Raw genomic sequence first — 144,179 nt, 5'->3', positions numbered from 1 at the left:
ATGTGAATCTTCTCATTCTTCTGATGAGTCATTTGACTCCAACTATAAACTGTTTAAAAATCAGAATGGTGAAGTATTTGCTAGATATGTTGGCACTAACTGCAGGAACGGTTCTCCTATGAAGAAAATCTGGGTTCCCAAAAGGTGCCTTGAAAGTCTTCAGGTGAATGTCCTCATGACACCACCTGTGAAGAATAGGAACCCCAGATCAAATTCTTCATATGGACCAAATTCTTCATATGGATCCAAGTCCTCATACGGATCAAATTCCTCACGTGGATCAAATTCCTCAAAAGGATCAAAGTCCTCATATGAACATCATCGTGCTAACAACTCTGTTTCGCAGGGAAGAGCTAAGGGCTATGAATATGAGCATTATTCTTCTAATCATTATGTTCATAAGTCCTCGAAGAATTTCTCTGCTTATTCATATGCTTACCCTAACTCCTCTTATGTGAAACGAAATGGATTGGCTTCTATGCCACCTTTCTCGTATGGAGCTCGCAGAGTGATGAACTCTTTGCCACCCCTTCAGATGTGGGTGGTGAAGAAAAAGAACTAATCTTTTATGCAGGGTCAGGTCTCCAGACGTACTTAAACGTCTGAAGAATTTGCTGGAGACCTGAAAAGTGCCTGAAAGGACGCAGGCTAATCATGAAGAAATGAACTTTCATTTCTCACGTCCTCATACTGTTTTAACTGTTGCATTGCTTGATGAAATTGGTCTGATGAATTGTGATGTCATATTCTTCACTGATGAAGTATATGAAGTTCGTAAGCTGCACTAATTCATCTGCAGGATGATCAACCCAAAGCCACTGAGTGGGTCCTCGATAGTGGATGTACAAATCACATGACTGGTGACAAGAATCTATTGATGGATGCTCCCTTATCACCATCGCATCTGAAGCATATCATCTTCGCTGACAAAGGCAAAAGTCAGGTATTGGGTCTAGGTAAGGTTGCGATCACAAAGGATCGACACATGGACAAAGTCATGCTTGTCGAGTCCTTAGGATACAACCTCATGTCTGTCTCAATGCTTTGTGATCTTGATATGGTTGTTGTCTTTGGCAAGTATCGTTGTGTTGTGGTTATGGAAGCTGACAATTCCAAAGTCTTCGAAGGCTTTAGGAGAGGAGACTTGTATATTGTTGATTTCTCTACAGGACCGCAACCAGCCGTGTGCCTACTTGCAAAAGCTTCAGAAGGCTGGCTATGGCATCGACGACTTGGTCATGCAGGCATGAGGAATTTGCACATGCTTGCGAAGAAGAAGCATGTCATTGGCATCGAGAATGTCAAATTCCTCAAGGATCACTTGTGTGGAGCTTGTGAAGCTGGAAAGATGACCAAGGCTAAGCATCCAGCGAAGACTATCATGACCACTACTCGACCATTTGAATTGCTTCATATGGATCTCTTTGGTCCTAACCATTACTCAGCAGTCACAAATGATGCATCTCTCTATGGCTTTGTTATTGTTGATGATTACTCTCGTTACACATGGGTACACATTGTTACTTACAAACATGAAGTGCAGGAAGTCTTCAAACGATTTTCCTCGAGGGCTTCAACCAACTTTGGTGTGAAGATCAAGCACATCAGAAGTGACAATGGAACTGAGTTCAAGAATTCTGGTCTTGATGACTATCTTGATGAACTTGGTATTACTCATGAGTTATCTGCTCCTTACACTCCTCAGCAGAATGGCGTCGTGGAGCGCAAGAACAGAACTCTTGTTGAGATGGCTCGCACTATGCTTGATGAGTACAAGACGCCTCGTCACTTCTGGATTGAGGCAATTTATACTGCGTGCCACATCATCAACAGGGTATATCTTCACAAATTCTTCAAGAAGACTGCCTATGAACTCCTCACTGACAAGAAACCCAATGTGAGTTATTTCAAAGTCTTCGGTGCTAAATGTTGGATTAGAGATCCTCATCACAATGCTAAATTTGCACCGAAAGCACATGAAGGTTTTATGCTTGGTTACGGAAAGGACTCGCACACCTACAGAGTCTTCAACAACGTTCTTCACAAGGTTGTTGAAACTGTAGATGTGCGGTTCGATGAAACTAATGGCTCGCAAAGAGAGCACCTACCCTCTGTGATAGATGAACCAGCACCTGAGGAAACTATCAAGTTCAAGGCTACTGAGGATGTCATTCCTACCGAAGAATCTGCTGAAGAATTCATTCCAGAACGTGAAGAACGTCGAGCTAATGCACCTGAAGAAAAATGGTGCTGAAGAAAATGCTGATCAAATTCCTCGACGACAACCAACTCATCCTCGCGTTGCAAAAGAAGTGCAAGTTGAAAAGATCATCGATGACATTGAAGCACCAGGTCCTCTCACACGCTCAAAAGCTTCACATTTATCTAACTTTTGTGGGCACTATGCTTTTGTCTCTATCACAGAGCCCACTAAGGTAGATGAAGCATTTCTGGAGCCTGAGTGGATTCAGGCCATGCAAGAAGAATTACATCAGTTCGAGCTCAACAACATCTGGGAACTGGTCAAACGTCCAGATCCTCGCAAGCACAATATCATTGGCACAAAGTGGATCTACCGCAACAAGCAAGATGAAAATGGCCTTGTGGTGAGGAATAAGGCACGGCTTGTAGCTCAAGGCTACACACAGGTTGAAGGAATTGATTTCGATGAAACTTTTGCACCTGTTGCTAGACTTGAAGCTATTCGCATATTACTTGCTTATGCTAACCATCATGATATCACTTTATATCAAATGGATGTGAAAAGTGCATTCCTCAATGGTAAGCTTGAGGAAGAAGTATATGTTGCTCAACCCCCAGGTTTTGAAGATCCAAAGCATCCTGACAAAGTCTTCAGACTCAATAAGGCCCTCTATGGCCTCAAGCAGGCCCCTCGGGCTGGTATGATACTTTGAAGGAATTCCTCATGAAGAAAGGCTTCAAACCCGGTTCACTCGACCCTACTCTTTTCACTAAATCTTATGATGGTGAATTGTTTGTGTGCCAAATATATGTTGATGATATTATCTTTGGCTGTACTGACCAACGTTATAGTGATGAATTTGCCTATATGATGAGTGAAGAATATCAAATGTCTATGATGGGAGAATTGAAATTCTTCTTAGGTCTTCAAATTCGTCAACAGCGCAATGGCATATTCATATCTCAGGAGAAATACCTCAAGGATGTACTGAGGAAATTCGGCATGCAAGATTGCAAAGGCGTCAAAATTCCGATGCCCACAAATGGCCATCTATGCACTGATGAAAATGGTATTGACTTCGATCAAAAGGTATACCGCTCCATGATTGGTTCTTTATTGTATTTATGTGCATCTAGGCCAGATATTATGCTTAGTGTTTGCATGTGTGCCCGATTTCAAGCTACACCGAAGGAATCACACCATAAGGCTGTGAAGCATATTCTTCGATATCTAGCTCACACACCAACACTTGGATTATGGTACCCCAAGGGCTCGGCTTTTGATCTCATTGGATATTCTGACTCTGACTATGCTGGTGATCGTGTGGACCGCAAGTCAACATCTGGTACATGTCATTTCCTCGGACGATCTTTGGTCTGTTGGTCCTCGAAGAAACAGAACTGCGTATCACTGTCTACTGCTGAAGCTGAGTACATTGCTGCTGGTTCTTGCTGTGCTCAATTGCTGTGGATGAAGCAAACTCTCAAGGACTACGGCGTCAACGTGAAGAATGTGCCTCTCTTCTGTGACAATGAGAGTGCCATCAAGATTGCTCACAACCCAGTTCAGCACTCGAAGACAAAGCACATTCAGATTCGTCATCATTTTCTTCGCGATCATGTGTTGAAGGGCGACATTTCTATTGAGCATGTGAAGACTGAAGAACAGCTAGCCGATATCTTCACAAAGCCCTTGGATGAGAAGAGATTTAGCAAGTTGCGGTGTGAGCTAAATATCTTAGAATCTTCGAATGTTCTTTGAAAAGGACACTCATCCTAACACTTATGCAAAATTGATGACTTAGATGTGCAACACATGAAGAAACGTTTTTCTTCAATCAATGAAGAATAACACTCTAAGTGTGAAGAAATTAATGAAGAATTTGATTCTCAGAGCCCTACGACAATTGTACGCGGTGTCTAAAATCATCATTCTTATACGGTGGGTCACGCCACCACAAAAGTTGAAAATCTTCAATTTGAGTTTTTCCTCAGTTTTGAAATTCCTCAGTTGTTCATGTTCTTCAACTTTGCATTGTCTTCACTGTTTCCGTCGTTTTTCTTCATTGGCTATATATATATATATGAGTTTATGTCCTCTACAGCATTCACTTATGGCTAATTCTTCAAGTTGGTTTTTCTGCTAAGTGAATGTGATCGGACCCTTCCCCCTCTATGCTATACTCAACCCAACCTATTCACAAATTCTTCATGTGCGTTCTATTTGAAACTCGTTCAAAATCTTCACTGTGTCCTTGTCAGCTGAAGAATTTGCGAACGGAACTTTTAACTTATCTTATCCAAAAAATTCGGCTTTACCGCTCAAACCGTTCCGCATCCCATGAAATACTAATCTATTCACCCACTATATAACACGATGTCCACTTCTCAGTACGTGGGTGACACATGTCAAGCGAATGAGAAGGGTCAGGGGCAAATTCGTCCAATTTCTTCGGACGAACAGTTTTTCACCGTGGCTATAAATACCCCCTCTCCCCTTCCTCACTTCCTTTACTCCGCTCGACCTCTCTCCAGCTCGAGCTTCTCAAACCCTAGTGCCACCGCTACTTCATCGTCGCCGGTGAGGAAGAGCTTCACTGCCTCGACCTCGTCGTCGCCGTACTCGCGCCGGCCGTGGAAATCTTCACTCTGCCGCCGCCGTAGCCGTCTTCCTCCGCCGAGTTAGGGCGTGGAAGATCTGCACAGACGAACTTCTCATCTCTACTTCACAGTTCGTCGTTTTCTTTGGGTAATTAAAAGTTACTTTTACTGCCCTCTTTGATTCAAATGATTTCTACAAAATCTTCAAAGGTGTTTATTCTTCAAATTCTTCACACCCTAAACACCTCACATGTCATCTGTTCTTGATTCGTTTCTCTAAGAAATAATTTTTCTTCAAGATTCCTAAATTGTGTGGATCTTCGATCTATACAACTCTGGAACCTAAGACAAATGACGCTGAGTGAAATTCTTCAAGACTCATCTGGTCAAATTCCTTAAACTTGTTCTTTTTGAAAAACCTTCTGAGAACGCCTCTCCAAATTCCTCGCAACTATACTCTGTTCACAGGTACTCATGTCCGCTGCTGAATCACTAGGTTCTCATCAACTTAACTCATTTGCAGCGTTCCTCGAAGAAAAGTTGCATACTTCTTCGGAGAATTCAATTGTTCAAATTCCTCAACTAAAGAAAATGGCTGATGGCAAGCCACAGAAAGGAGGAAAGAGGCCTGAAATCAATACTGCCTTTGAAATCCCTGAGGACATATATGCTGGGTACTGCACACCCCTTGAGGAAGATAAAAATCAGCGCAAGGTGCGCATTCAGGAGATAGAGAGGAGATGGGCAAGAGAGTGGAGGGAGTACAACTATGTGACTCCCAAATACATGAAGAAATTCACACTCAATCCTCCATGCTCAAGACCTCCGTTGGCACCTGGCCAAGAAGCTGATCTCACCAACCTCAAGCATGGTGAAGATTATCCTAAAGAATGGGCCAAGCGCCAGGCCAAGCTGGCCAAACAGGCAAAAGATGCAGTGAGGAAATTCAATGAAGACTCTGCTGCTGCTGCTGAGGCCTCTGTAAGGCCGAAGAAATCCATGGCAAAGAAGCATGCGCATAAGCCAAGTGCTTCTTCTTCAATGCCCTCACGGCCAAGTGCCTCAGCTAAGCCCTCACGGCCAATTCCTCACGCTGCTCCTGCTCCTCCAAAGTCCTTAGCTGCTCCGACCAAATCCTCAGCACCTGTGCATCTTGCCATGTGCCAAAGGACTACAGGCATCTCTATTGCCTCAGGAGCTTCAGCTAGTTCTTTAGCTGCACCAAATTCTTCAACAGGACCATCTCTGCTGAAGACAAAGACCACTGCTGGACGAGGCTCTCGCCCAAGTCCTCACAAGAAGCAGGTTGCATTCCAAGTGCCGTCTGAAGAAGACGAAGCTGAGGATGAAGAACTTGCTGAAATCATCAGAGATAGGCAAGTCAGGGCCGCTAGAGCCAAGGGCACAAATGTGCCTCTGCTTCTAGATCAAAAGTTGATCCTCGACTACATTGATCTCTGGCACAAGGACCCAAACACTCCTATGCCTGATTTCAAGCTGACTCCTGGCCAAAGTCATATGCTGACTGCCTTCATCCAAGAAGAGAAATGGAAATTTGAGAAGGCCAGGCAGCTCAAGAAAGCGTAGTACAGGAAGGAGAAGTTCCTGAAGAACAACGTTGTCTCTATGACAACTGATGAACTTGTAAAGATCCAGTCTGAAATCAAAGTCCTCAGCGATGATTTCAATGCTTACTATGCTGATTGGAAAGGAGCCAAGGTCAGGTTTGTTAAACTGACTGAGAAGTTCACCTCCAATGTTGCAGCCCCATCGCAACAAGAAATTCCTCAGGCTGAAGCATCTGCTCAGCCAACTGAAGAACATGCAAGCACCGCTGATGACAATCAGGGTGCTGAAGAAAATATGAGTTCCAGGGCTGATGACTGCATTCCACCCGCTGATGAAATTGCCAGGGCATCCACTAGTAGTGCGCCTGAAGAAAATGAAGAGGTCAGGGCAACTGCATCAGTTGTGCCTGAAGAAAATCAACCACATTCCTCTGCTCCTCCTGCGCCTACTCCAACTCCAATTCTTCAATCTGCATCAGATGTGAAGAAGACCAAGGCTGCAGAGCGTGCAACACTGAAGAAAAGGAAAGCATCAGCTTCTTCAGATTCTTCAGCACCGAAGAAGATGAAGAAATTGACAAGCTCATTTGCTAATCCAATTGATGCTGTTCCTGTTTCCTCCATGCCATCAAAGGAAATCGTCCCTTTTGATGAAGAATATGTGATCCCTAACGGATCTAATGAAGAAAATCCCTCTGGTGCTTCATCAGAGCAGATGGATGAAGAAATTGAAGTGGATAAAATCCCTTCAACCCCCACAGTTTCCTCGCCTATGCCTCAGTTTACTGCTGAAGAGGCCGGCGTTGAAGAAATGGAAGATGAAGACGTGGACATTGGCTATACCGCACCAGTAATGAATGATGACTTTCGGGAAAGTCAGCACCCCAACTCTCCACTCTTCACACCATTGCAACAAATTCCTCAGTCCCCAGCAACTACAGTTCAAATGGGATCTGATGAAGCTCATGAAGACATTCCAGCCGCTAGTGCTGAAGAAAATGAAAATGAAGAATTGAAGAACCAGGCTGCCACTAAAGAGGAACCAGAAATTCCTCAACCTAAAGAACCTGAGATTGCGATTCCTGAGGTTGTGATGCAACTCACTGACACTCCTCTGCCCAAGCCAAAGGATCCATTCTCAAGGAAGCAAAAATTCAAGGCTGATGATTTCTTCAGCGAGCACGTATTCTTCAAAGACTACAACCCCTGTGACTCTGCTCGCATTAGGAAGAGGCATTTCTGGCGCCAGGCAAATTTTTATTCCTCAGTGCTGTTCAACAAAGATAAAGTCTTCGATCATGAGCACATTTCTCACGTTGATATGGAATCTCTGCCGTCCTTCGGGCCAGTCCTCAGTGTTCTTTACGATGCTGGACTATTAAATTTCTGCACTGATATATGTGATTGGAATGAAGATCTCATTCTTCAATTTTATGCAACTCTGCACATCACCGGAGACTCTGAAGATGTGAATTCATGGGTGCTAGACTTGATGTCTGAAAATACTCACTACAAAGCACCAGCTACTGAATTGCTTCGTGCTTTGCCTCTCAGTCCTCCCCTTGAAGCTGCTTGTTGCGTCTACAGTGAACCTGAGCTTACAGATCACTATATGCAAGTGCTGATGAAGCCATTGAAGCTAGGTCAGGCCCCAAGAACAAAATTCCTTGTGAAGGAATTTTTATATGTGCCTCAAACTATCTATCGCATTCTGATGAAGACCTTGAGTCCTATCAAGGGCCACGACTCGGATGAAGAAGAAGTCGTTGGCATCATGAAGAATCTGCTTTTCAATATCATTCATGGCATTCCCGTCAACTTCCATGATTTCTTCATGAGGACTCTGGCCAATGTCGCAATGTCACCGTTTGAGTTGAAGCCTGATGCTCCGTGGATTATGAGATTCATCAGAACAAGGTCTTCACTCAACTACAAAGCTGATACACTGAACCATTGCAGCTACTTGCCCCCGATTGAAGTCCTCAAACGGACATTTTCCTTAGCTGATGAAAAGGGCAAGGCTACTGCTGTTATTGATGAAGGCATTCGTCCATTGGATGGTCAATTTCGCAAGGTTGCATCCTACTCCACCAATGATGACTCTGCAACCCATGACTCTGCCACCAACGCAACCAAGCCAAATCCTCAAGGCACAGCTCCCAGGGTGATGACTGACAGTGAGCTTCTCCTCAGTCTTCACCAGAAGGTTGATCGCAATCACAAATGGGTCAAGCGTCAGTTTGGTTCAATTCTTCACAACATGACTGCTACCCACAATGTAGTGAAGAAAAACCATTACTACCTTCATGAAACCCTCAACCGCACCTAGGCTGTTCTGTCGCACATATATGGTGAAGAAGATTTGAAGAAAATGGGTCCCAAGGAAGATTTTGACTGGGCTGCACCTCCTCCGAAGAAGTACAAGAAGGTCAAGGTTCCTTCCTTGGTGGCCAACTCCTATTCTTCATCACATGACACTGATGAACATGAAGACTTCGACGACACTGCGGCAGGCCCTACTAGAACAAACGACCCCAACAACGCTGACGCTCCTTCATCAACTTGATATTCTTCAGAGCCGTTAGTCCTAATTTTCGAACCTTTTGGTCATTCGATGACAAAGGGGGAGAAATTTGAGTTAGTCTTCAAGCGGGTCTATCTTATATGGGCATTTTTTTTTCTAAGTAACAACTCTCGTTCTTCTAATGACTTTGTTGGATCGAGTTGTAAACTTAAAACTCTATGGTGGCCTGATACTTTTGCTGTTTCTTCTGCATGCTTATTCCTCGTTAATGTTATTGCACGCATGCTGAATTACATCAGTCACCATATTTCATCATGCATTTCAAATTCTTCATATATTATGTCAAATGCGTGTATGAATTACAAGATATAGGGGGAGATCTCCATGATGTTACTCTTCAAGTGTGCATTGCTTCAAAAGCAAATTCCTCACTATGCACATCTTCAGGGGGAGTTCTTCTCTATCTTGTAATCAAATTCCTCAATATCAGTATTTACACTTCATATGTTTATCCCCGTTGAAAACTTAGCCTATATTGTCATCAATCACCAAAAAGGGGGAGATTGTAAGTGCATCTAGTGCCCCTTAGTGATTTTGGTATATTCAAGACTTATAGGTTAAGGGACTAATGTGTTTATGAGTGTACACAGGACTATAAGTCTATGAGGAGTCTGATATTTACAGTGAAAGTCGACCCCTAAAAATGAAGTTCTTCGACTGAAGACTTTGGATATCTGAAGACTTTCTGAAGACTTTGAAAGTGAAGAAATTGGTGTGACCTTGAAGACTTGGTGTTCATTTGAAGAACATGAAGCGTGAAGACTTTTGTTTTCGTAGTTTCATTTTCTCTTTCTTGAGTCGTAGGAAACACCGTACTGTTAAAGGGGGTCGAGGAAATACTAAGGAAAAATTTCCATGTGATGCTCAACTCAAAATCCTACACCTACTAATCCTTTCGAGTGAAGCCATTGGAAATCTGATATAGTTCAGTCACATTCTTCAGTGACAGAGACGAAGTTCTTCTGGTCTCTGAGGAATTTGTTCTGACTGAGGAGTTAGGAATTCGCCAGTGTGGATTGCCTACACGTGAGGAACATGTTAGCCCTGAGGAATTTGATACTCAAATTTCCAATCGTTGTTGTGCTATGCGCGAGCTGTCCCAAAATATCTACCCACCTAACCATCATATCATTGAAGGGCATTTATGTCTTATCATGTCGAGCTGCTCCCTAGGCTATAAATAGACGCCCCCTACAACCACTAGTTGGTTGGCTGCTCCGAGAGAAACTAACATTTGTCATTTGAGAGCATCCCATCCTCCAAGGACTTTGAGCGAAAATCATCAAGTGAGGAAAACCCAAACACCTACAAAACCCAAAGTGATTGAGCATCACTGAAGAGATTGATCATGCGTGGATCCGACGCTTGTTACCTTTGAGGACTGTGCTTCTTCCAGACAGTTAGGCGTCATGGTCTAGAGCATCCAAGAGGAAATTGTGGATCGCCGAGTGACTGCGAGTTCGTGAAGGTTTGGAAGTCACCTGAAGACTTACCACGAGTGATTGGGTGAGGTCTGTGTGACCTTAGCTCAAGGAGAATACGATGAGGACTGTGTGTCCTCAGGTTTAAATACCTAGCCGCTCCAACCAGACGTACAACTGAGACAGCAGTTGGAATTGGTCTACCAAATCATTGTCTTCACCAAGCCAACTGTTCTATTTCCTCAACTCTTTCATTTCCTCATACACTATAGGAATCAGCTATTTTGCCATCTGCCACGGCGGACGGGAAAGGCATGAACGGCGGACGGCAAAAGGCTCCGGCAAAGTAGGCTACGGTAAACAGCTACTTTGCCGTCTGCTTCCTGGCGGCTGACGGCAAAGGCCCTTTGCCGTCTGCCGCGGACGGCAAAGAGAGCGGATGGCAATAATTGTGCTCTCAGTCCGTTAAGTGGCTAACGGCAGGCCTTTGCCGTCCGCCATATGATGTCATCTACACGTCACTACATGGCAGGCCTTTGCCGTCCGCCGCTGACGGCAAAGAGCCTCAAGCCTTTGTCGTCTGCCACTGTAGGCAAATTGACCAAATGGGTCAGCTCCCAGGAAGCACAGCTGGATGCCACGTGGCTTCTTTGCCGTCCGCGGCGGACGGCAAAGAGCCCGTTGCCGTCGGTGGCAGACGGCAAAGAGCCTGCATATTGGCTCTTTTTTCTGTTTTTTATTAAATCCAACAATTTTCACTCCAAATATATATGACATGTATAGATATATTTCACAGGCATTCATGTCACAAAATTCCATCCATAAACAAAGTTCCTTCATACATAAACAAAGTTCCATCCATAAACAAAGTTCCTTCATACATAAACAAAGTTCCATTCATATCACAAAGAGCCTTCATACATAAACCAAGTTTCATCCATACATAAACAGAAAGACTAGAACAAGAAGAGTAGCTTCCATGAAGTGAATGAAATCGGCAAAATGGCAAAATAAGAAAGTTAGAAGTAGGTGACTAGAACAAGAAGAGTAGAACAAGAACAAGAGTAGAACAAGAAGAAGACTAGAACAAGAAGAGTATGTCATTTATGAGCTAACTTACGTGAAATGGATCATATATGAGCTAACTAAGTTGAAATGGGTCGTTTATGAGCTAGCTAAGGTGAAATGGATCATTTATGAGCTAACTTAGTTGAAATGGGTCGTTTATGAGCTAACTAAGGTCAAATGGATCGTTTTTAGGTAACTAAGGTGAAATGGATCGTTTTTTAGCTAACTTAGGTGAAATGGATCATTTATGAGCTAACTTAGTTGAAATGGATCGTTTTTAGCTAACTTAGGTGAAATGGATCATTTATGAGCTAATTTAGTTGAAATGGATCTTTTTGAGCTAACTTAGGTGAAATGGATCATTTAAGAGCTAATTTAGGTGAAATGGATCGTTTTTTAGCTAACTTGGTGAAATGGATCGTTTATGAGCTAAATTAGTTGAAATGGATCGTTTATGAGATAACCTAGGTAAGATGGGTCATTTTGGAGTTAACCTAGGTGAAATGGGTCATTTTAAAGCTAACGTAGGTAAAATGGATCATTTAGGAGCTAATCTAGGTAAAATGGGTCATTTTTGAGCTAACTTGGATGAACTGGATCATTTATAAGCTAACCTAGGTAAAATGGGTCATTTTAGAGCTAACTTAGGTAAAATGGATCGTCTATGAGCTAACTAAGCTAATTATGCAATTTTTGACATAAGTAAGCTAAGTACAGATCGTTTTAGAGCTAACTTAGGTAAAATGGATGGTTTTGGAGGTCAGTAAGCTTATTAAGTCATTTTGGAGGAGAAGAAGCTAAGTCTAGGTCATTATGGTAAGCATTGGAGGAAATAAAGCTAAGTCTAGGTCTTTATGCATGTGTTAAGCAAAACACTAGATAAACTTACCAAGATCCAGGAGGTGTAGGAGCGGGGTGGCTCGTGTCGGTAGCTGGAGAAGGATCGTGCGATGCTTGTCTGGAGTTACGCTGCACCAAAGATCATTTCCAATGTCTTGTTAGCATGATGACACTCAAATGTTAAGACTAGCAAGTAATGTCCATTCAAATAAAACTCACCGTGGTCCCAGGAGCAATCACTGGCATCGGCGGAGCGGTCTGACCTGTCTTCTCGCACACAGACTGCACATTTGGTTTTGACGACTCAGTCATACTAGTTAGTAATGAGACAAACACTACATGAATGTTTTGGCTAATCTGCAGAAGAAACTTACCACAAGGAGCTCGTACATGGCCCTTGCCTGCATGTCATTCCGTGCCCTCTCCTCCTCCATCATCTTTGTCGTCCTCTCCTCCAACTCCCGCTGCCTCTCCGCCGCCTCCGCCAGAAGTTTCTCCGTTCTATCTCTCTCACTCTGTATAGCAGCCTGCAACACCACTCACATGACCATTTGTAATCATTGATGGAAGCGCACACAATGTAATGGAGAAAGATAACTGAGTACGTATCACTAACCTTGATGGCGAGTTGCACTGGCCGTTCACGAGGCCTTATCTCAGGAGCGGAGCTCGACTGGCGCGCCTTGATCTCCGGGAGAGTGCTAGGACAACGGATAAGTCCATCTCCAATGGCTATGGAGCCATGGGACCTCCCGCCACCAGATATCATCACCAGCTCTGGATCAATGGGACCCTGGCTCGGGTTAAAGTCCTCCCCTTTCCTCGCCTTCCCCTCATCTCTATATCTCACGAGCTTGTTGTGGGAGGAGATGTTGGTGAAGTTGTTTGCATCATCGAGGTCAGACTGAGAGAAAGCCTTGACTTTCTTGAAAGAGGCAGTGTGGGCCATGGCATACAGGTCGTACACCTCTGGCACCTTATCCGCCTTATTGTAGCGTGCCTGAAAGAGAGAAACAATGAAAATTAGTAATTAAAGGGCTCAAGCTAGCATGATGAATGAATTGCATGAATCATGAAGCAAACCACATACCCAGTTGCGCCCGAACTGATATAAGTTGGAGCTGCCTTGATGGTGTGGCACACCTTCCATTTGGGCACGTTTGTCCTTGGCCTCGTTGTGGAGGGCTAGCCATTCTTTTGAGCACCACTCATCGACCAACACCTCCCAACAATCCATCCGATCCGCACACCATCTCGGAGGCGCCTAAGTTAGCAAATAGAAACTTGAGCGCTACGGCTAAGAATTACTAAATGAAGGAACTTAAGTAGAAGGCCTTAAGAATTACCTTCATGTACTGCTCCTTACTCAGGAACTTATCGCGGCACGCCGGCTTGGTCTTCTTGATACCACGCAAGGCGTAGTAGTCTCGAACAGCCTGCACCCGAGCCTCGTGCCGTAAGTTCTGGAGTAGGCGCTTGCAGACGTTCTCGATAACATGTGCCGCGTCCTCCTCGTATCCCTCCTCACACCTGTAGAATGTCTGCAATCAAATGAGACAATATTGATTAGTACAATTAATAACTAGCTAGTTGAAGATTTTTAAATGTGTAAAGGAGAAATTACCCAGAACTTTCTGATCACCATGTCTGCCCTCGTGTCGCACACGACACCGTCGATAATCTCATCCGGCGGGGCCGGGGCAGCCACGTAGTGCTCCCAGCTCAATCCAAGCTCTGGAAGCCGACCCTCACCAGGCAACGTGACAAACCCCGGGAAGTTTTGCCGGCAAAGAACTCCAAGGACGGAGTTGGGCCGGCGGACACTATGATGGTGGTCCCAACCCCTGCAGCATGACAAGGCCAACGCATTAGTTATTTGAAGAAACGTGAATGCAGAAGGTACAAAAATATTAAATGCACTTACGTACCTCTCCCCATCAGGGAAAATCAACCACCTCTGCTCGCGGGTCGCCGGCACGGACGGGAGCCGTGTAGCACCACGCTGGTAGACGGTGCCCCCCTCCTCCTCAATATCAGTCGGCTCCCCGCCATCACCAGCATGGCCACTCGGCTCCTCGGGCTGATCCGGCCAGGTACCCCATCCGGACGTGTGCTCCTCCGGGGTCTCGTGGGCGAACTCTCGTGGGCCGAAGGCCAGTCGACCCGAGGCTCGTGGGCCCAAGACCCGTGGACCGGAGGCTCGTGGACCGGAGTCCGTGTAGCCTCCTCCTCGGACGAGTCCACCCTAGCAGTCACGTGCTCGGGTGAAACAGCTGGGGGTGGCGGCGAGGAAGGCGCCGTAGCAGTCACCCTACGTCCTCTCCCGCGACCACGCGCCCCACCTCCTCTCTTCCTACCTCGTCCCCTGCTGGGCACCGCGGTCGACGAAGAAGGGCCCGGCGGTGTGGCCATACTGTCCAGCAACGCTCGGCGGAGAGGTGCGTCTGGAATGGAAGACCTCAGACCACGCGCCGACGAAGAAGGGGCCTTGGCGCGCTCCCGACCAGCGCCCACCATCTTTCAACACCTGCCATGACAAACAGTAAACGAAATTAGTACAACATAAAAAAAGACCGACATGAATAATAATATGTGTATCACTTAAGTGTATCATCATCAAGTACAACATAAAAATTTAATACCTGACACTACTAATAATCTCGATCAGTATCATCAATAAATGCATAATCATCATCATCACTATAATCAATGACGGGCTCATAGGGTTCAGTGGCATCAACATGTGGAAGGCCACCTTGACGTAATCGGTCAAGCAATGACAGGTCATCCGCAGCAGTAACCTCTTCTTGTTCCGGCTCTTCTTGTTCCTCCTCTGGGGTGATGTCGGATTCACTGTCGCTGTCTACTTCAATGTTTTGGGGTGAAGTATAGCGGTTCTTGAAACGCTTTTTGGAAAGACGTGTCTCTTGGAAGAATTCTCCTTCATATGTGTCTGGGTTAATGTGAGGTTCATAATCCTCTTCCTTTGGGGGAGATAGTCTAGCACGTGGCGGCACTTCATAAACGACATCCCAACCTTTCAGATTTGGATTAGTTTGGCAGGCCCACGGTAGATAGAATACTTGGGTCGCCTGTTGAGCCGTAATATAGACATCAGGAACATCTAAATGGGTGCTTTGGTTGATTTCAACTAGCCCTATATGTTCATGAGTCCTTCTAGTCTCCTTCGGCTGAAACCAATAACATTTGAAGACTACGACATTCGGTGGGTTTTCACCATAGAATAGAAGTTCATAAATTGCTTCAACTCTCCCATAATACTCGGTACCTCCTTCGCCGATAGCAGATACACAACAATTTGTAGACTTTCGGTCGGCCATAGATAGCTCTTTGCCATAGGTACGAAAGCGATACCCGTTGATGTCGTATTTGTCAAATGAACGGACCTTATAGTCAAAACCATTAGCGACTTGTCTCAATTCGGCGTCCATAGACTCTGAATTAGCCTACAAGTTTAATATGAAAGGATTGTTGCATTACGCACAAATTAGCGAATGAAACCGGGATAGCCGCCTACAAATTAGCCTACAAGTCTAATAGAAATTACCGTTTGTTTGAACCAAGAGATGAAACCGGGATAGCCGCCTCCTTGCTTTGCGAGAAGCTCATACTCTTCGACAGAATCCTTTTGGATCACCGCTCCATACGAGAATAAGGCGACGTATCGACTGTATGAAATATCCAGGAATAAGAGCAGTTCAAAGGAAATAGAAGTTGCGAAACTATGTACCGAGAACTTACTCGATGTACGGCCGCACTTCTATCAGGTTGTTGAAGATATACAACGAAATGGTCCGCCATTGTTCGTTATCCAAAGATACTGGATTTGAAACACTGGCTGGTGCGAGATTCCCTTTGAATAGGCTGAGGTTGGATCCACCCTTTTTAGGGTCGTCAGCATTGTACCGAGGCTTCGGATTATGCAAATGACGATTTTTGGCTTCGTAGTGTGCTGTCACGAAGTTTGCCGCCTCCTCAGTGATGAATGCCTCAGCCATCGATGCTTCAATTCTACGTTTATTTTTACATTTTTGTCGAAGCGTCTTCTGCATCCTCTCAGTTGGGTAGCACCAACGATTTTGCACGGGCCCCCCCCAATCTTGCCTCGGTCGGGAGATGCAAAATCAAATGTTGCATTGGATTAAAGAAGCCCGGTGGAAAGATCTTCTCTAACTTGCAGATCAACTCCGGCGCCAACTCTTCCATTTCTTCTAGCACGCCAGGCGATAGTTCTTTCGCACAAAGAACACGGAAGAAATAGCTGAGTTCTGCCAGTACTAGCCATTCATCCTCAGGGATGAAGCCACGCAACATCACCGGCATTACCCGCTCAATCCATATGTGCCAATCATGACTCTTGAGACCAAATATCTTCAATTTATCAAGACTGGCTCCCCTCTGTAGATTCGCTGCATACCCATCGGGGAACATCAACTGCATTTTCACCCACAAGATAATTTCCCTCATAGCTGGCCTTCCAAGATTGAACCATGCCTTTGGCTTCGTCCAGTTCTGCTTTCCTTTCGGTTCTTTCATGTTTTGTAACGGCCTATCACATAGCGCCTCCAGATCGACTCTAGCCTTAGTATTATCCTTTGACTTCCCATCTATGCCGAACAATGTACCAAAAAGTGCCTCGGCGATATTCTTCTCAGTGTGCATCACGTCGATGTTGTGTGGGCAAAGGAGGTCTTTGAAGTAAGGCAGATCCCATAAGCATGTTTTGTGAGTCCAGGCGTGCTTAGAATTATACCCCTTGAAGTACCCTGGACGCTCTGGATCTGGCTCGAGAGCGTTTAACTGATCCAGGGTCTGTTGGCCTGTCAATGCAGGTGGTGCAGAGTTTTTGACAACTCTACCTCTGATGAAGTTCTTCTTGTCTTTCCTGAACTTATGGCGAGGATTCAGGAACTGTCTATGCATGTCGAAGCAAGAAAACTTGCGACCGGCCTGAAGCCAACGAAACTCAAGAGCTCCCTTGCATGTGGGGCACGGGAACCTTCCATGCACACACCAGCCAACGAATAGCGCATACGCCGGCAAGTCATGCGTCGAGTACATGTACCAGACACGCATTATGAAGTTCCGTTTGCTATAGGCGTCGTATGTCTTGAACCCATTATCCCAGGCTTCTTGCAATTCGTCCTTAAGCGGTTGCATGTACACATTCATATTTTTCCCCGGATAGTTGGGCCCTGGAATTATCAACGTCAGGAAAATGTTCTTTCTTTGCATAATCTGTCCGGGGGGGAGATTGAGTGGAAAGACAAATACGGGCCAACAACTGTATTGGGCTGCCGTCATACCAAACACACTGAACCCATCCGTGCTGATGCCGACTCGAGGATGCCTCGGATCTGCCGCTTTGTCACCATGTAATTCATCAAACTTTTTCCACGCAACACCATCCGATGTGTGTACAATCATCAGATTCCCATCTGCATCTAGTTCGGTTCTTTTGCCCGTTTTGTGCCATGTCATCTGTCTGGCCGTCTCTTCGACCATGAAAAGACGTTGAAGTCTTGGTACGATTGGCATATACCGAAGAACACTAACGGGGATTTTGGTCTGTGTCTTCTCACCCATACCGTTGTCTACCACAACATACCTGGAAGACTTGCAAATGGGACAATAGTTCAAGTCCGCATAGTCAAGCCTAAACAAGACACATCCTTTCTCACAGGCATGTATCTTATCATAGGGCATCTTCAGTGCACGGAGGATTTTGTCCGACTGGTACAGGTTTGCAGGCATTACATGGCCTTTGGGTAGAAAGCGTCCAAATACTGTCATCATTGCATCGTAGCATTCTCTGCCCAAGTTGAACTGAGCCTTCAGAGCCATTACTTGTGAGATGGCATCCAACTGACAAAGCTCAGTGTGCTCATGGAGCGGACGTTTTGAAGACTCCAACATTTCATTGAAGGCCTTTGCAGATTCCTCCATCTCCTCGTCCGAATCCCGAGCATCATCGAAGTCTTGCACCATGTTTTCCATCCCGGTACCATGCTCGTCGGTGCGACGACGATCCACCTCAGCTCGGTCACGTTGGGCAGACTCACCATGAAATGTCCACACCGTATAATCGGGCGTAAAACCACTCTTCTGCAGGTGTTTGCCCATTTCAGCCTCTGTCCTCTTTTCCCAATTGCCGCACCGTAAACAGGGGCACCAGGTTTTCCTCTGGCCATTTGCAAATGCGGCTCGCACAAACCCCTTGGTTTTTGTGAACCATTCAGTGCTCCATTTGTTCTGACCAGTGTGACCGGTGTACATCCACGCACGATCACTCATCTTGACTTTCAGAGCTACTAGACACACAACAAATATATATATATATAATTCACCATGTATATATTCATCAGTTGATCTACTTTGTCAATTTTATTACGTCCATGCAACCTACACTCTAATAGGTAATGATAGGTCCTAATCCCACCCGAGTATGTTTAGATTGGGTTCATTTTCCCATGCTATGCTCCGGATCCTACGCAAAATTTCGGCAGCACCTCCCCGCTGTTCTCCTGATACACGTCTCTGCAATAAACAGAGAGGATGTGTACCCGGAGAACAACAGGGGAGGCACTGACGAAATTTATGCGTCGGATCCGGAGCAAAGCATATGGGAAAACGAACCCAATCTAAACATACTCGGGCTGTCCATGGATAGCGTTGGACAATTCGAAAGAATCAAGGTTATAAATATGCAAATGCATGCATATTTATAACTATGACGCTTTCGAACGGGAGACACATATTGGTTACGCATACTGATGATTCAAGACACATATATAGCTAGCTATCAAGTTTCATCGGAATAGATCAAATAATTAATGGGGGGGAGGACATGTCATTTGTGCTCACCCACGAACGAAGGGGCAGAGCTCGTCAAACGCACGGCGAGGTCGTCGAACACCAAACCTCGCAGTGATGAAACAACTGCACATTTAAAACTACCCGATCAACACAATTATATATGATGTTTTTCATAACAAAATCGAAAAATATATGACCTAACTAATAATTCACAAATATATGACCCCGTCGGCCTCTGGAAGGCCAAAGAACACCTTTTCGGGAGGTGTCGGGGGTCGGGGTGTCGTGTCGGTGTCGGGGTGCCGTGTCGGGGTCGGGGTCTCGGGGTCGGGGTGTCGGGTCGGGGTGTCGGGTCGGGGTCGGGGTGCCGTGTCGGTGTCGGGGTCGGGGTGTCGGGTCAGGCTCGGGGTCGGGGTGTCGGGGTCGGGGTCGGCGTCGGCGTCGGGGTTGGGGTCTCGGGGGTGTCGTGTCGTGGGTCGGGGTGTCGTGTCGGTGTCGGGGTGCCGTGTCGGGGTCGGGGTGCTGTTTCGGGGTCGGGGGGTCGGGGTGTCGTGTCGGGGTCAGGGGGTTAGGGGGTCGGTGTCGGGGTGGAGTCGGGGTCGGGTGTCATGGTGTGGTGTCGGGGTTGGGGGGTCATGGGGTCAGGGGGTCTTCTCATTCTTCTACTACTTCTACTTCTTCTCATTCTTCTACTTCTTCTCATCCCCCGTCTTCTACTTTTCTTCTTCTTCTTCTTCTTCTTCTTATTCTTCTTTCTCCTCCTCCTCCTCCTCCTCTTCTTCTTCTTCTTCTTCTTCTTCTCCTTTTTCCTCTTCTTCTTCTTTTCTTCTTTATTCTTCTCCCTCCTCCTGTTCCTCCCTCCTCCTTCTACTTCTTCTTCTAAACTAAAACTAAAACTAATCTAAAATAAACTTAAACTAAAACTAATCTAAAATAAATTAAACTAAAACAAAAACTAAACTATAACTATAACTAAAACAGAAACTAAACTAAAATAAACAAAAAGAAACTAATTAAACAAAAAAGGGGGAGAGGAGCTCACTTGGTGGAGGGGAGAGGCCGGACGGCTGCGGCGGCCGCTGGAGGAGGCGGTGACCCGGTGGAGGGGGAGGCCGGACGGCCGTGGCGGGACGGGGCGGGGACAGCCGGGGCGTGGCTTCCCGACGTGAAAGAGGCGGCAGGGCCGCGGTGGAGATCGTGGAGGGATGCAGGGCGGCGGGGCGGCCGGCTACGCCGGACGGGGTCGACGGCGGCGGCGCGGGCCGGTGTGGGTGGGGGATGGTGACGGAGGGGAGGGGCGGTGGGGGCGGGGTGACGTGGAAGGGGCGGCGGGGGTGCGGTGGAGGTCGGGGGTCGCAGGGGAGGGGTGTGGGGCGGCGGGGCAGCCGGCTACGGGGTTGGCGGCGGCGGCGGCAGACGGGGTCGGCGGCGGCGCGGGTGTGGGTGGGGACGAATGAGAGAGTGGGGAGAAGAGACGGGGCGGGGCAGCCGTTAACGTACCTGCCTCTTTGCCGTCAGCCAACGGTCGGCAAAGAGGTGGGGCCGGTGGGCTTGAGTTGGTTAAACAATAACTGGACCCACCCACCTCTTTGCCGTCTGCCAGCGGACGGCAAAGATTCTTTGCCGTCTGCTAGCAGACGGCAAAGAGCACGCAGATGGCAAAGAGCTTCTTTGCCGTCTGCTTTTGGGTAGCTGATGGCAAAGAGCTTCTTTGCCGTCAGCTAGCAGACGACAAAGAGCTGGCAGATGGCAAATTAGCTGATTTCAGTAGTGATAGCTGTGTTTTGCACTTGTTCATATCTGTGTTTGAAGACTTTGACTGAAGACGTTCTCAATTTCCTCAGTTCAATTTCTTCAGTTTGTTTGTCTTCATCCTGTGCTATCCTGTGTTTACGCTTTCTGTACTCTGTGTTTGTCTTCATTTCATCAGGATGACCATGCCTATGTTCTGATATGCTTACTCTTCAGTACTTATTCCGCTGCAAGTAGTTCTTCGCTAAGGAATTTCCTCACCCGCAAATTCCTCAGTGAAGAATTCATAAAAATCGCCTATTCACCCCCCTCTAGTCGATATAACGCACTTTCAGCTGTCGATACCCTCTTGATCAGTAACGCGAAAGCCACTGGGGGCTATATGATCGTATTCGAATCTTAGCTTAACCCCTTTGGAACGGTTTACTGATCGTATTCGAATCAGAAACCTCAAAATTTTGTCTGTGTCTCGTGGAAGTTTTGCAATCACAATTATTTGACCGTCTTGAGATCTTTTTTATCATATTTGAAAGCGTTTATGGGGTGGTTTCTATTCCACCGGCTTAACCTTGATCAATAAAGTTGTTAGCACATAACAAACATCATATGTGCCGGTTTTTGCATAATTGGGTTTTCACCCTCATTGTTCGGGTCACATAAACCAGCAGCATAATCAAAGGATCACAGGTATGCTGTTATGGTTATGTCTCAAAGATATAATTGAGAACCGGCTTCTTTATGATTTTTTGTTCATATTCCGGGTTATATGTAAAATATATGACCCGCCATGCGGTAAGACGCCAAGGGACTTGTGATTTGTTCTCTATGCAGGACAACTAAAGCAGCTCTTTAAACATAAGGAAAGCAGAAGATCAGCATAATACGGAGGAATATAAGATGGCGGCTTAAACAGTGTTGAGCGCCAGACACGTGCGCGATGGCACGACAAAATTAAGTGTTTTTCTACCCTATTACATGACTCCCCGAGTCCAAATAATGAAGCATTGTTTTTCAGCAAGGCATAGATACGGGCCGGTTGATGGATCAAATGTGTTGTTGGCCTGAAGCTTCCAGTTCATCCCTTTCTGCTCCTCCGTCTGTTTCCCTGTCCTGGAAGGTTGATGATGACCAGTTAATGCCATTCAAAGCTTCAAATTCAGCCTCATCATCAATTAACCCGGCCGGATCAACTTCAGGGGCGAAGGTATGCTTACGAATTGGAGGGATCAGGCTGATTGCTTCATAATGTGGCGTTGGGATTCTCTGATTCTCGGTGTCATAACCCGGTTGGTACTTGGTAAGAACCGTGTCGTTACCGATCAGAGTGGCCACAGGGCGTATTTCCTTCACGCAAGCGGCAAAATTCTTCTGGTCAAATGGAGTGCCGTCCTCCTTCAGGCTTGGATACCCAAGGGCGATGTCGGCCGGGTCTAGCTCCAGTAGCCATGCCTTGGCCTGGCTTAATGCAGCTATGGCTCCGGCTCTTGCAGAAGCTCGTCTTAATTCCTGGAACCGCTGAGGTAGCACGGCAAGCCGTTTTAGTACATCCGCTAGGAGAGTGGGAACTTCATTCGACAAAGCCACGACGGCTAAAGCACGTTGTGACCCGGGGTAGAGTTGTTCCACCAGTGTATAAACTGCCTTCAGCTTTATCAGCATGCTTTGGTTAAGATTGGAACTCCTGGGGCCTGCATTAGAAAGTCAGGTGAGTTGATGACAATTGAGATACTTGTTGAAAAAGATTTAAAATATCTAATACTTGCAGAGTAACTTACCAAAGATTTCTGAGACCATCTGAGATACATGGCATTTTAAACCGGATAACTCGGCGGTTGTTTCTGCAAGAGTCGCCTCCGCTTTCTCAGCCCGGTTGATCAAAGCGATCTTTTCATCAGCCTTGGCCTTCTTCTCTGCTTCAAAGTTCTTTTCAGTTTCTCTTGTTCAGATACACTGAATTCAAACTTGGAATTGGCCTTTTGGGTCTCACTCTCCTGAGCTTCCAGGCGACTCTTCAGATCAGAAATCTCCGATTCAAATTGATTAATGGTGGCCTATATAAATGCCGGGTTACAGTCAGGATCATCATAATGCAACATTATGTCCCAAGCACTTTGCAAGCACAGATACTTGGCACTTGGGGGCTAATGTATGCTGAAGAACTCTATTTACAGTGGCGGTTCATGGAAATAAGTCCCAAGCACTTTGCAGGCAAAGGTACTTGGCACTTGGGGGCTAATGCATATTGCTGTTTAAGTACTTGATCAAAACATGATAAGGACCGGTTCAAACATGCTGTTTAAGCCGGCCCTTGGGCGCTACAGGATAAGCCGGGTTTCTTGCATATATTACTAAACTGGTATTAAGTCTACAGTATATTTCATCATAAGCAATAGACTTGGGGGCTGGTATAGTAAGGATAAATAAAGTATAGCAACAAGAGTTATACCTCAGATTTTTGGTGTATCTGTTTCACCATGTCAATTTCCATGTCACGGCTGTTGTGCACTTGATTTATATAACCAGATATGATCTCTCCAATACTCAGATGAGTATAATCAGTGACATCCAGCTTGGCTTTGCGGCGTTCTAGAAGTTCTTCTTTGGCGGAGCACTTGGCCAGCACGGTGGGTCTCCCCGGCTCAACAAGGTCAGTTTTGATGATTTCGACGTCCGGGTCATCCGCCTTGGCTGGGCTAGGGATCTCCGGGTTCTCAGAACCGTCAATGGCTTGCTCGACAGGCGGATCAGTAGTAGGCGTTGGAATACCGTGGGCTGGTTCAGGCTGCGGCTCATGAGTGGAGGTGTCAGGAGCAGCCGTTCTGAGCTCCTGTTCAGTCAAGATCGGCTCTTCGGCCGGCTTGTTCTTCTTCGCCCTGTTGCTGGGCTTTACTTGTACGCTGTGTAAAAATCAAAAGGTTTGTGCAAAAACATGAGTAAGATAAGCACAAGATAAACAGATTATTATTACCCTGGAGCGGTTTTGAAAGCCGGCATATTGGACTGCATTGATTCGCCGGAGGAAGGTGAAGTTCCCTGATAGTTTGAGTCAGAAGAATTGAGTGGTTGACGAGTGAAACCCGCCAAAGGATAAGAAGAATGTCAATCGGAGATGACCTCAGTCTGGCGTTTTCTTGTTACATCGGGCAAGCCGGAGGAGAGTTCCGCATCTTTACTGGTTCGGGTCTGCCTCCGGCTCTCGTGAATCTGTCGCTTCAAAAGAAATTGAGGATCTTGATAAGCTAAAGGATGTGAAAATCTTACTTTCCGGGTTACCCTTCGGACTTTCTGTCTCGGCAAAGGCTCCGAGTCAGAGGAAATTATAGTTACCTCTTCAATTGCTACATGACTCGCTCCTGTATCCTCCTAATGATAATCAGTGTCAATAAGATGGTTAAAAAAGAAGCCTAAGGAGTCAAGAGCTACCTCTGACTCGGAGGTCTCTTCCAAATGAAGCATATCCGAGGCGCTAGGTTTGCTCCCCTTCTTCCCAGCAATGGCTTTCCTGGCGGCTTTCTTCATTTTTCTGGCTTTCTTTGCAGCTTCATGGTCATACTTGACCTTCCAAAATTCGTCATCAGCCTGTGAAATACAACAAAGGTTTTGAGAAAAGATGAAATTGTTAAAGTGGAAGGTAAAAATGCTCAAGTCAATATCTTACCGCTGGAGCCAGGTTAGCATTGCAGAAAGGACTTAAACCCACTTTCCCGCAGTCTATTAGGCTCTCATTCAGAAGGGACTTGGTCATATCATCAACAACGTCCTCAGGTAAGTCGTCAGGGCTGTGCCGTAGAGGATCATTCTTTTGGCCTGTGTAATCGCACATCAAGCCGGGGCAGCGGCTCAAAGGAATAACCCGCCAGACAAGCCAAAACCGGACCAGATCAATGCCGTTTAGGCCATTCCCCAGAAGAGCCTTGACCTTGCTCATGGTAGGGGCAAGTGTTTGACGTTCAGCCGGAGACAGTTTATCTGGCAAGGGATGAGTTGACTCTAGGCGCAGAGCACAAAAGCCGGGCAGAGGGTTCTCATTAGCCGGAGAAGTGTCTTGATAGTAGAACCACGTTTGGTTCCAATCTTTAGGATGACTCGGCGGCTCGGCATCCGGGAAGAGACAGTCTCTCCGTCGCTGGATGGAGATTCCACCAAGCTCCAAGCTGGGCCCGTTGGCACGTTCATTTTGACGGTTCAAATAAAACAACTCTCTAAAGAGTAGCAAGCTAGGTTCTTCTCCAAGGTACACCTCACAGAACACTTGAAAATTGCAGATATTTGACACGGAATTGGGTCAGATGTCTTGAGGTCGCATGTAAAAAAAGTGCAAGACGTCTCTGAAATTTTTTGAGCCGGGTGGAGTAAAGCCCCGGTTCATGTGATTAGTAAAAACGTCAACTTCCCCGTCCTTAGGTTGATGTTTTTCTTCTGTCGGATCAGGAGCACGATAGGACATGACCTCCTTCTTCGGCAGATAAGCAGTCTTCACAAACTCGTTCAAGGTGTTATCAGTGACGATGGATCTAACCCAGTTGCATGTGACGGGTGCTTTGGGAGCCTTGGGCGGCATTATGAAGATGGAAGCCTATGACAAAAAAATAATTTCCGGCTCAAATTTAAGCCGGAGAAAATATTTCAAATCATATTCAAGATGGCGGCTTACGAAGGGGCCTAATGACATATGGCTAATTATATCAGATTATTCAAGCCGCCATGGGCATCATAAGCAGTTAAGTTATTTAAACCACCATGAGGGGTCGGAATTATTGATTGAGCATTACCTTTTTTAAAGCCGGAATTATTGATTGATCCCAGACGTTCTTGTTCATCGAGCTGCTTCTTCAATTCCTTCAGCTCGTTAGGTCCAAGCTTGTATGGACGCTTGCAAACGGGTACAGTACCAGGCTCTAGTTCGATAACGAACTCAACTGGCCGGTGCGGAGGCATACCCGGAAGCTCTTCTGGAAAAACATCTTGATACTCGCAAACGACTGGAATTTGAGAGATGGCATCCAATTCGCCCTTCTCATTGAGAGAGAAAAACCGAATGGTTTCATCACGAGCGGCAAAAATAATCACATCCTCAGACCAGTGTGTCAATTGAATTTCTCTGGCAGCACAATCAAGTTGAGCCTTGTGCTTAGAAAGCCAGTCCATCCCGAGAATAAGATCAATATCCGAATCACCAAGAACAATTGGAGAAGACTAGAATCTATAGTCGCCCATCTTGATGGAAACATCGGGAGCAACCAAACTAGACGACAAAAGCTTACCCGGAGAAACAACTTGCATAACTTTGGATAAAATCTCTGTGTCAACATTGTGCTTCGATGCAAATGGGTATGACAAGAAAGAATGCGATGCACCAGTATCAAAAAGAACTTTTGCAGGAATATCATTAACTGAGAGATTACCCATTATCACATCAGTAGATTCCTCCGCTTGAGCTGCATTCATCATGTTCACCTTTGCAGACTTTGGATTATGCTTGATCACTGCATTGCTAGAAGATCTGACAGGAGGAGGAGGAGGAAGACGCCTCTGGTTGAAGCACTTGTTAGCATAGTGACCTTTCTGCTGACATTTGTTACAAGTCACCTCTGAGAGTGGACGGTGATAAGGAGCATTGGACTTTGGAGCTTGATTCTGAGACTTGTTCTGATAGTCAGAGTTGGAAGAGTTTGAAGAACCATGGCCACCTTTGTTCTTCTGCTCGTAAGGCTGACGAAACGGAGGAGGAGGCAACCAGAACTTCTGTTGCTTAGCTGTCACAAGTGAGGAAGAAGAAGACTGAACTGCGTCCCTGACTCTTTTCTTAGAAGCCTCACACTTGAGCTGAGCAGCCTCTTGCTTCAGTGCCATATTGTAGAATTGATCAAAGTGAGTAGGCTCAACAAGAACGAGAGCTAACTGCAGATCCTCTTTAAGGCCACCTCTGAAGTGATAGATCATGCTCTTCTCATCAGGAACGTCTTGTTTAGCGAAGCGAGCAAGTTTCTGGAACTGAATGTTGTATTGATACACAGTCATGTTTCCTTGCTTGAGATTGCGGAACTCCTCACGCTTGCTCTCAACAACACTTTGTGGAATGTGGTGCGCTTTGAAGTCCCGACAGAAGTCAGTCCAAGTAATCACACGACCTCCTCTGGAATCTTTGTATTGCTGAAACCAATAAGCGGCTTGGTCCTTGAGCTGGGAAGAAGCGAACTTGACATAGTCCTCAGGCCTGACATTGCTACATTCAAAATGCTTGTTGATGTCCACGAGCCAATCATCGGCATCCGTGGCCTCGGCGCAGTAGCTGAAAGACTTGGGCTGATTTGCGAGAAACTGGTTGAGAGTGGCAAAGTGAAACTGATTGTTGCCTTGACCTTGATTGCCTTGCCCTTGAGTACGTTCTTGCAAGAGTTGCAGAATCATCTGAGCATTGGCGTTGGTGGCTGCCATGATTGCTTGCCATGCCTCCGGAGGTGGAGGTGGTGGCGGAGGGTTCGCTTGACTCCCTTCATTGCGATCCGGATTCTGACGCGTTGGCGGAGCCATCCTGAAGAGGGTGACATCCGTTAGCATCTCGATAGACAAAAGATAAGTAGAATCAACGGACAGAAATTGCAACATATAGTCTTCACAATAAACATTCGAACAAAGATGAACGAATGAATTCCGTAGTAAATCATCACACTTCCATACGTTGAGAAGCCACTTGAAAAAGATATGGAATGAACATATGAATTCGAAGAAACTCGAATACCACAATACAAAATAAAACCAAGTATTGGCTTGCAGAATAAGCCGGAACAAACATATGATAGATATTTCGTCCGAAGTTTTCGTGGTGGGGCCCACACGGGCTCAATCGTACAGCACCATCATGTACAAGGCTGTGCACATGACATACGAAGCGTCCCCGAGTCGGCAAAGCCATGGACTCTTTAAGACACAACGAGACCACTGTAAAATCAACCGTATACAGGCGGACCACTAGACGTCGAACCCCAATATCATATCATGCATCTGTCAGAAAGATATCCTAACGCTACTTGAATTCCCACTTATAAACTCCCGAAACTTTCTGGTTATGCAATCTGGTGTAGGGGATACAGGGGACACAAATATATATCACCCAAACTAGCAATCCCTAGATCCAGCTGTATCCATCTGTCAACACATAACCAAGAAACCTTCGGAAATCGTTTACCTCAACCTTCGAAAAACATCCGTTATACAAGTTATGGCAATACTCCCGAACTCCGGCCCCAGTACTGGGTGGTGTCGAGGTGATCTCACCAACAACTGCATAAAAGAGATTTCGATGTCGGCGAAACTCAGGTATTCCAGAACTGCAACGATAAAATTGTGACGACAACACCTCGGAGCTCAACTCCCCGGGACACTGCCACAACCCCTAAATGACAGGAGGCACCAAGAACAATGTTCTCGTCACAAATCGATCGGAACGATTCCAAGATACCCGCGTGATCCTAAAAAATTTTTTTAGTGAAATTTGAGGAGAGAGTAGTCAAAACTTCTACGTCAGGAGACCTCACCAGAGCGACGAAGGGACTGAGGAGTAAAAAGAATCCTACTCTCCGATATATATAATCCTAAGACTCAAAACATTTTTTTTCTAGACTCAACAACGCCAGCGATTCGATCAAGCAGGGGGCTCCTAAGTCGGGGATGGCTCTGATTACCAACTTATAACGCCCACGATGCGGCTATATCTCCCACGTGTTGAGGCACGACTTAGAGGCATAACCGCATAGTGGTTTTGTCGCAAGAAGGGTCATCTTCACACAATCCCATGTAATGAACAAGAATGGGATAAAGAGTTGGCTTACAATCGCCACTTCACACAATACATAAATATCATCATACATCATCCAAAATACAATCATATAGACCGACTACGGTCAAAATCCAGATGAAAATAAGACAACCCCAAATGCTAGATCCCCGATCGTCCCAACTGGGCTCCGCTACTGATCATCAGGAAAGGACACATAGTAACGACCACGTTCCTCGTCGAACTCCCACTTGAGATCGACGCCATCATCTGCACTGGCATCGTCGGCACCTGCAACTGTTTTGGTAGAATCTGTGAGTCACGGGGACTCAGCAATCTCACACCTGCGAGATCAAGACTATTTAAGCTTGTAGGACAAGGAGGTGCAAAGAGGTGGAGCTGCAGCGGCAAAAGCATGTATGGTGGCTAACTGCGCAAATGAGAGCGAGAAGAGAAGCAAAGGAGCGGTCGTCATCTAGCAATGACCAAGAAGTGATCCTGAACACCTACTTACATCATACATAACACAGACCGTGTTCACTTCCCGGACTCCACCGAGAAGAGACCATCACGGCTACACACGCACTTGGTGTATTTTAATTGGGTCAAGTGACAAGTTATCTACAACCGGACATTAACAAATTCCCATCTGCCTCATAACCGCGGGCACGGCTTCCGAAAGATAATACCCTGCAGGGGTGTCCCAACTTAGCCCATCATAAGCTCTCACGGTCAACGAAGGATAAACCTTCTCCCGGAAAGACCCGATCAGTCTCGGAATCCCGGTTTACAAGACATCTCGACAATAGTAAAACAAGACCAGCAAAGCCACCCGAATGTGCCGACAAATCCCGATAGGAGCTGCACATATCTCGTTCTCAGGGCACACCGGATGAGACATCCTACGAGTAAAACCAGACCTTGAGTTTCCAGGAGGGGGCCCCGCAGTCTGCTCAGTTCGGACCAACACTCGAAGGAGCACTGGCCCGGGGGGGTTAAAATAAGATGACCCTCGGGCTCGCGAAAACCCGGGGGAAAAAGGTTTAGGTAGCGAATAGTAAAACCAAGGTTGGGCCTTGCTGGAGGAGTTTTATTCAAGGCGAACTGTCAAGGGGGTCCCATAAATCACCCGACCGCGTAAGGAACGCAAACTCAAGGAACATAATCCCGGTATAACAGTAACTAGGGCGGCAAGAGTGGAACAAAACACCAGGCATAAGGCCGAGCCTTCCACCCTTTACCAAAATTATAGATGCATTAATTAAATAAGAGATATTGTGATATCCCAACATGTCCATGTTCCGACATGGAACAAACTTCAACTTCACCTGCAACTAGCAACGCTATAAGAGGGGCTGAGCAAAAGCGGTAACATAGCCACACAACGGTTTGCTAGGAGAGGATGGTTAGAGGCTGACATGGCTAAAAATAGGAGACATGATATAGCAAGTGATAGGTAGCGGAGCATGGCAATAGAGCGAACAACTAGCATAGCGAAGATAGAAGTGATTTCGAGGGGTGGTCATCTTGCCTGCAAGATTCTCAGAGTTGTCGAAAGCTTGATCCTCATAAGCGTACTCGACAGGTTCCTCGTTCACGAACTCGTCTCCCAGCTCTACCCAAGACAAGAACACAAATAAACGGAACCACAATCAACAACGAGAAATGCGCAAGCAACATGATGCAAGACATGTATGATATGCAAGTTATGATATGCGATGCATATGCGTGCTCCGGAAGGAAAATGATGAACATGGCAGTAACTTGGCAAACCAAGCATGCCACTGGAAATATGAGATGATTTCGGTCGAAATCGATATAAAGATCACCGGAATCGGATACACGGTTTGCAAATGGCAAGCAAAACAAGAATGACACTAATCTGCGATAAACAGCAAGATAGCACATAAAATACAACAAGTAACAATGCTACAGCACCCGAACATAGCAACAAAGCACATGGCAGTAATCTACAGGAGATGCTTGACAAAAGATGAACACTGAGCTACGGCTAGTTCACAACATATCAAGCTCAAACAAGCATGGCAAAAGTGCAAAAGATTACAGGTTCACAGACTTAAGTGAAAATCTGGACATGGCAGAAATCATCATCAGGTAGCAATGTTCAGATCACGAAAACAACATGCTACAGGAACTTAACATAGCAAAACAAAACATGGTAGTGTTCTACTAAGTGCACATGACAAAAGTCCCTTAATGACCATAAGCCAAAAAGAGCCAGAAGATATGATGGCAAGCATGTAAACATAGCAAGTTTCGTTATCAGGTTTCAGACTTAGCAGAAAACAGAGCATGGCAGAAATATTAATAAGTAGGCCTCTTTGTGAGCTCGATGCACTCACTACAGAGCAATACACTACGAACCAAGCATACCTACAGCAAGATGGCATGTTTATGAAGCTATCCATGGCAAGAACAATAACATACCATGTATGGATCAACTACAATAAGCTTGGCAAGATTGCAAATCATGTTAAGAATCTGCCAGAAATATTTTATAGCAAAAGTAGAGCAAGATTGAGTCATGGTATGGTACTCTACAATTGCAAAAAATTGCAGGAATGGATCAATTAAAACTATATCTCCAAAACACCCTTACTGAACATCTCCAAAATATGCATGGATCTCTCTGTAGCATCAAGTTTACATGGCAACAAAATTACAGCAGACAAGGACTTAGAGAAATCACAAAGTCCCTGGAATCAGAAATATTACGGGACCTACTTTGCATGCTTGTGCTAGTCACCACAGAGATCACAAAAATACATGTACTATACCACTGGAAAGATGGCATGGCATACTTCAAAATACATGTAGAGCTCATGCTCAAAAGATGCACAGATTAAATGATACAAAAATAACAATTCTCCAAGTTCTGATAAGAACCAGAGATTAACAGCCACTAGCCCTCTTCCAACGAAGATTTGGTCATCAAGATGACCTCTAATGAAAATGGTGCAATTGAACAAAATGAAGAGCATCACGAGTCGAACAATTTGACATATTATACGCGCGAATTGGAGCTACATGCACAAAGTTATCGCATCGGTAACAGGAGCACTTGCGGATAGAATTCTCAGACTTCGGAAAAAAACGGAGCGAGAAAGTCAACAGGGGAGTTACTGTACCGATCGGATCTGGCTGCCGAGCTCGAGCTCGCTCGGGCGCTCGCCGGCCGGAGAGGGAGGGGCGGCGCCGGCGCGGGGGAAGGAGAGGAGGAGGCGCGGCGGGGGAGGCGCCGGCCGGAGGCGGCGGTCGCCGGAGGCGCGGCGGCGGCGATGGCCGGAGCGGCGGAAGTGGCCGCGGCGGAGCCGGCCGGCGGCGGCGGCGCAGCTCCGGCGGAGGCGGGGGTGACGGGCGCGCGCGGGCGCGGAGGAGGCGGCAGCGGGCTCGGGCGGGCCCGCTGCGGGCTTCGCGGGCCGGCGGCGGGGCGGTTGGACGTCGTCCGGCGGCGCGGTGGGAAAAACGCTAGGGTTCGTCTGCGAATCCGTTTTTCGGGATGCCCACTTATAAATAGGTAGAGGGAGCTAGGAGACTCCAAATGAGGTGCGGTTTTCGCCCACACGATCATGATCGAACGACATAGAGCATGGAAGAGAGTTTGGTGGGCTTTGGGCTGGTTTTGGAGGGGGTTTTTGCTGGATACTCAAATGGACATTGCGGAGGCCCGGTTAACCGTTGGAGTACCAAACGACCTCCGAATGGAACGAAACTTGACCGGTAGTCTCCGGGTGGTATATTAAGACCACTTGACAAGCCTCGGTCCATTCCGAGAAAGTTGGACACACGCACACGAAAGAAAACTAGAGGGGTGCACCGGAGGAGATAGGAGCGTCGGATTGGAAAACGGACAACGGGGAAAATGCTCGGATGCATGAGACGAACACGTATGCGAATGCAATGCACATGATGACATGATATGAAAATGCATGACATGACAAAATACAAAACGAAAGACAAAACCCAACAACGGAGGGAAAAACATATCACATAGCCGGAAATGGCAAGAGTCGGAGTTACAAATATGGCAAGTTACATGCGGGGTGTTACACCGGGTTACGCTATGACGATTTATCATATGAAGCCCAATATCAAGCTTGAAGATGGCGGTTCAATAAAGGGCCTAAAGCCCGCAGGCGACTTAAGGCCCGTAGTGATAAACCGCCATAATGGCATGACTTGTGTTGTAAGGAAAGATTAACTAGTCACCGAGCCGGACACTGTTTATGAGCCGGTCGGGACTCTGTAGGCCGCGGGGCGTCATCCCTTGTATATAAGGGGACGACCCACCGGCGGCTTAGGGCAAGTAACATCAAATCAAGAGCCAGGCATAGCAGATTTGCTCCCTGGTCATCGAAACCCTAGTAATTCCTCATCAACTGGATTAGGCTTTCACCTTCACCGCAAGGGGCCAAACCAGTATAAACCCTCGTGTCCTTTGTCCCACTTTAACCCCTTTAAGTTTCCTAATTGCGATGGCTCCATAACTAAGTCCTTTCACGAGGACATCTGCCGTGACAATTCCACGACAAGAGGGTTTAGTCCGTAGAGGCAATCATAATCATATAGGCAATACATCTAGGGTTTAGCCATTACGATCTCGAGGTAGATCAACTCTTGTAACCCCTATACTCATCAAAGTCAATCAAGCAGGAAGTAGGGTATTACCTCCATTAAGAGGGCCCGAACCTAGGTAAACATCGTGTTCCCTGCCTCCTGTTACCTTTGATCCTTAGATGCACAGTTCGGGACCGCCTACCCGAGATCTGCCAGTTTTGACACCGACATTGGTGCTTTCATTGAGAGTTCCACTGTGCCGTCGTTTGAAGGCTCGATGGCTCCATCAATCATATACAACAAGGCCTCCTTGAAGGAGACTTTTCTCCCCGACCAAATTTGCGTGTTCGGCGGCTTCGCATTGCGCCCCAACTCGATTGGTCACCTGGAGCTGATCGACAGCTACGCCCCTGGTCATCAAATGAGCTTTGGAAATCTGACCTACGTCGCTGATATCCGAGGAGACTTGATCTTCGATGGGTTTGCGACGCCAGCCGCGGCTCTAGCTTTAGATCTGGAGCAAATCGCCAGGTCCGAGGATGAAAGTTTGAAATCCATCGGACTCTCCACAAATACGGAGCTCACTGCCATCGACCCGGATAAGGCCGTGTCTCCGGCAACCCTGGAGCCCTGCCAGACTCCACCCATCACTGAAGGGCCGGACTCATCCTCAGGCCCTAATTCCGGACACTCGAGGACTGAACGCGACCCGGAGGCCTTTTCCTCACCTGGCGCCAAAGGCTCCTGTTCCCCCGTCCAACCCTCGCCTTTAAGCAAGGCCGTGGACCTAATGCGATCCCTTGCCATTGCAGTGGAATCATCGCCGAACTACACCCAGCCAACACTAGGGGCTGAAAGCGGGGGATTTTACACTCCACCCACTACCCACTTCATAGCCACTGTCGAGGATTTAACCGACATGCTCGACTACGCCTCTGAAGACATCGTCGGTTTCAACGACGATGCCGGAGATGAGCAGGGCCAAAACCCACCGTTCACTGGACGCTGGACGGCCACCTCCACATATGATGTGTATATGGTGGACACGCCCAAAGAGGACGACGGCGACGATGAGAAGGGTCCAGTTGAGGACAAGCCCGCTGAAGCACCTCCGAAGCGTCGACGCCAGCGACGCCGCTCAAAATCACGTCGTGACAAAGACAGCAATGCCGGCACCCGAGACAATAATACTTCGGAGAATGCCAAAGACCGTAAAGCCCCTGTCAAACCAACATCTGAACCGGATGATTGGGAGGATGGGCAAGTTAACCCCGAAGACCCTGCCGGGGACGAGGGCTCGGAGGACAGTAACTACCTACCGATCTCCGAAGAGGATGTGAGCCTCGGTGACGAAGATTTTATCATGCCAGAAGAACTCCTCGAACAAGAGAGCTTTAAACGCCGGCTAATCGCCACTGCAAGAAGCCTAAAAACGAAGTAGCAGCAACTTCAAGCTGATCCGGATTTACTCAATGACAGATGGACTGATGTCCTGGCAGCCGAGGAATACAGCCTCGAACGGCCAGCCAAGAGTTATCCGAAGCGCAAGCTACTACCATAATTTGACGACGAAGCCCTGGAGCCCATATCACCAACGCGTGATACCGCTGAAAGACCTGACCGACCACCACGTCACCGGGATAGAGCGGCAACTCAAGCCGAACACTAGCCCGCACCACCTCGCCATAGAGGCGAGAAACAGCGGCTCCAGGATACACCTACGACCTATGACAGGAACTGGACAATAGAGCCGGTCAGACTAGATCAATCTACGGATCAAGGCGGCATGTCCCAGCACGAGAAGACGACCATCAGGCTTGGCGCGACAAGCACAACCGCACCCGGGCAGAAAATTGCATATGGACTTCATCCGAACCGCGTCAAGACGTTGCCCGATAGAGAGGCGCCACACACCCCCTATGTTTCACCGATGAGGTAATGGAGCACCAGTTCCCAGAAGGGTTTAAACCCATAAAGATTGAATCGTACGATGGTACGGCGGATCTCGCAGTCTGGATTGAAGATTTCCTTCTCCACGTTCACATGGCTCGCAGCGAAGATCTACATGCCATCAAATATCTCCCCCTAAAACTTAAGGGACCGGCACGACACTGGCTAAACAGCCTTCCAGAAAACTCCATCGGCAGCTGGGAAGATTTAGAAGATGCCTTTAGGGACAACTTCTAATACCTATGTACGGCCCCCAGACGCCGATGACATCAGTCACATAGTCCAGCACCCCGGAGAGTTTGCCCAGAAACTCTGGACCAGGTTCTTAATTAAAAAGAACCAAATTGTAGATTGTCCAGAAGCCGAAGCCCTTGCGGCCTTTAAACACAAAGTCCGTGACGAATGGCTCACCAGACACCTCGGCCAAGAAAACCCGAAGTCCATGGCACCACTTACCGCACTCATGACCTGCTTTTGCGCGGGAGAAGATAGCTGGCTAGCCTGTAGAAGCAATAGCACCAGCGACCCCGGCACCTCCGAAGCCAGGGATGGCAATGGCAAGCCACGACACAGCAAGCACAAGCGTCGAATCAACAATGATGGTTACGAAGATACAGCGGTCAACGCCGGATTCAGTGGCCCTAAATCCGGCCAACCGAAGAAGCCATTCAAAGGAAACAGATATGGTCCATCTAGTTTGGATAGAATACTCGATCGGCCTTGCCAGATTCAAGGCACCCCTGACAAGCCTACCAATCATAACAATAGAAACTGTTTGGTTTTTAAACAGGCCGGTAAACTCAATGCCGAATACAAATGGAAAGGGCCATCCAGCGAGGACGACGACGAACAGCCTCGTCAACCGAACACAGGGGGACAGAAGAAATTCCCCCCGAGGTGAAAACGGTGAATATGATATACGTCACACATATCCCTAAGCGGGAGCGCAAGCGCGCATTACGGGATGCCTATGCCATCAAGTCGGTCGCCCCAAAATTCAATCCATGGTCGGCTTGTCCGATCACCTTCGATCGAAAGGACCATCCAACCAGTATCCGTCATGGAGGTTCGGCAGCTCTGGTCCTCGATCCAATCATTGACGGATTTCACCTTACGCGAGTCCTTATGGACGACGCAGCAGTCTCAACTTGCTTTACCAGGACACTGTCCGCAAAATGGGCATTGATACGTCAAGAATCAAGCCCACTAAAACCACCTTTAAAGGAGTAATACCTGGTGTAGAGGCCTGCTGCACGGGCTCTAACATTGGAAGTCATCTTCGGTTCGCCTGACAACTTCCAAAGCGAAGACTTGATCTTCGACATCGTCCCCTTTCGTAGTGGCTATCACGCACTGCTCGGACGAACCGCTTTCGCCCGTTTTAATGCAGTCCCACACTATGCCTATCTAAAGCACAAGATGCCTAGTCCACGTGGCGTCATTACAATCAATGGAAACATGGAACGCTCCCTCCGCATTAAGGAGCACAACGCGGCTATCACGACTGAAGTATAGAGCGGCCCTGTCAAGCCGCACACCTCATCGGCTATCAAGCCGCCGGACTTTATTACACGAGTCCGGTCAATTCCGTATGCTGACAGCTCGGTAATTCCAGAGCTGGATTAGCAGTTGCACCTCCGTCGATCGCCACGTACATCTGTGAAATTCGTACCGTGCGTGCATAATTATGCACTCAAGATACCTTGGGCATCAGCGGAGGCACAATACGAACAGGCGTATAGTACGGTTCGACCGTATATGGCCATCCCCCTTTCTTTAATTATTTTTCTTTTACCACAGATGAATTAAAACCTATTCATCCCACGGACCTACACGGACTCTCTCCGAGCCCGGTTTCGTACAAATAGTCGAAGACCATTCCTCTCAAGGAATCTTTCTTTCTAAGGCGAAAGCGGCGCAGACGTGCGGCAGGAGCTCCAAAGGATTTTGTAGACCAAAACTTTATTCAAGAACATGTATAGAGCTTTTCCCCTTAGTCTTAGACCCCCGTCATGTAAAATGGCCTCGGTGATTATGGTACCCTCAGTAAGATTACGTATTGACGTATCAATCAGATTCTAGTGAACACAATTTTTATTCGGTATTGCCTTTATTCATGGACTGTATTCCGTCTTTTCAGTTGTCTCACGGACACACCTCGGCACAAATTGCCAGGGGCTCTATATGGCAACATATGTGTTGCCAAACAAAAGCCCGAACTGCTTTATAGCGCAATTTGGCGTCCCGAGCTTGGCACTATATGCATCGGCTCCGAATCATCTCTTTGGTCAATAGTTGGGTTGCCCGGCTCCTATGCTTGCTACTTTACATTCCGTCTGATCGGCTAGGGTACTGAAGGGAGAACTACTGCGATTGTTTTTCTGGTTCGTCCGGTTAAACACCTCAGTAGAGAAAGCCAAAAACTAGCTGTCATCATGCGGCGAGAGCTGGTCAGCTACTCGGTGACTTATTAAAATCTTTAGCAATTTTTTCCGTATTACAAGAAGGACTATTTTCGGTCATATATGTAAGGCATCCGCATCCGGACAGCCGCGTACATACCAGGGGCTACCTTGTAGACCCATCGTCAAACTCCTATGGCTAAGTGAGAGTGATAAAGCCTCATAGTCTGATTGCCTGGTTCGCCGAACTGACACCTCCTTTACGGACCAAGACGTTGGATCAAGTGTGACCATGTGCTATTCTGAACACCCCCGTAGTATCTACGTGGGGGATGAAGCCGACGACTCGAAAACTCTCAGGAATACAAAAAACGGCCGCACAGGATGATAGAACTTTCAGATAAAGGCACAAATACATTGCAAAGCCTTAATACATAATGAAAACGTCCAAGCAATTCAGGTACATTCATTCGAACATAATGTCCTTTGAGCATTGACCCTCTATCAAGCGGGTGCCCTCTAGGACGTCATCTAAGTAGCGCTCCGGCGTGCGGTGGTCCTTGCCTCTGGGAGCGCCCTTAACTGCAACATTGGCAGCCTTCATCTTCACCCAGTACATCTTGACGTGGGCTAAGGCCATCCGCGCACCTTCTATGCACACTGACCGCTTGACTGCGTCAATTCGCGGCACTGCATCGACAAGTCGCCGCACCAAGCCGAAATAGCTGCTCGGAATGGGTTTGGCCAGCCATAGCCGAACTATGACGTCCTTCATGGCCGCTCCGGACATCTTATGCAGCCAGGCCCATTGCGCCATTTGGTCGTTTAGCAGCGTCGGGCGCCCCTGCGCCACGAACTGTGTCCAGAACAGCTTCTCCGTCGCATGTCCCTCCTGAGCCTGGAAAAATTGCGCGGCGTCGGTGACACTCTTCGGAAGATCCGCAAAAGCATGTGGAGAACTCCACAGTCGATTAAGCAAGGCATATCTCTCATCGCCAAACTTAGTCTATAAAAGAAAGGGCTTACCAGCCGCTATCTGTTCGGCCTGCCGGATCTCCTCGCGAGCCGCTCTGGATTCAGACCGCGCGTCTTTGGCCTCCTGAAGGGCTTTGTCGAGTCCTGTTGCCTTGCCTTTATTTTCCTTCTTGAGGGAATTGCACTTACGGGCGGCGGCCTTGAGCTCTTGTTGTACGACAGATATCCACTCCTCGCACTGGCGCCGGATGGCCTGTTTGGCCTTCAAATCCGCAGCCACTTTATCAGCGGCCGCATTGCTCACCCTGGCCTGTTCCTTGGCTCGGTCAAGTTCACCCCTGAGGGTCTCAACCTCGGCAGCGCCATCTTTAATTATGCAAATAACAGCGTTTGAGTTTCTGCCTAGTGTTCGCACATTCATATAGGAAAAAAAGGGATGTTCGAAGCATACCTTGCGCCTCGTCGAGCCGCTTGTTAATGAGGACAATGTCCTCATCGGCCAGCTTCAGTTTCGGCTTTAGTTCGGAAACCTCCGCGCCTGGGTGGTTGTCGCTAACAGTGAAGCATGTTTTTCCAATCAAATAAGTATGTTATTTCCCGCAGATATCTATAGATCCTCTGTTCGCCCTTGTTCATGGGCCGACCAGAGTCTTAGGGGCTACTATCTATATACAGTCATATTGTTCATATGTAAAGAGGCTAAAGACATTACATCGCATACCTCGAAGCCTGTTAGTAGGCCCGTGAAGGCTTCATTCAGCCCACTTTTGGCGGACTGAATTTTCTCAACCACCGTACCCATCAAGGTACGGTGCTCCTCCAAAATGGACGCACTCTGCAGTACGTCCATAGGGTGTTCGGCGCCTCCGGATTCATCGAGGTCGCCGCAGTATTAGGCACTCCCCCCGCCCTTGAAGGGGGCCGCTCACCCGACTCCGGATCCGTCTCCGGAGCGGTATTCGGCTAGGGGCCGAACAACCCAGGGCCCCCATCGCTGGTCTTCACGTGGACGGCACCTCCTATGCCCTCGACGGCCGAGGTGTTCCCCTCCGGTGCCGTGTTGATGGTCCCCTATGTCTCTCGGCGATCTGGAGAAGTCCTCTGGGATGACACTTCGATGTCATCTGCCCTCGGGGGTGAGGAGGCTTGTGGTGGCGTCTCACTCTCCATCATCTCCGGCGGTAGATCCCCCGATGACGATGATACTTGAGGGAAATCGCGGGCCGGACCGAAACACGCAATTTAACATTATTATCTCAATTCGCAAAGGATTGGAAGTATGTGAAGCATCCTTAGGTAATTACGATGTGGCAATAGGCTTGGTTCGGGGGCGGTGCTTGGGGATTGCTTCGGCGTCCGAATCTGAGTCGTCCGAAAGGGATATCCTTCCCCTCTTGAACGCTCCCTCCTCCGGATCTGCGGAGGCCGCCCTCTTTTTCACTTTGAGAGGAGGGTTCTCTTCTTCCTCCTCCCCCTCCTCCTTGTCTTCGCCTTCCTCGTGGGAGGAAGGAGCCTCGGTCCCTCCGGACATAGCGCCCGAAGTACCTTCGTGGTGGAGGCCATCTTCGGCCTCCTTGCCCTTTTTCTTCTTGTATTTCTTTGCCGGTGCCTGGTAGGGCGCCGGGACCAGCATCCTCATTAATAGAGGTTCGGCTGAGTCTTCGGAGAGTGGTGCCAGAAATCTAATCCGTTCCGCCTTCTTTATCATGCGCTGTCCAAAGGACCAGAATTTTCAATATCCCTCCATAAGGATTGACGAACTAGGTAATGTTCGTAAATTTAACACTTACTGGGGAGGCGGATTGCAGTCGAGGCTGGTGTTGTCAGACGTCCTTGGCCACGTCTTCTAACTCTTGAAGAGCAGCTTCCGGATCCCTTTGTGTATCGTGCCAAAGAATCGCTGCAGGGTCTGTGGCCCTTTCGGATTAAACTCCCACATGTTGAGAGGCCATCGTTGGCAGGAAAGAGCTCGTCGGATAAGCATCACTTGGACCATGTCGGCAAGGGTGATGTCCTTTTCTATCATACTCTTGATGCGCTTTTGCAGCATCAACAGCTCGTCAGAGGATCCCCAGTCTAGAATTTGTTGGTCCAAGATGCGAACCGCAGCGGGGGAACCAGATCTGAAAACAGGAGCGGCCGCCCACTTGGTGCCGCGGGGTTCAGTGATGTAGAACCACTCCTGCTACCATACCATTACAGTGTCCACGAATGTCCCTTTGGGCCAGGTAACATGGCAGAGCTTGCTCACCAAAGCGCCGCTGCACTCGGCGTGTTGACCGTCGACCACCATTGGCTTCACATTGAAGACCTTGAGCCACAGGCCGAAGTGTGGGGGGACGTAGAGGAATGCCTCACACACGACGATGAACGCCGAGATGTGAAGGAAGGAATTCGGGGCCAGATCGTGGAAATCCAGCCCATAGTAAAACATGAGACCTCGGACGAAGGGATGCAGGGCAAACCTGAGTCCTCGGAGGAAATGGGGGATAAATACCACCCTTTCGCCGGGCTTTGGGGTTGGGATGACCTGCCCCGGGGTAGGAACTCTGTATGTAATCTCCGCCGTCAAGTACCTCGCTTCCCGCAGATCTTTGATATCCTTCTCCGTTACGGAGGAGGCCATCCACTTGCCCTGGGAACTGGATCCAGCCACGATTGGAGGAGTTGGGCTGAAGGAAAAGATTGGGATTGGGGCGCTGGAGCTTGAGGATACAGAGGCAGGAAGGGAGGAAGGTGCGGGGAAGAGGGATAGATCCTTATCCTTTTATAAAGGTAGTGAATGTCAAGCGCCCCCATCCCGGCCTTAAAATCTGCCTACTCCCAAGGGGTCGTGCGGATGGCACGGTTGGATTACCCAAGTCCTCATTTATGAGAATCCCGTAATAAGGGGGCCCGATCTCTGCTTTGACAAGACGTGTCACCAAAGGTTGCATCTCGAAATGCAAAGTGAGAGGCCAAAAAACGATTCGAAATGATGAAGTGACCAGACGTAACGTCTTGCCAGTAAAACTGTCAGTATGGACATATCGTGTTCTTTGATTTAGTATTATGCCCTCTCGGTAGTGGGTTGTTACTGTTAAACAGAGCCGGATATAGTTCTTGGTTGATCAACTACTTTGAAGTGTTCGGAGGAGGAACCCGCCTTGCAATGCCGAAGACAATTTGCGCGCCGGACATATCATCATTGAAGCCTGGTTCAAGGGCTACTGAGGGAGTCCTGGATTAGGGGGTCCTCGGACGTCCGGGCTATGTGACATGGGCCGGACTTGTGGGCCGTGAAGATACAAGATGGAAGTCTTTCCCCCGTGTCCGGATGGAACTCCCCTTGGCGTGGAAGACAAGCTTGGCGATCGAATATGAAGATTCCTTTCCTGTAAACCGACTCTGTATAACCGTAGCCCCCTCCGGTGTGTATATAAACCGGAGGGTTTAGTCCGTAGAGGCACTCATAATCATACAGGCTAGACATATAGGGTTTAGCCATTATGATCTCGAGGTAGATCAACTCTTGTAACCCCTATACTCATCAAAGTCAATTAAGCAGGAGTAGGTTATTACCTCCATTAAGAGGGCCCGAACCTGGGTAACGATCCTGTCCCTTGCCTCCTGTTACCTTCGATCCTTAGACGCACAGTTCGGGACCCCCTACCATAGATCTGCCAGTTTTGACACCAACACGACCCTGGACCTGAGTTCCCGACAGTCTCTTGTGAGTCTGGTTGACCTGGAGGGTACCCGCGAGATAATTACGAGGCTCGGCCAGGCAGGCAGACCGCCTTAGAGAGGGATGGGCCACCCTTGCCGCAAGTCCTTGAGATGGGGCGACAGGATCTCTGATCGTCTCTGCACCCTCCCAACACACTAACGGGTTTGGATATGTGACCTGAGTAGGCCTCTAGCCTTTTTGCACTAACCACCATGCGGGAATATGTATGGGCACTCGGCGTCGTAATTCTCTGAAAGCTCTTCGGATGTCAGCAATTGAGCGGTGCGTGCCCGGTTGGATGGTAACCATCTGCGCTTGTATAAGGAGGTGGGTCTCCTCTAGGCCGCGTACGCAACACGCATGAGTGCAAAGGACGATGATCCCAAGCCCCTGAATTCTTAGGATGTAGACCGCCGTGCTGACCTCTCCGTTGAGCCTAGGTAGGACTACGGGTGTCGACCAGCCAAGGCCGGACATGACCTCAAAGTCTGTCCGTCCGGAGTTAATAGAGCATGTTGGGTAAGCTGGTGCACCCCTGCAGGGAAGTATATCTATTCGAATAGCCGTGCCCACGGTAACGGACGCCTGGAGTTGTATCTCGATCTATTACAACTAGAACTGGATACTGGAGACACTAAATGGATATGATGGCTCTGAGATCGCTTTCTCGCAGGGAGTGGAGGAAGGATCTCCGGGCATTACTACAACTTACTGATTACTTATGTTATGCTCATCTGCACTCTTCTAATGCTACAAGACGCTACAAGATGCTAGTCTTCGATAGGCTAGGCCTTCCTCTCTATTCTAGCATTTCTGTAGTCTAGTCCAAAGATATAGCCCCATTCCATTGATACTGATGCATACTAAGTATAGATCTGATGTAAGTCTTGCGAGTACTTTGGATGAGTACTCACGGTTGCTTTGCTACCCATTTTTTCCCTCTACCCGATTGCTGCAATCAGATGACGGAGCCCAAGAGCTAGCTGATCCCGCCGACGACTACTACTACCCCGAAAGAGCCTACTACTACATGGAGGCCGACAACCAGGAGTAGATGGGAGGCTCACAGGCAGGAGGCCCGCGCCTTTTCGATCTAGATGTCGTTGTTTTGATCAGCCTTCTTCAGGCAAACTTTTTTACTTATGTCTGTACTGTGATGTGGTTGCTTCCGCTGACTTACATATTCGAGCCTTCGAGGCCCTAGCTTGTAATATAAAGCTTTATCTTTGAATTTGTGTCTAGAGTTGTGTTGTGATATATTACCATGAGTCTCTAATCTTAATCATGCACAATTACGTGTATGATTAGTGCACGATCGAGGCGGGGGCGTCACAAAAGCACCTCTCCCACTTAAGATAAATCATTCTAGTTGGCCAAACCAAACGGATAGATCGGAAAGAAATACAAAGCTATAACAATCAGCGTAATACATTGACACGTCTTCAATGTATCTATAATTTTTTATTGTTCCATGTTGTTATATTATCATTCTTGGATGTTTTACAACATTTTATAGCAACTCTATATCATTTTTTTGGGACTAACCTATTGACATAGTTCCCAGTTCCAGTTGCAGTTTTTTGTTTGTTTATTACTTCACAGATTATCCCTATCAAATGGAGGACAAACACAACAAAACTTTTGGAGATTTTTTTGGACCAGAAGACAATTTGGGAGCCAAGGAAGTACCAGAGGGGAGGCCCATGGGGCCCACAAGACAGCAGGGCGTGCCAGAGGTCCCTAGCACACCTTGATGGGTTGTGGGGCCCATGGGGGTCTCCTCCATCGCCTCTGAGCTCTATAAATGTCCAAATATTCCAGAAACCATAGGGGAGTCGACGAAACACAATTCCAGCCGCCGCAAGTTCCAGAACCACGAGATCCTATCTAGAGCCCTATTCTGGCACCTTGCCGGGGAGAACACTATCATGGAGGGGCTCATCATCCTCATTGGTGCTCCTCCGATGATGCGTGAGTAGTTCACCATAGACCTACGGGTCCGTACGCAGTATCTAGATGTCTTCTTCTCTCTTTTTGATTCACAATTCAATGGTCTGTTGGAGATCTATTTGATGTAATGACTTTTTGTGGTGTGTGTTTGATGGGATCCGATGAAGTTCGAGTTTATGATGAGATCCGTATCCACGAATATTATTTGACTCTTCTATGATCACTTATATGCATGATTATTTATAGCCTCATATTTCTTCTCCGAATATTTGGTTTAGTTAGGCTAACTAGATTGGTTTTTCTTGCAATGGGAAGAGGTGCTTTGTGATGGGTTCGATCCTGTGGTGTCCTCACCCAGCAACAGAAGGGGTAGCGAGGCACGCATGTATCGTTGCTATTAAGGATAAAAAGATGGGGTCTATTCCTACATGAATAGATCTTGTCTATATCATGTCATCGTTCTTACTGCATTACGCCATTTCTCCATGAACTTAATACACTAGATGCATGCTGGATCGCGGTCGATGTGTGGAGTAATAATAGTAGATGCAGGCAGGAGTCGGTCTACTAAGCTTGGACGTGATGCCTATATTCATGATCATTTCCTTGGATATCATCATAATTATTTGTTATTCTATTAATTGCCCAACAGTAATTTGTTTACCCGCCGAATGCTATTTTCTCGAGAGAAGCCACTAGTGAAATCTACAGCCCCCGAGTCTATCTTTTATCATATTGCTTTCAGATCTATCTTTTATCTTATTTGTTTTCAGATCTATTATTCCAGAAACCCAAAAATACCATGCTGCACTTTTTCTTTGACTACTGCAGGATGCTGCTAATGCGACACTACGATCAGAGACCCTTTGGCGAAACTGTGTGCGATGCATTAATCACAAACGGGGATGTCAAAAAACCGTCAAAATGGTGCAAAACGTTTGCGATGGAGGATGCATCAAACACGGTTCAGATTTTAGTTGCGTGTGCGATGCAGGGCACACGGTTAACCCGTTCGAACTGTTTGTGATGAGGCAGAACAACAGAAACGGGCAGCCATATCAATGTGTGTGCAATATACGGTATACAGTTCGCTCCGATGAACCGTTTGCTATTAGGGAGTCTAACATAAATGGTTAGCCAGATCAAGGTGTGTGTGTGATATAGGGCATACGGTTCACTCGCACGGACTATTTTCGATTAGCGAACGCAACATAAACGGTTCAACTTAACAAGATGTGTGTGATACTTGGCAAAGAGCCGACTCGGATGAACTGTTTACACCACAGACGGTTAATACAATTAGTTCGTGTGCGATTCTTTGTCTACAAAAAACTTTGAAAAATGCAAACTAGTTGCTTGCGGTGGCTAGGAGTATCGCACACGATGCATCTGTGAGTAGTCGTGTGCGATGATTAGTAAGTTACACATGCATTTCCTTATGTTAACACTTGTGTGATAAATAACACGTGGCATCGGATACGGTATTTGGGTTGTGTGTGTGCTCCACTTAGTCTTCCCGCGCTCCACATGGGTGAATTGTAAAATCCACGCCTATTCCCTCACCGGTTTCCCGCCACCAGCTAACGGCTTGCTGCATATAACCTAGGCGGCAACGCACCACAGCGACACTCTGCAAAGATCTAGTCCTCACCCATCTACCATTAGTTATTCCAAGCATGCCAGGCAACGACCAAAGCTTCGACGTTGACGCCTACTTGCGTTACATGTTCGGCGAGGAGAACGAGCCGGAGCAGGTCGGGGAGCAAGAGCTTCATCGGCCGGTGCAGGCACCATGGCCCATCGGCAGCGATATCGGCGTCACAGTCCTTGGGAGCACAATCGACATATTGCAGAGGAGGTGTGATGAGCAGTTTCCCATCCATCGTGCAAAAGATTCAGAGGTGCTCGGCGGCATGATCGACGACCCACCCTAAGAACCGCCGTCACTAGTGCTCATCGAGAGCCTGATGCCCCGCAAGGAATGGGCAGAGGACCTCTGCGATTCAGTCAAGACAAAGGCAGCCTGCGGCTTCATCATTGCCCGCGGCGGCCGTGTCAACCTCGATCCCGATGATGTGATGGCCAGGCTCGAGCGCATGCTTGGCGGAGTTGATGTCTCCGATGAAGTAGAACATCGCCAACGTGATATCTTGAGGATGCAGGTGATCGACGGAATTTGCTACCAGGCCAGAGACATGGAAATGAAGCGGTTTCGCGGAGTTGTCATGCACGTGATTGCACGCTATCAAGCTCTTCTGGAAGAGACCCAGCAGCCCCAAGAGCCTCCCAGCGCCAGCAGCTCCGTAGGCAGAGGCGGGTCGGGACACTCGGAGTGAACGGCCGCAAGGGTGCTATGCTGATCATGGAGTCCGAGAAGACCATCGTCGGAAGGCTGCCAGCTCAGCCTTTTAGCTTATATTTTATTATAATTATATGCATATGTAGGTCGTGAGTGTTCTGGGCCTTGCCACATTTGGCATTTTAAATTATCCTGAATATGTAAGACCATTATTAAGAATTATTAACCGTTGCCATTGTAACTTTGCCTCAACAGCAAGCAGAGCCCGCAGGGACGCCAGAGCGGAGCGCGCCGCGGCCGCCTCAACGGCGAGCAACCACATGGTCAACCTTCTGCCATCAATAAATTTTGACCTTGTTTCTCGTCACATTGCTGATTACAATGCAATAAGTAATTGCAAATCTGTTCACACCTATCAAACTAATATGTGTTCACACTTAGCACCGGGCTATAAAAACTACCCACTTAAAAATTACTGCACAGTTCCTCTCCTCATCAACCACAAAACTGGTTTTTTCTATCAAGTCGTTCCTCCATGACCGGTAGGAGGAGTTCAGGGTGGACATATAACCAGGCAGCAAAGACCAAGGCCGCGGAAGCACTAGAGAGGTCCTGCCGCGAAGCCGCAGCCGCAGCAGAGATGTCCCGGCGCGCCACGTAGCCCTCGAACGAGCTCTCACGGGCACGTGAGGGCTCTCACAAGCGCATTCGCGGCGTCGGCCATCGCGACGAGTCGGCATTCCTGAAGTCCTTCACCGGCGACGACGACATTCTCGCTGGCGTCACTACACAGTAGGAGTTGGTCGATGGCTTGCTAAAGCTGCTCAAGATCAGCGATGCCTCGATTGACAAGGCGACCGGCCTCGTCGAGCAACTCATGGGTGACGATGCGAAGGTCCTCAAGTTGGCCGCCGAGAAGGAGGAGGAGGCCGCCGGCTGGAAGATGCTGCATGAACAGAGCAGTGCCTCGGAGATGACGTTGAAAGCGTTCGTCGAGGAACTGATGGGTGGCTTGAGGAAGCTCCGGATCGAGCGCGAGCAGGAGGTGGAGGAATCCATGGCTGCTTTCAAGCAAAATCGTGAGAAATTGAAGAAGGAGCTGGAGGATTTCGCCGCTCGGCGATCCATCGATGAGTAGAGACAGTAGCGACCCAGATCGTTGTCTGCAATTTCCTTCTTCTCTTGCCCCCGTGTCTTCCGGGCTTTGCCGCACGTGGCATTTTAAATTATCCAGAATATCTGAGACAATTATTATCTGCGGCATTGTAAATTTGTCATCGTATTATCCGTTGCCATTTTATTAGTGGTCGTATTATCCGTTGCCCTATGTGGCAATTTAAATTAGGGCGGAATACGAGTTGAAAACACGAACAAAGCAAATGCAGCCATGGGATCACAAGCAAACACCCTCCATCTAGGTGCTTTAATTAACCCATTAATTGAGAAGTTGTGAGCGAGGCAGGAAGCGGCTGGTGCATGGAGGTCACAGAGCTTGCTTCCCAGTGAGAATGGGCGGCCTTGCTGCTCGCACGTGTCCCGTCGAGCCTGCGAGGTGGACAGGATGCACGCGTCCCGTCGAGCCTGTGCGGCGGACTGCTCGCACGCGTCCCGTCGAGCCTGCACGGCGGACTTCTCGCGCTCGTCCCGTCTAATCAAACAGCTGCACGCACTCCACCGAGTATGGTTAAATTTCGAGATGGTTAATATAATACAACCATTTGCGATATTAACGTGTGAGCTTTTTCTTTTAAAAAGGACTTCATTGGCTACTAATGTGTGCACCTCTTCTCAAACTGGACGATTTTTTTTACCATGGCATATATGTGCCATGTCATGAAACCATGCCAAGTTTCATGTTTTTTGGGTGACTTTTTGATTTACTGGGATTTAAAAACCAAGATTCTCAATGTTTCAGGACGACGACAAGTTTGTAAATCATTCTCATTCCTTAAATGAGACCTAAACATGCACCCAATGACACATGTATGATTTCCCACCCATTTTGCTTCACTGGAGCATGTGGTTGTAGTTCAAATTTGAATTATGGACTACATTAAATGCATAGAAAACTTAGTAATTAGTAATATATATACAATGGCCAAACGAACCCTGAAGAGTTTCAAATTTCAGCCCGACACTCCTGTTATTCTATATTGCCTGTAGAAAACAAAGTTCAATGCGAGAAGAGGAAGCGATTATCGTTTCGCCCACAAGAGGGGCATGTTTCCCTACCGGAACCACGCCGGTTGCGACAGGCTCCGGTTTGTAAAAGGCTTGTAATATAGCTTCGCCCAAATTGGACAATTATATGTACCATGTAGTGACACCATGCCAAGTTTCATGATTTCCTGGTGAGTTTTGGATTTACAGACATTTAAAAACCGAGATTCGCAATGTTTGTGGCCAAGCCAGGACGGCGGGACGGTTGAATTCGTTCCCATTCATTCCATGGGACCTAAACATGCACCCCAAGGAAACATGTACGTTTTTTCTAGCCATTTTGGTGCACTGGAGCATGTATTTGTAGTTCAGATTTGAATTATGGACATTAAATGCCTAGAAAACTCAATTAATGAATAAAAAAGGTCAAATGAACCCTGAATAATTTCAAAGTTCAGCGCGAATCTCCAGTTGTTCTGTGTCGCGTGTAGAAGAAAATACGAGGCTAGAAGAGGGAGTGATTATCGTTTGACCCACAAGGGGACACTTTCCCTATCGAAACCACGAGGGTTCTTGCGACAGGCTCCGGTTTGTAAGAGGTTTGTAATAAAGCTTGGCCCAAATTGGAAATGTTTTTACCACGACATATATGTGCCATGACGTGACACCATGCCACCTTTGATGACTTTCTGGTGAGTTTAGGATTTATGGCGACTTAAAAACCGAGATTCAAAATGTTTGAGGACGAGCCAGGACACCGGTACGGTTGTAATTCGTTCCTATTCCCGGCATGAGACGTAAACATGCACCCAAGGACACAGGTATAATTTTTCTAGCCATTTTGATGAACTGAAGCATGTATTTGTAGTTCAGATTTGAATTATGGACATTAAATGCTTAGGAAACTCAATTAGTGTATAAAAAGGCCAAACGAACCTTGAATAAGTTAAAATTTCAGCACGGATATCGTGTCGTTCCATGTTGCCCGTGGAAGAAAATACAAGGCGAAAGGAGGTAGTGATTACATTTCGCCCACAAGGGGAACACGTTTCCCTATCGGAACCACGAGGCTTCTTTGAGAGAAGCTCCAGTTTTTGTAAGAGGTTCGTAATCAAGCTTGGCCCAAATTGGACAATGTTTTTACCACCACATATATGTGCCATGACGTGACACCATGCCACCTTTGTTGACTTTCTGGTGAGTTTAGGATTTATGGGGACTTAAAAACCGAGATTCGAAATGTTTGAGGTCGAGCCATGACACCGGTAGGGTTGTAATTCGTTCCCATTCCAGGCATGGGACCTAAACATGCACCCAAGGACACATGTATAATTTTTCTAGCCATTTTGGTGAACTGGAGCATGTATTTGTAGTTCAGATTAGAATTATGGACATTAAATGCCTAGGAAACTCAATTAGTGTATAAAAAGGCCAAATGAACCCTGAATAAGTTTAAATTTCAGCCCGGATATCATGTCGTTCCGTGTTGCCCGTATAAGAAAATACAAGGCGAAAAGAGGCAGTGATTACATTTCGCCCACAAGGGGGACACATTTCCCTATCGAAACCACTAGGCTTCTTTGAGAGAAGCTCCGGTTTGTAAGAGGCTTGTAATAAAACTTGCGCCACAACGGACGAAAAAAATTCCTCGACATATAAGTGCCATGTCGTGACACGATGGCAGGTTTAACGATTTTCAGCTTAGTTTTGGATTTACGAGGATTTTAAAACCAAGATTCTTCTCACGATATGTTTTCAAATAGCACACGGTTCACTCAAGAAAGCCGATATTCAATGAAAACTTTGTGGAAACCATATTTTAAAGTTTCATAAAAATCTGAAAAAAATGTGGGATGTTAAGAAGGTGATGTTTTATTGCGACACTAAATTTCAAGTTGAAAAACATTACGAGATGTGAGCTATGAAAAAGACAAATTCCACCCTGAATAATGACATTACTATTCGGCACTATTCAACACTAATTTTGTCTTTTTCATAGCTCACATCTCGTAATGTGTTTCAACTTGAAATTTTGTGTGGCAATAAAACATCATCCTCTTAACATCCCGATTTTTTTCAAATTTTTTTGAAACTTCAAAACATCTTTTTCTCGTGGTTTTCACCAGTTTCCACCGAATGTTTGTTTCCGTATGATATCCCCCCCCCCCCCCCCCCCCCCCCGCTGCGCGCGCGATCTGAGTCGTGCGTTCTGACTGGCCAGAACCCAAACCCCACGGATCATACGTGAGCACCATTGGATGCTCCCAGATCAAACGGCAACCCTGAGCCCTTTCGACAGCACATGCAGTACATGGTTAAGCACTATGCCCATGCATCGTGTGACTCACGCTTCCTTGTCTACTAGGTTTTCATTCAAAACAGGCTACCGTTTCTCGCCACTCCTCTCATCGGTTTCCTGCCTCTTGTCCCAGATATGCATGATGTAAATGTTCGTTTAATTCTTATAGTTCATCTCATCCAAAATCAATTAGTTTTATAAAAAACCATTTTAAGATTCATGGAATTGTGCACTGTAAAGGTAAAAACAAAAAGTGACAATTCATTTAAAAAAAGGTTTGGGCAATTAAGATATGGAAGATTCTAGAGAACAAAGGAGAAGTGCTTGTGTTTTGAGGTTTGTGCATTATGCTTAAGTTCAACCATGGAGTCTTCTAGATTGTACATGTGGCAGAATCTGGTGGAATGTAGATGATATCCAACGGCCAGTAGTGCTCGGATTTGCCATCTCTGTACCGTCGGATTGGCTTCATCCAACAAGCAACTTTCAAAGTTATTCGCACACTATATAGGTGTATATGTGTAAAGATATATATAGATGTGTCCCATGCTAGACAAAATAAAGTTTGAGCGCATGCGTGGGACGACCCCCCCTCCTCCCCCGCCGCTGCCTTGAAGTTGGGAAACTGACATCATAGGTAGTTGAACCAGGCTTGGAGTCGGGTACGGTGTTCAGTTTGTAATGTAGTTGGTGGCCCATCGAAGTTGTGCATTTGGGATTTAAACACATCATACACCATCGTACCCATACATATTTGGGTAAATTTGATATATGCCACTACAAAGTTTCCAGTTTTGAAATATGCCATTACTATTCTTTGATTCAGAAATATGCCACTACAAAGTTGACTAGCTTTGAAATATGCCACTGCGAACCGTTTTAAGGGATTAAACATCCTAATACGTACGTATACCTCTTCATAATTTGTACATGAACAAAAGTACCCCTTGGTCAAGTCAACCACACCACCGATTATCAGATCAAAAAAGAAAGAACGGCCTCGATCCCCTTCCTCTCGTCTTTCTCTGTATCTTCGTCCCTGCTCCCGGCCGCCGCGCCTGGGCTTCTCCCGTTCACTACGCCTCAATTCGTTGCACCTGACCTCCTCCTCCTCCACCAGTGATGATTACCACAGACGCGTCCAGCTCTCCTAAGGCCTTACAAAAGCCCCAGCTTCTATCCTCTTTGTAAACCTAGATGAGAGACATGCATGCTTGCTTGTACAATTTGCACGCATTCCACAGTACAAACAGAGCTCCCAATTTTGGAGTAAGAGCAGATCCTAATTGGAACAGCAGACATATCCCATTTTTTCTTCATGTGGCCACATGCTTCAGGTTCTGCATTTGCTTGCCATTGCTACAGGCTTCAGGCTTTCTTGTGGTGCACACCTATAGCTGCTGTTGCTGGTGCACACGCACAGCTTCCATCCGAAGTCATGCGCTGGAGCATGCTATGCTTCGCCGCAGCACGCATCAACGCCTTGTCGCCGTTCTTGGCCGTCGTCGGCACCGCCAACACCGAGCACCAATGGTGCCGGGGCCAGCAGCTATGTGGAGGTGGAGGAGCTCTAGGCGAACAGCTATGAGGAGGTGCGGAAGCTCGCGGCAGGAAGAAGCAGCGGCACGGCAGCGGTGGGAGTAGCGGAGGTCCAACATTGGAATTGGGAGCTACAGCTATTGACATGGCCCGAGGGCAGCTTTGTCCATGTATAGAATAAAAAACAAAATACATACGTGTTAGTGCGTCTAATCCTCCAAAATGGTATGCAGTGGTATATTTCAAAGCTAGTGAACTTTGTAGTGGCATGTTTCTGATTCAAAGAATAGTAATGGCATATTTCAAAACAGGAAACTTTGTAGTGGCATATATCAAATTTACCCTACATATTTTTGGACCGCATGCAGTGTATATGGGGTCTTCTAATCGACCACCTCTCCCTTGTGGGGTTTTTTGTGACGACACGAATATCTGTGGGCTCCCCGAGTGTATATATATTACCCGTTTGACCGATAATGAGGGGTATGTGTTGCCCATGAATGGATTCCTCCTAGTTCGTGTTAGGGCCGGTCACTGTCAAATGTCGGTCAACCAAAGCTCGAGCTCAAGCGTTGTTAGGATTCCGTCCCAGATGCTCGGATTACTGGGTTCGACCTACATCAAACCTTGCGTACGTATCTCGTCCTTAACTACCTTGCCTTCATGGTTGTTGTCTGTACCGAGAGGTAGGCACCACATCTAAATTGTACATTATTCTATATTAAAAACACACATCACCCCTTCCCAACGTACATCATTTTGGGCCGCATGCAAGAGGTGCTGGTTTTGTGGTCCCACTCGTGCGATTTTTATGATGGTTCAATCTATTGGCCCAAGCGGTTTATCGACAACAACAACTGTCATTTGACCAAACGATACATTCATTGGTCCGTCTTATGGTAGGTCATGGCGACATGAATGTATGACCAAAGTATCGATCATTACGTGCATCCACCCCGCTGACACGAAGTGGGAGGTGGTGAGCCAAGAAACCTAGCTAGGTATGACATTATGTCATTATATATATATATATCCCAGCTAGGTGGTTGTTAGGGTGCTTTCGGGTTTGCGAGGCAGGTGCCACCAAAGTTATGCATTGTGTATTTAAATTTTTAAACATCCCCAATATTCGTACATATATTTGGCCACTTCCAGGTGGTTCTTGACTTCTGGCCCCTCTCATCGATCTTCAACGACGCGCTCAACCGTGGGCCCACGAGGTCAAAGTTGTGCATTGGAATTTTGAACATCACAAACCACCCTTATAACTCATATATATTTGGGCCACATGCTCGTGTGGCTGTCTTTTGACCCTCACTAATGTTATTTTTTGCTGCAAAGACTATGATGACCCTCAACGGACACGTGGTATAATATCTTAACCGTGTGCGATGCAAGTGCGCTGAAATCACCATGACCGCGCAAGGGCGAGCAAATTAAGGTGGAGGCACTGGCTCAACCTTGTGCAATGCAAGTGCGCTGAAATCACCACGACCGCGGATGCGCGAGCAAAGGGTGGAGGTACTGGCTTAACCGTGTGCGATGCAAATGCACTGTAAAACCACCAGATGTGGAAGCTAAAGGTGGGTAAGTTTATTTGGAAATTAGGAAGAACCGTGTGCGATCGACCAGCTAGCTAGAAATATAAAAAACAAACTACCCGCCTTGAGCGTTGCAAAAATCGGCGGATCTGCGCCACTTTTCCTTATTATCATACACGCATATTGTTATTGCACTCCTGCCCGCATCAATTCCTTTACTCAAATTTTAGTAGCCGTCGTACTTCTACCGTCGCCCACACTCCTCCAGCACTGACCTTATAGTAAAATTGCAGTAGCCGAGGCATTTGAACCGTCGCCCTCCCTCGTCCACCACCATCTTCACCCACCATTACTAAAATTTTCAGTAGCCGCGGCGTATCCTCAAACACTACCCCCCCTCCACAGTCCCCCACCCGCCCCTCCCCCCTCGAACCCTAGCTCGAGGCCGCTGCCGGTGCCGCCGCCAACCCCTGTCGGTCTGCCCATTCCTCCTAGCTTAGATAATAAAGTTCAGGTTACCCAGCGATTCCCATACCGTCGCCCCACTCCCCTAAGTTTTTAGATGATGCCTGCGGTGTCCCTCCCCACCAAATCCACATCCCCTGATCCAGAATGTCGCAGCCTAAGCTCGACCACGTATCCCGGGGAGCCCGACGAGCGTTCGGCCAAGAAGAGGTTTATCATGGCCTCTCCGGCGGGCGTTGGCAAGGTGGCCGCCATTCGCCCCGACCTGTCGATCCCGGAGCAACACGTCGCCGCGGAAGCCTGTGAAGACGTTGACTATGTTGCCATGCTGAAGGCTTCATGTCAGCGGGCTAGCGTATTACTGTATCTCGGGAAAGCTGGCTACAACATCAAGCTCGTCCACACTGACGGTTCACACGGGTCATGTCACAGGTTAAGTGGTCCATCCCCAACCCCTCTGGTTCAACCACCGTCGATCTCTTCAACGGCCCTGTCACTGATCTCCTCCGCCAAGCGGTCAAGGATTTGTGAGCTTTATACGCCATCGAGCCCATTTTGTCACTTCTGAAGGACACGTTCTACGACGGTGGCTTGGGATCCTCAATTGCCAAGTCAGATCTCATCGACCACGACCATGACCACGAGGAGGGCACCCACGAAGGTTCTTCCAAGGTGAAACAACCCATCTGTGACATCAGAGAGCGCACCATGGGTCTGTGCTCTTCCAACTGGAAGGATCTCGTCCATGAAATGTGAGGCAACATTCTATTAGCAAATCTTACCTTTTCTAGCTTGCCAACTCGTACCCTTTGTTGTAGTAGCATTTGCCGTGCGGTGCTTTAACTGTGCCGTGTTTCATTATTTCAGTTATGCAAAAATGTATTGTTTAATAGGTCTATATGATGTTTAAGTATGAATTGTCCACTTCAGTTTCACGAATGGATATATTTGGTTGTTTATAGTGAGTATATGCCTTGTTTATCTATATTTGGTTGTTAGGTTGGTTGGAGTGAGCATTTTTCCAGTTATCCAGCAGATGCCTTGTTTATGTGTATTTGGTTCTTAGTTTGGTTGAAGTGAGTATTTGTCCAGTTATCAAGCAGATGCCTTGTTTATATGTATTTGGTTGTTAGGTTGCTTTTTTTAGGATTTGCCCAGTTATCAAGAATATGCCTTGTTTATCTGTATTTGGTTGTTAGGTCGCTTTTTTTTTTACATTTTTCCAGTTATCAAGCAGATGCCTTGTTTATCTTTATCTGCTTGTTAGGTTGCTTGAAGTGAGCATTTGTCTAGTTTTCAAGCATATGCCTTGTTTATCTGTATTTGCTTGTTAGGTTGGTTGCAATGAGACTCTGTCCAGTTTTCAATGGCTATATTTACTTGTTATACTGGTCATTTATGCCTTGTTTATTTCAGTCATTCACAATGTGTTGTTCGTTATGTGCAAGTCGGAACTGTGCCGCTCGACTACATCAATACCAGTTTGAACGGCTATATTTGGTTCCGGTTATTCCTGGTGTAGGTAACACATGCCCTTTATTTCAATTTTACACATTTATCTAGTGTGATGTTTAAGCATTACCTACGTTATATTCATTTTCAACAATACCAGTTTGAATTGCAATATTAGATGGCTGTTAAGCCTGCTGTCGGTAACATTGCCTTCCATTTTATATCTGCTTTAACAGCATGCTGAAACCAACACATTCAAGATATCATTTGGAGATGATGTCTTTTACCTTTGCTATATTTGTTTGATGTTAAGATTGCTGTACTTATCATGCCTGTCCACTACTTATGCAGGACAACAACGGGAGTGGCCACCATTTTCCGCCGAGGTTAGCTTCATCCCTCGGCTTGTACTCCCCCCGTCGTTCCATAATGTAGTGCATATAGATCCAGGCCTGGACACTAGTTAGCTTCTAATATTGACTTGTTGCTTGTTGGTACATATGCCCTTGGCAAGGATCCACGCATCGACCCTTTTGCGTATGGGGCAATGAGATATCGATGAACAAGCATCAAGTGAGGAAACTGATAAGGATTATTAGCAAAAATTTATGAATGGTGGCAAGCAAACTATTTGTTTATGCTTTATCCAACACAATAGTGAGCTGTAGGATGGTAACTACAAACTCTGCATCCTTCTCTTTTTACTGTCGATAATGAGTTGTTAGACAACAATGTCTGAATCTTTTTCGTTCCCAGGGGTTCCCTAAGCAGTTCACTCAAGATTACCTCGCAAAATAAATGATTGGTGGACACGCAATGAAGGTTAAAGTATTTCATCTAGACTACCATGAGCATGGAGAAGTCCTAATGAAGACAGTGAAGGATAGACGGGCAGCCATCACAACGGGTTAGACTACATTACGCTTGGAGGAGGGCACAATATGGGCATTCCGCTTCACCTTCCCCAGCAACCAGAATGTCTTTCGCCTCTCTCTTTACAGTCTTTAGTACAACTGTGGTTCATCATTCTTTACTTGGTGCTTTTGTAGTTCATCAGTATATGTACATGTGCATCGAATTATGGATTCGTGGTTGAACCTATATTTGTAATAAACATGGTTGGATATGAAATAAGTGATTGCCTACTTTCAAATTCAAAACATGTGATTTTTAAATTAGGGATTACACTGCACATGGTTTGCGAAAGTGAAACGTCTGCGATATACGTGGAGATCAGAAACGTTTCTAGGATCCACTACGTGTGCGATCAATCTCCACTGCACACACGACTTTCTCTTGAAAACTGTTTGCGTTAGGCCACCTTGCGCAAACGTTTACCACATAAAAAGTGTGTCTGATGGACAGCCTTTGCCACACAGTTTCTTCTACGCACCGTGTGTGATGCATTCAATAACGCAAACGATAAAATTATTAATATCGTGTGCAATGGCAATGCTATCACAAACGATTTAACAGGAAAAATTGTGTGTGATGTACCTATGAACGGAAAGGTTTTCCTTGGAGTGACTGTGTGGGATGTACATACGAACGGAAACGTTTAGCGGGGACTAACTGTGTGGGATGTACTTGCGACCGGAAACAATTTCTCCGTATAATCGTATTTTTTTAGCTCTACTGTACGTATTTCCGTATTTGAGCGCTCGCCGGTCGCACACGACCTCATTTTGTCGAGCGTGTGTGCCATGAGGGCATATCCCCGACGGTTTCTGGGTCGTGTGGGAAGGACCCCCCTATCTCCCACACTCACTTGGCGACGGTTCCAAATGCCGTCGCGGAAAGGGGTTAAAAACCGTTTGTTTAGCACCAACGCATACCAGTGTTTACTTATTTTATTTCGTGTTTTACTCGGTTTATCCAATCCTATACAAATTAATCAATCTTTTTTACCAAGGAGGGATTGGCAATCCCTCTTACGCGTCGGGTTGCAAGTATTTGTTCTTTGTGTGTAGGTACCGTTTACATAGTGTTGCTGGGTTCTCCTACTGGATTGATACCTTGGTTTCACAACTGAGGGAAATACTTACCGTAGTTGTGCTGCATCATCCCTTCCTCTTTGGGGAAATACCGACACAGTCTCAAGCCACGTCAAAGGAATTTCTGGCGCCGTTGCCGGGGAGACATCATGAACATCTGTCAGGTTCCTAATCACAATTCCCATCTCCTTGCAATTTACATTATTTGCCATTTGCCTCTTGTTTCATCTCCCCCACTTCACAGAAATTTGCCTTTTTATTCGCCTTCTTTTTCGTTCGCCTTTTTATCGTCGGGTCTATTTTTTGCTTGCAATCTTGTTTATGTAGTTACGATGTCTCAAGAAAATACCAAATTGTGTGATTTTTCCAATATCCATAATAATAATTTTATTACTACTCTAATTGCTCCTCCCGCCACTAGTTCGGAATCTTGTGATATTAATGCCGCTTTGTTGAATCTTGTTATGAAAGATCAATTTTCTGGTACTCCTAATGAGGATGCCATGTCCCATCTAAACATTCGTAGAATTGTGTGATATGAAAAAGAAAAAAATATGTGGCACAGTGATATTGTGAAGCTGAAATTGTTTCCTTTCTCTTTGAGGGATCATGCAAAAATTTGGTTTTCTTCTTTGCCTCTCAATAACATCGATTATTGGGATAAGTGCAAAGATGCTTCTATTACTAAGTATTTTCCTCCCACGGAAATTATTTCCCTTAGAACTCAAATCATGAATTTTAAGCAACTTGAGCGTGAACATGTTACACAATCTTCGGAAAGAATGAAACTGATGCTAAGAAATTGCCCTACTCATTTATTAAATCTTTCGATGATTATACAAAAAAATCCGTGGGATTGAATTTTGTTTCTAGAAATCTTTTAGATTCCGCCGTGTTTGGTACTTTGATGGAGATTACTTTGGGTGAAGCTACTAATTGCTTGATAATATTATGGCAAAGTATTTACAATGGCATACCAAAAGAGCACCTACTAGTAAAAAGGTTAATTCGGTTGAAGAAATTAGTACTTTGAGTAAAAATTTGATGCTCTTATGAAATTGGTTGCTAGTAAAAGTGCTCCTATTGATCTTAATGATGTGCTTTTGTCTACTTTGATTGAGCAAAATACTGATCCCATAGATGTGAATTTTGTCTCGCAAAACAATTTTAATAACAATGCTTACAGAGGTAATTTCAATCCTAGGCCTTTTCCTGGAAATTCCCCTAATAATTATGGCAATTCCTATGGTAATTCTTCTTACAATAATAATAGGAACACCTCTGATCTTGAGAGTAATATTAAAGAATTTATAAATGCACAAACAGTTTTCAACACTATGATAGAAGAAAAGTTGAATAAGATTGATGATATGTGTAGAAGAACTGATAAAATTTCCCATGATGTAGAAAATCCCAAGATTAAAATTTTTCCACCTAAGGTTGATGTGAATGAATAAATTAAAGCTTTATATGTTTCTATGGATGAAAGACAGAAGAGAACCGCTATGCTTAGAGCTAAAAGAGAATTTTTAGGAAGAGCGTTTTCTACCGATTGCTTTCATAAAAATGATGAAGATATTAAAATGATCGATGTTTCTTCTATCGATTCCTTGTTTAGTAAGATTAAAATTTATGATAAAGGGACTGAAGAAGATTCAACTTTAGCTAGAAGGCATCCCGATGATTCGGAGGGTGAAAATCTTGATGAAAAAGTTGATAAAAGTGGGTTTGGAGAGGTCAAAACTTTAACTAGTGACATGCCCACTCTTTTGGATTAAAAAGACTTTAATTATGACAATTGCTCTTTGATTGAAGATATTTCTTTGTTGCAATCCATGATAAATTCAGCTCATGCCTATTAACAAAATAAAACTTTTACTAAACATATTGTGGATGCCATGATGAAAGCTTTAGAAGAAAAGTTGGAATTAGTGATCTCAATTCCTAGAAGATTATATGATGAGTGGGAACCAACCATTAAAGTCATGATTAAAAATTATGAGTGCTTTGCTTTATGTGATTTGGGTGGTAGTGTTTCCACAATTCCGGAATCCTTATGTGATGTGCTTCGTCTTACCAATATTGAATAATTTTCTCTTAATTTGCCCTTGGCGGATTCTACTCCTAAAGGCCCTTTGGGAAGAATTAATGATGTTCTTATTCTTGCAAATAGGAACTATGTGCCCATATATTTTATTGTTCTTGATATTGATTGCAATCCGTCTTGTCCCATTATACGTTAGACCGTTTTTACATACTATAGGTGTCGTGATTGATATGAAAGAAGGTAATATTAAATTTTAATTTCCACTAAGAAAGGGTATGGAACACTTCCCTAGAACAAGAATTAAACCACCATATGAACCAATCATGAGGGCATCCGATGGTACGAAAACCAAAGATGACAATACTTGAATCTATGCATTATGCCGAGCTAGGGGCATAAAACGATAGGCTTGTTGGGAGGCAACCCAATGAATAAAATTTATTTTTTCCTTTTTAATTCTGTTCTTGAGAGTTTGCACAATTATGCCTCTATTATGATTGTGTTTTTTATGTTTTAATTAGTGTTTGTGCCAAGTAAATCCTATGGCATAGCTTTGGGTGATAGTTGATTTGATCCTGTTGAAAAGGAGAAACTTTTGCGTCCAGTAACAAAATTGTTTAAACTCACAAAAGCGAAGAAAAATTCTAATGTTTTAACACAAGATTGATATACAAACTGCCTACGTTTTCCTAATGTTTCAAAAAAATTGGAGTTACAGAAGTATGGGCAAACTCCAGATTACTGCAGACTATTTTGTTTTTGACAGATTCTGTTTTCGTTGCATTGTGTGCTTATTTTGATGACTCTATGGATTGTATCGGGGGGTATAAGCCATGGTAAAGTTAGGATACAGCAGGTATAATGCAATAATAAAATAAGAATGGGTTTGCAATAGTACTTAGAGTGGTGATTTGCTTTATTATACTAACGGATCTCATGAAGGTTTTGTTATGTTTTGTGTGATTGAAGTTTTCATGTTTTTGGTGAGATCGCGATGGATGAAGGAATAAGGAGTGAAAAGAGCCTAAGCTTGGGGATGCCCATGGCACCCCAAGTTAATATTCAAGGAGAACCAAGAAAATAAGCTTGGGGATGCCCCGAAAGGCATCCCCTCTTTCTTCTAACGACCATCGGCAATTTTACTTGGAGCTATATTTTTATTCGTCACATATCATGAGTTTTGCTTGGAGTGTCTTGTATTATATGAGTCTTTGCTTATTTTTCCTTTTAGTTTGTCACAACTATCCTTGTTTGACACACCTATTTGAGAGAGCCAAAATTATGCTAGTTTCAAGAGGGATACAATAAAAACTTTCATGAAGATCATTGCACAAAATAAACTTGATTCTTTGTAATAGTTTTGAGATATGATGATAGTAATATGTGAGTCATGTTGGTGAGTAATTATGCTTTAGTAAGAATATTGGTTTTAAGGTTTTTGATTCCCTATGCAAGCACGAAAGTCGATAGTTATGCAATGAAATAACATCCTACTTGTGGTGCATTATTTGGTGTTAGTTATGCTTAATGCTCGCTTATGAGATTTTTCGTTTCTTGATTGGATGCTTCTCAATCTTTTGCTAGCCTTCATTTGCACTAAGTATGATCACTACTTGTGCATCCAAAATCCTTTAAACCAGTTTTGCCATATGAGTCCACCATACCTACCTATATCCGGTATTCTTTTGCCGTTCTAAGCAAATTTGTATGTGCCATCTCTAATTTTCAAAATAAATTTCTCTATCATGTATCAAAAATCCTTAAACCTAGTTTTGCCGCATGATCCACCATACCTACCTATATGTGGTATTTTCCTTGCTATTCTAAGTAATTTTGTATGTGCCAATTCTAATTTTCAAAATTAATTTCCTTTTTGTGTGCACGTACCGCTCATGAAGCGGCAGGGGGTGGCCCATTATTTTTCCATGCTAGATGTGTTATTCTCAAGATGAGTGTTTATTCACTTGTCATTGCACGAGAGTATGGCGATAATAGGGATGCCCAGTCCCAAAATGAAAAAGAAGTTTACTTTATGTAGTCAAATAATAAATTCCTTGGAAAGTGTGGGTATGGAAGGCACCCGTGGATACAGCTAGCCATATTTTATGTTTGGGAACTTCCTATGATGTATCTAGCATGGAAAGTATTGGGAACTACTCGGTCGTTTTTGTTGACGGGATAAGCATGCCTCTCAAAATATTTTTTATCTCTGCTTCCCTCTGGGAAGGGCCTATCTATTTACTTTTATGCATTTTTTATTTGAGTCTCCATCTTCTCTTATAAAGCACCAACTAGGGAGCACTATGATCATACTTGAGTATTGGATGTAGCTAATATTCGAGTGTGTTTCGTGAATGGATCAATGATTGAGCATGATGGGCTAGGGATAACTTTCTTTTAGTGTTGATATTTTGAAAGACATGGTAGCTTGTTGATATGCTTGAGTATTGAAGTCTTCATGTGAAATATAGACTATTGCTTTGAACCATCTAAAGGTCCAAATGTCCATGCTACAAAAGAAAAGAGTATGTTATGAACATGTTAGGCAGCATTCGACATCAAAAATTCTGTTTTTACCATTCACCTACTCGAGGACGAGGAGGAATTAATCTTGGTGATGCTGATACATCTCCAACGTATCTATAATTTTTTATTGTTCCATGATGTTATATTATCATTCCTTTTACAATCATTTTATAGCAACTTTATATCATTTTTTCGGACTAACCTATTCACATAGTGCCTAGTGCCAGTTGTTGTTTTTTGCTTGTTTTTTACTTCACAAAATATCCCTATCAAACGGAGTCCAAACGCAGTGAAATTTTTTGGCAATTTTTTTGGGCTAGAAGACAACGTGCAAGCCAAGGAAGTACTAGAGGGGAGGCCTGTGGGGCCCACAAGACACTCGGGCACGCTAGAGGCCCCTGGCGCGCCCCACTGGCTTGTGGGGCCCACGGGGGTCTCCTCCACCGCCTCTTAGCTCTATAAATACCCAAATATTCCAAAAACCCTAGGGGAGTCGACGAAACACAATTCCAGCCACCGCAAGTTCGAGAACCACGAGATCCAATCTAGTTCCCTATTCCGGCACCTTGTCGGACGGGAACACGATCACGGAGGGGTTCATCATCCTTCGATGATGCGCGAGTAGTTCACCATAGACCTACGGGTCCGTAGGCAGTAGCTAGATGGCCTCTTCTCTCTTTTTCATTCTCAATACAATGGTCCCTAGGGGATCTATTTGATGTAATGACATTTTGCGGTGTGTTTGTTGGGATCCAATGAAGTTCGAGTTTATAATCAGATCTATGTCCACGAATATTATTTGAGTCTTCTTTGATCTCTTATATGCATGATTACTTATAGCCTCGTATTTCTTCTCTGAATCTTTGGTTTAGTTCGGCCAACTAGATTGATTTTCTTGCAATGGGAAGCTGTGCTTTGTGATGGGTTCGATCTTGCGGTGTTGATAACCCACAAGTATAGGGGATCGCAACAGTTTTCGAGGGTAGAGTACTCAACCCAAATTTATTGATTCGACACAAGGGGAGCCAAAGAATATTCTCAAGTATTAGCAGTTGAGTTGTCAATTCAACCACACCTGGAAAACTTAATATCTGCAGCAAAGTATTTAGTAGCAAAGTAGTATGGAAATAACGGTAACGGTGGCAAAGGTAACAGTAGCAGTTTTGTAGTAATCGTAACAGTGGCAACGGTAAAGTAACTAAGCAAAGATCAATATGTGAAAAGCTCGTAGGCAATGGATCTGTGATGGATAATTATGTCGGATGCGATTCCTCATGCAACAGTTATAACATAGGGTGACACAGAACTAGCTCCAGTTCATCAATGTAATGTAGGCATGTGTTCTGAATATAGTCATACGTGCTTACGGAAAAGAACTTGCATGACATCTTTTTTCCTACCCTCCCGTGGCAGCGGGGTCCTATTGCAAACTAAGGGATATTAAGGCCTCCTTCTAATAGAGTACCGGACCAAAGCATTAACACTTAGTGAACATGAACTCCTCAAACTACGGTCATCACCGGGAGTGGTCCCGATTATTGTCACTTCGGGGTTACCGGATCCTAACACATAGTAGGTGAATATTGACTTGCAGAATAGGATCAAGAACTCACATATATTCATGAAAACATAATAGGTTCAGATCTGAAATCATGGCACTCGGGCCCTTGTGACAAGCATTAAGCATAGCAAAGTCATAGCAACATCAATCTCAGAACATAATGGATACTAGGGATCAAACCCTAACAAAACTAACTCGATTACATGATAAATCTCATCCAACCCATCACCGTACAACAAGCCTACGATGGAATTACTCACGCATGGCAGTGATCATCATGAAATTGGTGATGGAGGAAGGTTGATGATGACGACAGTGACGGATTCCCCTCTCCGGAGCCCCGAACGGACTCCAGATCAGCCCTCCCGAGAGGGATTAGGGCTTAGCGGTGGCTTCGTATCGTAAAACGCGATGAATCCTTCTCTCTGATTGTCGGGGGAAATGGCACCTACAGGATCACGTAAAAAGTCCGAATCCTTCCTCAGTACATCGCGGGCCTCCTTTTATAGTCAAAAAGGGCTGCAAAAGTGGCACACAGGAGGTGGAATGTTGTACAGTAGTTGGGTCTATCTCCTGGCACCGTAGGACAAACACATTTAATGCGCTACCGAAGTGTGCTTCATGCTATATCGGGGACGGCAAGGAAGCTCGTCCCAGCTGTCGCCGCCTCGCTTGGCTTCGACGTGCGACCGAGCCGACGAGGCGTGCAGTGCCACACTGGCTGGCTGGCTGCTGAGTTCGTGCGGTGGCAAAGTCTTCACGAAGATATGCATGCCACCACACAGGTGCTTGCTGAGTTGGCCTGGAGGCCACACGTCGCCACGTAGGGGCTCGCCTAGTTGGCGGGCTGGCAGCTGTGTGGAAATGGCGGTTGAGTCTTGGCTGGTGGGGGCCTGGCTGTGTCCCCGCGGATGGCTTCGACAAGAGTCTTTCTGGGGCCCCGGCAAGGGTCTTGCCGCGGCGTCGTGGGTGTCCCCGGCAAGGGTCTTGCCCGGGGGTCTTGTGGGTATCCTTGGCAAGGATCTTGCCGAGGATCTTCATCTTCTGATTCTCATCTAGTCATGTATGTTCTTGGTCTTCACAACGATCTGCATGCCACCATGGAGGCACCTCCCGAGCTTTGGTTCCAATGTGGTTGAGGGCATCGGAACTCTTAGGCTCAAGGGTGGCAACCCTGCTGGCGATGGGCAAGTTGCCCCGGCAAGGTTCTTGCCGGGGGTGTGGAGGCCGCCCCGGCATGGGCCTTGCCGGGGGAGTTCTCCTCGCCCTTCTGCTCTTCGTGTTTCTGGCTTGGCATTGTTGTGGTCGTCTTGTGTCCTTGCTTCCTCTGCCCTGCCAAGCGTTGCCAGGGGCGTGGGGCTGCGACTGCCCGCGCACAAGTAAAGGGTACAAAAAGGGACCCCTACTTTTGTACACCGACAAGAGCCCTCGGGCCTGGGCCACATATAAGCGCGGGGCGTTATTGGGCCAGGCCAAGAACGGTGCGCGGGCATGCGCGCGGCGGAGTTTCTACCGCGGTAACTCCCTTGCTCGTTGCGCTTCCCCACGACTCGCATTGAATGCGTGACGTGGGGTCGTGTGTGGGGCGGTTGCTGCACGCATGCGTCACGCCATGGTAAAGAGGCGGCTCGCGCCTTCCCCATAAAAAGTGGAAAACGGAGGGGCACGGCTCATTTACTAAGTGGACTCGAGTCGTGGCCTTCAAGGCGCCCGTGCCCCACGATCACGGGGTGGAAAACAGTCGCTTCACTTATCTTCTCGATTTTGGCTTGCTCGCCACGTGTCCCCCATGCCTTGAAGATGGTAGGCGGTGGACGCGGGGGGCACAGGCCTTAAATGGCGAGGCGGGAAACCGGGTCATCGCTGATTGGAGCAGTGGGTCGGTCTCGATTCCCTGCACCCCTGGCGGCCGGGATGGTTATGTGGGGCAGCCGAGCCCCGGCCCCGCCCCTTTATAAGAAGGGGAGGGGGATGGCATCCCTCAATCCTTCATCATTCATCTCCTTCCACCTTGGCACCTTCCTTCCTTCTGCTATGGCGAGAGGGCGCGCTGGCACTCCGACGGCGGCGACGAGGGTCTCTGCTCGATAGCGTGCCCCTCCTTCCCAAGAGGTCGTGGCGGCGGAGCCGGCCGTGAGAGGAAGGGGGAGGGGCGAGGCCGAGGCCGGCGTGGCGCTCTGGTAAGAGGAGGACGGGGCGGCGCACCGGCCTCTCCTCCGCCATCGGCCCCTCCCCCAATGGAGGGCCATGTCGGAGACCAGCCCTGCGAATTCTTCATCAGGATGCACAGGCCAGTGCACCGTCGTCTTCGTCTCCCTACTCCATTCGCTCAGGAGATGGAGCTTGACCCGCCACAGGCTTTGGGGCTGCATATGAGGGGCTGCGGGAATGGCAGCATGCGGGTCGACGTCGACTTCCCCGCCCCTCACGTCATGTATCTTCGTCGCGGATGGAAGACCTTCGCTCGTGCCCACAGCCTGTGGGAGGGGCTCGTTCTCCACATCAAATTAATGGAGAACGGCCTGCTCTCCGTCAAGGTCTTTGGGCACTTGGGAACTTGCCTAAGGTGTTGCATGGAGAGCTCCTCCGATGATGAAGACTCCTCCTCAAGCGGGAGTGACGAGGAGGACAGCGACAACGACGATGAGGGCGTCAAGAGGGAGGATGCCGGCTCCGAATCCGACTGACTGCGCTGCCCTCCTCCCTCGGCCATGCGCACTGCCGAGGGTCTTCCTTGTCAAGATCTCCATCGGCGCGTTCCCCGTCGCCTCCTTTTTGCCTACACCTGCCGCACCTGGGAGGAAAGGGGCAAGAACGGGGATCATGGGGCACTTATCTTTTTTAGTTTTTAAGCCTGCGGGCACTTGTTAGATTTAAACCTTGTAATCCCCTTGCTCATGTTTACATTCCATACGAATTGTACCTGTTTGGAACGTATTAATGAAAAAGGGTGCTTGTCGGGTTCTTTGTGCATGAGCGACGCCCATGCCAAGGAATGAATCCTTGTTATTTTTAAGATAAACATTGTCACCCGGCAACAGGCCTTGCCGTCCCCTCACTTCATGGCACGACCATACTCACGCTCTCGGTGGAGGCAGGGGCGAAGTAGGATTAGGCCCTTCGTTCGCTTCCTTGTCACTGCAACTAACCAAGTTCCGGCCCAAAGAATAGTTCTTGGGCACAAGAAAGGGGGAGCACGGTGGCCCAGGAAAAAACAAGGCTTCATACGTCCCAGTTCCATACAGAAATGCATAACAGGGGATAAAAGACTTATCTGAATCTGCACCCCCCCCCCGGCAACCTTGGCTTGCTGTGGTTGGATACTTGAATCTGCGGCCCCCGACAATAGCTTGTCGGGGTCGAGGATGGGGATCCGTCTCCCTGCCCTTAAATGGCTTTGGCAGAAATGCTTGTGCAGCCTGCGAACCAAAGAAAGGACTGGAAAGGACGGAAAGACACACACCCGACCTCTATGCTAGGGGTTAGTTGAAGCTGAGCACTATCAACCCTATCAAAGAGAGAGACTTAACCTAGCATGCATGCTAAAACTTAGGGCGCCAGCGCTTCATTTATTTATGCTCAGGGTCTGCGCCTGGCTCTGTACAAAGGGTTACATGCCTTGTCGGCAAGGCTCGTACAAAAGGTGGTTTGCCGGGAGGCCCGACAACCGTGCCTCATGGATAAAACTTACGAAGATGTTCGATGTTCCAGGAGTTGCTCACTTGGATACCATCTTCAGTCTCCAGGCGGACTGCGCCAGGCCTGGTGACTCATATTACCCGATAAGGGCCTTCCCACCTCGGCGTCAACTTGTTGGAATCCTTGGCCGACTGAACGCGCCGGGGAACAAGGTCGTCTTCCTCAAGACTTCAGGCATGAACCTTGCGGCTATGGTAGCGGCGCAAGGCTTGCTGGTAGCGTGCAGCTCGCACAGCCGCCCGAAGACAATCTTCCTCGAGGAGCGTCGCATCATCTTTCCACAACTGCTCTTGCTCAAGCTCGTCATAAGCGAGCACTCGAGGTGACCCGTATGTGAGTTTCGTGGGGATAACTGCTTCTGCCCCATATACTAGGGCAAAGGGTGTCTGGCCGGTGGCTCGATTTTGCGTCGTTATGATCGACCAAAGAACCGCCGGCAACTCGTCAATCCAGTGCCTTCCACACTTGTGCAGCCTGTCAAAAGTCTTTGTCCTCAGGCCTCGTAGTACTTCAGTATTTGCCCTCTCCGCCTGGCCGTTGCTCCGTGGGTGTGCCACTGAAGCAAAACAGACCTTATTACCGAGGTCCTAGATGTATTGCATGAAGGTGCGGCTTCTGAACTGCGTGCCGTTGTCGGTGATGACCCTGTTCGGCACACCAAAACGGCAAACTAGCCCCTTGAAGAACTTGACGGCTGACTGTGCTGTCACCTTCCTCACTGCTTCCACTTCGGGCCACTTTGTGAAGTTGTCGATTGCGACGTACAAGTACTCAAAGCCCCCGAAAACACAGGGGAACGGGCCCAGTATGTCGAGCCCCCAGACTGAAAATGGCCAGGAGAGAGGGATTGTTTGAAGGGCTTGAGCTGGTTGATGAAGCTTCTTCGAATGGAACTGACATGCTTCACACTTGGTAACTAGCGTAGCTGCATCCTGGAGGGCTGTGGGCCAGAAGAAACCTTGCCGGAATGCCTTGCCGGCAAGGGCCCTTAACCTTATGTTGGAGCCACATACACCTCCATGTATCTCTGCCAACAGCTCTAGTCCGTCCTCTTTAGGAATGCACTTTAGCCTCACAACGTTTGGCCTCCTTCTGTACAGGGTATCATCCACAAATTGGTACATGTTGGATCGACGGGCTACTTTCTCTGCTTCTTCCTGCTCCTCGGGGAGCTCTCCTCTTTGGAGGAAACGGACGGTGGGTTGCTCCCATGCCGGAGCCTGGGGCTCGACGGCAAGGACCAAAGGCACATCTTCAGCCACAGGGGCAGCTACCTCTACGGTCAGGGCATGGGGCCCTGTAGGAGGTAGTTGCCCCTCGGCAAGCTTGGGGTACCCGGCAACCTCCTTGCCGGCGGCTCCTGGGAGCTCGGTGGGGAGGTACTTGCCGGGGCTTGTCTTCCTTTGCTTGTTCTGCCCTGCTGATGGCTCAGCGGATGGATGAGTTAACTGACGTACAAAGGTACCTGGTTCCATAAGCAACTTGAGGGCTGCGCATTTCGACAAGTCATCGGCAACGTCGTTCTCCGCTCGGGGAACATGCTCTGCTTGTAGGCCGTTGAAACATTCTTCCAACTTCCTCACTTCATTCACGTAGGCCTCCATCAGCGGGCTCTGGTAATCCTTGTTAACTTGCTTGATGACGGGCTGCGAATCACCTCTGATGATGAGCTTCTTGATTCTGAGGTCTGCCGCGATCCTGAGACCGGCAAGCAACCCCTCGTACTCCTCTATATTGTTCGTTGATTTTTCCCGGGGAAAGTGTATCTGGATTACATACTTGAGGTGCTCTCCTGTGGGCGTGATGAGTAGCATGCCAGCACCAGCAACTTGGAGTGAGAAAGCTCCGTCAAAGTACATAATCCACTCACTGCTTGTCTCCTTGCCGGGAAGGGTGGTCTCTTGAATCTCCTCGTAGGGTGTTGCGGTCCACTCTGCTATGAACTCTGCCAAACCTCGGCTCTTGATCGTTGAAGTACTTTCAAACCTGAGGCCAAAGCTCGACAGCTCCAATGCCCACTCCACAATCCTCCCTGTCGCATCTTGGTAGTGCAAAATCCGTTGCAAAGGGAGGTGGGTGACGACAGTGATCTCGTGCGCTTGGAAATAGTGGCGCAGCTTTCTCGAGGCCATAAGGAGGCCGAAAAGCAGCTTCTGCATTCCAGAATATCTTGACCTAGCCCCTACAAGAGGGAACTGACAAAATACACTGGATGCTGCACCATCTTCTTCCTCTGTGCCACTTCGCCCATCCGCTCAGACTCTGCCTTGCCGGGACCGGAGGAGAGGTAACTCTTCAAATCTTGTAGTGCTGCCTCTGCCTCCGGAGTCCATTTTACTGGACCCTCCGTTTTCAAAACTTTGAAAAAGGGGAGGGCACGCTCAGCAGATTTGGAGATGAACCTACTTAGGGCAGCAACGCAGCCGGCGAGCCTACGGACGTCTTTGACCCATTTCGGTGCCTTAATCTGCTCGATTGCCTTGATGTTGTCGGGATTTCCTTCGATTCCGTGTTGAGCAGCAAAGAACCCGAGAAGTTTGCCAGAGGGGACACCGAACACACACTTCTTAGGGTTGAGCTTGAGGTTGATTTTGTGCAAATTTTGCGAATGTTTCTTCTAAATCTTGCACGAGCGTGGCCCTGTCCTTGGTTTTGACCACTATGTCATCCATATAAGCTTCCATATTTCTATGTAGCTGGGGCTCAAAACCAATCTGGACTGCTCGGGCAAATGCTGAACCAGCGCTCTTCAACCCAAAAGGCATTCGTACAAAACAGTGTGTAGCACATGGGGTGATGAACGCGGTCTTCTCTTCGTCTTCCTTCATCATGAAGATCTGGTGGTATCTTGAATAGGCATCAAGGAATGACGGCAGGTCACACCCGGCAGTGGAGTCTACAATCTGGTCGATGCATGGCAGAGGGAAAGGATCCTTTGGACAGGCTTTATTGATGTCTGTGTAGTCAATACACAGCCTCCACTTCCCATTTGCCTTACGCACCACCATCGGATTGGCCAACCACGTGGGGTGGAGTACTCCTCTTACCAGGCCTGTCGCCTCCAGCTTCCTGATCTCTTCAATGATGAACTCTTGTCACTCCAAAACTTGCTTCCTGACCTTCTTCTTGACGGGCCGCGCGTGAGGACAGACGGCAAGATGGTGCTCAATCACCTCCCTCGGAATGCCGGGGATATCAGATGCTTGCCATGCAAATACATCGACATTTGCACGTAGGAAGGCGACGAGCGTGCTTTCCTATTTGCTGTCGAGGGTGGAGCTTATAGTGAAAGCCCCGCCCGTGTCGTCCTCCTTGAAGCTTTCCGACCGGATCTTTGTGAAGCTTTGTGAAGCTTTCCGCAAACTCAATATCCAAGTTGTTCCTCAAGGTTTTCTTGCCAACCTTCTAGTCACTCCAACTTTGGAAGACCAAATTCGTGAGGCACAACTCCTTGACTCCATGGTGAAGAAGGTAAAACATGGGATTGCCAAGGGTCTTTCCAAATACAAGTGCTATCGCATTGATGACAGAGACACTTTATTCTTCGAGGAACGGATTGTGGTTCCTAAAGGTGATCTAGGGAAGGTCATTATGAACGAAGCGCACAATTCTCTTCTTTCCATTCATCCTAGAAGTACGAAGATGTACCATGACCTCAAGCAATTGTATTGGTGGACTCGAATGAAGCGAGAAATTGCTCAATTCGTGAATGAATGTGACGTCTGTAGAAGGGTGAAAGTAGAACACCAACGACCAGCTGGTCTCCTCCAACCTCTTGCTATTCCAGAATGGAAGTTTGATCATATCGAAATGGACTTAGTTACTGGATTTCCTAAGTCCAAGCGTGGGAATGATGCTATTTTCATTGTCATTGACAAGCTTACTACAGTGGCTCATTTTCTTCCTATCAAAGAATCTATCACAGCAGCTCAGCTGGCAGAGTTATACACCTCCAGAATTGTCTCTTTGCACGACATTCCACAATTCATCTCTTCAGACCGCGGAAGCATTTTCACCTCTAAGTTTTGGGACTCCTTTCAGAAGGCCATGGGCACCAACATTCGCTTCAACATAGCTTTCCATCCTCAAACTAGTGGCCAAGTCGAGCGAGTCAATCAAATCCTTGAAGATATGCTCAGGGCTTGTGTCATCTCTTTCGGTATGAAGTGGGAAGATTGCCTTCCATATGCCGAGTTCTCCTACAACAACAGCTTCCAAGCGAGTTCGGGCAAGGCCCCATTCGAGATTCTATATGGCAGAAAGTACCATACTCATCTCAATTGGTCAGAGACTGGTGAACGCCAACTGCTTGGCAACGACTTAATCACAGAGGCTGAAGAAATGTGTAAAGTCATCCGTGAAAATCTTAAAGCCGCGCAATCGCGCCAGAAGAGTTACTATGATAGCAAACACCGTGATTTGGCTTTCGAGATTGGAGACCATGCCTACCTCCGCGTCTCTCCAATGAAAGGCACTCGTCATTTCGGTATCAAAGGGAAGCTTGCCCCTAGATACGTGGGTCATTTCAAAATCATTGGCAAAAGAGGCGACCTCGCCTATCAACTTGAGCTTCCCTCCAACTTCGCAAACGTGCATGATGTGTTCCACGTGTCATAGCTTCGCAAATGCTTCAAGACGCCTGAGCGCACTATCAACTTCGAAGAGATTGACCTCCAAGAAGATATGTCTTATCATGAGCACCCCGCTGCTATTCTTGAAGAAACTGAGCGCAAGACTCGCAACAAGTCTATCAAATTCCTGAAAGTGAAGTGGTCACATCATTCCGACCAAGAAGCCACCTGGGAACGCGAGGACCACCTTCGTTCCGAATATCCAGAGTTCTTTCAGTCCTAGATCTCGGGACGAAATCCTCTCGTAGTGGTGGAGTGTTGTAACCAAGGTTGTCAGAATCGTGATCCTGAATCGGATCGGAGCTCCGATGGTAGAATCGCAAATCATAGAATCTTCACTATCAGGATCGTAGAAACGTAGATTCTATGAACCAGATCGTAGAATCAAAGGGGTTAATTTGGATCGTAAAGTCGTAGAATCGTACAACAGAATCGCGATTCTGACAACCTTGGTTGTAACACCCCGGATGTAACTTGCCATATTTGTAACTCCGACTCTTGCCATTTTCGGCTTTAAGTTATGAGATTCCCTTCGTGGTTGGGTTTTGTCTTCGTTTTGCATTTTGTTCATGTAATGCATTTCATTCCATGTCATTATGTGCATCGCATTTGCATACATGTTCGTCTCATGCATCCGAGCAATTTCCCCGTTGTCCGTTTCACAATCCGACACTCCCACATGCATCGGCGCACCCCTCTTATCTCTTTTCGTGAGCGGGTGTCAAACGTTCTCGGAATGGACCCAGATTTGCCCAGTGGCCTTGGTACACCACCGGTAGACCGCCTGTCATATTTCGTTCCATTTGGAGGCCGTTTGATGCTCCAACGGTTAACCGGGTAACCGCAAAAGTCTCTTGTGTATTGCAGCCCAACACCTCTCCAAAACGGCCCAATAACCCTTCAAAACCATCTCCATGTCCTCCGCCGTCGGATCACGATCGCATTGGCGAAAACTACACTCCATTGGACACTCCAAACTCCTCCTACCTATAAATATGCCCTCCCCGTCCAAAATCCCGGATGAAACCCTAGCAAATTCCCCTCTCCGTCGCCGAACGAAATCCCCACCGACGGACATGTCCGCTGTCCTCGCCGCTGCCACGTGTCGCCTCCTGGTTCATTGAGACGCCGCGCCCACTTCGCCTGCGCCGCCCGCGCGCAGACCCGGCGGGGCCCAGGCGGGGCCCTCCCGGCCCGCGCGGCCACCCGCCGCCTTCTCCCGTGGTTCCTCCGCGCCGCCGCCTCCCGAAGCAACCCGCCGCCGTCCTTCTTCGCTCCGGCCGCCGTCCTTCTTCGCTCCGGCCGCCGCCTGCCTACCAGACCCGCCGCGGCGCCGCCCGCGCCTCGCTCCGCCCCGCGCACCACCTCCTCCGGCCGCGGATCCGCCAGCCGAGCGACTCCGGCGAGCTCCTCCGCCTCAGATCCGGCAATTCCCTCTTCTCCGGCCAATGCAGCGCACATCTCCGGTGAACCTCGTGGACCGCGCCCGAACCCTAGATCTGAGCAGGTTGACCTCGTTTTCCCACCAAGTCCTTTCCCCCTCACATATTTACGCCCTGTTCATCGCATCATAACTCTGTGACCGTAGCTCTGATTGATGTGCATAATATATAAAAATGTTCATTGTGAGATGCTCTTCATTTCGTTACATTGTGGCATGCTTGTTTGAGTCAATCTTGATGCCCAAATCACTGATGCAAGAGCGCTATAAAATGTTTACTGCTGCTACTTATCAGGCTATGAGGATTTGGCATTTTTGTCACATTTGTTGTGTGTTGCATATGGACATGAGCTCTACATGTGTTTTGATCTATGACATGCCATATTTACAGGGGTGCTTGCCATGTATTTTTGTGATCATTGTGGTGACTAGCACAAGCATACAAAGTAGTCTTCGTGATATTGCTGAATTCAGGGTCTTAGGATTTTGCCAAGTCCTTGTTCTGCTGTTATTTTGATGCCATGTAAACCCGATGCTACAGCAAAATCCATGCTTGTTCTGGGATACTTCATTAAGGATTTTTTGAACATATGGTGATGCTTATCCATCCATGCCCCTTTTGGAAATTATGGAGTGCCCTAGCATGTCTTGTTCTTGCTCTACTTTTGCTATAAAATGTTCCTCGCAGATTGTTTACATGTTATTCAATTTTGCCACGGTTGTTGCTAGTGATCCTTGCATGCTATGAACTGGTTCTTTCCATGGTTAGATTCATGAACAGTTCATTTTTCTGTATGCTTGTTTTGTCATGCGAGGCCTTGTGATAAGTGGTTTGAGCTCGCAAAGTTGCCTTCATGATGCTGTTTATGCCTTGCTCTGTTTTCTGCTAAGTCTGGAACTGTTAATAAAACTTGCTATATTTACATGGGTGACATCATATCTTCTGTTCCTTTTTGGCTCTTGATCAGTAAGGGACTTTTGTCCTATGCATCTTGTAGATTCACTCCATGCCTTTATTTGCTAGGATGTCTTTCTGTAGCATGTCGTTTGCGTGCCCTAAACATTGCTTCCTGATGTTATTTCTGGCATGTTAGTATTTTCAGTGTCTGTGAAGCTGATATCTTTTGCACTTTTGCCATGCTTTTTTGTACATGTTATGTTGTGATTTAGCCGTAGCTCAGTGTTCATGTTTTGTCAAGCATCTTGAGTACATCACTGCCATATGCCTCGTTGATATGTTGGAGTGCAGTATCTTAGTTTCTTGTTGCATGCTAAGTGGCATCGTGCTGTTAATCACAGAATTGTGCCATCCTTGTTTTGCTTGCCATTTGCAAACCGTGCATCCAATTCCGGTGATCTTTATATCGATTTCAAGTGAAATCATCTCATCTTTCCAGCAGAATACTTGGTTTGCCAAGTTGATGCCTTGTTCATCTTTTCCCTTCCGGAGCACGCATATGCATTGCATATCACATCTCGCATATCATGCCATGTATTGCATCATGTTGCGTGTGCATTGCACCGTGATTTGATTGTTGGTCCTTTGCTTGTGTTCTTGCTTTGGGTAGAGCCGGGAGATGAGTACGTGAACGAGGAACCTGTTGAGAACCTGTCAAGCTTTCGACAACTCTGAGAACTTTGCAGGCAAGACGACCATACCCTCGAAATCACTTCTATCTTTGCTTGCTAGTTGTTCGCTCTATTGCTATGCCGCGCTACCTACCACTTGCCATATCATGCCTCCCATATTGCCATGTCAAGCCTCTAACCCACCTTTCCTACCAAACCATTGTTTGGCTAAGTTACCGCTTTTGCTCAGCCCTTCTTATAGCGTTGCTAGTTGCAGGTGAAGTTGAAGTTGGTTCCATGTTGGAACATGGATATTTTGGGATATCACAATATCTCTTATTTAATTAATTCATCTATATACTTGGTAAAGGGTGGAAGGCTCGGACTTATGCCTAGTGTTTTGTTCCACTCTTGCCGCCCTAGTTTCCGTCATACCAGTGTTATGTTCCTTGATTTTTGCGTTCCTCACGCGGTTGGGGATTTATGGGACCCCCTTGACAGTTCGCTTTGAATAAAACTCCTCCAGCAAGGCCCAACCTTGGTTTTACATTTGCCTACCTAAGCCTTTTTCCCTTGGGTTTTCGCGAGCCCGAGGGTCATCTTTATTTTAACCTCGGGCCAGTGCTCCTTCGAGTGCTGGTCCAACCTGGGCGATGTCCGGTGCCCCCTGGGCGACCAGGGTCTATGCCAACCCGATGTCTTGCCCATCCAGTGTGCCCTGAGAACGAGATACATGCGACTCCTATCGGGATTTGTCGGCACATCGGGCGGCTTTGCTGGTCTTGTTTTACCATTGTGGAAACATCTTGTAACCGGGATTCCGAGCCTGATCGGGTCTTCCCGTGAGAAGGAATATCCTTTGTTGACCGTGAGAGCTTGTGATGGGCTAAGTTGGGACACCCCTGCAGGGTATTATCTTTTGAAAGCCATGCCCGCGGTTATGTGGCAGATGGGAATTTGTTAATGTCCGGTTGTAGAAAACTTGACTTAATTAAAATACATCAACCGCGTGTGTAGCTGTGATGGTCTCTTTTCGGCGGAGCCCGGGAAGTGAACACGGTTTGGGCTATGTATGAACGTAAGTAGTTTCAGGATCACTTCTTGATCACTTCTAGCTTCACGACCATTGTGTTGCTCCTCTTCTCGCTCTTATTTGCGTATGTAAGCCACTATATTTGCTTAGTGCTTGCTGCAGCTCCACCTCATTACCCCATCCTTCCTATAAGCTTAAATAGTCTAGATCTCGCGGGTGTGAGATTGCTGAGTCCTCGTCACTCACAGATTCTATCAAAACAGTTGCAGGTGCCGACGATACCAGTGTAGGTGACGCAACTGAGCTCAAGTGGGAGTTCGACGAGGAACTTGGTCGTTACTACGTTTCGTTTCCTGATGATCAATAGTGGAGCCCAGTTGGGACGATCGGGGATCTAGCATTTGGGGTTGTCTTCTTTCATTTTGGTTCCATAGTTGGACCTTGATTGTACTCTGAATGATGTACGTTTAATTTATGTATTGTGTGAAGTGGCGACTATAAGCCAACTCTTTATCCCATTCTTGTTCATTACATGGGATTGTGTGAAGATGACCCTTCTTGCGACAAAACCACCATGCGGTTATGCCTCCAAGTCGTGCCTCGACACGTGGGAGATATAGCCGCATCGTGGGCGTTACACATATAATCACTCAAGTGTTCAATCATATAAGCATTACGTTTCAATTGTCTACCAACATAAGCATTGAAGTTTTCTTGTTTAACAATAAAATTATCAAACTCATCTAAGCATTGGATAGCAGACTTATAACAAGGAATATCACCCTCGTCAAATCTATAGGGAGAATTTACCTTTACTACCTGTGTCGGGTTATCAAGACCATGTATTTCTTCAATATGTGGTAAATTCTTAACATCTTCAGCTTTAATACCCTTTTCTATCATAGATTTCTTTGCCTCTTGCATATCTTCAGGACTGAGAAATAGAATACCCCTTTTCTTCGGAGTTGGCTTAGGAGTTGGTTCAGGAAGTGTCCAATCATTATCATTACTCAACATATTATTCAATAGCAATTCAGCTTGATCAACAGTTCTTTCCCTGAAAACACAACCAGCACAACTATCCAGGTGGTCTCTGGAAGCATCGACTAGTCCATTATAAAAGATATCAAGTATTTCATTTTTCTTGAGAGGATGATCAGGAAAAGCATTAAGTAATTAGAGAAGCCTCCCCAAGATTATGGGAGACTCTCTTCTTCAATTTGCACAAAATTATATATTTCCCTTACGGCAGCTTGTTTCTTATGAGCGGGGAAATATTTAGTAGAGAAGTAATAAATCATATCCTAGGGACTTTGGAGCGGCAAGAGTACATCATTGAAGAAATCAGAAAGTTGGAGGCGGTAGGCCTGGTAAGAGGAGTAGTCCACCCCATGTGGTTGGCCAATCCGGTGGTGGTGCGTAAGGCAAACGGGAAGTGGAGGCTGTGTATTGACTACACAGACATCAATAAAGCCTGTCCAAAGGAACCTTTCCCTCTGCCACGCATCGACCAGATTGTGGACTCCACCGCCGGGTGTGACCTGCTATCATTCCTCGATGCCTATTCAGGGTACCACCAGATCTTAATGATGAAGGAAGATGAAGAGAAGACCGCGTTCATCACCCCATGTGGTACGTACTATTTTGTACGAATGCCTTTCGGGTTGAAGAGCACTGGTTCGACGTTTGCCCGAGCAGTCCAGATTGGTTTTGAGCCCCAGCTTCATAGAAATATGGAAGCTTATATGGATGACATAGTGGTCAAAACCAAGGACATGGCCACGCTCGTGCAAGATTTAGAAGAAACATTCGCAAACCTGCGCAAGATCAACCTCAAGCTCCACCCAGAGAAGTGCGTGTTCGGTTTCCCCTCTGGCATACTTCTCAGGTTCTTTGTGTCTCAACGCGGAATCGAAGCAAATCCCAACAAGATCAAAGCGATTGAGCAGATTGTTTCACCGAGACAGGTCAAAGACGTCCGTAGGCTCGCCGGCTGCGTTGCTGCCCTGAGTAGGTTCATATCCAAGCCTGCTGAGCGTGCCCTCCCCTTTTTCAAAGTTTTGAAAAAGGCGGGTCCAGTAAAACGGACTCCGGAGGCAGAGGCACCACTTCAAGATTTGAAGAGGTACCTCTCCTCCACGCCAATACTCGTTGCGCCTAAAGCAAGAGAGTCGTTGTTGCTGTACTTGGAAGCGACGAATCAAGTGGTCAGCGCTGCGCTGGTGGCGCAGAGGGAACCTGAGGGAGAAGCAGCAGTTGCGGCAGAGCCGTAGGATGGTGGGTCGGGGTCTTCCCCGTCAGATCCTGACGCCGGAAAACCAAAACCCCTGGCGAGGCAGAGCCTGAGCGGATGGGCGAAGTGGGACAGAAGAAGAAAATGGTGTAGCACCCAGTATATTTTGTCAGTTCCCTCTTGCAAGGGGCTAGGTCAAGATATTCTGGGATGCAGAAGCTGCTTTTCGGCCTTCTCATGGCCTCGACAAAGCTGCGCCACTATTTCCATGTGCACGAGATCACCGTCGTCACCAGCCTCCCTTTGCAACAGATTTTGCACAACCCAGATGCGATAGGGAGGATTGTGGAGTGGGCATTGGAGCTGTCGAGCTTTGGCCTCAGGTTTGAAAGTACTTCAACGATCAAGAGCCGATATTTGGCAGAGTGGACCGCAACGCCCGACGAGGAGATCCCAGAGACCACACTTCCCGGCAAGGAGACGCGTAGTGAGTGGATTATGTACTTTGACCGAGCTTTCTCACTCCAAGGTGCTGGTGTTGGCGTGCTACTCGTCGCACCCACCGGAGAGCACCTCAAGTACGTAATCCAGATGCACTTCCCCAGGAAAAATCAACGAACAATATGGCGAAGTACGACGGATTGCTTGCCGGTCTTAGGATCGCGGCAGACCTCGGAATCAAGAAGCTCATTGTCAGAGGTGATTCGCAGCTCATCATCAAGCAAGTCAACAAGGATTACCAGATCCCGTTGATGGAGGCCTACATGAATGAAGTGAGAAGAACGTTTCGACGGCCTACAGGCAGAACATGTTCCCCGAGCGGAGAACAGCATTGCCGACGACCTGTCGAAACGCGCTGCCCTCAAGTTGCCTGTGGAACCAGGTACCTTTGTACTTCAGTTAATACAACCACCCCTAGAGCCATCAGCGGGGTAGAACAAGCGAAGGACGACAAGCCCCGGCAACTACCTTCCCGCTGAGCTCCTAGGAGCCACTGGCAAGGAGGTTGCCGGGTACCCCAAGCTTGCCGATGGGCAACTGCCTCCGACGGGGTCCCCGGCCCAGAGCGTAGAGGCAGTTGTCCCTGCGGCTGAAGATGTGCCTTTGGTCCTTGCCGTCAAGCCTCATGCTCCGACATGGGCGCAGCCCACCGTCTGTTTCCTCCAAACAGGAGAGCTCCCCGAGGAGCATGAAGAAGCAGAGAAAGTAGCCCGTCAGTCCAATATGTACTAGTTTGTGGATGATACCCTGTACAGAAGGAGGCCGAACGGAGTCAGGCTGAAGTGCATTCCTCAAGAGGACGGACTAGAGCTGTTGGCAGAGATACATGGAGGTATGTGTGGCTCCCACATAGGGTCGAGGGCCCTTGCCGGTAAGGCATTCCGGCAAGGTTTCTTCTGGCCCACAGCCCTCCAGGATGCAGCTGCGCTAGTAACCAAGTGTGAAGCGTGTCAGCTCCATTCGAAGAAGCTTCATCAACCAGCTCAAGCCCTTGAAACAATCCCTCTCTCCTGGCCATTTTCGGTCTGGGGGTCGACATACTGGGCCCCTTCCCCCATGCTGTCGGGGGCTTTGAGTACTTGTACGTCGTAATCGACAAGTTCACAAAGTGGCCCGAAGTGGAGGCAGTGAGGAAGGTGACAGCACAGTCAGCCATCAAGTTCTTCAAGGGGCTAGTTTGCCATTTTGGTGTGCTGAACAGGGTCATCACCGACAACGGCACGCAGTTCACAAGCCGCACCTTCATGCAATACATCCAGGACCTCGGTAGCAGGGTCTGTTTCAGTTCGATGGCACACCCACGGAGCAACGGCCGGGCGGAGAGGGCAAACGCTTAAGTACTGCGAGGCCTGAGGAGGAAGACTTTTGACAGGCTGCACAAGTGTGGAAGGCACTGGATTGATGAGTTGCCGACGGTTCTTTGGTCGATCAGAACGACGCCAAATCGAGCCACCGGCCAGACACCCTTTGCCCTGGTATACGGGGCAGAAGCAGTTCTCCCCATGGAACTCACATATGGGTCACCTCGTGTGCTCGCTTATGATCAGCTTGAGCAAGAGCAGTTGCGGCAAGATGACACAACGCTCCTTGAGGAAGATCGTCTTCGGGCAGCTGTGCGAGCTGCGCGCTACCAGCAGGCCTTGCGCCACTACCATAGCCGCAAGGTTCATGCCCGAAGCCTTGAGGAAGGTGACCTTGTTCTTCGGCGCGTTTAGTCGGCCAGGAATTCCAACAAGTTGACGCCGAAGTGGGAAGGCCCTTATCGAGTAATACGAGTCACCAGGCCTGGCGCAGTCCGCCTGGAGACCAAAGATGGTATCCCAGTGAGCAACTCCTAGAACATCGAACATCTTCGCAAGTTTTACCCATGAGGTGCAGTTTCCGGGCCTCCCGGCAAGCCACCTTTTGTACAAGCCTTGCCGATAAGGCATGTAACCCTTTGTACAAAGCCTGGCGCAGACCCTGAGCATAAATAAATGAAGCGCTAGCGCCCTAAGTTATAGCATGCATGCTAGGTTGAGTCTCTCCCTTTAGGGTTGATAGTGCTTAGCGGCGACTAACCCCTAGCATAGAGGTCGAGTATGCGTCTCTTTGTTCCTTCCCGTCCTTTTTGGTTCGCATGGTGCATGGACATTTGTGCTGACCTATTTGGAAGAAAGAGAACAGGCCGACACCCCAACCCCAACAAGCCAGGGTTGCCGGGGGCCGCAGACCCAAAGATCCGACCACGGCAAGCCAAGGTTGCCGGGGGCTGCGAAATCAGATAAGTCTTTCATCCCCCACTCCTTGCTTCCGTACGAAACTTGGACATATGAGACTTCGCTCATTCTTATACCATCATGCTCCCTCTTTCCCATATCCCAACAGTCTTACTTTGGGCCGGAACTTAGTCGTAGCGTGGTGGGAAAGGAACGGGCGAAGGGCCCAATCCTACTTTGCCCCTACCTCCGCCAAGGGCGCCAGTGTAGTCGAGCTATAGAGCAGGAGGACGGCAAGGTCTTTTGCCGGGTTACCATGTTTATCTTAAGATGACAAGGACTCGTTCCTTGGTGCGGGCCTCGCCCACGCGCAAAAGAAGCCCGACAAACACCCTTCTCTTCATTAATACTTTGTTAACAAGTTCAATTCGTATGGAATGCATACATGAGCAAGGGGGTTACAAGATTTAAATCTAACAAGTGCCCGCATGCTTAAAAACTAAAAAAGGATAAGATGCCCGTAATCCCTTTCTTGTCCCTCTCCCCAGGAAACGGATCGGGATAAGCAGGAGGGCAAAAGGGGCGCCTAGGCGAGGTACGAGCTGCAGAAGACACCAAGAGAAGGCTGGTGGTGACGGTGCCGGAGAAGAGGCCGAAAGATAAGGCAGCGGGCCGGCAATACGCGACGAAGGCGTCGGTGTCATCGTACTCCGAGTTGACGGCCCACCACCCGCCTCCCTCACCTACTCCGGCCCTCCAGCGCCAGCCACCAGAAGCAGCGGCCCCGAGAAGTTCAAGGAGCTGGCAGTACAGATGGTGGTGCTGCCGGCGTCGCCCAGGGACGGTGTGTCCGACACCTAGTCGGACCCGTCATCCTCCCGCCCGCTACCCTTGTCGCCGCTATCGCTGTCCTCCTCATCGCTGTCGCCCAAAGAGGAGGTCTCGTCTTCGGTCGAGCTCTCTGCGCAGCACCCTAGCCTGTGTCCCGAGCGCCTGAAGACCTTGATGGAGAGCAGGTCACTCTCCGCTAGCTTGAAGCAAAGGACGTGCCCATCCATTAAGCAATGGGCACGTGCGAAGGTTTTCCAGCCCCGGCGAAAGAGCATCACTTGAGGGGCGGGGAACCTTGTGTTCACCCACATGTCGCCATGGCAACACCCCTTCATGTGAAGCCTCAGCCGCGGTGGCTGGTCGATCTCCAGCACCCTCGCGAACGCCCGGGGAAGACGAAGGCGGCTGCGTAGCGGCCCATGCAGCTGCAGGATAAACTCGAGCGTCGTGTCGCCGACGTGACCACTCGGCGCAGCAGGAGGAGATGGTGGGGGAGATGGCGACGGAGATGGAGACGATGCAGGCGTTCCCCTTCCGCGCCCACCTCTGCCTCGGCCGCCTCTGCCTCGTCCGCCATGCCGACTGCGGCCACGTCCGGCGCCCCCACCTCAAGCATGGCCTTCACCCTGCCGTAGCTCTCTGACGGGAGCAGGACCTGGTCGCCTCCGTGGAAGAACGGTCGTGGCCACGCCCTCTCGCCATGACCGTGGACGAAGAATGGAGACGGAGGGGAGACGCAGGGAGATGCTGTTGCTCCTACCCCTGAGTCCCCTTTTTATAGCTGGGCGGGGAAGGCCGAAGAACTAGCCCTACGCCTTTGGAGAGCCCGCTCAAATCTGGCTCATTAAGTGGCAACGGGCAAGGCTATCGACCGCCTTCCCCGCCCAATAGAAGGCACGTGAGTATTGGCCCGTGCGCGCCTTCCCATATTCCCTACGTCTGTCACCTACCCCACGCCGTGCATGCGGCGTACGTGGCGCAAGGGGTGGGCATAGTGGGAAACGTGGAACGACGGTTCCAAGGCAAAGAGAGTAAATGAGCAGTGGCCTTGCAGGAAGGACACGCAAGCCGCCTATTTACTATTCACCACGGGATGACGCAAGCATGCTGCGGTCATTCCACGCGCGACCCCCATGTCACGCATTCAACGCGGGTCGTGGGGAAGCGCAAGCGAGCGAGGGAGTTACTGCGGTAAAAACTCCGCCACATGCACGCCCGCGCACCATTCTGGGCCTGGCCCAATAACGCCCCGCGCTTATATGTGGCCCCGGCCCGGGGGCTCCTGTCGATGTACAAAAGTAAGGGTCCCTTTTTGCACCCCTTTACTTGTGCGCGGGCAGTCGCAGCCCCACGCCACTAGCCATGCTTGGCAGGGCAGAGGAAGCAAAGACACAAGACGACCAGACCAACGCCAAGCCAGAAACACAAAGAGCAGAAGGGCGAGGTGGACTCCCCTGGCAAGACCCTTGCCGGGGCGGCCTCCGCGGCCACGGCAAGAGCCATGCCGAGGCAACTTGCCCAACGCCAGCAGGGCTGCTACCCTCGAGCCTGAGAGTTCCGACGCCCTCAACCACATTGGAACCAAGGCTCGGGAGGCGCCTCCATGGTGGCACGCAGATCTTTGTGAAGACCAGAAGCATACAAGACTAGATAAATAACCAGAAGACGAAGATCCTCGGCAAGATGCTTGCCAAGGATACCCACGAGAACCCCGGCAAGCCTCTTGCCAGGGACGACTACGATGCCACGGCAACCTTGACGGGGCCCCGGCAAGACTCTTGCCGAAGACATCTGCAGGGCCGCAGCCAGGCCCACATCTGCCAAAGTTCCGCCGCCGTTCCCATGCAGCTGCCAGCCCACCAACTAGGCAAACACCTGCGTGGCGACGTGTGGCCTCTAGGCCAACTCATCAAGCACCTGCGTGGTGGCATGCAGATCTTCCTGAAGACCCTACCACCACGCCAACTCAGCGCCTGCCAGCCTACATGGCGCTGCATGCCTCGTCGACCTGGACGCGTGTCGGAGCAAGGCGGGGCGGCGATGGACGGGACGGGCCCTCGTACCGCCCTCGATAAAGCAAGTGGACACCTAAGTAGCGCATTTAATGCGCTTTGTCCTCTAATGACAGGCGATAAGCCTGTACACTGTATACCTTTGCACCTCATGTGCGCCACTTTCGCAGCCCCTTTGTCTATAAAAGGAGGCCCGCGGCGTACTGGGAGAGGATTTGTATCTTTTGGATGATGCACGCACCGTAGCTAGTTCAAAAGATCAAGAACACTCAGATATACACCAAAGCAGGACTAGGGTATTACGCATCCTTGCGGCCCGAACCTAGGTAAACGATCTTTGTGCTGGCTTCTAGACCTGCTCTTTGAACAACCAAACGCCCGCCAACCGTAGAAGGGATTCCAGTGATCCCATAGGTGTCGTTTCCCCCGACATAATATCCATGAATATAAGAAGCATAATCATTAATTTTTCAAAATATACAATCCTTAACGAATGTTAACCACACCCATTTTATCATGTTAGCATGGCATGACTACACCTTCACCGCATAAATACAAATCATGAGCACCCTGGTGTCAAACTAGGCAATTGGATCGTACTTCTAACGCGCTTCAGTATTTTTAACCCCATGCACTACATGAGTGTGAGCCATGGATATAGCACTATAGGTGGAATAGAATGTGGTGATAGAGATCAATAAGCGGAGTCAAAAAAAGGAAGAAAGTCTCGCATCAAAGCGGCTAATCAATAGGCAATGGAGAGGCCCATAAATTGATTTCAATGCGAGGAGTAGGGATTGACATGCAACGGATGCACTAAGAGCTATAAGTGTATGAAATCTCAGCGGAAACTAAGTGCATCTGTATCCAACTCGTTTTCTCATGAAGACCTCGGGCATTTGAGGAAGCCCATCATCGGAATATGTAAGCCAAGTTCTATAATGAAAAATTCCCTCTAGTATATGAAAGTGATAACTCAGGAGACTCTCTATATGAAGAACATGGTGCTACTCTGAAGCACAAGTGTGGAAAAAGGATAGTAACATTGTCCCTTCTCTCTTTTTCTCTCATTTTTTATTTCTCTCTCTTTTTTCTCTTTTTTTTATTTTTGTCCGGAGTTTCATCTCAACTTGCGGGGGAATCGTAGTCTCCAACATCTTTCCTCGCTGGAACAATGTTCTAGTAATGATGACCATCGCACTTTTATTTACTTACAACTCGATATTACAACTCGATAGAACTGAAATAGTATGACTCTATATGAATGCCTCGTGCAGTGTACCAGAATGTGCAATGTTCTAGCGTAACATGTATAATAATGATGAATGGTGGTTGTGCCACAAATATCGTGCTATCTCTATATGATCATGCAAAAGCAATATGATGATGAACACACAAGTCATGTGACGGAATGATGAAGTTGCATGGCAATATATCCGGGAATGGCTATGAAAAAATGCCATAATACGTAGGTATGGTGGCTGTTTTGAGCAAGATATAAGGAGGCTTATGTGTGATAGAGTGTATCATACCACGGGATTTGGATGCACCGATGAAGTTTGCACAAACTCTTGAGGTGAGAAACGGCAATGCACGGTACCGAAGAGGCTAGCAAATTGCAAAAAGGTAGGAGTGTGTATAGTCCATTGACTCGTATTAGTCATAAAGAACTCGCATACTTAATGTGAAAGCCTATTGTCCCTCGAAGCAAAGTACTACTCGTGTGCCCCTAGGGAATTGGTTGGTCGGAGTTAACCATCGCGCGCATCTGATTATAAAAGCACTAAAGGATTTCAACCAGAAATACAAATTCTCTAACCTCCCCACCATGCCATGACCAACACTTAGATGAGAAGTTTATAACAAGTATTAATACCGATATTTCTACTAAACAATGATCATGAACCAATATCCTTTCATATTACGACATAAATATCATCAAACCATGTGTTTCATATTTAATGATCTACATGAATGTTTTTATTATACCCCCCTCGAATACCTATCCTTCTTGGACTAGTCTCATAACACGTGAACATTACCACTTACTATTCAAAGACTCTCAAAAAGATTTGAGTGAAGCATGCGAGTGCAATCATTTCTATCAAATATAACCACTGCTATGCTCTAAAAGATATAAGTGAAGCACTAAAGCAACTGCCTAGCTCAAAAGATATAAGTTAAGCACATAGAGTATTCTAACAAATCACGATAAATGAGTGTCCCTCTCAAAAGGTGTGTCCAACAAACAATGATTGCGGCAAACAAAGAAGTAAACAAATCAAAACTATGGTACAAGACACCCCAAGCAAAACTCATATCTTGTGATGAATAAAAATGTAGCTCCAAGTAATATATCGATAGATTGCAGACGAAAGAGAGGATGCCATCTGGGGCATCCCCAAGCTTAGATGCTTGGGTCTTCCTTGAATATTACCTTGGGATGCCTTGGGAATGCACAAGCTTAGCTTCTTGACACTCCTTATTCCTTCATCCATCATGATCTCACCCAAAAGTAGAAAAACTTCAGCACAGAAAACTCAACACAAACCCCGTGAGATCCATTAGTATAATAGAAAAATCATAAACTTTAGGTATTGTTATAAACTCATTCATAATTCATTCTTGCATAATACCTACCGTATTCTAACTTTTCCATTACTTATACCCCCCGATATAATCCATAACAGCATTAAAACAGGTAAACTATGCAATAAAAATAGAATCTGTCTAAAATAGAATAGTTTGTAATGATTTGAAAAAAGGGATAATTAGATTTATGCCCCTAGTTGTGTCCCACTCGTCTGTTTTACCCCTAATTTCCAAAATACACCGGTTCTGTCCAAGTCACTTCGCTCCTCTTATGCTTTTGCCCTTTGACCGTTTGACCATCAGTTTGAAAACTTCATAACTAATTCATACTAAATCAGAAAAATGCAAATAAGATACCAAAATGTTCAGAAAAACATCACCTATATGTCAGTGTCACTACAGGAATCAGCTATTTTGCCGTCTGCCACGGCGGACGGCAAAGGCATGAACGGCGGACGGCAAAGGCCTTTGCCGTCAGCCGCGGACGGCAAAAGGCTCCGGCAAAGTAGGCTACGGTAAACAGCTGCTTTGTCGTCTCCTTCCTGGCGGCTGACGGCAAAGGACGTTTGCCCTCTGCCGCGGATGGCAACAAGAGCCGACGGCAATAATTGTGCTCTCAGTCCGTTAAGTGGCTAAAGGCAGGCCTTTGCCGTCCACCGCGGACGGCAAACTTTCTAGTGCCTTTGCCGTCCGCTTCCGCCTCGCCCGCTTCCGCCACGCCCGCCGCATCGGCCGCCCCCGCTTCCGCCTCGGCCTGCGGCGCCACCTCCGCCTCGGCCGCCGCGTCGCGTCACGTCGGCCGCCCCCGCTGAGGCGCTGCCGCCTGCCCCCCCTGCCCGCTGCCGCCTCGCCTGCCCCGCGTGCCCCGACGCCTCCTGCCCCCCGCTTCCCGCTGCCGCGCTGCACGCCTGCCGCGCTGCCGGCTGCCGCCTCGCCTGCCCCGCGTGCCCCGATGCCTCGCGGTCAACGCCGCCATCTCGTCTTCCGCATGCCGCCCTCTCGTCTTCCGTGCACCGCCCTCTCGTCTTCCGCGCGCCGCCGTCTCGTCTTCCGCGCGGCCATCTCGTCTTCCGCGCGGCCATCTCGTCTTCCGCCCGCCGCCCTCTCGTCTTCCGCGGCCCCCTCCTCTCCCTGTTCCGCGCGGCGAGTTTGGTCACACCGGCCACCTCCTCCACCGCCCCGCCCCCCTCCTCTCCCTGTTCACACCGGCGTTCTCTTCGCGGGATGGCGTCCAGCGACTCGGACTCCGACGGCGCGGCACCGGGCGGCCACTGGCCGTCGAGCCTCACGTTGGGGCAGACGGAGGACCTCGCTCGGTTCGGCCTCTACGTGCCGCCGGCGGCGAAGCTGTCGCGGCCGTGGAGGATCTCCGCGGACGGATTCCCCACGCAGGGCGTACCGGCGACGCCGGCAGAGCTTCGCGCGCACCCCGGGGGACGCTACAACCGGAAGGGCCGCCGCCATTTTTGGAAGGGCAAGCGGTTCGACGACGTCATCGGCGCCTTCAAGCGCGCCGCCCGAGGGCTCCCTGTCGGCGATCTCTCTCGTGGAGCCGGGCCCTCCCAGCCGCGCAGGGCACCCGCTCCAACCCCCGCCCCAGCAGTCCTGGACGAGGTTGTGATCCCGCCGGAGCAGGCGGCGCTCCAGCAGGACGGCGACCCGGAGGACACGCCCGGGCTCCTCGCGATCCTGGCGCAGTCAGCGGAGGAGGCCGCCACGGCGGCGGCGCTGCAGGCGGCGATGGCGGCACAGCAGGCAGCGATGGCGGCGCAGCAGGCGGCGCTGGAGACCCAGGAGCAGGCGGCGCTGCAGGCGGCGCAGCAGGCGGCGATGGCGCCGCCGGAGTGGCAGCAGGAGTGGCAGCAGGCGCCGGCGGCGGAGGATTCGGACGACGTCCCGGTGGACTGGGACGACGTCGCGAACCGGTCCAGCGACGATGACGGCGGCAATGGCCCGGCCGTGATTGACCTAGATAGCGACGCCGAGTAGTTTTTTTTACTATTTATGTACGAACTACTTTATGTACGAACTTTTTTTAGTGTGTTGTTTGCGGCCCTAAAACTAAACTAAAACTAAACCTAAAACAAAAAAAACAAAAAAAAGGAAAAAAGGGGTAGAGCTCACCTGAGGCAGGGCCGGTGGAGGAGGTCGCCGGTGGAGGAGGGGGGCGGGGCGGTGGAGGAGGTGGCCGGTGGAGGAGAGGTGCGGGGCGGCCTGGGGCGGCGGCGCCGGGCCCGGGGCGGTGGGGCGGCGGGGCCCCGGGGCGGTGGGGCGGCGGGGCCCCGGGGCGCCGGGCGGCGGCGAGTGCTGGGGGCGGCGGCGTGCGGCGCGCGGTGGGCGGCGGCGGTGGGGTGGGATGTGTGATGGGATGTAGTGCGCGTCGGCGAGGTGAGAGAGGGAGAGAACAGAGAGTAACGGGCGGGGGGTACGGGCCGTTAGGTAGTCTCCTCTTTGCCGTCCGCCACTATTTGCCATCCGCCCTTTTGCCTCTTTGTCGTCCGCTGGCGGACGGCAAAGAGGTGGGGCGTTAAGTTTTCCCCAAACGGGCGGGGGGTGGGGGCCACCTCTCTCTTTGCCGTCTGCCAGCTGACGGTAAAGAATCTTTGCCGTCCGCTGGCGGACGGCAAAGAGCCCGCAGATGGCAAAGAGCTTCTTTGTCGTCTGCCACTTCTTTGCCGTCAGCTTCTGGGTAGCTGATGGCAAAGAGCTTCTTTGCCGTCAGCTAGCAGACGGCAAAGAGCTGGCAGATGGCAAATTAGCTGATTCCAGTACTGTGTCATTTGCATTCATGAAAAAAGTGTTGCAAAATGCACATCCGAGTTTTAGCTCTTTTGAGACCACCATGAATAGTAAAATCTAAAAAAATTCAAAAAAATTTAAAATAAATATGGTGGGAAAGAACGACAAATGTTCTAAGTGCCTGCCAAGTTTCATCAGGGAACGACATTCGTGGAAGTCGTGGCAAAAAAATAATCTGTTTTGGAGTGCTGATTTTTTTTCTAGGGCACGCACGAATGTCATTCCTTGATGAAACTTGGCAAGCACTTAAAACATTTGTCATTCTTTGTCACCAAATTTTGTTTTGAATTTTATGAATTTTTTTAGATTTTACTATTCATGGTGGTAGCATAAGAGCTAAAACTCGGATGGGCACTTTCAAACACTTTTTTCATGAATGCAAATGACACTCACATATAGGTGATTTTTTTCCGAACATTTTGGTATCTTATTTGCATTTTTCTGATTTAGTATGAATTAGTTATGAAGTTTTCAAACTGGCGGTCAAACGGTCAAAGGGCAAAAGCATAAGAGAAGCGAAGTGACTTGGACAGAAGCAGTGACTTTTGGAAATTAGGGGTAAAACAGCCGAGTGGGACACAACTAGGGGCATAAATCTAATTATCCCTTGAAAAAACTATACTTCTGTAACTCCAAAGAAAACTGAAAATTTTGGAAAACATGGGCAATTTGTATATCAATCCTGTGTAAATTTTTTAGAATTTTATCACGTTCCTGCGAATTAAAGCAATTTCAGCACTGGGAGCAAAACTTTCTCTTTTTTCACACAATCAAGTAACATGTCAACCAAATCATCCCAAAGGCTTTACTTGGCACAAACACTAATAAAACATAAAAACGCAATAGTAGTAGCAATAATTGCGTCAACATAACAAAATAGAAAGTAAAACCAAACATTTAAGATAACTTTTCGGTTGCCTCCCACGAAGCTCTTTGTTTATAGCCTAAGAATTGAAATGCAAAGAGAGCATCATACAACATGCGAAAACCACACTTAAGTCTAACCCTCTTCCCATGCATAGGCATTTTATAGGAAAAAAAATTTATCATGACAAAGAATCTCTTGTATATGCAAATAGGAAGAATGAAGCATTAATAATTTCAACAACAAGACAGGTAATTGAATAATGTGAAAGTTTCTACAACCATATGTTCCTCTCTCGTAATAATTACATGTAGTATTATAATAAAATTCAACAATATAGCTATCATATATAATATCATCTTCATGATCCACATGCATGAAAGTTTTATAATCTTCTGAGATAATGGGATTAACATTAAGTAAAGTCATAACCTGTCCAAACCCACTTTTATCACAAAAATTGTAAAATTGAACACTCTCCGAATATGTTGGATTATTTTTACCTAAAGTTGACACTATTCCAAACCCACTTTCAATATTATTGCAAACATTATTATCAATGACATATTCATCATGAGGCTTAAATAAATTTTGAAGATTATAAGAAGCATCACCCCAATCAGGATCATTGCAATAAGTAGTGGACATAACAAAATTATCATCCCCAAGCTTGTAGCTTTGCATATCATTAGAACAATTGACATTAATAGAATTTATAGTAACATCAATCGTGCTTTTCATTCAAGGAGCTATCATGAATCACTTTATAAATTTCTTCTTCATCAAAAATTTCAGATTCACGATTTTCAAGTAAAACTTCATAAAGACAATCAAGTGCACTCAACTCACTAGCAATTGGTTTATCATAATTGGATTTTTTGAAGAGATTAGCAAGTGGATGAGGATCCATATTAATAATTTTTAGCAAGCGAAGATGCAAGCAAATAGAAGGCACATAACGCAAAATATTTTTGCTATTTTTTGATTTTTTAGAAGTGGAGGGAGATGAAAAAGGAGGCCAATAAAAAGTAGACCAAGTAGATTATAGTTTGAGTGAAGGTACTTGTAGTGATTTGATGATGTCTCCCCAGCAACGGTGCCAGAAATTCCTTTTGCTACCTGTGAGCTGCGTTGGGATTTTCCCCGAAGAGGAAGGGTGAAGTAGTATAATAGAGATAAGTATTTCCCTTAGTGAAATCCAAGGTTTATCGAACTAGAAGGAGAACCAACCAAATGCTAGTGAACAACACATGCACACACAAAAGAAAATACTTGCACCCAACGCGAGCAAGAGGGTTGTCAGTCCCCTGGAACTAGTTACTTGCAAAGATCAAATCTTGTATAGGTAGATAGATAAATTGCAAAACAAAACTAAAGTAAATAACTTGCAGAAAGGTATTTTTAGTTTTTATAATATGATTAGAGTAGACCCGGGGGCCATAGTTTTCACTAGAGGCTTCTCTCTTGAAACAATAGCATACGATGGGTAAACAAAATACTGTTGGGCATTTGATAGAAAAGTGCACAGTTATGATGTATTCATAGCAATGGTCATGTATATAGGCATCACGTCAGTGAAAAGTAGACCAACTCCTGCCTGCATCTACTACTATTACTCCACCAACCGACTGTTATCTAGCATGCATGTATGGTATTAAGTTCATGACAAACAGAGTAAAGCCTTAAGCAAGATGACATGATGTAGACAAAGTAAACTCAAGCAATATGATTAAACCCCGTCATTTTTCTCTTAATAGAAACAATATAATACGTGCCTCGCTACCCCTTCTGTCACTGGGTGAGGACACCGCAAGATTGAACCCATTACAAAGCACCTCTACCACTAAAGATAAATCAATCTAGTTGGCCAAACCAAATGGATAGATTTGAGAAAAATACAAATCTGTAACAACACTACTGGGAAAGGGCTTATAGGTGAACCCAAATGAGTTGTGGGCAAGACGGGGCGGGTAGCAAAACATGCCCCCCACTGTAATAGACTAACTATGGCGGGCGAAACTCACGACCCACCACAGGTATAATCTCCCGGGTGGTACTTGCTTGCGTAACTCAGCAATGAAGGGATCTACACAGCGCCCGCCACAGGTCGACGACGAAGAAGTGGAGAGCGTTTTCTAGTAGCCGCCACTAGTTATCCTTGCCAGATGTCCAGATTTGCCAGAACATAGCTGTGGCGGTTGCTTGTTACCGTCCGTTGCAACACGAACACATTTTATAAACCCGCGCGCACCCCAGCCATCCTCATCCTCACTTCACTCACTCACTCACCCTAACTCTTCCCCATGGATCTTTCTCTCGGTGCCGCCGTTGCCTGTGCCTCGCCGTCCTCTTCACCGGCCCCGTCAGCCGTGCCGTCCTCTTGGTTGCCCCCGTCGACCTGCCATCACCATCGCCATGGGGTCCGATACGGTCGCATCGTCCCCACTGTCACCCACACCAATCACTACCAAAAAATACACTTCCGTGATGATACGTGTTTGTCACAGTAGGTCATGTTTTTTGTCATGCGTGTACATCCATGACAAATTTATGACAGAATCAAGATAGTCATACCTGTGCTGTCGTAGAAGTGTTCCATGACATTGCCAAAATTATCATCACGGAAGTGTCCACTTCCATGACGATAAATCGCGCGTCACAGAAGTGCTTTCGTCAAGGGTGACCGACACGTGGCATCCACCGTAATGGAACGCCATTAAGCTATTGGGTCCTGTTTTGGATCCGATAACCCGTTAACAGCCCCAACCAATGGGGATTTTCCATGTGTAAAATCATCATTGGCTGGAGGAAACACGTGTCGGCTCACCGTTGGGACAGATGTCATCCACTCATTGGACCCAAAGCACCTATGATACGTCAACACGTGGCACGGCGCAACAAAGGCCCATTCTTGTGAGAAGGCCGGCCCGTTTGACTTGGTCAAAAGGTGGCGGGCCGGCCCACGGCAAGCCTGTTAACGGCATGTTCGCATATAGCCCATTAACCCAGGGCCCGTTTACGGCCTATCCAAATTAGGCCCATATGACGCCCTTAGTAACCCTCGGCCCCTTAACGGCCCGTGGTGAAACCGGCCCGTAATGAACAGTGTATGGCTTTATACCCATTAGCGGCCCATTATTCCATTGGGCCGTTTCCAGCCTGTGTTACCTCTCGGCCTTCTCAGGGCCCATTTATTCTTGGGCTCATTTCCAGCATTCGGTTACTGACGGCCCGTTACAGGCCTTTTCTGCTTGTGGGCCAAATTCATCCCGTTGATACAGTCGGCCCGTTTGTGGCGCGTTAATCTGTTGGGCCATTTTCATAGCATCATCAAATACGGCCTACTAACGGCTCGTTATGGTCAGCCCATAAAACTTACAATTTCCACTCTAGCCCGTTTACGGCCCCTTATACGGCCCGTACATGGCCCATAGATGAGATGGCCCATAGAAAGCCCATGGATCCTACGGGACGTAGAAGGCCCATTGACCCGACGGCCCATAGAAGGGCCATTTATCCGATGGCCCATAGAAGGCCCATGCACTACTAGGAAAAGGCCTACTAGTGGAGCACTAGTTTTGCCTACTAATGGCGCACTACGGGTGCGCCACTAGTACCACGCCACTAGTATTAAATACTAATGGCGCACCACTGGTGTGCCATTAGTATCTGGTATACTAATGGCGCATCACGCCGTGCGCCATTACTATCTGACTTAGTAATGGCGCACCACATAGAAGTGCGCCATTAGTAACAATTTTTTTTCAAATATTTATTTTTACTTTTTTTCAAAAAAATTTCGTTTTTTTCTTAATCTCGGGTCACTATGGCTTAATCTCGGGTCAATATGCTTAATCTCAAGTCAAATCGCACTAAGTGGTCAAACTTCCCGGAAGGTCACCCATCCTCACACTACTCCAGCCCGAGCACGCTTAACTTCACAGTTCTATCCAACCCCAGCACCTCCTCACTTAACAGGCACTTGTTGATATATCTACCATATCAATCCTATTAAACCTTGTTGATGTCTAGGACTTTGTTCAAGTTCATGAGTATGATGAAATTTTGAAAAATATTTCAAACATCCCGGTCATATTACGTATCATTTTTTGAAAAAAAATCCAACAAAAAAATTCAACACCAAATTCTTTTTCTGTTACTAGTGGCGCACCTAGCAAACGGTGCGCCACTAGTAAGTTTGAAATTTTTTGAATTTTTTTGCCTCTAGATCTTGAAAGCCCCGTAACTTTTTGAGTAGATGATTTTTCATATAAAAAACTTTTTAATCTGAGTTCGTATGCAAAAGTTATGCCCATTTTACAAATTCCAGAGAGATTTTGCAAATAAAGTCGAAATTCATATTTGTAAATTTTCCCAACAACTAGACCACATATCACATGGGAAACTTATTTTCTTTTATTTTTTTGACATTTCCATCATTTTCTTTTTTTTTTAAACTGAAAAGGCGGTCCACAGGGGGGGTGCATTCGGTGGAATTTTTGGGTCAAGTTAGTAATGGCGCACCGTGGGAGTGGTGCGCCATTACTAGTTCAACTAGTAATGGCGCATCACTCCCACGGTGCGCCATTACTAGTTTTGAAAAAAATGAAAAAAATCTACTAGTGGCGCACCGTGGATGTGGTGCGCCATTACTAGTTGAACTAATAATGGCGCACTATCCCCTGGTGCGCCATTACTAGTTTTGGAAAAAAATAAAAAAAATTGAAAAAAAATTACTAGTGGCGCACCGTGGATGTGGTGCGCCATTAGTATTTGGACACTAATGGCGCACCAACACATGGTGCGCCATTAGTATATAGTAGTGGCGCACCACATGTCTGGTGCACCGTGGATGTGGTGCGCCATTACTAGTTGAACTAATAATGGCGCACTATCCCCTGGTGCGCCATTACTAGTTTTGGAAAAAAATTGAAAAAAAATAAAAAAAATTGTTACTAGTGGCGCACCGTGGATGTGGTGCGCCATTAGTATTTGGACACTAATGGCGCACCAACACATGGTGCACCATTAGTATATAGTAGTGGCGCACCACATGTCTGGTGCGCCATTAGTGTCCATATCATCTATAGCCCTTTTCCTAGTAGTGATGCATCCGACGGCCCATAGAAGGCCCATGGATCCGACGGCCCACAGAAGGCCAATGGATCCGACAGCCGATAGAAGGCCCATGGATCCGACAGCCCATAGAAGGCCCACGGATCCGGCGGCCATAGAAGGCCATGGATCGTCCATCCCGTAGATGGCCCATGGATTGTACGGCCTGTGGAGGGCCATGGTCACTACAACGTTTGGGCGAGTTGGCTCCCGTATGAACGATATAACATATTCAAAGAATTATCCTACTCTATACTATCACCTCTAAAAAACATACACTATACAATAAAGAGACTAAGGCATAGAAACCTAGAATAATCCTACACTATACAATAAAGAAATTACAGCCGATTATACCCACTTGGCATTATGGTTCGGCACCAGTGATAATAAAGCATACACAAACAGCAAATTACATACACTGGGCAAATACAGCTCATACATCATGGACGCGCATCAACATAACTTACCATTTGAACTATAATCTCTTCAGAAAATAGGATTGGTCGGATTTAGATAGCACAAATTTCAGTCTACAAAATCTCCAATTCCTTCGTTGTTACCTCAGTGTCTTGTTTCATTTTTTGAGTCCTGCATCTAATACCTGCATGTCCAGTCTCAACTTGTTGATTGTACGTTGAGAATCATGTACACTTGTCTTGCCACCTCTGGTTGATGATCGAGAACATCAGCACATTCCAATTCCAATCCATAATCATTCAGTAATGGCCATGCCGCACTGCTCGCAGATCTTTGTGTTGATGTCACTTCATCCTGAAATGTTTCTGTAAGTACACATGAATAGGGCAAAAATATAGTTACAACGGTGAAGCGAGCAAGACAGACTATTTTGTACATGGCAAAACAGGACTAACAATAATGTTACACGTCATGAAGCATAAGCAGGTGATATTTTAAAAATTATAAAAAATGTAGTCAGTGCAGCCTGCATACAGAAATCTCTCTTAGCTCACCAGAGGAGCATGATGTTGGGGCCCAATCCAAAACACAGACAAGTTACAAATTTAGACAGCACGTTGCGTAGAAGTAAGCAAGTAGTTGGCCATTGTGTAGCTCAATTAAAGTCTTAGGGAGCATAATGAACATCAGAGGGTTTCATACAAACATACTACAGAGAGCAAAACTATGCAATCATTAGCCTAGTATAAACTAGATTGTGAGCCTCATGCAACAATAGTTGGTTAATAGACTTCAAAGCTTCAGGCACACTTCGGCAGAGTAATTAAATGGTAAGGCCTTTAATTATGTCAAGTAAAAGTTATACAAGTACCCAACATCAGGCATCATTCTTTGGGCATCTCATTAACTGAGGACAAATAAAGCAGTTGAAAAGAGCAAATTAACTATGCCTGAAACAAACAAGGAATTGAACTGTTGAGTTGGATACAATGACTTACCTTAACAGGTTGAAGAGGCTCAGCGCAGATCCTACTTCTCTTGCAAGGCTCCTTCCTAACATCTTGTACTTGGAAATCCTCAATCTTATCTTCATTGCACCCCCTCTGCAAGGTGACACAAACTAGTTACTCGTCTCCTTGGAAGATAAATATGCATACTTTCCAGTCTGTGAACACAAAAGGATGAGATTATAACAAAACAACACCACATAATGAAACATGCCGCATCTCTTGCACTTGCACACAATGAAATGAGCATTTACTATGTCGGCACTATGTAAAAACTAGGTATACCTTTGAACTGGATCTCCAGGTACTCTTGGAGAGCCTACTTTAGTGTACAGCCAAACCTTTATGTCACCTATGAGTTAGAAAAGGCCCCACTACAGCAGCCCTTAGTGTTTAAATAGTTGACAAGCTCTGTTAGAGTGTTAGGTCAAGAACAGCAAGTAATCAAAGCAAACAGTCCTAGTATGGCTGGCTGATGCAAACAAGCAATTGAACAGATGTGTGAGCAAATCTTACATATCAAGAAAAGAAGCAAAGAAGGAGGCTTAAAGACCATCACTTGACTGACCAGATTTAAGGGGCATTTAAACATCATGTGCAACGTATGAACTAACATAAACATTGCATATTCCAGATTCTACAATGGAATGCACATGTATTAGGTTATGCCATGTATGATGATGCCTAAATGTACACTATAGCAGGCAGGAGTGATTCATCATTGCATGCACAATTGAATTGCAGGTTAAGGGCCAGTTCTATTCTGCCTTTTCAGGGCTTATTGTCAAAATAAGTCATAAAAGATCTAAAGAAGTCATTTTTGAGTTATGGGCTTAGGCTTAACTAATTTCGCTTTGGAGGGGGGTATTTCAGGTAGAACCTCACTAAAAATTGAAGGGAAGGGGAATAGTGAAATGACTCTGTTGTCTGCCTACATTACACACAAAATGCAACTGCTGACGCCCGCGCCACACCTCACCCTCAAGTAAAAACAAACACGCAAGCATTCATTGCCCTGCCCGCTTGCATCTTATTCCCCCTCAACACCTCCCAGGTCGTGCCCTTGATGTGCTGTAGAAGGATGAGCTCATCCAACAAGGTGAGGATCTCCTCTGATTTTTTGCCAAATTTTCATTCTGATCCACTATACGATGAATTGCTATGAGCTGCTTCTGCTGCTGCTATATGATGCATTGCTATGAGCTGCTCCTGGTGCTACTATATGATGAATTGCTATGGGATGCCGCTGCTATATGATGAATTGCTATGAGCTGCTGCTGCTATATGATGAATTGCTATGAGCTGCTGCTGCTGCTATATGATGAGTTGCTATAAGCTGCTCCTACTGCTGCTGTATGATGAATTGCTATGAGCTGCTCCTGCTGATGCTATATGATGAATTGCTATGAGATGCTCCTGCTGCTGCTATATGATGAATTGCTATGAGCTGCTCCTGCTGCTGCTATATGATGAATTGCTATGAGCTGCTCCTGCTGCTGCTATATGATGAATTGCTATGAGCTGCTCCTGCTGCTGCTATATGATGAATTGCTATGAGCTGCTCCTGCTGCTTCTATATGATGAATTACTATGAGCTGCTGCTGGTATATGATGAATTGCAAACTGTTGTTGCTGCTGTATGATGAGTTGCTATGAGCTGCTGCTATATGATGCTTTCAGGTGGTGCTGCTATATGATAATAACCAGCCACTTGGACCATCGAATTTCAATAAATAATTGTTCTTCATTTAAATGTGGGTCATGCGTTCTTCGATTAAATTAGGCAATGGGATCTCTATGGAAAACATTGACCAAAGTAGATTGTGCCAAGTAGATGGTATCTTTGTATTTGCATTTTTAGCAAATAGTGATGGTCTATTTTCCTATCATATTAATTACTGCACTGGGTTCAATTTGTGATGTTTGCAAGTCAAATTAATTTTCATATGGGCAGCAAAATGAAATAAAATAATGCAATCTAGACTTTTCACTGATCATACCAAAGATAAGCTGAAAACGCAATGAAAAGAACTGGTTGGATTATTACATGGAGCTTATATTCACAGGTGCTTATTTTCTTAGGATAACTCATAATAACTGTCCCTAAGAAACTTGGCCAATAGAACTGACATACAAATAACATGTCACGATGATTGCAATGGAGGAGTGACGTACCATAGCACACTGTCTAGGCTCACCGCTAGCTCTCCTTTTTTTGCGATGCTCCATGAAATTGCCACATACATCTTGTACTTTTTCATTGTGTAACACTATCTGCAAGTTGACACGGCTAATTTCAGACATCTCTACATGATAATACATTGCATATCCCTTGCGCATATTTAAACCACCAATTAATGATTGTGTGCATAGCATAAACTAGCCATGACTCTGTGTACTGGACTAGCAGGCACTCTAAGGGAGCCTAATGTAGTGCACTGGAATTCCTACATGCCACCTACGATTTTGTGTAATGTACTGCCTCTGTTCCTAAATATATGTCTATGTAGAGATTCTAGTATGGACCACATATAGATGTATATAGATGCATTTTCGAGTGTAGATTCACTCATTTTGCTCCGTATGTAGCCTATAGTGGAATCTCTAGAAAGACTTATATTTAGGAACGGAGGTACGAGGTAGTGTCATGTATGACATCTACATATCTAATTTAGCAGCCAATAGTAGAAATCATTGTCTGCACAAAGGGATTACTGGTCGAAAATCCTAGCAAAGCACGCTGACAGGCACAGAACAATACAAGAGAGAGAGACGCGCTTACAAGATCATAGCAATGCCTCGGTCCAGGATCTTGGTTGGCCAAGCTGTTAGATCCAGAAGAAACATCGTCCTTGTAGTTTTTGCCAGCTGCATAACAGGTAACAACGACCTGTTAGTATATTTGAAGTACATTGGGCAGGTGATGCTGGACGGGTTTAAAGGTGACAAGTACCTAGGCCGTGGCGGGTGTTTGGCATCTTGCCAGACGGTGGGAATCAGGTTAGAAACGTCGAGGGTGATGACGCTACGCTAGCTGTCGGGGTCCGGTAAGGAGATCTAGAACCGTCGAGTAGGGTGTTTGTGGAGCGGCTCCGGTAGGGTGGACTACAATGTGGGCGAAGCGGATCTGTGGCCGTGGACGAGGGCGTAGGTGAAGCTGCTCCGGTGGTTGGGTTAAGGATGGTGTCGACGATGCGGATCTGCGGCCGTGGACGGGGCGTCAGAAGCTGCTCCGGTAGGTTGGATGAGGGTGCAAGGAAGCGAATCTGAGGCCGTGGACTTGTGAGTGGGCAAAGCAACCCCGGTAGGGTTGAAAATGGTATAGGCGAAGCTACTCTGGTGGGGTTGATGATAGTGTCGGCGAAGCGGCTCCGGTAGGGTTGAAGAAGGTGTCGGCGAAGAGGATCAGAGGCCATCGACGGGGGCGTCGGTGGGGAGGCTCCGGGGGTGTGGACGAAGCGTCTCCGGTGGGAAGTACGAATGAGCCGCTGCAGATGCGCTGCCGTTGACGAGAGTATCGGCGAAGCAGATCCGGCACCGTGGACAAGGCCGGCACTGAATGGGCTATGGTACAGTGGTGGATGAGCAATCTACTTGTTTCTAGGGGAGGTGGGAGGGGTAGATGCGGCCGCAGAAGCAGATCCGGCGAGGTGGACGTCGCTGGCAGTGAATGGGCTCTGGTACGCCGGTGGATGAGCAGTCTAGGGTTTCGAGAGGGGAGGGGAGAAAGGCCGATGAAGTACGAACGGCGTGATGTGAGATCCTCTAGTGCTATGGAGTTAGTCATTTTTGCGGGAGGGGGAGAGGAAATGGGGGTGTCGTGTAGTGGGGGGAACCAGAAGTTACCAAAGCAGCCCCGACCTATTATGTAGATGAGGGCGGTATTGTAACTGTTGATCTCCATGCACCAAGGACAAAAGGGGAATTTCGCATGCTAAAGACTAAGGTGGCGGAAATTTTATAAGGAGGCGGGAGATTTTGCCGCCCGCGGGATCGTTCGTATCCAGTTTCAACTAATTTTGGACCGTGCTAGTAGGATGGTCATGCGAGACTGTGTACACGGGGCACGCGTCAGCAGTTAATAACTGGTGTGAGGTCCACCCCAGAAAAAAAGACAATAACTCGGGATGATGCGCCGATAACTTGGACGTTCACACGGGCACGGCCAATCGTACGGGTGTAGTGGCGCGTTCACAAAAAAAGGGATCAAACACTTAGCCTATGTATTTCTCGTGTAAATAGATAATTTAGTGCAATTGGTTATTTACTTTAAGCATAATTCATTGACGTGTTAGTGTAGAGGAGCACAAATAGAAATGGATATTGTAGTCCGCTACTTAAAAGTGTTACCTCATATGATTACATAGCCTCCATTTCATAAATTGCGTACCTGTTGAATTCATATATGAATATTACATATATTACTTCATAATAGAACCTTAAATCATCCAAGACTAATGATTTTGAATGCAAGAGTAACAATGGTGCATGTACATGATAGCTACATTGGTTGTTTGAAGAAACATCACTGTAACTTTGGCATGCACAACTGAAAACGTTTATTTAAATAGAAAAAAATGTGATATGTGAGTGTCCAATCTTTATAGCGTTGAATCGATATTGTACATTTGGCCATGATGCGAAGTAGATATTGATTTGTGTTCAAGCGATCCACATCCACAATCGCTAGATAGTGATACGTGAATGAATTGTGCAATCTCTCTCACACGCATACATATCTCATTTCCCTGTGGGCATCGGAATCACACACGCGCACTTCGTGTATTTCTCTCCCTCCGTCAAGGTTAGACTTTGTCTTTCTACCCTGTCCTACAAGTCTGTCACACAGAAACACACACGCTCTCTCTGTTGAACATGCCCACCCCTTTAATTCCACCCACCCACAGCCACTAGTGTCTCAAAGTATGATAATGTCTCTCACACATATGCCTAAGGTTAACTCGAGTTCCGGAACCATATGAATACATACAATGGGATTCCGGCAGAGCACCTTTTGTTTTGAGATTTCGCTCTCTCCCTCTCTCTCTCTCTCTCTCACACACACACACGCGCGCGCGCGCGTGCACACACATTGTTTCTCGCTTCATTTTTTCCGGCACTTGCATGCACACAATTTTGTTTATCTTCGTGATGCTTTAAGTATGCCTCGCACAAATGCTATCTACCTATCCCTTAATATAGCTAGATATGTGTCACACAAACTCCTTCTCCCTACTAGCAAGATGCCCATGCGTTGCACGAAACATCAAGATGCATTTGTATGAGTAGTTTATCTTGTGGGAGAAAAGGATGAACGAGGGAATGCCTTATTTGCAAATGCGGAGAGGGGTGTGGGTATCTTTTTGCAAAATTGCCACAGTTTCCTTCCTATCCGTCGGATATAAATCGGATGGCCTATATTGCAGGATGGCAGGAACACCATCATCACCAACTCTGTTTTTTATAAGAGTAGGGATATGTAAGTGTCACTGCCCCCCCCCCCGACACACACCCACACCCACACAACCACACACACACACTTCCCAACACCGAAGGAGTAGGGTGACACCTCGATCTTGATACTAATCTATCGACTGGCTTCTCTCTCAAACACACACACACGCACACACACTACCCGACACCGAAGGAGTAGGGCGGCACCTCGATCTTGATAGTAATCTATCTACTCCTCTTTCAAACACACACACACATACACACACACACTCGCTAGTTGTGCCTCTGTGCCTACCGCGCACACTCTCGATACGTCTTTCTCTCCCCCCCCCCCCCCCCACCCCAACAATGACAGCAGAAGGGTGACAACTCGATCTGATCGTAATCTGTCAATTGGTTTCTCTCTCGAACATTGTGTCTCTGTGCCTCGCTCAGTAGCCCCCTCGATATGTAGACTTCTCGCGCGCGCACAGCTGTAGTGACGATGACGCTGAACCCAGTGTGCCTCGTTTTTACCGGCCTCATGTGATAGTTTTCACCCTGTTTTCTGTTAATTAACAAGGCAACCTTTTCTTTGTTACTACTAGTGAATCTGAAATCATTCGGGGCAGACATAAAATATATCACTTCAACCCAATTATCGCAGTAACTATTTTGAAAGAAACTAGCTAGATGCCCGTGCGTTGCACGGAACATCAAGATGCATTTGTATGAGTAGTTTATCTTGTGAGAGAAAAGGATGAACGAGGGAAGGCCGTATTTGCGAACGTGGAGAGGGGTGTGGGTATATTTTTGCAAAATTGCCATAGTTTTCTTCCTATCCGTTAGATATAAATCCGACGGCCTATATTGCAGGATGGCACGCACACCATCATCACCAACTCTGTTTTCTACTCCCTCCGTTCCTAAATATTTGTCTTTTTAGAGATTTCAACAAGTGACTACATATGGAGCAAAATGAGTGAATCTACACTCTAAAATATGTCTACATACACATCCGTATGTGGTAGTCCATTTGAAATCTGAAAAAGACAAATATTTAGGAACGGATGGAGTATAAGAGTAGACATGGAGATATATCTCCAGCATGGTCTACAACAAAAATGTGCTGGACTGGTTAGCGCCGGATGCTCGCAACGCGATGACATGAGTTCGAATTCTGTCTTTAACTTTAGATTTTTATATTATATATTACTTATTTAATATATACTTCTTTCGCTACTGTACTGACAGTGGAACCCACAGAGTACTTAGAATACAAGATTAAGGATGGACTTGTTTCTTTTTAACTTTCTGTACGAAGCTGTAGCCACCCTGCAAGTCACGTGTACACTGTACAAGCAATTAACTTTTTATAGAGGGACAATCATACACGCAATTAACTCAAATGGATTGGATGTCACTCTATTATTTCCAGCATAAGAGCATCTCCAACGGCAGCCGGCAAATTTCCTCCCGCTTCCTTCCGCGGAGGACGACATCAAACGCCAGCAGCATACATTTTCACAACTCTAACCAACCAGATGAAATTCGTGCAAACATGGACTGATTTCATATAAGCATGAAGGATTTCGTATAAAAAAGCCGGATCTTCATATAGACATGATGGATTTCATTACATTTACATGAACTAAGCGGTGCCAATCCGGCTCTCTTGGTATAATTAATACTCCCTCTGTCCGGAAATACTTGTCCTAGAAATGGATGTATCTAGACTTATTTTAGTTATAGATACATACAATTTATCCATTCTTACAACAAAAATTCCCCGCCAGCTGGAGAGGGAGTACATAATCTAAATGGTCACCCGCGGATCCCTTTTCTTCCTCATGTCTGGCAGACACTTTGCAGGGTCGACGAAGGTCCTCGGAAGAGAAAAAGAAGAAAAGAAACCACCTAAATGCGCAGTCGTCGCCTCGGCGGTGGCCTTCATGGGACCCAAGTGGCGGCGCCCTCCCGTGTTCTAGTTCTCCTCGATGATGGCGGCGGACACGGAGAAGCTGGTCGCCGACTCGTCGCTCTCCATGCACCTAGCTTCTGTCTCTGCCTGCATGGCGCTGCCGCAGGCACGGGAGGCGCGCCCATAGACACGGGAGGCGTGGCACCGCGGACACTGGTGGCGCGGTACGACGCGGCAGCGATGACGCCCGTACCGCTGTGCTCGCCGTTGTGCTGGAGTGGAGCAACTCGCCACTCCTCATCGAGCTGAACTTGAGCGGCGAGTTGCTGAACCACGCGCCTACTTGGGGCGGCAACTGGCTCCGTCAGGCCAAGTGAGGTTGGTGAAGCACCGAGCGGCCTCGCCCGTATCCGGAGGGCTCGGCGAGCCACCTAGCCGGGTAATATGCCGGAGAATGGCTCCTCGGAAGCCATCGGAAGAGTGGAGAAAATGGTGAAGGAGGAGATGGGGGAGTGGCGGAGGGGTGCGATTCTTGCCCGCTGTCTGTCTGGCCTCGTGTAAATAGAGGGCAGACGGTAGGAGCTTGGCCGGCGTCTGGCCTCGTTTAAACTGAGGGCGGACGGGAGGAGCTCGGCCGGTGTTGCGTTTAATTCCGGCCCGCTCATGAACGGACGTGTGGCCGGAGTAGGTTTCTCGGTTTGCATGCGGGTTTAACGGAGGGGTTTGATGGAGGCGAGGAGGCGTGTTCAGCCGGGCGTGCAGCGGGCGGCGCAGTACTATTCGATTTGACAGCGGGCGGCGCAGTTCCCGATACGGCTTTAATGCAGACGAGGGAGGGAGTAGCGGTTCCCGAAATGTTGAACGGCCAATGCATCCTCCTTCAATTAATGCATGAGGGAAGTAATGGGAGGAGGACCGGGAAAAGAGGCTGCACGATGTGAATGCAACGCAGTTTGCCCTCATATAAAGGTGCCCCTCCATTCCAATGCATCTACCACATCGTACGCACCTAAGCATTTGCCTAAGCACCTACACTAAGCGCAAAAGAGCTCACTCCAGACCCATGGCGGCGATGCGCGCGAGCGGCCAGCGGCTGTGCCAGATGGTCCACGACGTCGGCCTGCGGCATGGCGCCGAGGATCGTCTCCAGACGGTGTTGGAGACCGGCTGGTGGATGGCCGCCGTCGACGCCAACTACGACTCTCAGTTGGACCAGATGATCGTTGCCACCACCAACAAGTTCACCGTCCTCAAGAAGCTCGCGGACGACATCGCCGTACTCCTCCAGCCCGCGCGCCCGGGCTCCTCATTGCCTGCCACCCTAATCGGCCTCCATGGCCGGAACCTCTTTCAAGCACTGGTGGCCCTGCGACTGCCCGCCGACGCCACGAAGAATGTCCACCTGGAGGTCGCGCTCGCCGCGAGGCGCCTCGCCCTGCAAGAATTCGTCGACCTACACATCCACGTGTACGAGCAAATCGTGTACATAGGTATCTACAAGGCCAGTGAGGACGCTACGACGTTGGCCTTCCTCAACCGGCTGGAAGCCTTGGATGCCTTTGCTGAGAAGCACCTCGACCTCGCCACAAAAGCCGCCGCTCCTTAGCCGCCGGTCGGTGGCCCGGCGCACTAAGTTGAGGAGGAGGAGGTCGTACGTTGATGGATGCATCTTTCTTCTTGCCTTCTGTAACCACCACTGCGATCGCATCATCATCGTGGCCTTAATTCTTATTGTGCTGTTGCATTCTCGTTCCAGTCAATACCGACATGTGCGATCCCTTTGCTTAATTATATGCATCACTGTAACTAGTACTCCATCCGTCAATTTATAAGTTGTGCTTACCTTTTCCATCAACTTCGTGCAACGCGCGGGCATCTTGCTAGAAACACTAGAACATGTCGGACCGCGTGTGACCAAACCGACGATGCGCCAACCTAGCTACTACGTACCCTGCTTATCTGGCGGAAATAGCCCCGCCCTAGCGTTTCCAATCGTTATTTCTATCTATCGATCGTGCCAAGGAGCAGAACCAAAATGTTACAATTTATACATGTTTCTCTACTCCTACTCCTATAAAAGACTCAGTTGGTGATGGTGGTGTGTCTGCCATCCGTCGTTTCTGACCATTAGATCTGCATCTAACGGCTGTGAGGTAAGTTGTGGCATTTTTGCAACAATAGCCCACTTCTCTGCTCCAATTTGCAGAAAACCCCTTATTATCTTGAAAGCAACCACATCCCTCCCTCACCTCATCAAAACAGCCTGAGAAATATATTTTGAGTGAAAAGTACTCCCTCCGTTCCTAAATATTTGTCTTTCTAGAGATTTCAATAAGTGACTACATACGGAGCAAAATGAGTGAATCTACACTTCAAAATATGTCTATATAATCCGTATGTGATAGTCCATTTGAAATCTCTAAAAAGACAAATATTTAGGAACGGAGGGAGTAATATATTAGGAGTATATCAAAACAAGAGTGATTTCTTTCAAGTTTGTGAACAAGTACTACTATTCTACTACTTTGGATCCGTCGCAACGCACGGGCACATTGCTAGTAAAAGGAAAAGGCCTGCCGCGTTCGCGTCGCACTCCCCCCACACACGCCCGGGAATCGGGAGTACTCCACGGCCCGTCCGGCACGACACATAGCTTAGGGAAGGCGTGTTGCCTAGCATTTTCACTTTCATGTGGGACCGCCGTTGAGCAAACCGACTATTGGCAAACCGCACCCCGCCCGCCGCCGGGTTGGAAAACAGAAACGAGGGGAAGATCTAGCTGTAGCACGGAAGCCAAGAAATTTGGTGTCAGATGGGGCTCGTTGATAGAGTAGGAGCATTCCGTACTACTCTACTCCTACTAGTACCAAGTTTGTACTATACAACTAGTACTACCACTATACAACTAGTAGGTACGTGCACGGCACAGCATCGTAGGAACAAAAAACGGGAAGATCTTGTTTTGGGTGATTTATCTTTTTTTCAGTCAACGTAGTATGAATAATATGATGTGGGGGGCACCCATGAAGCTTATGTGGCTTGGTTGCATGGCTACGAAAGGTTAGAGAAAAATAAATAGATAATGTGTTTAGAGTGCACTCCACTAAACAGATATACTTTGGATCCATTGCAACGGGCCGGCACATCTATATCTATACCCCCTATATAGTGTGTGAATAACTTTGAAAGTTGGTCGTTGGATGAAGCCAATCCGACGGTACAAAGATGGCAAATCCGAGCACTACTGGCCGTTGGATATCATCTACATTCCACCAGATTCTGCCACATGTAGAATCTAGAAGACTCCATGGTTGAACTTCATTCATGACTAACTTTGCCACAACTAAGCTTAGGCAAAGTGTGTCTGCCACAAAAAATGTGGCTAACAAAATGGCCACCACAAGTGTGGCAAGATTTGGCAAGAAGTTGAGTCTATGACATGTGGACCATGTAGCTAGAAAAGTGTGGCAAGCCACAAGTGTAGCAATGAACCAAACACATGCCTGGTGTGTTTGGTAGGGTGTATGAAGGGTGCATGATCCCAAGAGTTCCCTTCTCGACCCACTTTTGGGTGTTTGGTAGAGTGTATGGAGGGTGCATGAGTCCACACTAGATTAGCACAAATACACTAGAAGCATGCATGAAGAGAGCATACATGAAGAGGGGTGTTGAGTTGAGCATGCATGAAGAGGGAACAACTATGCTGAGACGAGAACGCAACCAAACACACTTGTGGCACGCCTAAGCTTAGGCGTGGCAACCTTAGGCTGCAAACCAAACATCTATACCCCTATATAGTGTGTGAACATAATTGGTTTGATGCCAACAATTGGCATTGCCAATATTTGGCAAGCCAACATTTGGCAAAATCAAAATTTGCCAAATGTTGGCAACTTTTTGTGAGGTTGAGAAGAAAAGTTGGTAGCCAACCAATCACTAGCCAACATTTGGCATTTGCCAAATATTGGCATGCCAACTTTTGGCATCAAACCAATCATGCTCTAACTTTGAAAGTTGGTCGTTGGATGAAGCCAATCCGACGGTACAAAGATGGCAAATCCGAGCACTACTGGCCGTTGGATATCATCTACATTCCACCAGATTTTGCCACATGTAGAATCTAGAAGACTCCACATGTAGAAGCATAATGCACAAACCACCAGAATCTCATGCGTGCAATGCACGTGTACCTTACTAGTAGTTGGTAGTAGTAAGAAACAAATTCCGGGTTTGGCACGAGCTCGTACTGCGGGAGCACCACAAGGCCTGCCGCAGGAGTTACATTTCCCTCTCGGGGCCCACGGGACCGAACTTCAGTGGCTTAGTGCCCGGCCTATGAGTCAATGACATGCGGACCTTAAATGCGGCTGGCCCACATGTCATTCTCATGGTGGTGGTGTGGTTCGCGACTCACTCGTTCGAGATGAACCGGCCGGTGGTGGCGTGGCCGTGGCGAGGGTGCCACAGCTGGGCGTCGGGGCGTTACGAGGCGTAGATGGCCACACCGGCGGGTACTACCTGTAGTACAGAAGTACTCCAGCTGAGGATTGATGCCCGGGACGAAATGTGTCACAGCCGCTGGATGAAAATTCGATGGTGCGGGAGTACGGATCGGAGCACAGCAGCGGAGCAGGCAAACCGCGTCCAATCGGGTGTGGCTGTGGTAGAAAGTTGATGGTCGCCGCAGTTCAGCTGGCCCGCATGTCATGCACACAAAGGCAGAGGAGCGGTGGGGCCGAGAGGGATGAGGCGCACGTCGGGGGGATGAGGATCCCCTGACGTGAACAATCCTACCATTCTATCACTGACATGTGGGACCCCCAAGTGTGGGTCCCACCAGTCAGCGAAGGAAAGGCAGGGTAAGGCAGTGATAGCCACGTCAGAGGATCCATGTCCACGTCGGGGGACGTCGTGCTTACAGGTAGGGTTGGAGCGGCGTCGTGGGAATCGCGTGTGGGTGTGGCAGTGGTAGAAACAAGAAACGTGATGGTCGCCGTGGTTCAACTTCCATGGACAAGCTGTCATGTCTGCTGACACATGTATATCAAAACTAGAGTGTTTATATTTCAAGCACGTGAACAAGTATTATTCTACTACTTTGGATCCATTGCAACGCACGGGCCAGCACATTGGTAGTAGTAGTGTCTATCTCTATCTCTAGAGGCCTTCCCTCGTTCATCCTTTTCTCTCACAAGATAAACTACTCATACAAATGCATCTTGATGTTCCGTGGAACGCACGAGGATGTTTCCTTGGGGGTCTCTCCAGCGCGGCGTGGCCGTAGTTGCAAGTTGACGCCCCTTGAGATGCCGACGTTGAGGGGCACTCGGATTTCCTCCGATGAGCAGGTAAGATGAGTTTGATCACGTAGTAAATGCATTCTAAAGACTACTTCCGTGTCCATTTCCTAATTCTCCCCCTGCCCACTGTTTCACAGGTTAGGCTCGGTGCGAGTGGAGATTGGCTTGCATATGTATGGGAGGGTACCAACATCAATTTGCACAACATTTACAACGGTGACACCGTTCCCGTAGAACCTTTGTCCAACATTGGGATCAGCCATGCAACGGGCCACCGCATGAATTGGTACGATAGAACCACGGTGAGATTGAATAAGATAGCGTGAACCTTGCACATGGCGGCCAAAGGTGGACCATGCTGTCTGCGGCCGATTTGTTGCCGTACGAGTACGAAGACGCTGTGCTCCTTTCTAACCGCATCTTCGCGGTGACAAACCAGGGGACTTGTTTCGTATGGGACACATCCTACGATATACTCCCTCTCTCCCAGTTTATTTGTTTTGAATCTTTTCGTTTTATAAGTTTCAAATTCAAATTTAGAGGGGCAGTGGGGCCGAGAGGGGTGAGCCGCAGGTCGGGGGACGTGTGGTGTCATGGGTTCGTGCGGCGTCGTGGGAATCGTGTATGGCTGTGGTAGAAACTTGATGCTCGCCGCATTTACATGTCATGCACACAAAGGTAGAGGGGCGGTGCGGCCGAGAGGGGTGAGGCGCACGTCGGGGGACGTGGTGCCGTGGGTTGGAGCGGCGTCGTGGGAATCGCGAGTGGCAGTGGATGAAACGTGATGGTCGTCGTAGTTGAACTTCCATGGACAAGCTGTCATGTCTACGGACACATGCATTGCATACCGATCACTGGAAGGAGTAGTAGAGAAAGCTAGGCGGATAAATAGTTCCTTATAGTCAAGCGGACCCACGCTACTACTTGTTCCAAAGACATGCACACCATCGAAATAGTCCATCTATATCAATATACATAGAGAGGGAATATTTTTTTACAAGAGAGGAAATAGTTCATCCATCCATAATGCCCTGCTGCTGGTGCAGCATCTTCTTCTTCTTCTTGTTCTCATTTTCTGTGGGAGACGGCTTCGCAACAAGCTCTCTGGACCTTGCAGCTATCTCGAAACTCACACGGGCATCGAGGGCAGCATATTTTATCCGCTCGTACGTCAAGGGATAATTCTCCCATCCAGACGACCTTAATGCCAGCGTCTCGTCACCCTTCTGAAGATTTGTTCCTAGCACAAAATTTGCTACGTCGAATAGGGATGGTGTCGGTTTATCACAATCTTCTACAGGAATTTTTATTTTGGTTTGTAGGTCAGCGATGCTTTTCAAATCAAGGTTGTACGGCTCCAACTTCTGTTTGTCCCCTGCGATGGCTGCCCCACAGAAGTATATGTCCTCCCGAGACAAGAAATCGTGAAGCTCACCTGGTATGGAGGGCGCGTGTATGATGTGGTACACCAAAACATCATCTTCGAGGCACAGCTGAAGGACAGCGGCGCGTTGGATCTTCCCAGTGGCACGCTCCGTGTACTCTGCGTCGAGACCGATGACATTCATCTCCACCTTTTGGAGGGAGTTGGATACATTGTTGATCCACTTCCGAACAACCCTTGGGTGGTCGGTGACTGTGGCAACTATGCTCAACGAGCCTTCGACGAGGACATGTTGGACGCTAAAAACCTGCATCTCGATCTCTTTCGCCATTTGGAACCGCTGGACCGGAGGGCTATGGTTTGGAGAATTAGGATTAGATGGCTAGTCTAACTGAAGAAGATGATTATTTATAGGGGCTTCGGAATTACTCCAGGAGGATGTGAAGAGGTTAAAACAATGTGAATGCAGTGTGGTTTGGATGCAAATGAAGATCAAGGAGTAGTGAAAAAGCCGAGGAAAATCGGTTCCCGATGGAGAAGTAAATGGGAGAAGTTATGCGCATGCATGAGGAGAGCTGCGGTGGTTTGACTGCTGCATGCAATGGATTGGACGGGCTCTTCGGTTGCCTTTTCTCTCTCCCACGCGCACAGAATGGCCCACTTGCATGCTGCAGTTTATTGGCTGGAGTCTGGCTGCAGCTGCTCATGCGTACGCTAATTAATGCTGTGAATGCGGGGCATGGAGGGAAATGGGCGCATGCAAAAGGGTATATACGCAGACTAATTAGAGAAATACTGAAAAAAGTTATGCGCAGACAAAAGAGGACCGGAGGGAGTACTACTCATGTTCCTACTACGGTTAAGGAATATGCGGTTATCCTCAAAAAAGAAAAGTCCTTCTTCGCGCTTCCGCATGCACGAGAATTTGGTTCTGCTCGCAATATGGATGATAGCTGGAGGATGAAGTGAACCCAGAGGCATGCTAGCACGGGAGTACTACTCATGTTCCTACTACTCCTACTAGTAGTAGTAGTACAACTGTGGTACACTTGATGGTCAAAATACTATTATTCATCCGGTCCTCACAGTGAAGTGACAAGACCCTGCGCCCGAGGTGACACCAGTCCAGGCGGCGTGTCCGGGTTACCAAAGTCAGCCTCACCTTGTGCACTGTGCAGTCACTGTCACCGCCGCTGTATAGCATGCCTCGCCTCGTCTCCCTCTCCCCTAGCACCACTCCATCTCCATCTCCGTCTCGCCGGAGATCCTGAGGTCACTCTTCATCATCTCACTGTGCCCCCGCGTACCCTCGCCTCGCTCGCCTCCCCCAGTACCACTATTCCCTCGCTAGCCGCTCCAGCACCGACAGCCTTCTCCCCCGTAAATCAAGCCCCCCAAAACCCCACCTTCCAAACTCCACCATGGCCGAACGCGAACCGCGCAGGATCCATATGAGCCGCGATTGGAGCAATCTCCCCAGTGACGTCCTCGACCTCTGTTGTTCGTGTATGGATATGTTGAGCGCCCTGCGGCTGGCTGCATGCTCGAGGGGCATGCACACGGCCATCATCGAAGCGAGGCCAAAGCTTTTCAAGACACCCTGCTTGCTGCTATCTGGTCTTGCGAGATTGGCTCACCATGATACGGAGGCGTACATGATGCCCCTCGACTTCAATCCGATCTCCATTAGCCGAAACTTCTTTGCAGGTATGTAGTGGGTCGCCGTACATCATTTCCCTCGACTTCGATCCGATCACCATCGCCCGAAACTTCTTGGCAGGTATGTACTGGGTCGGCATGAACTCCCACTGGATGGCTGCCTTCAGAGAAGACGGTAAAAAGTTGGTGCTCGTGAACTTCCAGACCTCCCATGAGATTATCCTTCCTCCGTTGGATTATATAGAGTTTTACCATCGCGGTCCTAGTCATCTAGATTACCACGTCAGTTGGACGGACCTTGTTTTGCAGAAGATTGTAATCTGCCAAGTGCCCACACGACATGCGAATTACGCAGACTTCAAGCTAATTGCCTTGTTCGACCGCGGACTCGCCTATCTTTACGCCGGTGCCTTCTTTAGCTGGAGACAACTCAGCTCGCAGTGGATCATCGTCAAAGCTGATACACACTTCTGTGATGCTATTGAACACAATGGCATCATCTACGCGATCGACAAAGCAGATGGCACCACGTATTGCTGGGACGGCGCGTGTAAGTTGTTTCCGTCTCATGTTAATGATGACGCCATGACACTGTTTGAACTTTTTGTGATGATTGGCATATCCCTGTTTGAGCAGAATTTGAGTAGAACTATGGCAATGTATTAGAGACGCCGTAAATCAGCTATATTTGGAATGAGTTAATTCATGCGATTGTGACCATGTCATTACAGCCAATTTGTACCCCTGAATAATCAAACGGTTAGGAATATATGGATATTCTCCTTATTTTACAGTAATCTATATACTACTACTAAATATGAGTGTGTATCAATGGCCATGTTAGTTTCCTCATTTTCATGATGTAGAAACATGCACCACACTGTTGGTTTCATCTAACCATACATTAGGGAAGTAAATGTGCATATGGAGAACTCTATATTTGGAAGTAGTGAAATCCTGTAATGCTTACCATGTGTACATACCTATATTCGCCCTTCAGCAATCAATGGCTAGAATAATATCCTCACAAAAATTTTGCCCACAGAACACGAGTATATAACAATGCATGGTCTGTTAGTTACCTTGAAGAATTTGTTTGTGAGGACAGAACATGATTACATAACATGCATGACATGGTAGTTTCCTGTGAAGAATCGATTGCGAGATAACATGAGTATAACCATGCATGGCACTTCTATATTTTCGAACCCAGTATACATTTCCCTGTATTTTCCTCCCAGTTCCAACAGGGACATATCAATGTTGTTTCTTGCATTATCCTACTCATACTCTGAACAATGCTGATCTTACATTAACAATGCCTGTCCTTTTTGATATGATGCAGTGTCCCTACAGTTACTGCCCTTTGTAATCACACCACCTTTGCCAAAAACAGGGAAGCACAACTGGTTCCTCGCTCGATCAGACGACGGCAAAAGACTGATGATCATTCGGACACATGAGCCGGAAAAGTTATATTGCAAAAACCCCACTGTATACAAGCACCGTGAAATACGTGAGTATCCGGACAGTGGCTGTTACGTCTATGAGCAGGATACCAGCTTGTTGGGGCCTTCAGGATTTTTTAGTTGGAGGCGGGTAAACAGCCTTGGTTCACACTCTCTGTTTCTCGGACTCAATTATCCGATTAACCAGGAGATCACCGTTGGCAAGGACCTTGATGGCAGAGAGGCTCTGTTTGCTATGGAAAACTGTGTCTACACGGCGAGCCCTAGGAGTTCGGGAGCAAACTCCCCTGATTGTCAATGATACAGCCTGCAGCCAAAAGAAGGTGAGAATGACAAAGGCATCCGGATTAACTTTGATCCTTGGATGTCTCAATTACGACAGGCAGTGATGTGGTTCAAGCCTTCAGGTTGATAGGTAATTGGGCTGTTGCGTCGAAAGGGTGGAGTACTGGTGTCTCCGGATCATTGGTCGCTGAAGCGGGGCTGCAAATTATGATGGTGTTGGATCATCTCTTCGAATGACTTTGTTGTCTTTGCTGCTTGTTCTGGATGGGTAGTTCTTTCTTTTGTTATGCATATTCCTTGTCATTTGGTCATCCTCGTCTATGTCACTCTTACTATGTAATAGTTGCCTCTGTTTAGAATGTCATTCTCGTCTGGATCACGAGAGTCTGAGCGCTGCAGATGGGTGCGTTTTGGTGGTGTAGCAAGACTTCTTATGAACTATCATGTCTTGTTGTTTATGTCAGTAGTAGTCACTAGTCAGTGTTTGAATGTTGTATATATCGTTGTTTCGAACTGTTTATTGTCTCGAACTACTGGTGGGCTAAATGAGGGCATCACCATTCTCCAGTGTTCAGAGTGTATCTCCTTTTTTCAAGTTATATAATTTGAGCTCAGTGTCTTTTCGATGATGTACACTTGTTTGGGCCAGTGAGGTGTCGTTGAATATGGGCCGAGTAGTAACGCAATGCCAAACAGGTCAATTATGACTCTCAGGCCGGGCTCTCAAAAGATCCTCAAAAAAAGGCCGGGCTCTCCAAAAAAGAAAGAATAAGGACTCTTAGGCCGACATGTGGGCGCCACCGGTGTTTTCGTGCGCTTGCGCGCCGAGAGCATATTGGCGCGTGTTCGAAATTCAAGCTACCTTTTCATCCCCAATCTCCCGCCCCTCCCCCACCTCTGGAATCTCGATTCCTACTCCAGTTCCCCCAAATCCCCCTCCTGTACTCCCTGTACTCAAGCTCACTATCATGTCGCCGGTCAACGCGGATCTCCGAGCCGGAGATCCTGAGGTCCGTCCTGCCTTCGGTCGCTGCGTGCTGTCGCTCAACAGTGGCATGGCGGCGCTTGACGACCAGTTTGCCGGCAAAGTGCTGATGGTAACCATCAACGGCGACCGGCCTCCCGTCTCGCCGGACGACCTTGTCAAAGCTCTTGGCATTGCGCACGGCATCCAAATAAGTGACTTGCTCGTCGAAGTCTGTCCGCCACCGGCTGATTTCTTCGTCAGGTTCCGGACAACTTTCGACTGCAGTCGTGTGTTCGAATCTTCCCGGCGTTTGTTCTGCGATGGCGCGCTGGTGAGCTTTGATCGGTGGCACCCAGGATGGGGCTCGGTGCCCTCTGAGCTTGAGTTTTTAACAAAGCTTACCTTCCACGGCATGCCTCGACGTGCTTGGAACAGCGAGTCCATGAATGAGCTTATCAACGACCTTGGAGGTGAGCTCGTAAGTATGTTTGTTCCTCCAGACAGCTGGGCTCTGACGGTTATGGCATGGATGAAGAAGCCGTCCACCATACCGAAGGTGATTGGTGTTGAGATACCGGTGCAGGAACCGGGGTTGTACTATTCGTCGCCACCAAGGCCGCCGCGGACCACGTTAGGGATGTACCTGTATCGAGTGTTCGTGCATGTCGAAGAAGTGGTCAATCCATCAATCGAAGTCCTGCCGCCGCCGCTGGTGCCAGGGTCCGTCGACGACGTCCATTACAGGAGTCAACGTCAGACTTTCCCCGTGTTGCTCGGAACGATGGATGGCACAGGGCCTACTCCATCGCGCGGCGGAGGCCACTGCTTCTTTGGGAGAAGAGGCAGGGCTGGCTGCCTGGATGTGCTCTAATTTGAGGTAACAACTGAATCTTGTCAGATACTAGTTAAATCCGAGCTATGGGTGTGAAGCACTGATGTGCCAGTACATTTGATTGTGACCTGTTCTAATTTTGTACCTGAACTTTTTTTAGAAAGGGTTGTACGTCAACTTAATGTGCTAGCAGAACTTATTGTGTTGTCTGTCTGTTTTCTTTGCACAACATTCAAGATATTTCCCTGTCATTGATAAAGACGATGAACCGTTATGTACGAGTTCGTTGGTTTCAACATAGCCCTACCCGTAGCGATCCACTGCTTCCATCCTGATTGTGCCGCCTGCGTGAAATTTTTGTATGCAAGTTCAGTGTGCTATGATGTTCTATATGATTGTGTCAACTATATAAGTTTTTACTGAGCATCAGCAATGCATATGGCTGAAAGATGTATTTACGAGCATCGACCGATGGGTCTCTCTCTCTCTCACACACACACACACACGCACACACGCACAAGTGGGACCCGTTGAATTATTTCTTTGCTCGTGACAGCTTTTAATTAGGTTCCACTGTAATCTAACTTTTTTCTTAAGTTATTAATTGAGCTCAGTGACTTCAAAAAGTTGTACAAAAGCCTTGTTTGGGCCTTTCCGGCGTCGCTGAATGTGGGCTGAGTAGCCATGTTAGGTTGTACTGTACTACACAGGCCTTTTTTTCAACATCAGCAATGCAACTGGGCCGACAGTTGTACACAATATCCGGGTCAACTTGTTATTCTCCGCCCCGCTGGGCTGCAAACTTTCCTAGGAGGTATGCATTAGGCTTAACAAGAAAATGGACTTTAAGAAATAATAAATGGGATGTAATTATAATAACTGGGCAGTAACTATAAAAAATGCACCAAACGCGTAATTAGTTTAAAAATATATTATTTTTGGAATTTGAAAATTTTAATTTCATTACTTGTTGCGTGCGCAATATTTCGTTGGATTTTAATGTAATACAACTTTATTTTGAAATTATATTTAATCTGACTAGAAATTTCGGATAAAAATATTTCGGATCCCATAAAAATGTGGGAATTTTTTTTGAATTCTGTTTTGAGCGGTTGGTTGAAATTATTAATCGTTGTCCTAGCTAGAAAATGGGATGTACTTTTAACAAACTGTAAATGGGCCGTAGTAAATTCCATTAGAATTAAAAAATGGGTTGTACATTCTTACAAATCGCAAATGGGCTATATGTTCTCTGCCACACACTTGTGGGCCTTCTAAGTTGACGCGTCCCCTAAAAAAACTAAGTTGACGCGTATGCAAGGCTTTGTCAACAACACACGGTTCTGGCAGCTGTGGCCGTTGGATGTCCATCCAACGGATGTCGTGCTTCTTCTTCAATCTCGGATATTCTTGCTTCAGCCGCCCAAAAAATGATTCCTCCCCCTGACATCTCGGGCGCACCGTTTTGAATGCTGACCTGTGGGACTACTAAGTTGACGCGTACCAAGGGCTTTGTCAACTTAGTCAATATAAATGATTCTAGCTGCAGTGACCGTACGATGTCCATCCAACGGCCATAGTGCTTCTTCAACCTCTGGTCTTCTTGCTCCAGCCGCCCAAAGCAGCGCCGGTTGTGCTGGCCGGCTGTGATGCCACGGAGGCCTCACCGCCCCCTACTACTCCCACCGCTGGCCAGGCCATCCCTCTACTCACCCACACCCCCTGTTATTCTGCGCCGACGGCAGCCTCACACCGCAGCCGAACCAGTGAACCCTCGTACTCCTCTCCGCGCGGGCTTCCACTGCCGCGTCGTCCCCGGCTCCGCGTCATCCCCTTCCTAGGCCTCGCCATCGTCCACCGCCCTGGTGCTCTCGGTGCGGCATGGTCAACGTGGTCAAGGAACGGCTTCCATCGGACGTGGACTGTACGTGGAGAGGCTGACAGCTAGGTCCACGGCCGCAGCAAGGAAGTGCCTCCTTTTTACGTGGAAAATAATGATTCCTCCACCTGACAGCAAGAACCCACCGGACGGGCAACCATATTTCGCGAAAAAAACATTTCCCCCTGACTGCTGGGACCTACCAGCGACATCTTCGCACACAAGGAAGTGCGTCCGGGCAAAAACAATGATTCACCCCCCTGACTGTTGTGACCCACCAGCTACATCTTGGCACGCAAGGAAGTGCCTGACAGTCGGGACCCACCTGGTCGAAGCGTACGCAACGTTGTCATTCTGGTCACGAACGTGTACATACATACTGGTCGATGTAGAGGCGCACACGTGTCGTAGTAGAGGCGCGCACGTAGCATGTACACGTACGTACAGCAGCCAGGGTGCAAGAACGTAAATACGGCCACGTACGTACATACGGGCGGGGTCTCGAATGCCTACTCGCACGTATGTACAGCCAGGGCTCGTGTACATGGCTGGGTCGGAACGGAGAAACTGCGTCGTCGTCGTGTTCATGGGGAGGAAACGAAATGCGTCGTGTTCACCGGGAGGCAACGGAGCGCGTGGGAGCCAACCGGCTTGGACGGAACAGCCGATGGAAACAAGGCCTGGCGTACCACAGAACGGAGGAAACGGCCTTGTGTTCGACTGGCCAAGTTCGAAATGGGATCCTGTTCATCGGGAGGGGTCTGGTGTACCGCAAAACGGAGGAAACGGACCTCCTACGGTCGAAACGGGGGTCCTATTGATCGGGAGGGGTGTGGCGTACCGCAAAACGGAGGAAACGGACTTGTGTTGGAGCGCTACGGTCGAAACGGGGGTCCTGTTCATCGGGAGGGGTGTGGCGTACCGCAAAACGGGACTCCACGGGATACTGTTCATCTCCACCGTCGACCCCCTCCAGCCTCCACGGGCTACTATTCATCCACCGTCGACCTCCTCCAGCCTCCACCTGCGATTGTTCATCCACGGGCTCCTATTCATCCAGCCTCCACCGCGCGCTACTCCACCGGCTATTGATCAACCAGCCCTCTCCACAGGCTACTGTTCAACCACCCCTCCACGGGCTACTGTTCATCCAGCCCTCCACCGTCTACTGTTCATCCAGCCCTCCACGGGGTGGTCCTGTTCATCCAGCCCTCCACGGGGTCCTGTTCATCCAGCCCCAACCGACTCGATCGATCAGGGTCCTGTTCATCCAGAGGCAACACCACGGGGTCCTGTTCATCCACCCCCACCGGGAACTGTTCATCCAAACCCCTAGCAACACTCTTTGTTCATCTAGAGGCAACACCATGGGGTCCTGTTCATCCACCCCCACCGGGAACTGTTCATCCAAACACCCCCAGCAACGCTCATCGTTCATCCAGAGGCAGCATCGATCGGCTTCAGTTAGCAACAGTAGTGAAGGAATCGCTCGATTGGGTTCAGTTAACAGCCATCGATCGATCACTCGGGTTCAGTAACGCGTAGCCTGCAGTGCAATCGCTCGGGTTCAGTTAGAGCCCAACGCCTCGCACCCACGCGCGTGCGTGTATAAGAGAAACGCGCATCGCTCGGCCCTGACCACCCACCGTAACCGGGAACACCCTGATATTTTCCGCGCCCTCGCTTCTACCACGGTTTTTTCCGTCATGGATGGCCCAAATAATGTCATGCAACTGCGTCTCCGGCCCGCCCAGGACGAAAAGCCCATTTTCTGTCATGATTTTTTGTCATAGAAGTAGGAGCCCACCACATCTATCATGATACCGGGTTTTGTCAAAATTATCGTCATAGAAGTGTCATAAGTATGACAGGAAAAAAATTCGTTCGGCCCAAAATGTCACGTATGTGTCTTTTTTTGTAGTGAATGGTCGTGGCCGCCACCAACACCCACGGTCGTGGCTGCTACCTGCATTGGTAGCGGAGCTAGGGTTGAGTTAGGAGTACATGGGTTAGGGGGTAACGGCTAGGGTTTGTAGATCGTAGATTCCTTGTGATTCATATTGTGTTCTATTACATTGTTTTGTTGGTAGGGTTGTGACTAGGGTTTGTAGATTGTAAATTACAGGCAATTTCTCATTCGTAGATTGTTTACATGGATTCATAGTAAGATCCCAAACTTTAATGTTTAGTGTTGTTGATATTGTTAGTTACATTCTTTGTTCGTAGATTATTGGAACTTTCTTATTCATATTCGTAGATCATGGACCATAGATTGTAGGAACTTTCTTATTCATATTCGTAGATTGTATGACGTAGATTATAGGAACTTTCTTTACAGGGCAGCCCCAGTGCATGTAGCTCCCGCTTGCGCAGGGTCTGGGGAATGGTCCGACCACTTTGTTTACAGGGATTCATAATAAAAGCTAATATTTTGGCGAAACGTTGACTTATTTCCGTTTCGCCAAATTTCTTGCACTTAATACGTCCATTTTAAAGCAGAGTTCATGTCTAAATTTTAATGTAATTCTATTGAAATTGAGTCATGTAGCTATTTCATGTTTTTTCTATAGGTAATATACTTAATTAGTCTAGTGATATTGTTAGCTGCATTTTTTTGTTTAGGGGGGCGGGGGCAATTCTCGCTCTAAATCCACATACTGAGATGAGAGTTGTTGTTTTCACAGGAGGATACGGACTGTTGTCGTATAGGTCATCCTTCCTCTTCTCCTCCTATGAGAACTTGGTAAAGCAGGAGGAGAAGATGAAGGACAGCCTTCACCAATGATCAAAATAACATCGAGTGTGCATCATATATATACGACCACTGGGGAGATGAACCGACTGTTGTCATAAAGGGTCGTTCTAGCCTCCTACTCCTTCCATATGTTGGTAAACGAGGAGGAGAAGCTGAAGAATGACCCTCACTGATAGTCGAAGTACCAGTCATGGAGTGCCCGACATATGTACAACCACTTAAGAGTGAGAAAGGCCCACCTGAAGAACGACATCGAGGGTTGCCGTACACAGTTTTAATTATCTTCTTATATATTTGCTTTGGTATAAATGTGGTTTATCTAACTGTCAACTTTTGTTATTTAGAAGGAGGAGCCGAGAGACCTCGTTACGGCTCCTACAGCCCTAGACGCCATCTCGAGGCTGGTTGGGTACTCGGTGTTCACCCACACCTATGCTGAGAGGACCCTAGTAGATACCTAGAAGACTACACAATACGCCAAGAGTGCCAAAGGATCTCCCGATCTTGTGAGGGCAGCCACCAAGAGCGGCAAAGCTGCTACAGAGAGTGAACGAGGAGCCATCGAGGCTGCCAAGACAGTTTTTGAAACTGCCAAGTCCGCCCTAGCCGAGGTCAAGAAGATGATTGGTGACGAGGACAACTCTTCGTAGTGCTAAACTTTTGTTTGTCAACTATTTCTGCACTGCCATAATGTGGTCTCTATGACCGATGCTCTGAATGTAGTTTTTATGTTTCTTTGAAAAATTCCTATATGACTTTGCTATATGCAGTTGGGAAACTTGTTGTTAGCTTGTTTACTAACTATGGTAAATTGTGCTGGTCCTAATCTATAATACATCGTAATGTATATGATCGAATATGTAAATTCTTCCTGGTTATATGTATAGTTGTGGGGGGAAGCCCAGGTTATTGGTCCCAACTACAACATCTAGCTGTGGCGGGTGAGGGAAGTTTGACCGCCAAAAATACAACATCTAGCTGTGGTGGGTGGGGGGAGATGCCCTCCACTGGAAATGCTCTATCAGAGGTGGGCGTGCGCCCGCCGCTGATGGGGTACTAGCAGTGGTGGGAGGTCGGTGGCGGGCTGATAACTGATGTCTACTACGCAACCTTCTTCTTGTAGACGTTGTTGGGCCTCCAAGTGCAGAGGTTTGTAGGACAGTAGCAAATTTCCCTCAAGTGGATGACCTAAGGTTTATCAATCCGTGGGAGGCGTAGGATGAAGATGGTCTCTCTCAAACAACCCTGCAACCAAATAACAAAGAGTCTCTTGTGTCCCCAACACACTCAATACAATGGTAAATTGTATAGGTGCACTAGTTCGGCGAAGAGATGGTGATACAAGTGCAATATGGACGGTAGATATAGGTTTTTGTAATATTGAAACATAAAAACAGCAAGGTAACTAATGATAAAAGTGAGCGTAAACGGTATTGCAATGCTAGGAAACAAGGCCTAGGGTTCATACTTTCACTAGTGCAAGTTCTCTCAACAATAATAACATAATTGGATCATATAACTATCCCTCAACATGCAACAAAGAGTCACTCCAAAGTCACTAATAAAGGAGAACAAATGAAGAGATTATGGTAGGGTACGAAACCACCTCAAAGTTATTCTTTTGGATCGATCTATCATCGAGTTCGTACTAGAATAACACCTTAAGACACAAATCGACCAAAACCCTAATGTCACCTAGATACTCCAATGTCACCTCAAGTATCCATAGGTATGATTATACGATATGCATCACACAATCTCAGATTCATCTATTCAACCAACACGTAGAACCTCAAAGAGTGCCCCAAAGTTTATACCGGAGAGTCAAGACCAAAACGTGTGCCAACCCCTATGCATAAGTTCACGAGGTCACGGAACCCGCAAGTTGATCACCAAAACATACATCAAGTGAATCACATGATATCCCATTGTCACCACAGATAAGCACAAGACATACATCAAGTGTTCTCAAATCCTCAAAGACTCAATCCGATAAGATAACTTCAAAGGGAAAACTCAACCCATTACAAGAGAGTAGAGGGGGGGAAACATCATAAGATCCAACTATAATAGCAAAGCTCGCGATACATCAAGATCATGCGGAATCAAGAACACGAGAGAGAGAGAGAGAGAGAGAGAGAGAGAGATCAAACACATAGCTACTGGTACATACCCTCAGCCCCGAGGGTGAACTACTCCCTCCTCGTCATGGAGAGCGCCGGGAGGATGAAGATGGCCACCGGTGAGGGATCCCCCCTCCGGCAGGGTGCCGGAACAGGGTCGCGATTGGTTTTCGGTGGCTACAGAGGCTTGCGGCGGTGGAACTCCCGATCTATTGTGTTCCCCCGATGTTTTTAGGGTATATGGATATATATAGGCGAAAGAAGCGGTCGGGGGAGCCACGAGGGGCCCACGAGGGTGGGGGCGCGCCCAGGGGGGCAGGTGCGCCTCCCTGCCTCGTGGCCACCTCGAAGCTTCCCTGACTTCAACTCCAAGTCTCCTGGATCATGTTCGTTCCAAAAATCACGCTCCCGAAGGTTTCATTCCGTTTGGACTCTATTTGATATTCCTTTTCTGCGAAACACTGAAACAAGGGAAAAACAGAAACTTGCACTCGGCTCTGGGTCAATAGGTTCGTCCCAAAAATAATATAAAAGTTCATAGTAAAGCCCATTAAACATCCAAGATGGATAATATAATAGCATGAATACTTCATAAATTATAGATACGTTGGAGACGTATCAATAACCTACAAGTATAGGGGATTGGAACAGTTTTCGAGGGTAGAGTATTCAACCCAAATTTATAGATTCAGCACAAGGGGAGCCAAAGAATATTTGCAAGTATTAGCAGTTGAGTTGTCAATTCAAACACACCTGGAGATTAATTGTCTGCAGCAATATGATTAGTAGCACAGTAATATAATAATCTTGATAGTAGTGGTAGCAGTAATGGTAACGGTAACAATGATAGCAATGATTTTGTAGCAAGTGTAACAGTAACAGTAGCAGTAGTAACTTAGCAAGAACAATATATGAAAAATTCGTAAGCATTGGATCGGTGAATTCGTTGGATGATATTCATCATATAGGGCGATACGGCACTAGCTCCAATTCATAAATATAATGTAGGCATGTATTCCGTAAATAGTCATACATGCTTATGGAAAGAACTCGCATGACATCTTTTGTCCTACCCTCCTGCGACAGCGGGGTCCATAAGGAAACTAAGGGATATTAAGGCATCCTTTTAATAGAGAACCGGAACAAAGCATTATCACATGGTGAATACATGAACTCCTCAAACTACGGCCATCACCGGAAAGTATCCCGAATACTGTCACTCTGGGGTTTACGGATCATAACACGTAATAGGTGACTATAACTTGCAAGTTCGGATCTAGAACATAGATATAATGGTGATAACATAAACGGTTCAGATCTGAAATCATGGCACCCGGGCCCAAAGTGACAAGCATTAAGCATGGCAAAGTCATAGCAACATCATCTCAGAACATAATGGATACTAGGGATTAAGCCCTAACAAAACTAACTTGATTACATGATGAATATCATCCAACTCCCTCACCGACCAGCGAGCCTACGAAGGGATTACTCACTCCCGGTGGGGAGCATCATGGAATTGGCGATGGAGAAGGGTTGGTGATAACAAAGATCCAAGATTCCCCTCTCCAGGGCCCCAAACGGACTCCAGATCTGGCCTCCCGATGAAGAACAGGAGGTGGCGGCGGCTCCGTCTCGTGAAACGTGATAATTCTTTCTCTTTGATTTTTCTCCGAAAATAGGATTTTATAGCGTCGGAGATAGGGTCAGCGGGGCCACCAGGTGGGCACAACCAACCTGGGCGCGCCAGGAGGGTGGGCGCACCCTGGTGGGTTGTGCTCACCCAGCCCCCCCTCCGGTGGTTCTTTGCTCCAGTACTTTTCTTTTATAGTATAAAAGTTGCCCGCAAAGTTTCATTCCGATCCGAGAACTTTTATTTCTGCACAAAAACAACACAATGGTAGTTCTACTGAAAACAACGTTAGTCTGGGTTAGTTTCATTCAAATCATGCAAAATAGAGCCCAAAACAAGAGGAAACATTAGGAAAAGTAGATACGACAGAGACGTATCAACTGCCCCAAGCTTAAACCTTTGCTTGTCCTCAAGCAATTCAGTTGATAAACTTAAAGTGAAAAAGAAAAACTTTTACGAACTCTTTTGCTCTTGTTTACATAAATAAGCTTAAGTAGCACCCAGGTTTTCAGCAAAGATTATGACTAACCATGTCAACAATAACTATTAAAAATTATATTAACTCATATCTATAGCATAAGCAACTAGGGTGCAATAATAAGATATCTCAAATGACAACACTTTGTCAAAATAATCATGATATAATATGATAATAGTGGTATCTCGCTAGCCCTTTCTGAGACCGCAAAACATAAATGCAGAGCACCTCCAAAGTTCAAGCAGCGACTAAACATTGTAAATCATGGTAGAAAAGATCCAGCCATGATGCATCCAACATCAGCTATACACAATGCATGAGGATGACAATAGTGCTCTCAGATCTGGCGTTTATTTGAGAAGGTGATGACACAACATAAAATTAAATATATAGTCCCTTCGCAAAGGGAAGCAGTGATTTGCAGCGGTGCCCGAGCTCATAATTTTAAAATAGAGATAAATGAAAATTTGAGAAATGCACCCTTCTTGTTTACTTCGCGACCATTAGTTATCGATATCTTCCATGCTAAACACATTAGTGGTGGTTCCCAAGCGATAAAAGTAAAGGTTTACTCCCCCTCCACCAACAAGCACACTCCATGGCTAGCCGAATCTACGGGTAACGTCCTTACCAACATCAGCCCTGGGGGAGTTCTGTTTAATTATTTTCAATTTTTGAATTCAGGACTGGGAATCCTTAATACCTCCCCTCTCGTGTGAGGACGAGTGAATAAACACTCATCATGAGAATAACTCGCTTAGCATTGACTACCTCCTGTCACTCCATGAACAATCCAAGCACACAAAAATGGATGTTTATTTCAAGTTTTTAGAGGTGGCACATGCAAATTTACTTAGAATGGCAAGGTAATACCGCATATAGGTAGATATATGGTGGACTCATCTGGAATAACTTGGGTTTAAGGATTTTGATGCACAAGCAGTGTTCCCGCCTAGTACAAGCGAAGGCTAGCAAATAGGTTGATAAGCGGCTAGCAAGAGAGCGAAAACGGTCATGAACATGCATTATGCATAAGTAAAATTGGATACTAGCATGAGTAGGATATGAACACCATGAACATAAATATCATAGAGGCTATGTTGGTATTGATTCAACTACATGCATGAACATGTACCAAGTCAAGCCACTCGAACATTCGGAGGAGGATACCATATCATCATACGACATCACAATCATTTTAATGCATGTTGACATGCAAGACAAATCATTATCCACTCCTAGCTACTTAAGCATGGCATGAGAAACTATAATCTCTAATTATCATTGCAAACATGTTTGATCATAATAAGCTGAATCATGGATACTAGGTTAAACATACTTACAAAATAGAACAAGTTGAATTCATACCCGTTTCTCTCTGTCACATCCAGTTCATCAAATATCGTCATTATTCCACTTCACTTGCACGACCGAATGATATGAAAATAATAATAGTGCAAGAGTGTCGTGAACTAAGCTGGAATCTGCAAACATTTTATTTAAGAGGAGAAGACAAGGCAATTTGAGCTCTTTGTTAGATCAACAATAATGCATATGAGAGCCACTCAACATTTTCATCATTGTCTTCTCCTCGGTATGACTCAATGAAAGGAAAATAATTTCAGAGAAACACACTGAAATATTTTTGGAGTTTTTAGTTTTTCCTGAAGAAAGCAAATTAAAGAGAAAAGCAAAAACAAGAAAAACTATTTACACGGGAGAGCTCCCAACAAGCAAAAGAAGAACAAGGAAATATTTTTTGGTTTTCTTTTAAATACTACAACTAACTACGCTAGAAAGAAAAACCAAAAAGAAGCAAACAACATTTTTTTGTGATTTTCTCAACTTTTTCAAACACACAAGAAGAAAACGAGAAAATAAATTGAGCATGGATAATACAATGAAAAAGTGTGAACACCGACAACTGGAATGAAATGTGTGAACATGAATGTAATGTCGGTGGAAATACGTACTCCCCCAAGCTTAGGCTTTTGGCCTAGATTGGTAATCACCATATAAAGCCTGCGCAATAATCTGAATGATAGCTCATGGAGGCTCTTGGTGCATCCTCCTCAGCCTATCGAGGAGCCACAACCTTTGCGTTGTGTGCGCGGGCCTCGCTCTCAAGAACATAATATCTTCCTTTGCTGTGAAAATCAAAGAGAGCAGGCGCAGGCAAAAAGGTTTGCACAATGGAAGCTTTATTGAATAGCAGGGTATATGTATAATCATTGATTTCATCCTTAAGGAACTTATGGTGCTTCATGGCCTCAAAGTGTAAGTACTAAGTGGGAAGGATGGGATCATTAGGCCAAAGTTATACACCAAACTCCTCTGCTAAACGTGAATCATAAATCCCACCATAAAAATATCCACTGCCAGCATTCTGTTGCAATCTGGCGTGCAATAATTGCTCTGAGGTCATAACATTTAATGCCGGTCAGGGCAGTGTGTATGAGGCTCAAGTCAGGAGCACATAGGGCACTTCGGTCTTGCTTGCCTATGATGCATTCCATCAAACCGTGCAAAGTATTTAATTGATGGGAAATGAATACTTTTTATTCTACCTTGTGTCACTCCTCTATCTTTGCCAAAACAAAGGTTGATCAAGAATGACTCATACTCAGACCTTGGTGGTTCATCCAACAAACCCCAATATGGAATTTTACACACACCACTGAACGCGTCTAGAGACAGTGTAATTGAGAGGTCATAAAGTTTAAATGGAACTCTAGATTCACGAGGATGAAATTTAAACTCTTTAGTAAACGATTCTATGAGACTGAGGTATTGATTGCACTTATCCTGAATGTAGGGGCCGAGCTCAGCATTGTGAACACATTGATCAAATTCTTCTTTAATACCTGCACTCACCATAAAATCATTGCACGGCCATAAGCAGGATTTGGTAGTAGCTTCCCTTATTGAACTTGCGCTTGGTTCAACATAAGATTGACGGGTTGAGTACCTACTAGAAGATGCCTCCGAGGACCTCCACCTCAAAGAACTCCTCCCAAAGACGTTCATCATATTTGCGTACAATTTTCGAAAAAAATTGTGTCACAAAATTTTTGTCAACAAAACTTTGCAAGATTGATAGAAACTACTCATAGAGATGTATAGAGGCCATATCGAGCATTCAAACTACTTAGAACTCTAAGAATTCAACATGCAAGCTCATCTACAATAGCACCAAGAGTAGTTAATTATTCAAAATGTAATCCACTAAAGCAAAAACTAATTGGACAAATGGAGGAGTCACCTACCAAGTAGCAATCCCCCAAAACAGTTTTCGAAATGGAGCTTTGAGCAAAGAGATCGAAATCCGCGGGTTTGAGAGAAAGAACACGAGAGAGAGAGAGATTAATGGTAATTTTTCTGGAGGTAGGTGATGACATGGGCTAAAGAGATAAGTGAGGGGCCCATGTGGGGCCACAACCCATCAGGGCGCGCCTGGGGCTGTTAGCGTGCCCAGGTGGGTTGTGCCCACCTGGTGCACCCCCCATGTGATGTTATTTGCATCAAAATTCAGAAAATATTCGGAAAAAAATTGTATTAAATCTTCAGGGCATTTTGAGAACTTTTATTTTTGGGTCATTTTTTCACGGAAAATTCAGAAAACACACAGAGCATGGCATTTTATTTTATTTAACTAAGAAAAACATAAAGTAAAAGTTTGGAGCAGACGGTTGTGCTTACTAAATTAATCAACTTCATACCTCCAAAAAATTATCCATTAATAAGGTTGATCAAGTCTTATTAACAACCACTTTCGATTAACCTGAAACCGAAGAAATTTCGTAAAACACTAAGTTGCCTCAACGGGGATATGCATGTCCCCCACAATAAGCATTTCATATTTCTTTTTGGCAGTAGGTAGAGGTTGTTGAAAACTTCCAATGGTGAGTGTCGGAGATTTTCCAATAACATTAATACCATTTACTTGGAATTGTTTCTTCAGAAAGTGCACCGTATGCTCATTACCATTGATATGAAAAGTGACCTTGCTTTTACTGCAATTAATAACAGCCCGTGCATTATTCAAAAAGGGTCTACCAAGGATAATCGACATGTTGTCGTCCTCAGGCATCTCAAGTATAACAAAGTCAGTTAAGATAGTAACATTTGCAACAACAACGGGAACACCCTCACAAATACCGATAGGTATGGCAGTTGATTTGTCAGCCATTTGCAAAGATATTTCAGTAGGCTCAAATCAAGTCTTTTATCTAAAGAGAAATGCATAACACTAACGCTAGCTCCTATATCACACAAAGCAATTTTGACATAATTACTTTTTATGGAGCAAGGTATAGTTGGTATTCTCGGATCTCCATGTTTTAAGGTACTCCATCCTTAAAAGATTAATTAGCAAGCATGGTGGAGATTTCAGCTTCCGGTATTTTTCTTTTATTAGAGATGATGTCTTTCATATATGTTACAAAGGGGCCATCTTTAATACATCATTCAAACGAGTGCGCAAAAACACTGGCCTAAGCATTTCAGCAAAGCGTTGAAATTCTTCATCATCTTTCTTCTTAGTTGATTTAGGTGGAAAGGGCGTGGGTTTTGAACCCATGGTTCTCTTTCTTTTCCATGTTTTCTAGCAACGAAGTCTCTTTTATCATATCTTTTATTTTTAGGTTGTGGCTTATCAAGGTCAACAACTGGTTCTATCTCAACATCATTATCTGGTTGTTTATCATTGTCTGGTTGAGTATCTTCATGAACATCATCATTATATTTTTCATTATCACTAGGTGAATGTTCATTACTAGATTGAGTTTCAGCATCAGATATAGAAATATCATTATCATTATCAGGAGGTTTTTCTATTTCAGGTTCACTAGAGGCATGCAAAGTCCTATCATTTTTCTTTTTCTTCTTCTTTTTAGAAGGACTACATGCATCAGTGCTAATTCTTTGAGAGTCTTGTTCAATTCTTTTAGGATGTCCCTCAGGATAAAGAGGTTCCTGAGTTATTTTACCTCCTCTAGTTACTACTCTAACAGTAAAGTCATTTATATTATTATTCATTTCATCTAGCAACTCTCTTTGAGATTTAGCAACTTGTTCTAGTTGAGTTTGAACCATAGAGGCATGTTTTCCTACACCTCCAACATCATTGGAGATTCTAAATAACAAGTCACTCAAGCAAGCAATCATATCAAAATTATATTTCAATTGTTTCATAACATTTTCATTGAAGTGATCTTGCTTTCTAATGTAATTATCAAACTCATAAAGGCATTGACTAGGATGCTATTATAAGGATTGTCCCTTTCATTAAATTTAATTAAAGAATTTACCTCTACCACCTTGGTAGTGGTGTGTCAAGCCCATGTATCTCTTCAATAGGAGGTAAATTTTTAACATCCTCTGCCTTAATACCCTTTTTCCTTCATGGATTTCTTTGTCTTGCACATCTTCCGTACTGAGATATAAGATACCCCTCTTCTTTGGAGTGTGTTTATGTGGTGGTTCAGGAAGAGTCCAATCATCATAATTTTTCAATATATTATTTAATAATTCCTCAGCTTGTTCCATGAAAACACAACCAGCACAACTATCTAGGAAGTCCCTAGAAGCATCGGTTAGTCCATTATAGAAGATATCAAGTATTTCATTTTTCTTAAGAGGACGATGAGGCAAAGCATTAAGCAATTGGAGAAGCCTCCCCAAGCTTGTGGGGGACTCTCTTCTTCAATTTGCACAAAGTTAAATATTTCATGTAAGGCAGCTTGTTTCTTATGAGCACGAAAATATTTTTCAGAGAAGTAATAAATCATGTCCTGGGGACTACGCACACAACCAGGAGCAAGGGCATTGTACCATATCTTAGCATCACCCTTTAATGAGAATGGAAATAATTTGAGAATATAATAATAGTGAATCTTCTCATCATGAGCAAAAAGAGTGGTTGCATCATTCAAATTAGTAAGGTGTGCCACAACAGTTTCAGTTTCATAACCATGGAAAGGATCAGATTCAACAAAAGTAATCAACTCTGGATCGACAGAGTATTCATAATCCTTATCATCAACAAAGATAGGTGAAGTAGCAAACTTAGGATCACATTTCCTTCTAGCATTCAAAGATTTCTCTTTCAGTTTGCATAATAATTTCTAAAGATCCTCTCTATCAGTGCAAGCAAGAAAATATCTAGGTGTCTCCTCATCCATAACATAACCTTCAGGTACCTTAGGCAATTCATATATAGGAGAGCTAGTTCTAATAGGTGTTTCATGATTTTCAGTGTAAGGCATTTCATCAGCTTCAACAATTTCAACATTCTCAATATCTTTAGCTCTAGCAATATGTTCATCAAGAAAATCACCTAGTGGCACACCATCATAAAGCAACGTACTAGCATCATCATGAGTAGTATTTATAGAAGTAGCATCATCAATAACTTGCAACATATTAGGGTTAATATCATGTGGTGGTGTTGCAAGTCTACTCAAAACAGAAGGTGAATCAAGTGTAGAGTGTGATGGCAGTTCCTTACCTCCCCTCGTCCTAGAGGGAACGATCTTGGTTTTTGTATCCTTCAGATTCTTCATGGTAATAAATTGGTAATCATCCCAAGTGACTCAAAAAAATATCTATGCTCCCCGGAAACGGCGCCAGAAAAAGGTCTTGATAACCAACAAGTTTAGGAGATCGCAATAGTTTTCGAGGGTAGAGTATTCAACCCAAATTTATAGATTCCACGTAAGGGGAGCCAAAGAATATTTGCAAGTATTAGCAGCTGAGTTGTCAATTCAACCACACCTGGAGATTAATTATCTGGAGCAATATGATTAGTAGCGCAGTAATATGATAATTTTGATAGTAGTGGTAGTAACGGTAACGGTAAAAATGATAGCAATGATTTTGTAGCAAGTGTAACAGTAACAGCAGCAGTAACTTAGGAAGAACAATATATGGAAAATGCGTAGGCATTGGATTGGTGAATTCGTTGGATGATATTCGTCATATAACAGTCATAACCTAGGGCGATACGTCACTAGCTCCAGTTCATAAATATAATGTAGGCATGTATTCCGTAAATAGTCATACGTGCTTATGGAAAGAACTCACATGACATCTTTTGTCCTACCCTCCCGTGACAACGGGGTCCATAAGGAAACTAAAAGATATTAAGGCCTCCTTTTAATAGAGAACTAGAACAAAGCATTAGCACATAGTGAATACATGAACTCCTCAAACTACTGTCATCATCGGAAAGTATCCAAAATACTGTCACTCCGGGGTTTACGGATCATAACACGTAATAGGTGACTATAACTTGCAAGACCGGATCTAGAACATAGATATAATGGTGATAACGTAAACGGTTCAGATCTGAAATCACGGCACCCGGGCCCAAAGTGACAAGCATTAAGCATGGCAAAGTCATTGCAACATCAATCTCAGAACATAATGGATACTAGGGATCAAGCCCTAACAAAACTAACTCGATTTACATGATGAATCACATCCAACTCCCTCAACGACAAGCGAGCCTACGAAGGGATTACTCTCTCTCTCGGTGTGGTGCATCATGGAATTAGCGATGAAGAAGTGTTGGTGATGACAAAGATCGAAGATTTCCCTCTCCGGGGCCCCAAACGGACTACAAATCTGGCCTCCCGATGAAGAACAGGAGGTGGCGGCGGCTCCATCTCGTGAAACGCGATAATTCTTTCTCTTTGGTTTTTTTCTCCGAAAATAGGATTTTATAGTGTTGGAGATAGGGTTGGCGGGGCCACCAGGTGGGCACAACCCACCTGGGCGCGCCAGGAGGGGGCGCGCCCTAGTGGGTTGTGCTCACCCAGGGCCCCCCTCTAGTGGTTCTTGGCTCAAGTATTTTTCTTTTATTGTATAAAAATTCCCTGCAAAGTTTCCTTCCAATCCGAGAACTTTTATTTTTGCACAAAAACAACACCATGGTAGTTCTACTGAAAATATCGTTAGTCTGGTTTAGCTTCATTCAAATCATGCAAATTAGAGTCCAAAACAAGAGGAAACGTGTTAGGAAACGTATATATGATGGAGACGTATCACGGGCGCCCATGTGAGGCTTGCCCACCATTGCTAGGCATTCTTGCAGTAGTGCATCATGCACAATAAAGTTCAGAAAAGACTCAATTACTTTCAATGAATAATATGATCATAAACCCACAATTCATCGGATCCCAACAAACAGATCAAAAACGGAGTAACACCTTAAGAAAGATAACATGATGTAGACAAGATAAACTCACATATGGATAAACCCCATATTTTTACCCTTAATAGCAACGATACATATGTGATATGTCCCCTAGTGTCATTGGGATTGAGCACCGTAAGATCGAACCCATTACAAAGCACCTATTCCCATTGCAAGATAAATCAATCTAGTTGGCCGAACAAACCAATAAATCAGAGAAGAATTACGAGGCTATAGTAATCATGCATAAAGGAGTTCAAAGAAAACTCAAATAATATTCATGGATAGATCTGGTCATAAACTCACAATTCATCGGATCCCAACAAACACACCGCAAAACGTCATTACATCGAATAGATCTCTAAGAACATTGTATTGAAGAACAAAGAGAGAGAAGAAGCCATCTAGCTACTAGATATGGACCCGTAGGTCTATGGTGAACTACTCACGGATCATCAGAAGAGCAGCAAGGATGATGTAAAAGCCCTCCGTGATCGATTCCCCCTCCTGTAGAGTACCAGAAAAGCCCTACATATGGGATCACGGAAGTATTGATGCTTGCAGTGGCGAAAAAAGTGTTTTGGGTGGCTTTCCGTTGGTTTGGGAATATATGTGAATTTATAGAGGTGGAATTAGGTCAAATGGAGTTGTCTGGGGCCCACGAGCTCAGGGGAGAGCCTACCCCCTGGGGCGTCCCCTGTGAGCTCGTGGCTCTCTTGTAGGTCTTCTGGCCTCCTCCTGGACCTTCTAGGGTCCCTTCTGGTCCAAAAAATCACCGTAAAGTTCCATCGTGTTTGGACTTCGTTTGGTACTGATTTCCTGAAAAGCCAAAAACAAGCATAAAACAGGAATTGGCACTAGGGACTGGGTTAATAGGTTAGTCCCAAAAAATGATACAAAATAGCATATAAATGCATATAAACCATCCAAGATTGATAATATAATAGCATGCAATAATCAAAAATTATAGATACGTTCGAGATGTATCACCCTCCCGCGATTAGCAGTAGTCGAATGCCCGATCAAAATCCTTCCCCGGTAGAGAAAAGTGAACGAATCGGATCCCGAGCAATGGCGATACATCATTTGTAACAGGCCCGAAGTAATCCCCTGGTTATTTTTCCGTATTATAATGTTTATGCATCATGTGCATCTCATAAGCATTAAATGAGCGTCATGTTGCATTGGTTATATAATTAATATGAATATTGTATTTCATCATCTTGTCAAATGGTGAATAAGTAACTCCCTTCTCCTTTTCAATCTTATATATTGAGACTGATGACCTGTAAGTGCACAGGGCTGTTGTAGCACTTTTGTGATAAGTGAAGTGTTGAACCCATGGGGAGCGAATAGGACAGAATTACAAACCCCGCAACCACGCTATCACTTACGTAGTTATGTACGCACCCAAGCCGTAGTTTGGAAATAGCCTACTTTAGTAAGTTGCTGGGTAGACAAGTAAAAGGATAGTGTTTATGTAAACTATAAACAAGAAATAACAGACGGAAAATTAAAGGAGCTAAACTAAGTGAAACAGTGCTTGAGTAGTAAACATTCTCGAGGGAATTAGAGTCATCACCACAAGTATGATGCTAACAACACATGATAAACATGGCTCTCTAATTGTATCACTAAGCCACTTGTATATGATCTCGCGTGGGCGGAGCCATTAAAGTACGCATTCCCACTAAGGTTACCGCGCACTCGTGCCACCACCGCACTTCCCCACTCTGGTTATCACACTGATGACTAAGGGCAGTGAACTCCCAGTGGCCTTAAGTTATAGGGTTCCCCACTAATCCCTATTGCAATGATTAGGGACGAAGCGAGAATAGGTCCTATCACCACCTAACCTTCTCACCAATATGACTTGCCTCAAGTCCATAAGGGTCTAATGCTGCACGAGTGCTCTTCACAACACCATGAGACAATCAACACAGTACATATAAAGAGATATTGGATCGCTTATTCAACAAAGTATTAATCATGCAAGGGTTCATCCAATTCCTCAAGAACTAACACAACTACTCAAACATCATAGAGGGAGATGGCAAGTTACAAGACGGCATGAAGCCAATGGAGGAGAGGGGCATGGCGGCGCCGGTGGTGGTGATGATGGCGCGCCAACAGTGAAGACCGCATCGGCCCATAGGCTGGTGCGTGTGGTGGAGTCGCTCCTTCTTGTTCCTCTTGGCTCGGCCCTTCCTTCTCTATGGAGGTGGTATTGGAACAGCAATGGAGATGGATGATGGCTGCATGGATGACTGAATGTGTTGGAGGCGGCAACTAGGGTTGATGATGCTTATATGAAGGCCTATCGGTATCTCCTCCGTCGATGTGGTCATCCAAGGGCTCAAGATGAGCCTTATCTTCTCCCAATCCCTTCATTAGGAGCCAAGGATCCCGTGCTATCTGTTACGTCCATTTTGCATCATGTTTTTGTATTGATATTTATTGCATTATAGCCTATTATTTCACTTTATAATACAATTCTTATGCCTTTTCTCTCTTATTTTGCAAGTTTCACATGACGAGGGAGATTGCCGGCAGTTGCAATTCTGGACCGGAAAGGGCTATATCAGAGACACCTTTTCTGCACAACTCCAAATGAGCTGAAAATTGACAGACAATTATTTTGGAATATATAAAAAATATTGGTGAATTAATCAATAGAAGGGGGTCCACCAGGCAGGCACAGCCCTAGGGGCGAGCCCCTGAGCTTGTGGGGTCCTTGGTAGGCCTCCGAAGCCCATCTTCTGCTATATCATCCCATTTGACCTATAAAAAATCAGAAGGAAGGTTTCGGGACGAAGCGCGGCCGTCTCAAGGCGGAACCTGGGCACGAGAACTTTTGCTCTCCGGCGGAGCTATTCCGCTAGGGAAACTTCCCTCCAGGAGGGGGAAATCAAAGCCATCATCATCACCAACGATCCTCTCATCATGGGAGGACCAATCTTCATCAACATCTTCACCGGAACCATCTTATCTCAAACCGTAGTTCATCTCTTGTATTCAATATTTGTCTCAAAACCTCAGAGTCGTACATGTGGGTTGGTAGTAGTGTTGATTACATCTTGTAGTTGATGCTAGTTAGTTTATTTGGTGGAAGATTATATGTTCAGATCCTTAATGATATTCAATACCCCTCTGATCTCGAACATGAATATGATTTGCGGGTAGTTGCTTTTGCTCTTGAGGACATGGGAGAAGTCTTGTCATAAGTAATCATGTGAATTTGGTATTCGTTCAATATTTTGATGACATGTATGTTGTTTCTTCCTTTAGTGGTGTCATGTGAACATCGACTACATGACACTTCACCATACTCGGACCTAAGGGAAGGCATTGTGGAGTAGTAATTAGATGATGGGTTGCTAGAGTGACAGATGTTTAAACCCTAGTTTATGCGCTATTCCATAAGGGGTTGAATTGGATCCATATGTTTCATGCTATGGTTAGATTATCTTAATTCTTCTTTCGTAGTTGTGGAAGCTTGAGAGAGGGGGTAATCATAAGTGGAGGCTTGTGCAAGTAAGAACAGCACCCAAGCACCGGTCCACCCTCCTACTTGTGATCTGCGTTGGGATTTCCCCGAAGAGGAGAGGATTATGTAGTATAGTAGAGAAGTATTTCCCTCGATTAAGAACCAAGGTTATCAATCTAGTAGGAGAACCCAGAAACAACTCATTAGCAGCACCTGCACACAAACAACGAATCCTTACAACCCAACTCGAACAAGGGGTTGTCTACCCCTTGACGGTTACGAGCAAGATTAAATTGTACAGTTTTTGATAGATAGATTGGACAAAAATACAAAATAAAATAAATAAAATAAAAACGCAGCAAGGTATATTTTGGTTTTAATATATGATAGAAGATAGACCCGAGGGGCATATTTTTAGCTAGAGGCATCTATCTTGAAAATAGCATACGGTGGATAAACAAATTATTGTTGGGTAATTGATAGAAAAGAAAATAATTATGACAATATCCAAGGAAATTATCATATTATGCATCACATCCGAGACAAGTAGACCTACACGATTCTGCATCTACTATTGTTACTCCATGCATCGATCGCTATCCAGCACGCATCTTGTGTATTAAGTTCATGGAAAAACGGTGTATGCCTTAAGAAAGATGACATGATGTAGACAAGATAAACTCACGTATGAATAAACCCCATCTTTTTACCCTTAATAGCAATAATACATATGTGTCATATCCCCTTGTGTCACTGGGATTGAGCACCGTAAGATCGAACCCATTACAAAGCACCTCTTCCCATTGCAAGATAAATCAATCTAGTTGGCCGAACCAAACCAATAAATCAGAGAAGAAATATGAGGCTATAGTAATCACGCATAAAGGAGTTCAAATAAAAATCAAATAATATTCATGGATATATCTTATCATAAACTCACAATTCATCGGATCCCAACAAACACACCGCAAAAAGTCATTACATCGAATAGATCTCCAAGAACATTCAGGAGAAGGTTGTATTGAAAATCAAATAGAGAGAAGAAGCAATCTAGCTTCTAATTATGGACCCATAGGTATGTTGCAAAATACTCACGCACCATCGAAAGGGCAGCAATGTTGATGTAGATCCCCTCCGTGATCGACTCCCTCTCCAACAAAGTACTAGAGAAGGCCTCTAGTGGGATCTCGTGGTTCTAGAACTTGCGGCGGCGGAAAAAACATTTCCGGTCTTTCTCTGATGTCAGGGAAATATTTGAGTATTTATAGAGGTGGAATTAGGTTGGATGTGCCACGAGGGGCCCACAAGCCAAGGGGGCGCCCCCCTGGGGCGCGCCCCTAGGGCTTGTCGCTCTCTTTGGCTCTTCTAGCCTCCTCCCGAACCTTCTAGGGTCTCTTATGGTCCAGAAAAAATCAATACAAAGTGTTTGCTTCGTTTGGACTTCGTTTGATATATAATTGCATATAATGACTTATAAAACATCCAAAGTTGATACTATAATAGCATGGAATAATCAAAAATTTATATATACGTTGGAGACGTATCACACCCACATATCAAATTATCAAAGTTGCGAACGCAGATCAAACAAACATGATGAAAGTGACTAGATGAAATTCCTGTGTGTCCTCAAGAACGCTTTGCTTATTTAAGAGACCGTTCTGGCATGTCCTTTGCTACAGAAAGGATTGGTCTACCTTGCTGCACCTTTGTTACAATTTCTACTTGTTGCTTGTTACAATTACCTTGCTATCAAACTATCTGTTACTGATAATTTTAGTCCTTGCAGACAATACCTTGCTGAAAACCGCTTGTCATTTCCTTCTAGTCCTTGTTGGGTTTGACACTCTTACTTATCAGAAGGCCTAGAATTGATCCCCTATACTTGTGGGTCATCAAGACTCTTTTCTGGTGCCGTTGCCGGGGAGTGAAGCGCCTTTGGTGAGTGGAATTTGGTAAGGAAACATTTATATTACGTGTTGAAATTTACTGTTACTTGTTACTATGGAAAACAATCCTTTAAGGGGTTTGTTCGGGGTATCTTCACCTCGACCGGAAGCACAAATATTTGCTCCTCAACCTACTGCACGTACTAAAAATATTCATTATGAGATTCCTTCAGGTATGATAGTGAAACTTCTAACTAATCCTTATGTAGGAGATGGAACAATACATCCTGATATGCAACTAATCTATGTGAATGATGTTTGTGGATTATTTATGATTGCAGGTTTATTCGAAGCTGGAGTTAAGAATAAGGTTTTCCCTTTATATTTGGGGGGAGGCATTGATATGGTATAGTCTATGTGATGATATTGGAACTTGGGATTGGAACCGATGGAAATTGGAATTTTATCAAAAGTTTTATCCTATGCATCTGATTCATCGTGATCGGAATTATATATGTAATTTTTGGCCTCGTGAAGGAGAAAGCATCACTCAAGCTTTGGGGTAGGCTTAAGTACATGATGTGCACATGCCCCAATCATGAGCTCTCAAGAGAAATTATGGTACAGAGCTTTTATGCTCAGCCTTCTCATAATGATCAAACCATGCTCGATTCTTATTCTACTAGTTCCTTTATGAAGAAAACTATTGAATTCAGATGGGATCTTCTGGAAAGAATTAAATGCAACTCTAAGGATTGGGAACTCGATAAAGGTTATGAGTCAGGTATAACACTTGAGTTTGATTGTGTTAAATCTTTTATGGATACCGATGCTTTCCATAAGTTTTGCACTAAATATGGACTTGACTCTGAGATAGTAGCCTCCTTTTGTGAATCATTTGCTACTCATGTTGATCTTCATAGGGAGAAGTGGTTTAAATATCATCCCCCTATGAAAGAAAAGATTGAGGAACCCGTTATAGTTAAAGATGAAACTATCATTTACAATGTTGATCCAGTTGTACCTACTTCTTATATTGAGAAACCACTTTTCCTGTTAGGACAAAGGAACATTATAAAGTTTCAACCATGGTTAACAAAATTAATATTAGAGCACCTAGAACCTCTGAACATATTAAAGTTGAACCTAATGTTGCTATGGTTAAAGATCTCTTGGTCGATAATATTGATGGGCATGTTATTTACTTTTATGATAAAGCAACTAGAATTGCTAAGCCTGATACTAAAGATAAGAATAAGCCTGTTGTTGGCATGCCTGTTGTCTCAGTTAAAATAGGAGATCATTGTTACCATTGTTTATGTGATTTGGGTGCTAGTGTGAGTGTTGTTCCATTTACCTTATATCAACAGATCATGAATGATATTGCACCTATTGAAATAGAAGACATTGATGTTACTATTAAGATTGCGAATAGAGATACAATTTTACCCCTATTAAAATTGTTAGAGATGTTGAAGTCTTGTGTGGAAAGATCAAATACCCTACTGATTTTCTAGTTCTTGGTTCTCCACAAGATGATTTTTGTCCCATTATATTTGGTAGACCTTTCTTGAAGTTAACGCCAATATTGATTGCAATAAAGAAACTGCCAGTGTTAACTTTGGTGATGTATCTCATGAGTTAATTTCTCTAAATTCCATAGACAACCTCATGATAAATAATTGCTTAGTAAAGATGAAATTATTAGTCTTGCTTCTATTGTTGTACCTCATATTGACCTGTTAGAACAATATTTGCTAGACCATGAAAATTATATGCATATGAACAAAAGAAATGAAATACATAATATTTTCTTTGATCGACCACCTATTCCTAGACACAATTTTCCTATTGAAACTCTTGGAGGTCCTCCTCCACCTAAAGGTGATCCTGTGTTTGAAATGAAACAATTGCCTGATACATTGAAATATGCTTATCTTGATGAAAATAAGATATATCCTGTTATTATTAGTACTAACCTTTCAGAGCATGAAGAAAAGAGATTACTAAAACTCTGAGGAAGCACCATGTCGCTATTGCATATACTCTTGATGATCTTAAGGGCATTAGTCCCACTCTATGTCAGCACAAGACTAATATGGAGCCTGATGCTAAACTAGTTGTTGATCATCAGGGATGATTGAATCCTAACATGAAGGATGGGGTAAAAACTAAAATATTAAAGCTTATGGAAGCAGGTAGAATTTATCCCACAGCTGAGAGTAGATGGGTGAGTCATGTTCATTGTGTTCCTAATAAAGGAGGCATTACTATTGTTCCTATTGATAAAAATGGACTTATCCCACAAAGAATTATAACTAGTTATAAGGAAGTGGCCTAGCTCACTTGGCTAGTGGAGTGGATGTACAACCCAGCCACCCAGGTTCAAGTCCTCACGGACGTGAATTTGGGTTATTATCATTCAAAAAAACTCGCTGTGGGGGGCTTCCCCTACCGCTTTCCTTTCAAAAAAATTATAACTAGTTATAGGATGGTAATTGACTTTGGGAAATTAAAGCTGCTACAAAAGATCATTACCCCTTGCCTTTTATTGATCAAATGTTAGAAAGATTGTCTAAGCATACACACTTTTGTTTCCTTGATGGATATTATGGTATCTCTCAAACACCCGTGTCAAAAGAAGATCAAGAGAAACTACTTTTACTTTCCCTTTTGGAACTTACGCTTATATACATATGACTTTTTGTTTATGCAATGCACCTGCTACCTTTCCAAGATATATGACTGATATATTCTCTGAATTTTGTGAAAAGATCGTTGAGGTTTTCATGGATGATTTTTTTTCCATTTACGGGACTTCTTTTGATGATTGCTTAAACAAACTTGATCGAGTTTTGGAGAGATGTGAAGAAACTAATCTTGTCTTGAATTGGGAGAAGTGCCACTTTATAGTTAATGAAGGTATTGTCTTGGGGCATAAAATTTATGAGCGAGGTATTGAAGTAGATAAAGCTAAAGTTGATGCATTGAGAAAATGCCATGTCCTAAAGATATTAAAGTTATAAGAAGTTTCCTTGGTCATGCTAGTTTCTATAGAAGGTTTATTAAGACTACTCTAAATAGGCCTCTTACTAATCTCTTGCAAAAAGATGTTCCATTTGTTTTTAAGATGATTGTGTAGACGCCTTTGAAATACTTAAGAAAGCCTTAACCTCTGAACCCATTGTTCAACAACCTAATTGGAACTTGCCTTTTGAAAATATGTGTGATGCTAGTGATGATGTTGTTTGTGTTGTTCTAGTACAAAGAGTTGATAAGAAACTAAATGTTATCCATTATGCCAGTAAAACTCTAGATAGTGCTCAAAGAAATTATGTTACTACCGAGAAATAATTTTAGCAGTCGTGTTTCCATGTGAAGTTCAGATCTTATATTGTTGGTTCTAAAGTAATTGTTTGCACTGATCATGCTACTATTAAATAACTTATTGAAAAGAAAGATGCTAAACCTAGACTTATTAGGTAGATTCTGTCGCTACAAGAATTTCACTTGCATATTATTTGTCTCGAATGGAAAATGTTCTTGATGACCCACTGCATATTGATGATAGTTTTCTTGATGAACAATTAGCTATTATAAATGCTTCTCGTAATACCCTTTGGTATTCAGACTACGCTAATTAAATTGTTGCTAAATATATACCACCTAGTTTCACATACCAACAAAAGCAAAAGTTCTTGTTTGATTTAAGACATTACTTCTGAGATGACGCACATCTTTATAAAGAAGTAGATGGTATTATTAGACGTTGTGTACCTAAGCATGAACAGGAACAAATCCTATGGAAGTGTCATTCCGAGGCATATGGAGGACACCATGCTGGAGACAGAACCGCACATAAGGTATTACAATCTAGTTTTTATTGGCCTACTCTCTTCAAGGATGCACATAAGTTTGTCTTATTTTGTGATGAACGTCAAAGAATTGGTAACATTAGTAGACGTCAGGAAATGCCTATGAATTATTCACTTGTTGTTAAACCATTTGATGTTTGGGGATTTGATTATATGGGGCCTTTTCCTTCCTCTAATGGCTATACACATATTCTAGTTGTTATTGATTACGTTGCTAAGTGGCTAGAAGCTATTCCAACTAGTAGTGTTGATCACAACACATCTATTAAAATGCTTAAAGAAGTTGTTTTCCCGAGGTTTGGGGTCCCTAGATATTTAATGACTGATGGTGGCTCACATTTATTCATGATGCATTCCGTATACTCCTTGCTAAATATGATTTCAGCCATAGAATTGCATCACCTTATCATCCTCAGTCTAGTGGTCAAGTTGAATTGAGCAATAGAGAAATAAAGCTAATTTTGTAAAAGACCGTTAATAATCTAGAAAGAATTGGTCTAAGAAACTCGATGATGCATTGTGGGCTTACAGAACTGCTTATAAAAATCCTATGGGTATGTCCCCTTACAATTTTTTTTATGGAAAGGCGTGTAATTTACCTCTTGAGTAAGAACATAAAGCATATTGGGCAATTAAAGAGCTTAACTATGATTTCAAACTTGTCGATGAAAAGAGGTTATTTGATATTAGTTCTCTAGAGGAATGGAGGACATAAGCTTATGAAAATGCTAACTTATTTAAAGAAAAGGTTAAAAGCTGGCACGATAGAAGAATCCAAAAACGGGAATTCAAAATAGGATATCAAGTTTTATTATACAACTCTCGTTTAAGATTCTTTGCAGGAAAGCTTCTCTTTAAATGGGAAGGTCTGTATATCATTGAAGAAGTTAATCATTCCGAACCTATCAAGATAAACAACTCCGAAGGCACTAATCTAAAGGTGGTTAATGGAAAAAGAATTAAACATTATATCTCAGATCTCAGGTACACCCATTAATGTTGAAACCAATATTATCCAAACTATGATACTGGAAGAGAACATAAGGGAAACCTTTCAGAACGCTCCAGAACCCTGAAAAGGGATATGTATGTGGTTCGGTAAGTAAACCAACTCCAAAAGTTCCATAAAAATATTTTCTGTTTGTTTTGGAATATTTAAAAAATTAGGAAATTATAAACAGTCTGAAAAGCGCATGAGGGAGCGACAAGCCCGAGGGGCGCGCTCTACCCCCTGGGCGCGCCTCCCAGGCTTGTGCCCCCTCGTGGACTTTCCTGACTCCGTTTTTCTTCCATGTTACTTGTCCCGCAAAAAAATCACTATATATACTTGTTGATGTTTTGACCACCGCATCACGAGATTCTCCTCGTTTCTTATTTCATGCTATTTTTTTAAAGCCCAGATCCCCATGGCTCCCCGAAGGCTCCATACCAAGCACTGGATCATGCAACCTTTGGTAGACAAACACCCATATAGTGAGGTTTATTATAGTGGTCATCAAGAGAGGACGACATCAGCAAGGAGGACAAAGCTGAAGAGGTCGCGGAAAGTCGTACTCAGGAGGGAGATCAA

This window comes from Triticum aestivum, chromosome 6D, assembly GCF_018294505.1.
Source record: "Triticum aestivum cultivar Chinese Spring chromosome 6D, IWGSC CS RefSeq v2.1, whole genome shotgun sequence".
NCBI lineage: Eukaryota > Viridiplantae > Streptophyta > Magnoliopsida > Poales > Poaceae > Triticum > Triticum aestivum.
Note: the sequence above shows the minus strand (reverse complement) of the source record.